The following is a 114,540-nucleotide window of genomic DNA, read 5'->3' on the forward strand; positions in this document are numbered from 1 at the left end:
AAAGTGACCAGCCAACTTCTTACTCATCTGGTCTGGCTAGTCCCGGAACTGACGGCGGAGAGCTCGCCGCTCCACGACACGTGAGGAGACTCCCGGGATGATGCGCAACTAAGACCTCTTCCGGCCTGGTTATAGCACCTGATCGGTGGGGATGAAGGACCGACTGGCCGAGCTCACCGCCGTAAGCGACTTCAACTATCCTTCTACCTTAAACATTTAACGGTGATGTGTTTTTCCCCCACCTGAACACAGAGCAGGACGCAAGCCGAGGAGGATGTGGTGATCTCTGTGGAGCGAGATGGCTTCATGGAGGGCTTCTTCAGAAGAGTCGGTGTCTCTTAGGAGCGTGGGTCTTTCTGTATGATGGGTTTAACTCCTCTGACTTGTGCAGGTGGAAGAAGTCAGAGGGCTCATTGATAAAATCGCCTATCAAGTGGAGGAGGTGAGGAAGATGCACAGCACGATCCTGTCTGCTCCCAACCCAGATGACAGTAAGTCCAGTGTTTGAATGACCAGTTATTTATATAAGTGAGTCTGGCTTGGTGTGGGACTGGCAAAAAAAAAGTGTGACAAGAAAACCAAACTCCAAAAATAATAATATTACAAAATTGGTCAAGCATTTTTCGAGACATTGACATCCGGGGCTTTATGTTTAAGCACTAAATAACTTGACAATGTTAACTTGAGGCTATGTTTCTGGCAGGTTTTTCAGTTTTAGAGTAGCTAACCAGCGCCTTAAAGTGACTTTCCAGCCAAGGTTGGTTAAGAGCCGCAACATTTTCCTGAAAGATCATGAAACTATCTTAGAAAGTTGTGACTGAACTCTGAATTTCAATATGTCAGAGTCCAGTGCTGCTCGTCCTGTGACATTATTTCTTGACGCCGTAAACACCAGGGAAAGCAGCTCTGTAAAGTCAACACTGCCAGCAGGTTGTTGCTACATGTAGCTGTCAGTAAATGTCATATTTGTGCGACAGATTACCACCAGGATTATGTTAATTAATTTTTGTTTTGATCCTCATGATGTTTGTGCGCAAAGGAACAAAGGATCAGCTGGTGGCACTGACCAATGATATCAAAGGAAATGCCAACGTGGTGCGGACAAAACTCAAGAGTAAGTAGACGGGGCCCCTCAGATCTGCGTTATTATTTAGCGTCTGATTTAGATTTCTTGCTCCTTATTTAAAGCCATGGAGCAAAGCATGCCCAAAGACGATACGCTCACCCGATCCTCTGTTGACGTCAGGATCCAAAAAACACAGGTTTGTTGTTTCCTAGATCACAAGAGGTTTTGCCTCCTGAAGAGTGTGGAAGTTACTCAATTTTTTAAATAATATATTTTTGCTTGTCCCAGCACACAGTTCTGTCCAGGAAGTTTGTGGAAGTTATGACCGAGTACAATGAGACTCAAGTGTCTTTTCGGGAAAGAAGCAAAGGACGGATCCAAAGACAGCTGGAGATAAGTGAGTGGCAAAAATGTGAAACTGAAAGTGGAATAAGGATTCAGCAAATTAAATAACAATTTAAATACCAATATTTTATTAATATTTAAAGATATATTATATATATAAAATATATATACATATATTTTACATTAAATTTAATTTAAATACAATAGGAGAAAAATATTTTCATAATAAAAGTGATATGTGGTTCAAGTGTAAACAATAAATATATAAACATATAAAAATTATAATTCTGGTTTTATGTCTGCAAGACTGGGTCATGGGTCCAACAGTTGGCCCACTGAGATTCAAGGGTCAACTTAATGGTACCTTATTGATAACCGACTCACAGTTTGATGAAAAACACTGTTTTCCCCCAACTATTTTAGGCATTCTTAACAAGTTATATCATCAAAAAAAAAAAAAATTCTAAACAACTAAATGTCTCATGGCAAGTGAATCGGAAATTCAGTTTTGAATTTCTTGCTTACTATTGTAATAATCCTATTTCACAAAAGCTGGCTTATAATATTTAATAAGCTATACATACAGATACATTTCATGTACAGAGTGGAAATGAACGTGTTGCATCACAACGTAATTGAATTTGAACGTGATATTCTCTTGAATGAGAGCATGACTTTTGTTTTAAAAGGCTTCGAAATGCCACTCAGGTCCTGTATTGCTCACAAGTGTGGAGGTGGAGAAAGGGAAAAGCGAGGCCTGTCTCCCTCAGTCCCTGCGGCCAACTTTAATGAGAGCTCCAGTTCTCCACACTGCAGATGTAGGAGCGTGATACTGGAGACGCCCCGTGTGTTTGTGTTGCCACGGCAACAAGGCGACGGCTCGGTGACTGCTGTACACCTGTATTTGACACTAGCTGCAATATAACACACATATATATATAACTGATATTTTACCTTCACTCTCACCTGTCCTCCCACCTCGAACTGTGAGCTGTGTTTTGATGTCCTCGAACCCTCCAGAGGGATATTGGCGGCAGAGTTGTGTGACATGCAACAAGCAGTGTCCCATGAGAGTTGTGTCCAACAGGAGGCATGGCTGCAGGAAAAGAAAGCGTTCTGTTTTTAGAGTTTGAGGCACTTAGCAGCGTTCATTGTTTTTCATGAAACAAGCCTCCAGCGCCTTTGTTCCTGAGACAGAGCTAAACTTAGTCACATGTCCAGCACTTGTCTAATAAACCCGCCAGTTCTGCCTGAGCTGCCACGCAACTGCTGACTGTTGAATGCTTTTTTGAGTTGCATTCAAGTCAAAGAGAATAAGACCAAAATAAATCTTAATAAATTTGAAATTAGATTAGTTCTGAATAAGCATTTTAACCACTTGATAGTGTTCCAGGTTTCTTTCCTGCCTAAGTGAGAAGCAATATTACAAGTGACAGCGCTGAAAAACTCAAAAAACAGTTCCTAGAAGTTCCCTCTTCAATAGAGATGAGACTTAATATTAGATCGACTCACAATTAATTTGGTATTCTGCACCAGAATGATCCATTTAAATCAACATACAGTGCACAGAGCACTTTGTTTGTACTTCTATTGTGCACTTTTTTAAACTTAAACTTTCCATCCATCACTGCAACTTATTTAGTGGCATTGATCTTGTTCTGGTTATGGCATCACTTTGTATAAATATAAGTTTAATGAATAATTGACATCAAATATTTATCTCTCCTGGGAGTAATCAAAATTAATGAATTAGAAGTCCAAATAATACTTTTCAATATTGTCTGTAGCTCACAGAAATTGGTCAAATATAACTATGGCTGGGGTATCTGATAGGTATCTGATACAATGTGTATCCCGATACAAGAGTGGCGATACAATACATTGCGATCCTGTAAGGTCAGCATTATATCGTCATAAGCGCCATCATTTAAAGGGGGAAAATCAAATAATAAAGTACAATATCATGTGCATGAAAATGAGTTTCTTGTTATGATGTCAGTCCAGTTAGAATTTCAAATTTCGCAGTCCAACAGAGGAATGAATCACTCCCTTAATAATCACATGTCCAGTGTACAAAATGATGTTTGTATTAAACATGTCACAAATTCAGCAGCATAGCCAAGTATCTATGTGTTAAATATGGATATAGCTGACCTAAAAAAAGATCAAAACAAAATCAGTATTGGGATATCTCGGTAAAAATATTGCGCAGCCAAGGATCGCAATATTTGAGTGGATTGATATTTTCTTATACCCCTATAAATAAATACAGCTAAAAAATAGGTTTTCCCTTCAATATCATGTCATTTTTTTGTTATATATGACAACTCTGACATCAGAAGAATAGGTTTGAGGATATAAGGATACAATACGTTCAGTCCCAGGGTGAAGAATCTTACTGGAATATAGGTCAAATATTATCAGTACTATTGAATAATACAGAGTCATAAAATATTCTTTATAGAGACCAAACTACTTTCATGCAAATGAATCACCATTGGTCGTCCGGGAGAGGCTGAAATCAGAACCTCTGCTATGACAGCTACTTGAGGTAGCTTGGGGATCCTGTTGGGATGCCTCCTGGACATCTCCCCTGTGAGGTGTTACGGGCACGTCCAAGTGGAAGAAAGCCTCGGGACATGCAGGAGAGATGATGTCTCCTGACAGTCCTGGGAACACCAGCGTGTTCTCCCAGGAGAGTAGGAGCAAAGTAGCTGGGCGCATCGTTCATTAACGCAGCTTATTTTTTGGCAGTCTACGTTCCTTGACGCTCTGTAGTGACCAAAAATACAACAGGTCATAATGTGACTGCCTTTTTTGAACATGAAGTAGATCATACAAATGAAAGATACTTGTTGTTATTCAGCTGGACGGGTGACCTCGAGTGAAGAGCTGGAAGACATGTTGGAGAACTGGAACCCGTCGATCTTCACCTCCGATGTGAGCATGGCAGTAACGCCGCCACCCAGTGGTAGACATTGTTAAAGGTCTAAAAAAAACATTTATATTCTTCCTCCTTGCGTTTGGTCACAGATCATCTCAGACTCTCAGATCACACGTCAGGCCTTAAACGAGATCGAATCCCGACATCAGGACATCATTCGGCTGGAGACCAGCATCCGAGAGCTTCATGCGATGTTCATGGACATGGCCATGTTGGTGGAGACTCAGGTAAACGTCACTCTTAGTTTGAATCCATCAATTAAAAGAAATAATATTCACCTGTGGACCAGGGAGACATGGTCAACAACATAGAGAAGAACGTGTCGGATGCTGTGGAGTTCATCATTCGAGCTAAAGAGGAGACCAAAAAAGCAGTGAGATACCAGAAAAAGTCTCGAAGGGTAAGTGATCAGTCAGTCACTTGAGAAGGATCTCTGTCCACCAAGTTGCTGCTGAGGTTTGAAAACACCCTTCCTTCCGGCAGAAATGCACCGTCGTTGCCTTTGCTGTGTTGATCCTACTCGCCGTCATTGCATTAATTGTGGGGCTGTCCGTGGGACTCACCCGACCTCCTCACTGAGCACCAGGTAACCACATTCGCTCAGCGTCCACCAGTCTGTCCATCCTGACAACGTGGGTTGACATTCAAGTATTTCAGGTCTTGTTTATTTCGAGTTAGTGTTGGAGACTAACTTGAATTCTTGATCCTATTAGCGAGACCCGAAGTCCATGGCTTGAATTGGACCAAAAACCATTTGCACCCATAAGTTACTACAGAGTTTCTCCTCTATGTGAAAAATCTCTCCAGTGTCTTGAAGATCTCTACCATTCAGGAGAGGCTTGAAGTTGAACCACTGCTCCTCCTCCAAGGGACAAGCCAGTGTAACACTGTTCCATGGTTCTGTTGAATCCACCTGCAGGGTCTGCATCGTTGTCTTCAGGCTTTTAGCTAGTAGGGCGTCTGGGCGTCTGCAAAACATGAAAACATGGAGATTCTCGACCGTTGATCGGCCACCAGAGGCCGCCACATACCAGCGTAATCTGGCGGGAAAGCTACGGTCTAGAATTGGGTGTCCATTGTTTTATGTTTTGCAGACACCCGGACGCCCTACTAGCTAAAAGCCTGGTTGTCTTGTTTCTAGCGCTTACTCTTTTCATCCTTTCATCCACTGTTCAAATATCAGATTTCAAAAATGGTGTTTCAACTCTTTTCGCTTCCGCACCAGGTGGCAGTGATGCCAGATAGCGCAGTCTAGAAGCAGTTCTATTACTTGTATGGGCCCCGGGCCCATTTGTTCTGGGAAAGGTGGGCCCTGAGATCAAAAAGGTTAAGAACCCCTGTTCTAGGGAACTGGGGTACACTGTAAACACACTGGAGCAATTATTAAGGAGAGGTGTAGGTCTCTTTTTTTCAGCTGCTGCCCCCACGACCTGACCACTGGTTAGTAGAGGTTAATATATGGTGAAATCTGGAATCAAAAACGCCACATAATAAAATGACTTCAGTCATCTTGATAGAATTCTGGGTCAGCCATTATGAGCTAGTCACATCTCCATCTGTCATCTTCCTTCCACAGAAGCTGCTGTCTCTCATCGCGTGTGGGGCTGCTACCATCTTCATCCACTCACCATCTCTGAGTGATGGGTCGCTCCTTTCAGGATCAGACAGGCAACGGCTTTATAATAAGACTGTCATTCAGTGTCCAGCAGCATTACAGATAGATCTCCTGACCACAGTGAGGAGCAGTGATGGGTGATCCACTCTCCTTTAAACATCAGACCTCATGATACGCCGCTCAAGAGCCCTATATATTGCTGCGATAAACTCTTCTGTCAGTTATGATCCTCCGTCACAGCTGTGACAGACCGAGCGCTGACATGCAGCAACGATCGCTCCCCTGCTCTACATTGAGTCCCTCTTTCTGTCTGTAGCAAAATGTGTCAGGAAGATTCTTCTGTACTTCGTGGATCTTATTATCCTCTGTATCGGATAAATGTCATAGACTTATTTGTTCACATTGTGTATATTTAAAGACATTTACAAAGTGCTAAAATGGAGCGAATCACTCAGTTTAAGTAATGAAATGTGTAAATCTTATGTTTTAAAACCAGCTTTTAAATCACAGTGCCTTCTGTACTTCTTCTCCACCGGCTGCAATGATCATTGTAAGTAGTGTATAATGATGGATGAATAAAGTCTGGTGTTGAAAAAACTGCCATTTATTTCTAGACCGTTTTGTTGGAGCTTTTAATTGACTTTCCTCAGGAATGACAACCATTTTCAATCCTTAACAATTAATCCCTGAATCTTTAAATGTATTGAGATGTTTTTTATTTCACAATGGTTTCTTTGTATTTATTCATTTTATCTGAATTAACCAGTAGCCACGCATTAGAAAAAAGTATTTCACCCTGCCTTCATGGGTACGAAAGTTTATATGTAGCTTATATATTTTTTTTGCATTTTTAACTTTGAATTATGAAACAGTCATAATTTTATTATGCATATTTTGCCGTAGTTAATTTCCATTTAAATTTTTTAATGCAATACACAACTTATTTTTTGGATCAACAGTGTGTTCTCCTCATAAATATCCTTCCCTCAAAACTGTATATCTTTATTATGTCCCTGTATATATATATTTATATATATATATTTTTTTTTTTTTTTCAAAACATGTGGGTGTTCCAAACACACTTATGCGTTGAAATGTAAACAGCTTTTACAGTTTGCCAAAAATGTAATTTTTAAAGGGATTTGTGTGTATTTCCGGCGGCAGCTGTACAGCCTTTGCTGTCTGTGTGCTCCGACAATAATCCAACATCCTCTATTATGTAACTCTGCTGAATACGGATATTTATAATCTGTATGTGCTGTGTGGAGTTATGACATCATCAGGCACAGCTGACCATGACCAGCGTTTGGGGAAGCATGCAAACCAATCTATCATGGTAGGGTCTTGTCTAAGAAAAAAAACAAAACAAAAAAAAACCACTGCATTATCTCTGAGATCCTCAGGACTCGTGACATCTCTTCGCGCCTCTGTTTACTTCCTAGGGGACGATGGGCTGCCAGAAGAATTGCAAGGTGCAGAAACTCCTGAAACACTGTCAGAGGGATGTGATCTGGAATCAAAGGCAGAGGTTTGCTCCAGAGAAGAGGAGTCGGATGAGAGCCACGGATAAGGTTAGCCTGTTTTGCATCTTGGTGTCAACCGGCTTTCGATGACTGAGCTTGGATTCAGGCGGAACGATAGGCAGGATCAGTACTTGTTGATGCCTGCAGACCCATCTGAACTACCACTTCAAAAAAAGAAAAAAAAAAAGAAAAAAAGATGCAGTCTGTCCTTGCTGTCGTCGTGACGCTCTTCAAACAACGACGGTAATGGAATTGTCGGATGCCTCGTTCGAAATGGATTGGGTAGTTACTCACATCTGCGGCTGCCTGCTTGCCCCTCAGCAGGATTATCTTCAAAAACCACCATGACAAATTTGATGAAAAAAACAAGCGGGGGTGCAGCATGGGCCAAGAAATTACACTTTTTTTTTTTTTTGCTGGTGACCAATGCATTTCAAGTTTTCTAAGAGATTATCTAACATTGCTATTATATAACATGTCAGTTAAAAAAAGAAATAGAAATATGAAACTCAGATTGGTTTGGAGGACGATATTCAGTTCTCACCTGCTCACGATAGTAATGGCAGAAGTAATAAGCTGTTGCAACCTTTGTATTAGGACTGCTGCATTATGGGATGTTTAAAATGGCCTATTGAAACTGTTGCTATATGTATAATGTTGTGATCGTGTTGGTTGCTTGTGAGTCGTCACCATCACTTACCCATCAATACTACGACAACTACTACTACTACTATTATATGGAGCTGTTGCTGGCGGCTTAACAGTGCACATAGAAGTTTGAGTGGAGTTTGGGGACTCAACATGTTAAGCACTAGTGATGAGGTATCATGAAACGGTATTGCAGGGTTGATGAAACAGTGTCCCAATTTTCAGAGGCCACTAGATGGCGCTCTTGGTTTAGAAATGATGTGAGGTGCCATCCGGTGGCCTCTGAAAATCAGGACACTGTTTCATGAAACTTCATCTACCCGTCATTGTTAAGCACTTTAGACAGTGCTCCATCAGAAGCTTTAAGATTTTATCACTGCACTTTGGCGTTAAACGCACACAGAAAGTTCACAACGTACAGTATCCGGTGCGACACTTCCCTCGGTGCTGGCCGTAGGTTATACACATTTTGTATCAACATAAGCAACATAAGAAACATTGACTAAAATAAGCAGATTCATATGAAATGTGCAAAAAAAAGGAAGCTATTTCTCCCAAAAAAGTAGGTGTCACGCTCAGACTGTCTGCAAAATTGCATGTGCACCTCCACCAGATACAGTCCTGCAAGCATGCTAACTAGGTCAAGTGTTATATTTTGCATCTTCAACAGACTCAAACCAGTGCAGTTTTTGCATGTAGTGTCAGTTTTAGTAGGCACACACTGTTAGTTAGGCAACCCCGAAATCTATCACAGTCAGACTCAGTAGAAAAGGAATCCAGCAGCTCACATAAAAACAGCATTAAAAAGGCAGACTGAAAACAGCTTAAGTCAAATTATTTAAAAGACTAATAGATGATGTTTGGTGTTTTGTCGATTGAGATGAAAAACGGTTGCGATTTTTACACTTTGAAACACATGGTTTGAGTCAATGGCAAAGGTATGGAGCTTCACCAAGAACGCTGTGATGCCTGTTGGAACCAGTTCAGAGTCCAGGGTACAAGCTTCCTCAGTGTTGTTGGATATGGGTTGTTGTAGTTTTAGCATTATAGATTGATTAGTTTTGACTGCTATAAAAGACATGCAGGGACATTTCTCTCTCCAGGCTGAAGGGCGCATCACTGTTGACCCAGATTGGGATCTGACTGCAGGCCAGGTACGATGAGATCTGAAAACTGTATTTCATGAAGACAACATCATTCACTTATCGGTTTGCTGGTGGTTGGATTGTTTTCTTGAGTTTGTTTAGGTGGTGACACCAGACCCAGAGTTGAATGCACAGTACTGCAGTTTGAGCTTCACTTCATTGGCTTGCTCTGCAATGGGTTTTAAGATTTCTGATCTCTGATCCTGCCACATCAGTGATGTGTTGACTTTGTGTGTCTGTGATGTTGAATCCTGAGGCGGGTTCACATTCAGGGCTCAGAAATGTGTTAAAGCATTTCTGTTAAGGGTCCTCAACATCAGAACAGTCTGAGTCTGCCTATCATCCTTTCATTCAATTTTCATTCCGTAACATAATAATAATAATAATGATAATAATATAATAATAATAATAATTATTATTGTACAATTCTTCACTTGTTTTATAACTGCAGGAAATAAACAAAAGTACTACAGCATGAAGGTGCTTTTCCATGGAAAAAAAATTATGAATGGCATTAGAATGACATTTTGTTTTCTACAGACCAATAACCTGCATGTGGTACATTATTTATATCCATAAATTCATGAAATGTTTTGAGAACTGTCCTAAATTCAAGAAAATAATTCGATTGATTGCTCTCCATTTTAAAGGTTTTACTTCACTTCTGGTTCGCATCAGTCCATGGAAAATAGTAGTGATGGGAAGTTTGAGTGGAGTTTGGGGACTCAACATGTTGAGCGCTATTGATGAGGTGTCATGAAACAGTATTGCAGGGTTGATGAAACAGTGTCGTGATTTTCAGAGGCCACTAGATGGCGCTCTTGGTTTAGAAATGATGTGAGGTCATGGAATTAGTTATTCAAATCAGACCATGCCATCTGGTGGAAATCAGGTCACTGTCTCATGAAACCTAAGCAACCTTCAATACTGTGTCATGAAACCTCTTCTATGCATCACTAGAAAATGGCATTCGATTTAAACTGACAATTTCATTTTTCTTTTTCATGCAAACTCAACCACAGAAACAATTTACGATGGTTATACTAAAGGGACAAAGGCTGCTTGTACTCCAATAAAAACAAAAAAAAGTGTGACTCTTAGCATGTGAGCAGTAACTTCCTTTAAGTGGGTCATCTGCCCCACTTCTAGCATTATACAGTTATACACAATTACACGAGTTATTCTCACTCTTGATCGGGACCTGTCACAGATGTGAACGTCTAAATAGTTATTCACACCTCCTTCCTACCTCACTCAGCTGAGTCAAGGCCTGGAAGCACATCCTCTGCTTTCTGACGTCCTCTGACAGCTGTCCGAACAGGTTTGGTTCCTCAAGAAGATCCTGGGAGATGTTGATGCCAGCTGAATCATTATTCAAAAAAGCACAAGAGTGCGCACATCAAATCATGTCTGCTTTTAATTTTACAATTCATGTGGGACATTTTAGAAGTCAACTTTACAAGAAACAAACTGAACAGACTTCAACACTATTCAGCCTTTTATCCCAGACTGATTTATTGTTTGACCTGCCAAATAAATATTGCAGAGAAGTGTCCAAAAGTTCATTCTAGAGCTGGGACTTTAACAAGTTAATTTTAGTTAAAGAATTAATGGAAAAGATTGATGAAAATAGCACTGGTTAATAGCATGTTAACTAGTGGTGGGACAAGTTACGATTAATTTATTACAACATTATTACAATTACAATATAATTAATTACAGAAATAAAAAGCATTTAACAGTTTGCTCTCCAGACAACAGGGAACCTTTGTAAGTGCAGGAGTTCCTGGTCCACTGATCACACTGATGCACAAGACACATGGCAACTGAGATGAGAACAACAACAACAAACATGGAGGAATCCCTGAACAAAAGCAAACAAAAGCATCTGTTTGCTTTTGTTCAGTGATGTTTTTCACTACACAATGGCCACGGTTCCCACTACTCTGAATGTACTTGAAATTCTTATAAAATTGAAATTCTTATCCAAATATTTTCAAGACATTAAAAGAGCTTTAGTTTAAATAAGGTGATATAAAAACTTGAATGTAGCCACCATCGTGATTTATTGTGCTATTGTCAAACTGATGCAAAATAAACACTATTTTGTTGGTTAAATGTATGGGTCCATCATTTGATTCAGTGACATACAAAATTCATTCAAATTGAAAAATGTGGCTTCTTGTGGCAAATATTCTTATACCATAAAACTGTGGTTGAGATTTTTATTATAGATTATTTTTAATCGAATCCCACCACTAATATTAACTTTAATTTTTCTAGGCTGCAGTTCCAGATGAACCACCAACATGTAGCCCATGATGGTTGCGATTGAAAAATAAATAAATAAATGAATTAATAACTTTAAAGACAATGGACACCCCTGGAATATCATTTTATTCCAGGTCAAACATGCTCCTTACAAGCAGTCACAAGGCCAACTAAACCAAGCCATGACGCGTACCCAGCCCTGCGTTTAACACATGAGCTTAAACGGTTTTAATGGTTGTAATTACGTCTCCTAACATTACCTAAATCATCTGAGAAAATATTGTGTTAATCTTAGGAGGATATCTGCGTTGGTTAAATGGCCACTGTGAAACATGAGCTGGTGCTGTAAATAGGGTCCCCATGGAGGGGAAGCACTAAACAGAGCAGCAGCAGCTACTGTTGTTGCTAGGCATCTGTGCTTAGGAAAGCATATCTGTTTTGGGTTCTCTGCATTATTGCTTGCCGCCACAAGGGGCAGCCTCAACACACATGCTGCACTGCTCTACTCCACATCTCCCTACAGTGAAAAAAAAAAGCCTACGATGGCCCAAATAATCTCCTTTAATACCCCGCTGGGCTCGGTTCCCTGATCTGTGATTGGATGGTCATGGCGCTGCTATTGTTGGAGGGCGGGGGGGTAAGTGATCGGTGTGGCCGGCCAAGTGACGAAGGGCTGGTCAAGATAAACCTCCCTCTGAAGTGCAGTCCTCGTCCCACACTGAGCTTGGAATTAACAGCGTCGGATAAAACAATAAGCAGGGACCGGGAGGGACGCTTGAGAACCTCACATGACCTTGCTAGCTTGGATAATTCCTGCTCACCAGCAGCACTGCGAGGGGCACATTTCTGGACGGGCTTATTGACAGTATCACGAGCGCTGAGGATCAGAATTGTGATGGAGGAAAGAAATCCTGATGCTGCTGCGCACTGCACTGCCTCTGCACCCTGTGTCTCTATGTGACGGTGTGTGTGCGCGAGAGAGAGAAGGAGAGGGGGAGAGAGAGAGAGAGAGGGAGACGGTGAGGGAGAAAGGGGGCGTGTTGATGTTTGTGCTCTGCTGCACAGCCATGGTAGTGTGAGCTGAATGATGCTTGCTGCCTCTCTCCCGGCCGCCTGTGTCTTTTGCTACCGTCCAACTGATGAACCATTTGATGCTACTGAGCTGAACCCACCATCGTCTGGGATCTGCTGCTGCTGCAGATGGATTTGCCCTTCACGTCATTAGGGACAACTCATTCCCACCGCTTCCTTTAAGCACCAGTGGTAAGGTACTGTACCATCTACTGTCAGAGCCACTCTGTTTTTCTGAGCCGGGGCTTGTTGTCCTGCCTCTGCTGCAGAATCTTTCCGCCGCTCCAGGGACAGCGTTCCTAATCTATTTACAGTCCATACAGCTTCATCGTCCCGGGTTCCTTCCGTACATATGAAGCTGAGTGGACTCATCTGCATGTCTCAAATGATGCATGAGCCTTCTTTTTTTCCGCTGCACAGGAGAGCAAGGTCTGACAGCAGGAGAAGAGCCAGAGGACACGGCATATCATTTGCATGCAGTGAAGGAGTCTTTAGATGAGAGGTTGGTCTGAGATACAGTAAGGTGTTTTGGTGCGTGGAGCAAGGAACCTCTGGCTGGACGCCGATTGATTTGGCCGTATTTTGTGTGGCTTGTCACGGCGGTGCTTATGCTGAATTGGCTCTGTGAGCCTACTACTCTCGCAGATGTGCCATCAAGGTTAATGAAGTTGTATTAATGAATGTGGGAAATGGGTTGTAATCGGTGGGATTTGAGCGACCTCAGCGTAGATTATCGTGGAAACCAGCTGACCAATAACAGCTGATTCCCCCTCTCTCTCTCTCTCTCTCTCTCTCTCTGTATGCGCTTTTTAACAGGGATAAATGGTGTCCTTGAGTGTTTGAATGCCTCACAGTTTGACTCAGAGGGTCTCGGCTGTAATGGATGTTTTAAGAAAAGTAGGCGGTCGGACGAATCCCTTCTACTTGGAGGAGAAAAGAAAAAATAGGGGAAACTGAGCAGTACTTTTACCATGAATTCTACTCGCCTGTTTGCTTGTGAGCACAGGTATGAATGCTCACTCTGCCTCCCAAGGTCACTCTTTTGAAGAGGGTCTATAATTAGAGCTGTCAGTCTTGACCCCTTCAGGAGGGATTTAAGGGAGTACGGAGATGACACACTTTCATTCATGCTCCGGCGTCTCCAGCGCCACCTTGACAGGTAGACGGTGCCATTCATCTTTCAAAGGTTGTCCCTGAGTCTTTCTCCACTATTCACTGCTGTTTTAATTATTTAACATCAGCGCCGACTGGTGCTGTGGACGTCCAGCCATTGTAAAATGATGAACTTGTGTGTGACATCTTCCTGCTGAGGACTCACCAGGTCGGGAGTCTTCTTGAGTTAGTGCCCTTGACAGAACTGTAGGAAGTGTCTTGGAACATATTTGGAGCAGGAGATAATTCTGTACGTCGATATAGAAGTGCACTGATGCATCGAATAAAATATACATCACTCAACACTTAGTGGACTAAATAGAAACTCATTTAAATGAAAGACTTCAGGCTTCAGAGTCTATTTAAATGTTTTTTGGGGCATTGTTCTTCGTTTAAATTATGCCCAAATCATACATTTTCCTGACTTATTTTTATAAGAAGTAAATAATTTTCATCTGCGCATTTTATCTTAAAGTTATAAGCAGCAGGTAAATGAAGTTACACACCATCTGGACTCCACACGGAGCGCGCTTAGAAACACAAGTAAAGCCATGTCAGGACTTGGATCGAAGGCCATCTTGAGCAGAAGTTGCACCTTAATATGAGGTCACACAACACACTTCAACTCCAAACATAGATCTACTGATAGTGGTTAAATGGGTAAAACACTCAACAACTGGTCATTGAGTAGTAGGATTACAAACATTTCTGTCTTATAAATCCACCACCCCTGTGTGAGGCGTCGTCCGGTCCGTCATCGACGTGGTGCGACACTGCTGCCGCTGTCGCTGTGATTGACGGGTGACACGGACGAACAGTGTTGGCAGTGCGACGACAACACATCCTCTTCAAGCAGCCTGTGAGTAAGCTATAAAAGGTGCTGTTTAAGGAGCAGGTGCAGGTCAATGCACCGCTGGGATCTGGCCCAGTTCCAGCTCTGGCTGGTCCCAGGTTCAAACCTCACTCAGACTGTTTGGTTCTTTGCCCGACAGAAGTGGAACTGGACGTAATAGCTTGGAGGGGGGCACCAGGAACAGGATCTTCCGATGCTATGATCAAATACCGTGTGATTCTGATGACCAAATGAGTGATCTGGCTCAACAACTGAGGATTGAATTCCATTTTCTGAATCAAAAATGTGCAAGTGAATGCGTGTTGCTAATGATGGTGGAGGTTTCCTCTTTACGGTATGATTTCACGACGTCGGAAAAATGTACGAAAAAGTTAGCGACACAACGTAGGTCCAGAAGTGTGGTTTCGGGAAGAAGAGTTTAAATTTGAGGTGAAGGTTGCTCAAACTGTTTCACCTACCCAACAACGGATTGTACAAATGTAACTCACTTTTCCCTCCAAAAACGTGGGTGTGTGTGTCCAGTAAACAGCACAGTACATCATGGCGCACTATCGACTTGCTGGCTCCCTAATGATTGCAAGTGAATACTCGGTAATAAACAACAGCCAGACATCCATCAATTCATCAGTGTCTTATGAGCGCTGTTGTGGATGTTGTCGGGGAAGTGGCCTTTGATAAGGAAACATGGGGCTGCGGGAGCTGATGAACACGCTGGCGCTGGGAAGGCTGTTGTCGCGCTGAGAGAGGAGCAGGGCTCAGCATGTCCCAGGTTACTGAGGCGAGGCTGTAGTAACAGCTGGAACAGTGCTGCTGCTGCTGGCGCCTGGATTTGGCCTGGATAAAGCACGTGACCCAGCCACAGTGTGAGGCATTAGTGATATGAACAGCAGGGTCCACAGCCGCTCTTACGTAACATCATCTTCCTTGGGAAATTTCTGCGCGGTGAAACTCGTGACAGCGGTAGAAAAATGCATTATCATTGTCGTTAGCTACATCATCTGGCTGCTCTGCCTTCGCATGACAATACATGCATGGGTTCACTAGCCTGACTCTGCTGTGTTTGTCGCGTTGTTTCCATGAGATCACAGATTTGTTTGTGCTTGATAAGCCCTAGTTTTCAAAGCCTCTACACGTGCTGTCATTTTTCAAACTCGGACTAGTTTACGTTTAGCTATGGTGGCTGTCTTCTGTGTGTATGAGTCTCATATACTTGGAGGAAAGAAGGCTTAATTCTGGTTAAATTACATGAAAACAAAAAAACAAACCCCAAAATACACAACTACTGAGTTATCATAATACATATTGTTAGTTTTGCCTATATTGAACTTAAAAAAACATTGTTTTAAGCGAGCACACCTGGTTTTCTTGTGTCTTCATCAGGCAAATGCAACACCAACTTCTATATGTTGACTTCCTTGAAGTCTGAATTTAATTTCTCTGTTAAGAAACATATGTTTTTGTGTGTATATCCAATGACTTGTCATGTCTCATTTGAAATCTACAAGTCTACTGGAGTCGGGTAAAGGCTGTTCATGGTACAAACTAAGTTTGCAGTTATAATTTAACAACACACTTCATATCATAAAACCACCATCTGAAACAATAAGTGAAACATTAGGTCCTGACTTCATCACTACTGAGGTGCAATATAAAGTATTGATGGTCATCAGGTAGACTTTTTGTCTCACAGAGTATGGTTACATGCAGAGTGAAGCTCGACAAAAGCAATAGCTGTCGAGTCCGAGTGCGTCATGTTCACCTGGGTTACGTGCAGCGCAGAGACAATTGACCAACTAGTTTAACTGGGGAGGCAGAATCACCGCTTCGCAGCGACGGTTGGTGGCCGTCTACATTATGGAGCCGTCAACACGCTTGCTTTGGCAGTGCTTTAAATGAAGCTAACTATCTAGAGCACAGAAAGCGCAACCTTTTGATCACCGGAGGGAGCCCTGACTCATTTAGCAACTATGCTAATGGTTGCTAACACGGCGGTAACAAACAATCAAAACGCCCTGCGTGACTGCACCTGAGGAACATCGGCAGATCAACGTCGTTGCCAGTGACAAAACACAGCTGATATCAGGTTTGTCATGTGTACACTGCAGACGTCGGCTAAGACAGAGGACCGCACTGCACGTCAGGTTACACACACATGACCTGTCGATTGTAAACAAGGTTAATAGACATCATTAGACCATGGTTGGTCTAGGAGTTTGTTTACATCTGCTGCCTAGCTGAAGCACGAGCAGTCGCACATCACCCAGTCCAATCGTAGCTGAGCTACTCGACTACACGCTAGCTTAGTCCAGCTATTAACCCCATTGTCCATTTCCATTGTCCATTGACCGAGAGAAATTGCAATTTCTCTCCAGTCGAAATAAACTGTTGATACACATTTCAAAAGTCTGATCTTTGCCAGATTGACCCAATAATTTGGTTTCGTCATGTAAACATGCGCAATGATACACCGTTGGTAATGTTATCAGAACCAAATGATTCAGTTGGAAAAGAAAAGCATCTTGTTTGGCTCACAAGTGCTTTTTGTTTGTTTTTGTTTTGTTTTGGTCAATGCCTTTCTGTTGAAGCATTAGCATAGCGTCCCCACACGCGCCTAAAATCATGGCGTACTGTAGCAATTATGTCTCTGAATATTATTCTCAGTGCACATTCTGGTGCAGTACAAAGTGCATTTAAATATTACAGATTTATTATATTTCCAAAATGTCATGCGAACAACTAAACATAGCATAAACAGACCATACAAATATAGCATCTCGTGCGCCTCTGGGTTACACCTCGGCTGCTGTATTGAATCGAAGTAGACGTAATGGGTTAGCTGTTGTCAGGTCAGAATAATTCCAAATTAGAAGACAGCCAGGGACTTCCTGCTGACTGTGCTGGAGGTCAGAAGAGAGTAGCCGGTAATCACCTCAGGGATCTGGATGCATTCATAATTGATCGTTCCTGGAGTAGATCAGAGCTGCCCACTCAGTAAGATGGACACGTCAGATTTGCAACATATTAGACACTAGATAAGATACATCACTGGATTTTGCTTGAGCTGTACTCGATAATGTCGCTGTGTTTGCCCTGGAATTGTAAAAGCCTCATCCCTTAGAAGAGCGTAACATGGTTTTGACTGGATCATTGATCGTCTTCTTAGTTGCATCTCTATTTTTAGGGTAATACATTAGCTAGTTTTAAACAAAACGACGCAATAGTAAGACAATTCATAACCATCACTGACCACTGGAGAGGAGTCTTTGATGTGCCACGTGCTTGTATTACAAGCGAGTCCTTCAGGCCCTCATCCTTGTGTTGTTCACCACTTCAGAGGTTAATTGCTCACTCTTTGATGCCACATTACAAGCGGAGCAAATGTAGACAGACAATGAAAGTTGGCTCAGACCACTTTGAATGTTGACGGTTACGGGAATGCTAATCGCCTTCGGGGTTAATGCGCTGTGTTTGTGTGCGGGTGTGATTGATTCTAATGCCCCCATGCAGGAAAATTTCACAGCGAATTAGTATGAAGGGGGAGAAGAGTGTGACGGCGGGCGTTTTTTTTTTATTTTTTTTTTTTTGCTCCAATGAGGCTTTTTCCTTCGCAGCCACTTGACACAGTGACGCCCTCAGAGTGGACAGGGTTGCATGGTAATGGCATGAAAGTGAATTGAATTAACCTGCCCCACTTATTATACGCACCCAGCTACAGAGATCGTATTATGTCATTGTATAATAGCGTCGTCCACCGCCCTGGACTGCACCTGGACGGTTGGATCCGTCACAAGAGCATGTGGACGGAGACCCTTTTTGTGGCTACTGCGCAGACAAGGCTGGATTAAAATTGTCCGCACATGATCGGGACAGTAAGTTTTGATCATCCGCCCGCCACCAAAAATACTTTTTTAAATCAAGTGTGGTAAAACAAATTTCCTGTATGCTTTTAGTGTTTTCTGCCTGGTCCACTGATCACACTGCGGCACAAGACGCAGCTGGGATGATAACAACAACAACAAACATGGAGGAATCCCTGAACAAAAGCAGCCTGTTTGCTTTTGTTCAGGGATGTTTTTCGCTACACAATGTCCAGGGTTTCCACTACTCTGAATGAAATTCTTATAACATACAACATACAACATTTTCAAGACATTAAAAGAGCTTTACTTTAAATGAGGTTATACAAAAACTTGAATATAGCCACCATCGTGATTTACTGTGGTATCGTCAAACCGATGCAAAATAAAGAATATTTTGTTGTTTAAATGTATGGCTCCATCATTTGAATCAGTAATATACCAAATTCATTCAAATTGAAAAATGTGGCTTCGTCTAGATATTTTTTTTTGGCTGAAAAGTAAAAAAAGGATCAAAACATCACAACAAAACAAAAACATCACTTCTAATTACATTTTTAAAAGACACCGGATTAAAAATATTAGTCTGATCAGATGCTGTCTAAAAAAAAAAAAAAGGAAAATGACAAATATAATTGCCAAGGAGAGAGCACTCTCTACGTAGCCTTGGTGAGAGTGAGAGCTTTGATAACCCCGGGACCTTCCAGTTTGGTGGATTCAGATGTATGTCCGAAAGTGCATCCTGAGAATGCCACCGTTATTAAAGCAACATGAAAGAGTTTGGGGGCAAAAACCAAGACAACCAAGTCCAGATATCGTTTTTTCTTTTTCTCAAACATGGCGCCCACCAATTCTTAAAATGAGGAGCAGTAGAGGACATCCTTGTGAGAGCGTCACACCTTTTAAGTCTGTAGTCAGATATTATACGCCCATACATCTGTGTACTGAAGCCATCGGCTGTTTTCCGTCTGTGATATATCGTTTGTCCGGATTCAGACGTCGGCGAGGCTCAAAGACAAATGGCATCATCACACATCCACCGTCTCTCGAGCACCTTCTGCAGGTCCAGGAGGACGAGAGGTCTACAAGGGTGAAGGGAGAGGACAGAGATGAATCCAGATAGTGTTTGTGTTAAAGAAGGTTATGGCGCCACTTGCCGCCTCAAGGAACCAATGCTAATTGCTCATTGGCCCCCGGTTGGAGTTGTGCAGCTGGGGATGGGAGTTAAAAATAGCACAGCTCACTCGACAGGCACACGGTGCAGTGGCATTAGTATTCAACAGTAAAACATGACATGGGCAAAAAGGTCAGTTGCTGGTTGTGGTCAGGGCTGGTTCCAAATCAGAACCATTGGAGGATGAAAGGACCAGTGGCTGCACCTACGGCGGCCCACGCACGGATCGGCCGCGCTAACCGCCCGGGTTAAAATGTCACATGGTCTGAGCCGGTGGGTCATATCACCTCTCTGTGTTTTGTCTGCAGCGCAGCGACATCCATGTTTGTTCTGTGAAGCGTTTACCTCCATGCAGTGACCGCGTTCCATGCCTGAGTCGAGTTACACTCCTGGTCTGTGACACAATAGCGGCATCTGGTTCCACCTGACTGGAGTTATGAATAATTGAAAGGACACATTATTATTTCCAGTCAGTTCCAATAGCACGGATACGACACATATTTTCAGGTTGCGATAATAGCTTTGGTAAATCATTGGACATCAAACCTTCCGGGGAATTTAGTGTGATCGTCCAAACCTGGGCCATTAAATTCACAGTGCTGCCACATTATCAGTGGCATCGACCCAGTGGACCATCAAATAATGAGATGAAAAAATTGTATTTTTAACAAATACGTATAGATAATGGACGCATGTAATAAAAAAGACATATGTCATGAAAAAAAAACAACCCAATATACTATATAAATGCACTTAGAACAGATAAGAATGTTTGTTACATCTTACTGATTACCAAAGTAAATCTGAATTTTAGGTACCAAAAATTATAATTAAATAATCATTCATCAATTATGCTTTTTTTTTTTTTTTAAATCACATCATCTTTACTTAACTGTTAAAAGTATATACCTGGGTGTTGAAAGGTTTCTTTTTAAAATATGATGAATGAAGAAGAGAAAAGAAAAAAAACATTTATCTGAAACATTTTTAAAACAGCCAATGATGTTTAATATGAAAATATTGATGAATGTATATGATTCATTAAACAATTTCAAAATAATGACAATGAAATACTAAGCTTTTCTTTATGAATAAATAAGTATACAAACAAATGATAATATCAAGTGTGCGAATCAGAAATCCCACACTTGATATCATCTTCAGTTTGACTGTGACCGAGTGACCCACCGGGCCACACTTTGTCCAAGCATCTTTCTCCAAAACAAACTCATGAATTAAGTGAACACAAACTAACATACATCATTGTCAAATCCATAAACAACCCAGGCTCTTGAAAACTGCGGAGAAAATCTCACTCTCGGAAAGTGCTGGCTGGGGTTTGCAGGTCCTTCCTCCAGCATCTGGGTAGATGGAGGGATTAATACGAACCTGGTGAGCACATGCACGTGATGTTGAACCTGAAACTAGTCACACGCTCTCATCAACATATGTTTTGCAGCTTAGTGTAGTTGGTCAGAAGATCAGATCAGATCAGATCAGGTGGCGCTGCCATTACTTTGAGTGCCTACATATGTAGGTCACATTTTTAACATGTCAGTATAATGAACCTCAGGCTGGCAGAGAGATTTCCGGATGAGAGTGAAGACGCCAAGAACTGAAGCTTGTACTTATGATCGGCAAGTGCAGATGCTAATTCACCATGTAATCACCGCTGGAAATAAACTGCGCCAAGTTACCGTCAATAAAACGCCACCTAAAGTAACGCAGATGTTTTGTGTGTCTCCTCGCAGATAAGAAATGAGGTGTATCCGGTGCAGCTTCCCGGCCTGCAATGTTTGGACAGCTATCATCTTCTAGAGAACAGTGAAGCACTTGGTCTCCAGCCGGAGGAGCTGAACCACCACAGGCAGAAGCAGAAGTTACTGGTGAGTTGTGTGAAACGGAGATGAGGGCTTGTTGATGCTGGATGCCGCATGAGTCATTAGGAGCATTTGAAGACTTGAGCGGAGAAAGTTGCCCTCAGCTTTGTGGACCGGGTTTGTGAACTGGAGCATGGACTTCGAGTTGCTGATTTGATTTGGAGGCGACACGGCTGAGAGTGCTTGTTCTTTTGATTATTTAGTTTCAGCAAAAATGTTAAGTTGTGTATGAGTAGAAGAAATTCAGACTTTTTTTTTTTTTTTGTCAGCGGTACCAGGCTTCCTTGGTGCTTTAAGTCCACGGCATGTCCACAGCGGTGCAGCATTGATTGTTATTTAAGAGCCATTACTGCGGTTCCTATCGACTGGGGAAACCCAGCAGCCATGTTGTCGAAATGTCATGGTCAGCGAGCAGCGGGTCTCCAGAATGAAGGAGTCTTTGTCTTCCTCAGGCTTCCTCCAGGCTGAAATCTCAGCGAGGAGGCTGCTTGTGATTCCCCGGCTTCCCTTGATGTCTGTAGTTCAATATGAATGAGCCGCATCGATTAGACCTCAGTGTGTTGCTCACGTACCGGGGATGGGTGTTGTGTAGCTCCGAGCAGGAACTTGGATTTTAGGGGGGAAAAGAGCCAAAGGCTGTGTAAGAATTTGTTCAAATATTAGATGAGGAGATGATGAAAAAAAAGCTCCTTATGACGGCAGCTCGACTGTGTTTATTTAGCACGTCTTTGCAGACGCAACGCCAAGGCCTTTGCTCTGGACTTCAACCTGAAAGCAGTTTGTTCATCGCCGGCATTTTCCCATGGATTAGCCGTCAAACCGCCCGCTCTCACCCGCTGGCCTTCTCATGTCAGAGTGTGCCAGCTGCAATCTATAGGCGTGTGAGGTTAGCGCAAGGACTAGCGTTTGAGGCTCGTGCGGTCTTTATTTTTAAATCCCTTCCTGCCACCGAAAGAGAAACTTGTTAATTAGCGTGTCAACGTTTCTGCAGGGCGGCGCGGCCTCCACCGCCGAGTGCTGCTGCAGACATCATTGAGAACTAATTCATTTGTTTTGGGATGCACCGAAAAGTCTGACCAGTCGATACCAATTCTATTTCTTTGTTTATTTTTTTGATTTTTATGACTGACTCATACACCTCCAATAACTGAAATGTGTTTTATTGGGAAATAAGATATTGCTGCGAGTAAAATAAACTATAACTTACAAGGTGTTATCTGCTGAGTCTGAGAAGTGTCTCTGGCTCTGCATATTATATCGCAGGCTCAGGTGCTCCATTACTTGGTCCTCAAGGACTGAAAAGGCGGGTAGTTTAACACCACAAATTCTATGAGTTTCCTCGTAGCTTAGCGTGTCTCACCTGCAACTGACCCACGGTCCCACATCATGACCGGGGGGAATTTGGTATGTGTTTAACAGAAGACTTGTTTCTACACTCCTTCATCGATACAACATACAGTTTGTTGTCGACCGGCTGGCTGATCTATCTGTGCTACTATTGGGGTTCATAAAAGTCATACACCTCAGACAAATGCTACGCCACCAATTGGTGTGATGCACACATTCTTTATATCACTTGATACGATGTAAGAAAAGTGTAGGGCCATATTTTGTTATATTTCTGATTTCGATTACTTTGGTCTGGTAGCCATGTTGGGTGTAACGTGTGAGAGAATGTAATGCATTTTGTTCAGTTTGGTCAAGATGTGTCAGTCAAATAATGTTTTTTGTTGTGCCTGTTCACGTCAAGGCTCTGTGAAAGTTACAATACAGTGACCGTAACGGTATCTGCGACAGATGCTGCTCAACTACAGTCAACACCGTGGCATTTAAGCACACCTTTTCAGCAGAAGGTCTAGTGATGATCCAATGCAAACTTTCAAGCCAGCTCATAGACACCACCACAATAGTCCATATAAGTATGCTGCTGTGTGCTAACTGCTGCAGACACGACACCATTCTCCGCTGTGCAAACAAATGGGTACATATTTATGCTGATGCAGCGCTTTAGCCACGGGGCGTCACGGAAATATATTTATGAAGCACTGTTCTGCACCAACATCCCTGTTTCCATGCGCAGGTTGTTATGCTAATGTTGCTAATGCTATTGAGCATGCGCAGTCTCATTTTTCTTCTCAGTTGCTGGAGTATCACAACAGCAATAGGCTCGACATGTGTACTACATGTGTGCTCCCTTTAAAAAACTCTGTATGCTGAGAACAAATCTTGATGCAAACCCTGAAAAGTGTAAGATAAGAATCAATGACGAGAAAGCAGTGAACGCTACTGAGGTTAGGTGCTGGGGGCGGCAGTCTAAGAACCACTCTAGCGACACCTTGGCCTGCCCCTGGTCAACCAGGACATCTCTCCATTCAGAGCGGTGCCACTTGGAGCCTCTCTCAGATGCGCAAGCTCCATTTCAAAGGAGAGTATTGACACATTTTTTGCTCTTCAGTCGCGAAGACTGTGGCTGCAATTGATAGCTAAAAAGTAGCTTATCTGGCTACTTCGTAGTTTTGGGTCCTGGCCTTCCCAGCTAGTCTTACAAGTGGCTTTTCACTGTTAGCAGGATTTGAAGCCAAGTCCTTCACACAAACGGCAGCAAAGAATACTGGCCTTTTGTATGACTTGCTGACCCCCTGTTTATTTAGATCATTCCTCACAGAGTGAATTTTTGACGTCATCTCTCCTGGATGTTTCCCACATGGCGCTTCAGTCATCTTAACAGCAACGTCGGACATTTGCAGCACAGACTGTGTTTTTTTTTTTTCCAGCGTGCGTCAAGCCGCTCAGCATCCGGAGATGTTGGTGTGCGCTGTTATTAGCAGTGTGTCTGCGTCAGCCGTGGTGCCTAGCGTTTATCTGGACAGTTTGACGGAGTGATTCATCAGAAGCGGCGCACATCCACGTTAATCATGAATAAATATATCAGCCAAAAATCTTGTCACTAAATGCGTCTTTAAAACTTTTGCGTCAGTGACCCACGCGTTTCTCCCACGTCGGGTATTATTTTAGACGTCTGCAAAGATGGTGAGAAGCAATATAGTTATTTTTAGCGGAATGGCGGCCCATGAAGATGTAATGACACATTAAATAGCTTGTCATTAACTTCAATCCGCCCCGCGGCTCTTATTTGTTTCTGATGAGTGAAACACGTTTTTTGTCCAATTTTTGCTTGTGAGCGTCCCTACTTGTGACTCTGTCAGTGTGGGGGGCCCCTGAGCTTGGGGCCCACCTCATGTTTACATCACTTGTAATGAAATTGGAGCCGCACGGTGCCCGCACTACAGGCCTCCACTGATCCTCTAATTCAATTACCCCCCTTATTAACGCTCAGTTGCTGCTGGCTGACCCTGGAACACTCTGTGCTGCTTCTGCAAAGCACTCTGCGTTTTTCTTCAGTCTTCACCGGCCCCACTGCTGATCTGTCACCGCCTCGCACATGTGCAGGGGTCACTCGGGTTCATGCCTCACCCCTGGGTCTGTCTGGGAGCGAAATGAACTGGCACTTAGCAAACATTTTTAAGCATATAATCCAGCTAAAACATGCTAATCCTGGGCCTAAAATCATCAAAACCTGACTCATTATTTACCTCAGATGAGATTAAATTGGCTGCTTACTGACACGGGGCCGTGAATAATCTCTGCGACATAATCTACATCAGTAGCTGGTGGAATAGGATTGTCTCAATTAACAGAATGCTTCAGGTGTCAGACTAGGCGGGATTTACATTTTTCCATTCACGTAGTTGCTATTTTTGACATGTAACGTCGCTCCTTCATATTGCCGGTGTCATACATGCGGATTTATACATGATCCATTCCCAGTTTTTCTCATGCTAGAAGAGATAGTTCACATATTTTATGCTTGTTGAACAACAAAGAATGGGCTGAAACATAAACAAGATGGCTGTAAAATGCTAATAGTAATAACAACACCATCTTAGTTTGTTTTATAAGTTGAGTCGTGGCTACTTGTCTTGTGACCAAAATTCTGTATCATTATCCGAAGTATTCGTTTTCATTTTGATGCTTTCAATGACAAGAGGAAATACATGTTTCTCTTTAGTGATGACATTGTATTATCTGGTCCTTCACATCAAACGAACTGCATAAAGATTAACGCTGACCCACTTATGAAAGCAGCTGCTGGAACTCTGAACTCCCATTTTTTTTTGTTTTTTTTCTTGATACACATTATTTATATTTTCTTTTGTATGTTCTATTCATTTTAAAAAGAAAAACAAAGCCTCTTCAGTGTTTGTCAACCAGTGCAGAAATTACAGGGAAAAAAAAATGCTGCATGGTCACTGCATAAAAAGTACATCACAATATTAAGATGTTTATATGGCGCAAAACCTTACGAAATATCTAGAGACAAACAGCAATTGCATTCGCTGACCAATATTTTATTGGCGTTTATCACAGAGAGCCAAAAGGGAAAAGAAAAGTCGGTTCAACTCTGGAGTTTCACATAAGCAGTGGTCCATCATATCTCTTTTTTTACATTTTTATGTTATCTGACACATTTAAACAGACACGCATATGCAATTGTGTTTCGCTATTTTCGTGAGGACCGCTCATTACCATTTTCCCAGCCTCTCACCCTTAACGTAACCATCCAAACGCATGGCTAACTTTAACCTGGACTCTGAACCAAACTTACACCCAACTATTATGACCCAGTTATCTTGATGTCTCACCCTCAAATCGAGGCTTGGATTTGTGGGGTCCCCACATTGGCATAAGGTCCTCTCAAGGATAATGTGAGGATCAACCTGATGCATGTGCACACATAGGTGTCACAAGGATTCATCATGATTTAAAAACAGAAGTGTGAATGAACATAAATCTACATTTTGTTCAATTATTATTTTTTAAAATATATTTATCCCTATATTCCCCATATTTTTTATAATAACAGCTCTATTTTTTAAATTTCAAATTGCATTTCTTGTCCTTAAAAGAGTTTCTCATGTCATAAATGCATAGAACAAATCCCCCCAAAAAACAAATAAACAAAGTAGGAATAGAAAAACATAAAAAATACAAGGTGATACAATTGAAAAATAAACATACTGACAATTTACAAACTACAATCCAGTGGAGTAGAAAACTACAAAACCAAATTAACAAAATATGCATGTTAATTTCCTATAAAAACAAACAAACAAACATAGAAAAACCCACCGGAGATCCAGTCCATCACAGCCTGAAAGTTAAACGTAACATGCTACTTTTTCCCATCGCAGATTTTACAGCGAAACGTAACGTTAAGTTTCTCCCATCTTCAGTCCCGGCTTTGAGCTTATTAAAATCTCTATCTGCTTCTCACTCCCTCTCAAGCCATGCAGGATCAATGTGCCCTTTTAATAATGTAACCGGTTTTAACAAGATCATAAAGCGTTCATCCAAATTTCATAAAGCCTGTTAGCAGACCCACAAGTGCCCGCGGAGGCCCGAATCACTTCGGCAGTCTCTTGAAATTTTGGAAATATTTCTGAATGCTGGCGAACAAACCTGACTGTGCAGCTTGTTGCTTTGCCACTCTTGTGACTCTGAAGTTCGACCACGAGGGGGTTTATTCAGAGAAGCCTTCTGGTAACTGATAGCACCTCGCAGAACACTCCCCTTCTCCTCTGCCTCATCTATAATGTACACCGGTTACTTAGAGCTAAACCCTGAAAACGCTGCCTTTCCAGGCACAGCTTGTCTCTTGACCATGTGATTGGCTTTTATAATCCATTTATGTCTGATGAGCGCTCTATTTTTACACTCTTCGATACAGAACGCGGCTCTCTGGAGTCGGGGAAGCCTTGTAACACATGTATTGTTGCGGGAGTGACGTGACCTTCAGAGGGATTCAAACATGTGCCATTGATTTCTGACTGGTATTTATGGAGTGTATCTCCGCATGAGTGTTGGTTTCCCTCGCGCCGTACTGGACGAAGAAAACTCAGACTGTGAATTAAGAAAGGAAGATGTGTGATTCTGCCCCCGAGGAAGTCGAAGATATTTCCATTATGTGGAGGCCAATCACGAAGCATGTCAATGTCAGTCGCATTAGCACATCATATAGAACCTATTACTGTGAAATGCCAATCTGAACGGCCCCTCTGGTTTTAATGCTTCCTCAAATCCCCCGGTAACAATTATTTCATCAGGCTCACGGCTTCATAAACGCCAGACGCTTTTAAAAGAGCGACTGTTCCAACATCCTGCACTAATAGAATCATCATCATTTTTAAGTACAGAATATGCTGTTTCCTCTCTTGAATCCTGAAGAACAAAAACGTCAAATTCAACTTTTAACAGATACATTTTGTACTTCGACATGAGGACTCATGGTATTCCAAAGAATCCTGCAGAAAGCAGATTCTAGGTACTTTACAGCAACATAATTCATTCATAAACCACACTCATAAACTAGTTTCAAAAAAATTATCTCTATAAAAACAGAAATAACTAACAAACAAAATTAGGTTCATTCTGAATCTAGTTGGTCTTATCGCAAATTTCTCTCATATTAACATGATTTAAAAAAATATATTACTTTTTAGACTAAATAGTTTCTCACCAGTTTTCAGTTGATGGTTTAATCTCATTTTTATTTTTTTTTCTACGGAGCCCGGGAAGTAACATGCATGTGTTTATTTTTTTTGGATGTGGCATGCATGACTTTTTTTTTTTTAATCTCAAGATAATGCATATCTCGAGATAATTTTTATCGCAAGATACAATTGTAAATGTCAGCGCATGCGTAGCTGCCTCTCTGGCAAAGGCATTTTGTATATGTCCTCCTGGAACCACTATCTATCCCATGGCTTCGTAACAGTGTCAAACACTGTCTGCAAGCCTGTGCGCTTTTAACACCCTGATCAAGTGCCTTCTACTCAAAATAATACCATATGTGGCTAAGCTAATCGTATTACGCGACCCTGGAGGCGATAATGCGTATATTTTATCTCGTGATAATGTTATCTCGAGATACGAATTATCTCGAGGTAACTGTTATCTCGGGAGAAAAAAAGTGTTCAAAGCGCACAGACTTCGCCGTCGGCAATATTCTGACTTGCGAATGACAACGTTGACAAACAGTTACGAAGCCATGGGAGACGTAGTGGTTACAGGAAGTAATCGTTTCTTGAGATAAAAATGATCTTGAGATAACTTGGGCTAAAAAAAATAAAGTCATGCATGTCACTTCCAGGCCTCCGTAGTTTTCCATGCCTCATCTAGTCTTACATTTTCTGAATTTACTCATACATACGTCCACCATACTCTTTCACTTGAACTGCCATTGTATTCTGCCTGACTGATTTCCAACATGTCTGTCCTGAAGTTAATATTTCTAAACATACATTTCCAAGCCAAATACAGGAGCCAAACTGCTGATATCTAGATCCGTGTTTGCCTGTTCACTTACTATATGGATCTAAAACAATGGCAACACATGGACAAGGAGGTGTTTTATCAAAAAATTGGGTCCCCACAACTAAGGATCCTCCAGGTACACACACACCTCCACACTTTCGAAAACACCCAGCAAGACCGACGAGTAAATGCAGCTGGATTTTGAGGCTTAAATGTTACATCAATGAGGAAAAACATGTACGTTGTCCACCTTATATTTCATTTGTAATAGACACCACCACTGAAAGTAAATAAAGTGCATAAAACTCTCGAAACTAACTATGAACAGCAGCTGTATTTACGCTGACTAACTGAGAGGGAGCAGGAAAAGGGGTCAGATGTGACGTCATCCTGCATAAATGTTTACTAATTCAGCTCAAGCTAATGAGCACACAGCACAGAAAAAGAAATGCCTTGTTATCTTGGCAATTACTGTGGCGAAATCTTGCGTCAGTTTCCTGTCTTCTGCACCAACAAGCCCCGCCTCCTCGTATCCCCAACTCTCCTCACATCTACCGTACCACCTTCAACATTTTAGTCCTCACCATTCTTGGCCGATAAAGTCACTGAACTGCATGAAGGACAGTTCAATGACTTTATCGCCATTCTTGGTTCTTGGTTCTGGTACGCTTGTGTCAGTTAGTCATTGTTAAAAGAGTAGGCAGCAGAGAGGCGAAGTCCGAATAAGATACAAGCAAGCATGGAGAAAAAGGCCAACAAGACATGAAGTGGATGTCAAAGGATGGTCAAACAAGTTGTGAACAAGTTACTCAGCTTAGAAGATCTTCAAGTGAAAGCAGACGTCACTGAAGATCACAGTAAAAGGCCTGAAAAGCGGGAGAATTTAGATGCTTTCACACCTGAAACGTGACAGATCACCACATTTGTCACTTTCACATTGCGGGAACTTCTATTGCACTGAGCTCGAACCGTTTTGACTCCTAAGCCATTTCTTTTTTTTAGCTTCTTGTCCACAGCAGGGACTTTTGATAGGTCAACAGGACTTATTCTCTGCAATTGGCACAACTCAAGCCCCGTCCACTCACACATCTCCACGTCCTGCATTATGCTCTGCTGTAAATCAAGATCCATTCTCCGGACTGCTCTCATGGTCTGCTCAGTTCTGAGATCTGAGACTCAAAGGTTTGATCTGATCTAATGCATTGGCCTGTTGTCATACCACACATCGCTCTGACAGTAAACAGTAGGTTGACTGACAGGGACTCCCTGCACAGTCTCTTTCAAGGCACATGAAGATGGACGACCCCTTGCACCAGCAGTGTTAACCAGGTCAGGCGAGCTGACAAACGCCACACAGAAGCTGGAATGGAAGCCTGCTGTGCACTAGCCACAACTCCCCGGCGCTGCCCTTGTTATTCATCATGTCATTCCATCTGCCAACAGCGCCAAGTTGGCAGGCAAGTCGCAGTGGTGATGAACGTGGCCAGCTCTATTCATCACACGCACTTTCGTTCAAAATGTTTTCCTCATCGCCGACACACTTAGAGATGGACTGTAAACACTTGCAAAGCAAGTTTTAACTTTTCAAGTGCTTACTAGGGGAAAAATAAACTTTCTTCATCTCATTAGAAATAATAATAAGAATGAGATGAAGAAAGAATTTTGGTTCAAAATGATCCCAACTGCCCATAACAGTCCACAGTTTCCTGGCCTGCGATCAACTTTTGACGTGACGCACCAGTCATCCTCCTGTTGACACGAACCCAATTCATGAAACTATCCACAATCCCGAGTTGAAAATACCAGTTATTGGACACTGTACCTTTTCACTTTGTGGTTTCTAGTGACAGGTAGATGAGGTTTCATGGAACAATACTGAAGGGTTGAAGAGGCTTCATGACACAATACTGAAGGGTTGAAGAGGCTTCATGACACAATACAGAATGGTTGATGAGGTTTCATGATACAATACTGAAGGGTTGATGAGGCTTCATGACACAATACTGAAGGGTTGAAGAGGCTTCATGACACAATACTGAAGGGTTGAAGAGGCTTCATGACACAATACAGAAGGGCTGAAGAGGCTTCATGACACAATACAGAATGTTTCATGAAACAATACTGAAGGGTTGATGAGGTTTCATGACACAATACTGAAGGGTTGAAGAGGCTTCATGACACAATACAGAAGGGCTGAAGAGGCTTCATGACACAATACAGAATGTTTCATGGAACAATACTGAAGGGTTGAAGAGGCTTCATGACACAATACAGAATGGTTGATGAGGTTTCATGACACAATACTGAAGGGTTGATGAGGCTTCATGACACAATACTGAAGGGTTGATGAGGCTTCATGACACAATACAGAAGGGCTGAAGAGGCTTCATGACACAATACAGAATGTTTCATGAAACAATACTGAAGGGTTGATGAGGTTTCATGAAACGGGCCGCCAGATGGCGCTGTCTGTTGTAAAATGAAGAACTAATTCAAAACCTCACGTCATTTCTAAACTAAGAGCGCCATCTAGTGGCCTCTGAAAATTAGGACACGGTTTCATCAACCCTGCAATACTGTTTCATGATACCTCATCCACCGATTTCTACTGTTTCCCATTGTGCTGGACCCTACAACACTGAGCTCCACTGACCTATGTGGCAGAATTTGAACCCAGTTAGTTGGAAAACATCATCTATAATTGTTCATTGTGATGAGGTTTTGCGAAACAGTGAAACCCTAATTTTCAGACCTCTTAAGGTGGAGCTCTCGGTTTAAAATAATAATTGAAACAGATATTTGAAGCCAACGATTTTAACATGGAGAGTGCCATCTACTGGAGTCTGAAAATGGGGACGCTACTTCATGAAGCCTCACCAGTCCATCACGAGACAAACACTCTTTTTTTTATATCATTTCCAAACCATAAGTTTGGGTCAAGAAAAACACATGTTATATTTGGAATATAATAAATGCCTGTATATATATATATATATATATATATATATATATATATATATATATATATATATATATATATATATATATATATATATATATACACAAAAGTAAGAAATGAACAGTGAACCTTCACAAAAACCCACTCTCTCTTAACTGTTTCTAACTCTGATAAAATGCATGTTTGCTGAACAGATAAGCAGATTTCAGAGCAAGATTAGAATTATTGTCAGCGCTAATGCTCGCTCTGGTGCCGCTTCATTAGATCCGGCGTCCACGCGGAGTTAAAGGCCAAAGACGGCTGGCAGCAGTTCTCAGCAGTCTGAGTCTCACTGCTCCTCCAAGCATGCAGTTCAGCGGTTAGGTAGGATTTCTCCGGGCTTTTTGTCTGACTTGTGCTCCCACCACTCTCCTGCGGCTGCATTTCACATGCTCCCACTTTAAGTAGATGCTCTGAGATAAACACGAGGGGAGAGTGGTCCCGACATGGCGACTCAGGATGACTCACACTGCTGACACGGCTTTTTTGACCAATATATTCACAACAACGTTTAGTGGGCCATTTGCTTTCTCCCACCACCAGTGTTTTCTGTCTAAAAGCCTGAAACAAATATATATGCCACACATATGCCACGGCCAAAAGACCTTTCACTGTCCGGTTTGGTTCGCATCCAGCGAAGATCTCCGACTGAAATCTAAAGCGCAAGCTGAGCCAAATATGGCAGTGAGCCTCTTGATCAGCGTACACTTTGTTAAAGCCCCTTCCTGTGGGAATCTCTGTGGCGATAAATTTGCTTAAAAGACTTGAAGGGTCTTGTGTTCTCCTCTTCATTGACTGTGTCAAGCGCAGTGCAGCTGGAGTCAGGGATGGTGTGTTATTGGGCGACAGGAGCTTTGGCCACGCGCAGTAATTTAATCAGTGGGCTTGGATAGCATCATGGACTTGAGCTGAACTTTTGGCTCATGTTGCAGACTAGTGCGACGCTTTCAGGGTTCTGTCAACAGAACTCCATCTGTCTTGCTCCAGTGTGGGCAGACTTACGGCGGGTTCGACGCGCTCTCTCTTTGGATATGAGGGAACTAGTCTTCCAGTCATGCACCGTCGCTGTTTGGGAAAAGGTAAGACGGATTTTTAAGCATCTCATAACGCGACATTTTTAACATAAGCACGGGTCATTTTACGAAACCGGTTTTCCTTTCAATAAGATGCATATGACCCTCAAAAAACACTTTTTCCCACCTCATTGATAGCAACCTTTTCCAGGTGACCAAGGTGCCATTCTTAACAGAGCAGGCAAATTCATCTTTACCATCCTGTAACAGACCAGTTGCCACCCATGTCAGACATGATGCATAGATTTACTTCAAAACATTCAGTGTATTATTGTCCCATAACTGTCCTAAATTTAAGATCAGACATTGCAGGTCCATTGAATTCAATAATAAACAAAACCAAAATAAACATATTAAACACAATAAGCATAATATAACAATAATGACAACAACAACAACAACAACAACAATAATATTAATAATAGCAATAATAATGAAATAAATCAGATACAAATATATGTGTTACAGACTGGTATGTTCAACAGTGAGAAATGCAAAAAGTACTTCGATTATAAAATAAAATAAAATATGAAGTATAATTTGAATAGGTAAGAAAATAATTGTATAAAAAAATCATTCAATTTTGTTTGAAAAGATTATACCTGAATGATGCAATATTATGATTTATATTTACTATTCACAACAATTCAATTCCTTTTCTATACATTTCAACTGGTTTTTGTAAGCACATGAGTAGAACTGGACACCAGTGGCACCTCACTATTACAGTATTGTTGTCATTGTTTTGATAAGTTACCATTCAGTCCTGAAAATTGTCCCTGTTTGGATGCGTGTGAATTCAAGTGTAGGCTGCTGTGCTTTGGTTCCACTGTCCAACATCATGCTGTCTTACCTGATGGGACAGGATCAGCCAGCGTGGCGATAGTTCACCATTAAACTCAGGTGAAGCAGCCTGGGTTGTCCAGAATGAAGGACGGGACTGGAGCGAAACTGGTGTCGAGACAGGGCAGTGAGGTTCAACACAAGGCAGAGTAGAGTGTGATTCTATCCTGCATCAGAGAGACAAAACATGGTTCATAAATATCTGGAAAAACAACTCTGTTTTCAAGGTCTTTGAAGTAGTATAGAAGATTAAATTACAGTGAAAAGCTGCTGTAGCACGAGTTGCACTCCGTCCATGAGCCTAGAGCTAAATAAGTCAAGCTCAACTTATGTCACATTTTAATTGCAAAGCTACACATAAATACTGTATTTCTGTACTGAATATTTCAACTTCCTCTCGTACTCCCATCCATTTTGAAACATACTTCTACAGCGGAATACATTCTTGAGCTGGACTTGTTTAAAAAGGGGAGATGAAACCAAATATTCAGGCTTGGATCAAGCTGCACTTATATTTGGAGACATTTCTCTCCCTGAATGTTTCATCCTGCATTACATTTAACCAAACTTTAAATCATTTTGGTATTATTTTGGAATGGTAATATAAACATACACATTTATGATCCAGGTATTTTTTAATGGTGCCGCCAATTCAGTTAGACAGTAAATGAGCAAGAGGTTGAAATTCTGTCCGATAAATAACCCAGTAAAATGTGGATTTTGGTTCTCATCACAGGAGAACAAAATTCTCCACCTCAGTCTTATTTTGAATATGACTCTCACACACAAAGACCAGATTATTTGGATGATTTGAAAAAATAAAGACATAAAAATGGTTTCCATTTCTATCTACACATATATTCTGTAATTCCATAAGATACTCAGGACGGCTCAATATCACTTTTTCACATCTGATACCGACACTGCAGCCTTGAGGATCGGTCGATACTGAGCTGATCCAATACTTGCTTAATAAGTATTAATACCGACACCTGAAAACGCCACACCACTGAAGGTTTGCAGCACGCCTTTATTAAACCATAAAGGTTTTACCTGCATAAACAAATGCACAACATGTAAAAAATATTCAATTAAATAATAAAAGAAAAAGAAATAAAAATGTTAGGTGGTGCGACTTGTTTGGCGCACCATCGTGAAATCAAAAAGACATGACGGTATGTCATGCAAAGTGAAACGGAGGATATATTGGCTTATGGATCAGACCGATCCCGGAACCCAAAACTCATCCTATATTCTTGGGATTGTTCACTGATCCAATAACCGTCCCTACAATATAGTGACTAAAGCCATTTGCTCTTGTGCTGATGATGAAAAAAAATGTTTTTTTCATTTTATTATTATTGTTTTTTTTTTTTTTTTTTTAATTCAAACAGGCCTTCAGCAACATGAGCACGGCTGGTCTGCAACGGAAAACCACTCATTACTATTCAAACCTTAATCTGAGCTGAAACAAGTGGGATCTGATGCCCTCAACGTTGCGTATAGCTGACTGTTGCATAACACTCACTCCGGGTTTACGTTCAGCCAGTGCGTCTCCCGGTGCTCTCCATTATTACATTGTGTTTAAGGAAAGTGTGTTCATTGTTTCCTTGCTGCATCGCCAAAAGGGTTCCACTTAAAGGATCCCTCTCTCTCTCCCTTGTTCTTCTCTCTGCACCGATGACTCACACTTCTACACACCCTGCAGAAATCTCCTCTCATGCACCAGAGAAAGAAAGACAACCTGAAACGCTTTCTGTCATGTGCACGCGCACACACACACACACACCAGTTCATGTGTCCTGCTCTGCGTCTGCATCTGGTTACAGAAATACCTGCGCTCATCAGTATTCCCTGGAGCCACCTCCGGTGTGGAAATGCAGCTGCTGCCGGAGCGGCGTGTGCTTTGCATTCACCGGGCAACTCCACCAGTGCATCTGCATTCCACCCATGCATGCGGGGAGATTACAAACATCAACAGAGATTTGGGGCCGAAGAGTTAAATATGAGATGCGCTCGGTGGCAGCTGCGGATGGGCGGGAAATGAAGGTGCATTTCTCGAGCCTTTCCACGGGATGGAGAGCCGTACGCGGCATGCTAACACTGTGTGACATTTGCAGCGATGCTGAAGTCCAGCCGGCACGTGCCGCAGCGCCGAAGGTCTGCTGCCGTTGGGCTTTTGCTTCTCTGGAAATAGAAAAAGAGCGAGCGGCCCATGCGTGATTAATGCCCGTATATGTGCGGTGGAATACACAACAGGCCTGTCTGTTGCCATCCTCTATCACACGGAGCCACAGGCTGAAAATTACATCACAGATCTACAAAGTTGCTCTCGCTTGATTCCTAATTGCTGTGGCCCGTTTATCAAATGTGTTTGCCACTCAGGGAGAGCAACACTTCGGTGTCAGGCCAGTTCAAAGTCAATGCTTTTATTGACAATGGCCACTATGTTTCACTCCCCCCCCATCCCTCTCCTGTGTGGGTCTGAATTTGACTGGCATGCTCTTTTTTTTCCTCCTTAAAAATGAGCTATTTTTAGTGCCGTGAGTCAAAACACAGCTGTCTCATCCTATGTACACTGAAATAACCCCTCACCCCGGAAGGCTCCAGTGGTCTCTTTGGCTACATGTGCCGGGGTTGCGATGCTGCACACGACAGACAGACCCATTATGCAATCGCATGCATCAGCCGTGGGGGCCACGGAGCCAAAATAACAGCACGCACGCTTTTGAATTTCCATCCCATTTTTGATTCAATATTTGGAGAGGAACGGGCTGCCTGCTTTTTAAAGGAGAGATGAGAAACTTATATAATGTGTATAGAATTTACCTCTCAGCAACTTCTAATATTGTTAGCAGGAAGAATGATAAAGCAATGACACAAAAGTAGTGAGGGGTAGTTGAGGTTTCATGACACAGTGTTAAAGTGTTGATGATGTTTCATGAAACAGTGTGGTGATTTTCAGGGGCCACCAGATGGTGCTGTCTGCTGTAAAATGTTTGGACTTTTAACTTGATTCGATGAAAGCAACGCATTCTTTCTAAACCAAGAGCGCCATCTAGTGGCCTCTGAAAATTAGAACATTGTTCCGTCGACCATGTAAGAGTGTTTCATGATGCCTCATCTACCCATCACTACAAAGTAGGGACTCAAAATTTTTGTTAGGTCCTGGATGCCTCCAAAAGTACCTGCAATTGATCCATTGCTTGGAAGAGAGTCAAGAGAGGCAGGGAGAGTAAAATATATACTTTTTTAAACAGTCAAGCTCCAAATTAAATCTTTTAGTTTAGATTTCACATGTTTAGAGACACATGACTCAAGCTCCATATTTACAATGTCATGTAAATGTACATATATATATATATAGTTGTAGCAGCTCAGCAGGCCACGCTGTACAGATAGATTTGAGTGCAAAGTAGGACTTTGGCTCGTCGTGTGGATTGCTGTTGGCATGTGGTGTAGTTCTCTGTGTGCGAGCTGAAGTGTGAAGGCAGGTCAGGAGAGGCCAGTCGAAGAGGAGAGGATGATCTGTCCTTTGTTGTCAGTGGGCTTCCTGCACGCTGAGCCGCCAGCAGAAGCTCTGACCGGACAGTCGGCGAAACTCCCCTAATTGATCTGCAATACTGCACAGAGCGTCTGACAGGTTTACCAGACTCCGTACGTGCCCGGCCTCCTGAGTCTGCTCAAGTGCAGAGAGCACACCGCCACAGTATTCCAATAACAAGCACTTGACATGCACATAATCCATGGAGAGGTTCGATCCTCTATTTCACGACAGCTACAAAATATTCTGGCATGAAAACAATTGAATCAATTGAAGAATGAAGTCGGGATGGCAGGTGCATGTGCCTTCAAGCCTGGTTAAAGTGAACTGCAATGATCAACAAAAGTGTTTCACAATAATTCTCACTGTTACAGGGAGAGGTAGATGGTCATTTTGATGGCATTGTTTCGAAGTCTAGTATGTGTAAAGCAGCAGACGTGAGCCCGATTGAAACACATTTTTGTACTTGGGTGCATTTAAAACAAAAATATTGACAGAGTCATGCACTAACTGAGCTGTATGTTATGTAAGTGTTTAAGGGAAACATTGTCTGTGGGGCCACATGAAGACAAAAGACAAATGTATCTTTAACTGTGTTGGAAACAAGGAGAAGACAGGGAAATGTAATTACCCCAATACATTAAATACATATGTCATATATTTTGCCAACATGATGCTCTTTAGCCTGTAAAAATCCATATATTAACCACGTAGTTGTATAAGCTGCAGGGTTCAAACCCTGTAAAGAAAAGTAGCGACTTATTGTCCGGAAATTACGGTATAAAATTCAAATAGTGAATGATAGATAGAAAAAAAGAACAGCGTTTTATGTGGTTTTGGTCTGACCTCATAAGGCAAAGGACTGCAAGTGGCCCCCGACCCATACGTCGGGTTTAAGCATTAAAAATGGCATGTAGCTTAGCTATGTGAGTATCTTAATTATATAATAGTTGGTCACTTTTAGGGGTCAAGTTCAACTGTCTCAGGCAGGTCACAGGAGGTTTTTAAAAAGCTCCTTCTTTTGCATTTTATGAAATATAAGACACAGGAAGTCTAAAAAACAAGCCATACTTTTATCATACAAATGTAACTTGAGTTGTCATTCGTATCTTTCAAGGTGAAAATTGTCAGTACACCAGCACAATGGTGCCTCATGTCGATATCTTGATGAATCCTGGAGTTGAAGCAAATAGCAGTCGAAGCAGTGAGTCTGATGATTGGCGGCTCGGAGTGTTTGTTTCTTTCGCTGTTTATTCTGGCCGCTCAGCGCAGGAGTGACACCCTGACAGCCCTGCTCTGATCCCAGGATGAGGATGTATTGGCATCGCAGCGTCTTGCAGCGGCAAGATATTTACTTCTGCTGGCTGTTTGTATGCTAATGCTGAAGTCACGCGCCGCCACCATGTTTTACAGAGACGGAAGGGTTTTTTTTTTTTTATATCAATCTGTTTGACAGGGACACCTGTGATCACCTGCTCCATCACAATCACTGTTTCATTCTGGAGAACAACTAAGGTGGATTGATAGCAAACCTTGACGCTTGCAAATTTGAAGTGTCTCATTTTCCTTTTTTTTCTAGAGGGCTCTGTTTAAACCTGACAGCTTTCATCCGCTGCAATTCAGTGTGCATTTATTTTTTTTGGTAAATGAACCGGATCTGATCTCTATCGCCCTCTGCCTTATCTGTTAGAGGTACTACGGATTGATATTGAAAAAAACAAAACAAAAAGAACCTCTTGTTTTGCAAATGCGAGAGGTCAAAGCAAAGTCCTGACCTGTTGCTCACGACAGCCACCGTGATCTGGCCAACTCCGCTGTCGCCTGTTGCTACGGCCAGTAACTGACTGCCAGATTCCTGCAGGACGATGGGCTTCCTCCTCGTCCCCTTCTGGGCACCACCTGTCTCCCATTAGTGCACACTTTACCTCGACCCACTCCACCATGTTGAAGCCCTGCTTCCTCTACCAAAAGGAGCAAAGGCTTCTGAGATTTTTTTTTTCACCCGCTTGCCGCAGCTACCCGATGGTCGACCTGCCTCCCCCCCGATACTCCCCTTGCTGGGAATTAAGTAGCCGTTAATGGACACCTCTGCTGGGCCGGTCTGACAGCAGCTCTTGGCAAGCATGGAAAATCAGGCTAAAGGGAACGAGGTCAATGTCTGGCACAGAGGATGAAACCAGAATAAGCAACAAACTGCTAATATAAATGTTTCCCGACAGTACTTTAATTGGATTATTCATAAATGTAGTCAGTGAAATAGATCCTTTTCTCACTCAAATGAAGTCAGTTATGAAGTGTGGAAAATGATAAAGTCATTAATGTAGTGAAATGACTGGTATATGAGAGTGATCTGTCGGTTATCTACACACCTCTGGCGTCCATCTTACACCACAGTGTCTCTGTGGAATGTGTACAGGGTGAGGCTTCAAGATGAAGCACAGTCACGGTCTGGCTCCAAAATATGTGGGAGACACAACCCCACAGAGCAGTCTCTTCTTTGCAAAGGTATTGAAACTCTGGGATCTGATCTGCAACCCGGTTTTATGGGAACTATATTGGTACTCATTTTTGAAACCCCCCTCTTTGAGACCATTTTTAATCCATAACACAACACTGAGGCTGTATAACTGCTGTGTCGTCTGTTATTCAGATTACACAGCAAGTTGCATCAGTAAGACCATGCAAAAATCTTGGAACCAAAGTTACAAAGGACGACACACACATAATAATAAGGAGCCACACATATTTACTTTTTGTGGGAAAAAAAGTATGAGTACGTGTTTCACTTATTAGCCCAGGTATAGATACAATGGCATGGGACCTCCTGGAAAGGCAGGTAGGGAGAAAGGGAGGAAGTTAATATTAAGATGTGAACTTTTAATCTCTGTACCTCCTCCCCTAGTTTGAGAATGTAAGAACTGATGGAGACCTTTTTGGTTAGCGGATGAAGCTGTAAAGCCTCATGGAACTCACGCCCCATAACCCGAGTCCTCTCAATCTGGATTCAAATCCTGTGCATTCTTACCAAGGCCAACGCTTCCAGTATGGGCCAACCTCTAACTCTGGTTTCCTCCTCCATTCCAGAACATACTGAGGTTAACTCTGAATTGTCGGTATGCTCAGGATGTCCCTGCCTCTCACCCAAAAGTAGCCAGGATAGGCTTATTACCTCCATGAGGGAATAAGCAGTGGTAGATGAACGAATGTGTGGACGCAGCATTAACTGCTCTCCCACTGTGCTACCCACAGTAATTGCTACGGAACAAACAAACATTGTTCCTCTTTTAATGTCGTCCAGTGAACAGATGCGTTCCCTCAGTTGTCGGTCTTTAAAGGTTTCAGCTTCAAAACGTTGCTTTCGCAATGACGGATCAAACTAATTTGTGAGCAGCTGTGAAGAAGAAGCTGAAAAGTGATAATGGACTGAAGAGCTGATCTGTGCGAGCGGCACCACTCCGCCCCTCAGAATGGAGGAGCATATGTCTGCGACGCTGGCTCGCGATCAAAGCAGTAGGCGAGCCTCCTCAGCTGGTGTCCCCGGCTCCTGCTCCCACTTTACCTCCCACCCTCTCGGCATGCTGTGTGGGAAGGAAGGGTTGCAAAAGGAGCCTGGGTCAGTGAAGAACTAGCTGAGGATTTATCGTTTCATTGTGGCGAGAGGATCTTTGGAGGGGAGCAGGGTGCTAAATCTAATGCCTCTCTGTTGTATTAATAAGATCAACGCGACCTTGTTATTCGTCTGATCCAGCAGGTGGTAATTTAGTGGGAGGGAGACAAAACTTCCTCCTTTAACAGCTCTTCATCACTGAATTTGTTCTCAACAAAGCAACTCAGCTAAACGCCGTAGCCTCATCAGCACCCGGCGTTTCAAAGGTCGCCGACTGTGATGCACCGCGGTGATCACGCTGGATCAGAACAAATAGGACAGCATGTAATATTTGTCTCCTGATCAGCTTATCTGGTTCGGGTCCAAGCACGCAGAGAAACAGGCAGCCGGGATCCTTGTGTATTAATTCGATCATGGCAGGTTCATGAGATTCTTCTTCTCTCCTGGCGACTGACGGAGAGAGGCGCAGATGTCAGAGCACATCTGGAGCCTGGGATTCTGGCAAAGGAATGGCAGTATGCCGTGAAAGATGGCCGTCCCCCCCCCCAGACTTATTTGGCAGTGGCGTTTGGTTGTTCGTCTGAATACTTGAATAGCAAAAAATATTTTAACAAGAGAACTAAAAAAAAAATAATCGACATGAAAACTGCTGCTGGCGAAAAGTACATGTGCATCAAAACCTTCCCAACAGCTGGTGGATATTCTTCAACCGGACCAACACAAATAATGCTGTTGACTCCGGAGAGTCATGAAATTGCATCCCGGTAAAACCGGTTATGCAGTTGACGGCGGAGAAATTTCAATCAAAAGGGAGTTAAACCTGCAGGGATGCTAATGTTTCGCAGGAATCCTCTTTTGTTTCTGGTGTTTACCGGCCCGACATGAGAGAAGGAGTCTACTGCGTGACCTTAATGAACGTCTGCAGCGGCTCACCTCCAATATTCCCACAGTAAGTCTGCTTCTGCGAGTGGGCGTCCCATGTTTGCAACAGCAATCATCCGATGCTCCCGGCGGACCTTCCGTCAGCAATGTACTTTCAGCTGATAACAAACTGAGAAAAAAAGATTGTTTCTTCTCTGTAACACCCCACATGATACCACCCAGGCAGATGAAGCGATAGCACGACGACGCTCCGTCTGTTGCAGCTCTGTGACTCATTGATTTCATTATTAAAGTAAAAGTCTTCATTGACACGTCGGTGTTTGTGTAGCGGCTTTTATCAAATTGGTTTTCTTCTCTCTGGAGATTTCTATCGCTCAAGCTGTTTCGAATTAGCCTTCTGATACAGTATTAACATTTCTGATCCCCGTTTCAAGCTGTTGTTTGACTGCTCATCACTGTCTTCAGTCGCCATCACTTCTCACAACCTGGCTTCGTCGCTTTGCTTTCACATTTTGTTGTGAGCGAAACCGACTTGTGAGGAGAGACGCAACAAGGAAATACATTTATTTCCACCTTTTGTTCGTCATGGTGTTCCAGCAGCAGGAGAACTGAAATATTCTCTGCTAAAAACATTTACGCACCACAGCGCTAACAGCCATGAGGAGACATGATGAAATATAGTTGGGTCAGCTATAGACTAGAACCCCGGCCCTGTCGTTTCTGACAGATCCGACTTTGTTCGGAAACCTTTGTGGATCAGGAGAGACAGGGGAAAGCTTCACCAATCCCTCCACATCTCTGCTCTCTTTCATCCCTTGTTTTGTTGAATATGCATGGTGTGCAATGATGGGGAAATAATCTTTGCCGATGAGCAGAAAAAAAAACTGCACACGTTTTCACTTGGAGGGCATTTCAATTCAAACAGCGGATATCTGATGGAAAATGTCAAGTATTGACTAAGCTTGCCTCAGTTGGAAAACTGAAAACACTGAATGTGAAAAACAAAATGCTTGTTCTCATACACTGACACCTGTTGACCAACGTCACTGGTTCCATCTGTTCCTGTTGATGACTTACATCTTTCTTTTTCACCATTATTTTACTGTGATAGTTTGCCAACTTCTATAGCTTTTGATATATCATTTATAGCAATGAGCTATCAACAAACTGTTTGAAGGATTCTGAATCAATTCATAAATGTCCAAACTTAAATGCATAATAGTGTGCTAACACCTGAACACTGAAAACAAACATGGCTGACCACCAGATCCATCTCTCGCCACGGTATTTCTGACTGTACATCCCGAACCTGAGGAACATGTCACGAGTCACTATTTCAATTTGCTGTTTTAATGAGTCCCTGAACAACTCGGGTCACACATACACAAACATTCCCTGCCCTTTTCATCTCAGTCTCCGCCCTGGTGAGGTGCTACGTAACAAAACAATGAGTGCACGTCACCCTGAAAACCATAATGAATAAAAAAAAACCCAAAAAATACTTATTTTATCAGAAGCGAACTTGAGGCCTATCATTTATCTGTTTTGCAATTAAAACTGACACTATCTTTTTACAAGCTAATTTCCAAGTTCCATATTTCCTGTTATGTTATGTAACCATAAATGATGGCAACTTTCAACGCAATTAAAAAAAAAAAATCCACAATATTAGTCATTCTGGTATCTGGTATTTTGGGCGGCAACAATCAATAAAAAAGTCAGCCAGGGACTGACCAGACATCATCTGTTCCTTGTCCCAATGTATCCTGAAAATTTTGTCTAAATCTTTTCCTTCACTTCTCCTTAAACTCCCTTCTTCAGAGCTGTACAGAAAGTAACCTCGGGCTTGTTAAAACAGCTGACTTGACACAACTGAGACAGCTGAATGAGGAGGGTGGGCGGGACACGTAGTGGGAGAATTTGATAGACATGCCACCCTCCAATTATTTCAGTGAGTCTGTTAAAATGTTCTTTTCATGATTAAAAATACATCACTGAATGCCATTAAGTGTAATGTAATGTTATATTTGCACAGTGAAATCTATATACGGCTGGAAAAAAACAGGATCAAACTCCTTCCCTGCCTTAAAAAAAAAAAGCTTTTTCTTATGTGCTCTCATTGGCTCTAACCTCTAGAGAGAAGGGTTTAACAGCACATTGTGTCCCAAAATTCATAAACTGATTCTCTTTGATGTGCATTTTAATGAAGTTCCTAATTTATTTAGCTTGGTTAAAAAAGGCTTAAGGAGCAGCCACAGGGGCTTCGGCGTAGAATTTTTTCAGGCCAACAAAATGCATTGAGGAGCGAGTGCATTAAAGAGGTGGCTCTCTCAGCCAGCCTCTTGTCTTTAAGTGAGCATGACCCGATCTCCCGTGACACAAAATGACCAGCGAGGATTCTTGCTCTCAGCCGCTGACTCTGCTGCTGCACAAACGGGACGCATGGTAGTAAATTCCCCCGCACGAGCTCCTGTGAGCTCCCGCTCATTTGAAAAGGCAGAGAAAGTTACGTAACCTCTCACAGCTTAAGTGAGTGTGTGTGTGTGTGTGGAGGCACAGATGCTGCCACTCTGGTAATACTCTACTTGTCTGCAGTCTGTGAGCAAGAGTCTCTGTGAGTGTGCAACATGGAGACCGACTGCTGAACGGCAGATTTACAGGAAAAACAAGTGCAATTCCGAGTGGTCCTGCGTGCACCCGTTCCCTGACTGCGCCTTTGATAAACCATAATATTCATGAAGTCACTTTGATGTCAAGTTTTGGATTGGGATTGTGGTTTCAGTTTAAGTACAATTTTAATTTAATGGTCACATTTTTATTGATTCTAAAATGCTATTTTAGCTATGTCAACAACAACAAGGCAAAAGACAAAACATCAGTGACTATTTCTTCTGTCCATCTTTCTTGAGGTCACGCTCACACCAAACATGCTCCACGTGTAAATAGAAACAGATTCACTTGTAAGTCAATGCAGAGGGGCGGTAACATGCACAGCAAGTGTGGCGCTACCATACGGCGGCGGGGGATGGGACACGTTTGGGGTGTCAGGGTTGCAGTTTCACTTACTAGTGCACTGATGTCAGGCAACCTTTGACACATCTAACTGTCATGGTGGGTCAGGTAAACAGATCTAAGTGCTATAATGTAGCTGACTCACAGAAGACTCAAACACAAAAAAGGTTAAGTTTAACAAAAATTTATATCCAACAAAAAATAAAATAACACAGGACAGACAGGAAAAGAGGAACTAAAGATGTCGCCACCAAATGAGGGAAACACTCAAGGACGGGGAAAAACCTGAAACAGAAAAGAGGCGAAATACAATCGAGCCGAGCCAAGCATAAGTAAAAAAATGCTCAAACACACGTGGAAGAAGAACTCAAGCACTAACGCTGTGAGAAAGGGATAGAAAATAAACTTGGAAGAAACCAAGGAAGGGGCAGAAAAAGCATCAATCCAAAGTTAACAAGAATGCGATAGAACTAGGTCTCGAGGGGAACTTCACCGGAGGACGCGGAGCAACCACCTGGCAGCTGGAACCAAGGTGTAGAAATCAGCTCGCTTGATCAGTGGATGAGTTCCAGCTGCGCTGCTGTGAAGTTGGTGGGAACAAAGGAAACAGAAACAACAGACAGGAAAACAAGAAATAATCTGACCTGATCTACGCTGAGAGGGGAATTTCAGCAATAAGATGAAGAAGTGAAATGGACGAGAATCTGGTCGTAATATGGACTCAGAGACGGTAGCGGCCATATCAGTTTTTGCTTTTACAAAACTTCCACAAATACACCATGCAGAGAGGCAGGGGCACATTGCTCAGGTCTCTGGGAAGCTGAAACTACCTGGGTGAAAAGTGTTAAGTGTAAAGTCATGTGAATGCATGTAAACGTTTCAGGAGGAACTGTCTTTGCTCCTGAATCCCATTGCTAATATATTCAGTGGCACCTTGTATTATGTCAATCAATATTTTTCATTGTAATGAAATAAAATACATCTGTTCCAACCCCATGATGAAATATGAAAACGATAAATGATAAAAGAAGCTAGCAAATATCAAAACAAAACGCTGATCCCTTCACTGTGATACACAGGATGTAGGATGGGATGTTCATTGGGCTGTTTGAGGCTGGTTTAGAACTGAAATTCTAGCTCCACGACTCAAATTTAAAAATGGCAGAAAGATAGCTAACATCTGACTGATGTTTTCTCACTTAGAATTTCAATTTTAGCCCAAATAAACCCATCTTCGGGTGGCACTACAACACAGTATACTACGAAAATCCAACATCTCGCACAGGTCAATGATTGTTCATTCTCCACCAATACGATGCTGCAGACTAGAATAATCCCACCAGAGCTGCAGCAGAAACGCGTTTCTGCACACACATACTGTAAATCTTTTCATTTAGAAAGATCAATATGTGAATGAGATTATTTCCACGCGCGCTCATCTCAACTCAGAGCAAAGAACACGGCTACAGCGTGGGGCGGACACAGGAGCAGTATGGATCACCGTGGAGGCCCCCGCGTCCTGTACGCATTTGCATTAGTGCCACTGAGGCAAAAATGCTAAATCCAGCCGAAGGGGATGGACTTCCTCATCTGTCTTCATCTGCCGTGCAGTAAACGCCTCTTCACTTATACAGGAGCTCATTACTCACAATGGCAACCACTTGAATCTTTTATCAGAGGGATTTTTAATTGGACATTGGTGAGTGTTGATTCAAACAAATGGGCCTGGAAACTTGTTTGTGGGTGTTTGTGCGTGTGAGAATGTATGAGTGAAATATTCATGGTGCAAGCACAAAGCTGGAGCCGTCTGGTTGGCACCACTGCGCACTGATAGCAGCCTACACGGGCGACGTGAGCAAGCTGTCTGCGGAGGCCGTGTGATTCATGCCGGCCGGCCAGGTTCATGTCACCACGCTGGTGGACTGGAGGCCGGAATAAAAATGAATGAATCAATAATGAATGTATTGGATGATTTATGAAAGTGATGAGTGTTCTTCACGTCACAATGCTCCATCAGGCTTGAGATATTTTGGAAAATCTATCCATCAATCCATTATTCCATCTGTCCATCCATTCCTCCATCATCCATTGTCCATCCATCATTCATCCATCGTCCATCCATCCATTGTCAGTCCATCATCCATCCATTATTCCATCTGTCCATCCATCCATCCATCTATCATCTTTCTATCAGCTCTATAGTCATCCATCAATCTATCCACCACTCGTCCATTCATCCATCCATCCATTGTCTGTCCATCATTCATCCATCATCCATTCTGCCATCGTCCATCCATCCATTGTCCGTCCATCATTCATCCGTCATCCATCCATTATTCCATCTGTCCATCTATTCCTCCATCATCCATCCATCCATTGTCCGTCCATCATTCATCCGTCATCCATCCATTATTCCATCTGTCCATCTATTCCTCCATCATCCATCCATCCATTGTCCATCCATCATTCATCCATCCATTATTCCATCTGTCCATCCATTCTGCCATCATCCATCCATCCATTGTCCGTCCATCATTCATCCGTCATCAATCCATTATTCCATCTGTCCATCCATTCTGCCATCATCCATCCATCCATTGTCGGTCCATCATTCCTCCATCGTCCATCCATCCATCCATTGTCAGTCCATCATCCATCCATTATTCCATCTGTCCATCCATCCATCCATCTATCATCTTTCTATCAGCTCTATAGTCATCCATCAATCTATCCACCACTCATCCATTCATCCATCCATCCATTGTCCGTCCATCATTCATCCATCATCCATTCATCCATCGTCCATCCATTCTGCCATCATGCATCCATCCATTGTCCGTCCATCATTCATCCGTTATCCATCCATTATTCCATCTGTCCATCTATTCCTCCATCATCCATCCATCCATTGTCCATCCATCATTCATCCATCCATTATTCCATCTGTCCATCCATTCTGCCATCATCCATCCATCCATTGTCCGTCCATCATTCATCCGTCATCCATCCATTATTCCATCTGTCCATCCATTCTGCCATCATCCATCCATCCATTGTCGGTCCATCATTCCTCCATCGTCCATCCATCCATCCATTGTCAGTCCATCATCCATCCATCATTCCATCTGTCCATCCATCTATCATCTTTCTATCAGCTCTATATTCATCCATCGACCTATCCACCACCCATCCATCCATCCATCATCTATCCATCCATCCATTGTCCATCCATCATTCATCCATCCATTATTCCATCTGTCCATCCATCCATTATTCCATCTGTCCATCCATCCATCCATTGTCCATCCATCAATGTATCCATCCATCCATTCACTGATGCATCCATCCATCCTTCCATCATCCACCTATCATCCATAGTAAAGGTTCTTCAAAGGGTCGATCAGGAAGAAGGAATGAATTTATCATCAAAATTTGACTGACTAAATACACAATAGGAGAAGCTCAGTCAAGAGGTGACTCTATTAGCGAGTGAAGGGTCAAGATTCCAAAATAAAACAGCAAGTAAATCAAAGCACTAACACTGTTTTTTTACAGTATTATATTTCACCATCTGACTAAAGTGACATGTTGCCGCTGCAAACCAATTTGAATAAATGGTATTTGAAGAGGTAATGAACTGTTTCTTGGCTTGTTTGTGATGTAACTCTGAGGCACATGTAAAGATAACAGAAGGAAAAAAAACCCTTTGATGTGGACGACCAGCTGAATCTTCCAGTCGTATTTAGCTTTATGTGATAACACGCTGGTGACATCACCGCGTGTCCTCAAGCAAGTCCGAGATAAGGGCGCCGTACTGTGCGACATTGGGCAATTTCACTTGGCTCTCACTCCGCTGGAAGAGCTTTTTACATTAAAGCCTGCTCACCCATTGACCTCAAAGTGGTGAATATATTAAATAAGAAAGGTCAGCGAGTTGGATTACCAGCTTTGACCCTTCCCCTGCATTCCACCCTGCCAAGTGAAAGTTGGCAAGATTCAATCTCTGACCTCTTAGCTCTTATTACTTGCCACCAGTGATCTGTTTCATCCGCACACATCTGTGCACAGGGTTTGTTGACAAGTGTTACACAGTATTTTTTTCGAAATAAAATCTGCAGACAGACATCATGCGAGCCATTTTACCAGTGATATTTGGAAGGAGAAATGACAAAGACAACAAATAACAGCAGTATTGATCCGGACTAGTGTAATTACAGTAACATACACACATTAATCCGGCATTCACAGTAGTACTATAAAAGTACTACTATGCAAACAATAAATGCACAACAAAGTAAGAAAAACAGGAACGACACAGGGCTTAGGATTCTCACATGGCGACAGCAGATTTATTTAAACAGCAACACAGATGTCGCTTTAAGGTGTGATGTATATAAACGGAAGTGCTCAATAAAACCTGGACTGAACTCTTACAGCTCAAGGATGTGTACTTCAGCGATGATCTCCAATGTGTCTGAACCGTTTGAAACATTTAATGTTAGCGTCAGTCAACACAGTATCGAAGGGTCAATGAGGTTTCATGAAACAGTGCCCTGATTTTCAGAGTCCACAAGGTGGTGCTGTCTGCTGTAAAATGTTAGGACTTGAACAACAAATTCAATGAAACCTCACATCAATTCTATACGAAGAGCGCCATCTAGAGGCCTCTGAAAATTAGGACACTGTTTCATCAGCCCTGCTAAGCTGTTTCATGATACCTCATCCACCCATCACTACCAACAACCATGTATTCCCCGCCTCTTCACTTAAACCTCAGTCATATAAAAATGTGCTACAGGCCAGCAAAGCAAGTGTCAACTGTCATACTCACTTTCTCTCCATTTATTGTAACTCTGCAAAACAAAACCTCACAAAAAATACCTTCCCTTATGCCGCTTTGTTTGGCTTTCATCGCATGCTCTCTGAAGGCACTTCCCGACAAACTATAACAGCCGTCGTGTCTTTTGATTCTCTTCCCAGGAGAGTGAGATCAGCTCTCGAAGGAAGGAGTGTGAAGCACTTGAGGCAGAGGTTAAGAAGAAGAATCAAACATGCCAGACTTTGGTAAGTACAGCAGAAAATAAACTTTGGCCTTGAAGCGAAAGAAAGGTGAAAAGAATTGATTCGCACCTGATGGCCCACCTTGATGTCATTACACGGCAACGTCCCCGGAGAAAATGAGTGACATTTCCTGGTAATGATTGCTCAGTTCTCCACTGGTGATGAGTGAAATTGAAAAATGAGGCACATTAAAAGCACGTTGCAGCGTTTCATTTCTCCAATTTGTCCGAAGGACAAGCAAAGAAATGGCCCGACGTGCGAAACAAAATATGCATCACAAAAGCGCTTTGGCAGGATAGATGTGCAGTGTGAAGTGCAGCAGGTCTTTCACCGAACATAAACATTTTTGGTTTCTTATATTGGTCTGCTGGACCTCTTCAATATACTGTCTGGTACTGCAACATGAGATTATTGACTTGACTTTGACTCGACTCGACTCGACTGTGTCTGTCTGTCCTGGTGGAGACAGAGCCGACGGGTTGCATGGACTCGCCACTGAATACTTGGGGAAGAGCCTGCTCTTGTGCAGAACTATAGCCACTCCATGCTGAGGAGCCCCTTCCCATGATTTATCCTTCAGGGATGGATGAAGTGGCAGAAACAAGATCTCACAGGTGTTGAGGGTGCACCTTGCTGATGGCCTAAGAGGGTGTGTTTCAGTAGAGGGGAGTCTTTACCAAGATTACTACTCCAGTGACCCAATGTCTGCTATGGTTCGAGTATTTCTGCAACTCTGATGTATAGAAACAAAGGCATCCAACAAAGGAAATATATTTATTTATTCATTGAAATCGAGCGTGACACAAATGGAGCGTGACTAACAATACACAGACTCACAAACAGGCTGTTTTGGCCCACTCAATTATATCAACTGTTATGACAGAATCCTTATGTCTGGAGAGAATTCACCCTGATAATCGACTCCAAAAAGCAGTCGTAAATGACCAAAACTCTTTGTGTGTCGACTTGTACTGTCTCTGAACTATTCGACAATTACCAAATCTGCAGCTGTCTGGACCCTGTCCGTTCCTTCAAGTGTCCTGGCGGCAAGCATGAACTTTAGTTCATCCAGCAGAGGGTTTGTTCCGTTCATCTTTTGCTCATTTCCTTTCGGGAAAAAAAACCCCTGCCATCCGTAGATGCACTTCCATGTTGTGTGTTGTATTATCCACTTGTTGTGATGTTTCCACATCAATTGATCACATGATCACATTTATGCCAAATTCTTCATGAGAAACAAAAACGACTTTGAAATTCTCAAATCATTGAAACATAAATGTGTGGAACCTTATGAAACACCTATGATGGAGGTCAGGTGAGCTCAATGCCGAAACTAGTGATGTGCGGATCGATCCTGAAATATCGACACCTCCGATACCTGATCTTGATTCTCTAAAATCGATTCTCAAACCGAAATATTGATACTTTTGATACTATTAGTATTATTCAGGAACACGAAACTATTGAGACCCTTTTCTCCCGCCTGTGAGTGACGGCACAACAGTGACAATGGATGACAGTTGGATGCTGTGTCTACATATTCACTGTTTTCATGTTGACATGTTCATGTTGAATTACGTTTATAGTGGTTGACAATTAATGTTTTATTTTTTCCAGAGTAAATAAATAAATAAACAAATAACGCATCCTTGTATTCAAGCAAGCTATGATAAGGTGTAGCCACATACATGTAGGTATCAGTATCGGTATCACCGATACCAGCCTGAATATTACTCAGTATGGGATCGGAAAGTAAATCCGTGGAATCGAACATCACTCGCCCAAACAACAGACCAAGAGACCCGAGAACAGGCAGAATCTAAGAGACGATATATCCAACAAGGAGAAAGTCAGGTGCAGAAGGTTGGGCAAAAACTAGCAGACCACAATGTCAAAAAAAAAAAAAAAATCACCAGGATTAGCAGCGAAGCGTGATCGCTGTAATTTAACTTTCTGGCATCTGTTTACAGTTCAGACTCTGAAAACAGAAACGTCGGCAGAATTTGATGGTATGAAAGGCTGAATGCGCCGTTTGATGTTCGCACTGTCACAAAGTGATGTCAGGGAAACATGATGCTGTTAAGCCATCAGTCTTTTCACAGCTTGCGATGTTGTCGTGAGATGAAACGTACGCACGCGCGACCACTCAGCGATGAGTTGTAGCCCGGGAAAATACTTACTGAATACAGGAGCCTTTCAATAGTCTGTTAAAACACCATTAGATGTGTTTTTATACATCACTTAGCAGTTTGATTCCTTTGTTTGTTGGTCCATTTACGGAAAGAAAAATCCATTACTTCTATTAAGGTTGTGCAACCCCAGCAGCGTTCCCTTTCTGTTCCATTGTCAGCTCTCTCAGTTACGCCAATGACAAACTGTGCCTAAATGACATGAATAAATGGTGGTCTGGTGTCCCCCCTCTCAGACTGAAGCACGTCTTTCATGCCCTGCCTCTGAGAGCACAGACAAAAAAAACAAGCGCACCGAACCATGGCGAGTTGACAGTCATGTCAATCCCTGTTTGATCTGCGCTGTCTTTCCACCATTCCTATTCCTCACTTCTCCCCGGCTCCTTCTCTGCTTTGGTTCAAGCAAGACTAGGATATGACTATAGCTCTTTTTATGAATACGCAGATCATTCTGACTTGTGAATTAAACCTCCCGCAGGCATCAGTGTCTTCCCCGAGCCCTGTGACTTTGGCAAATGTTTATAAACAGGCACGCTCCGACAGAATGTTTGGGTGAGAGTGATCGCAGCCATCTGTCACCTCCACCTTTATGGATGTTTGCTTCATGGCTTCAGCGTGGCACTAGTAGCTTTGTAAAGTCTGTTACCATGGCAACAAACTGTAAGATGCAGTAATAAATATTAATGTTAATCATGGATCAATAATGGTCCAGACGACAACAAGTCTAGACTCCATCTATCTATCAGTCTGTCTGTCTGTCTATTCATCCATCCATCCATCTTTCTATCCAGCTATCCATTCATCCAGCTTTCCATCCAGTGATCTATTCATCCATCCATCCATCTTTCTATCAGCTATCTATTCATCCATCAATCTATCCATCCATTCATGTATCCATCATCCATCCATCATTCATCCATGCATCCATCTTTCATCAACTATCTATCATCCATCCATTCATCCATCTATCATCCATCAGCCATCTATCTATCTATCACCCATCCATCCATCTTTCTATCAACTATCTATTCATCCATCCATCCATCTATCTATCATCCATCCATCCATCTATCATCCATCCATTTATCCATGCATCTATCTATCATCCATCCATCTATCTATCTATCATCCATCCATCCATCTATCATCCATCCATTTATCCATGCATCTATCTATCTATCATCCATCCATCTATCTATCTATCATCCATCCATCTATCATCATCCATCTATCATCCATCCATCCATCCATCCATCTTTCTATCAACTATCTATTCATCCATCCATCCATCTATCTATCATTCATCCATTCATCTATCATCCATCCATTTATCCATGCATCTATCTATCATTCATCCATCTATCTATCTATTTATCTATCATCCATCCATCCATCTATCTATCATCATCCATCCATCTATCTATCATCCATCCATCCATCTTTCTATCAACTATCTATTCATCCATCCATCCATCCATCTATCATCCATCCATTTATCCATGCATCTATCTATCATCCATCCATCTATCTATCTATCTATCTATCTATCTATCTAGGGTTAGGGGTTAGGGTTAGGGTTAGGGTTAGGGTTAGGGTTAGGGTTAGGGTTAGGGTTAGGGTTAGAGGGTTAGGGTTAGAGGGTTAGGGTTAGGGTTAGGGTTAGGGTTAGGGTTAGGGCATAGATCCATCCATCTATGCCAAACAGTTTCCCAATATTTGCCATGACTGTGCCCTCAAGAAACAAGCGGACAGTTCTTGAATGACATTAACAGCATTTCTTCACGTCCCGAATACAGAGGCGACGCAATAGCTGAATACGGCATTTTAATAGCGCACATTAGAGCCAAAGCACCTTGGATTCTTTTCTGCTAAATAATAATAGCGAGTGCTAATTAAGAATACAGGCCACAGTAAATCATGCGTGAAATTCCGTGCATCAGCGGGCTGGGCGGCTCTGTGGAGAACAAAAGTGTGTCCTCCTACGGGATTACCATGTGCTGAAGTGATCTGTTGAAAGCATTTCAGTGGCAGCCATTTAGCTAAAATATACAGCTCGCTGTTTGTTTTCTAAGTGCGCTTCCATTTCATCCAATTTTCTCAACATTATTTCAAACACTGTTTTAAAAGACAGTATAACCAAGTGGCCATTTCTATAGTGCCGGATGTTTTCGTGCTATAGGGACACGGCTGGGCTTCTGTCGCAGGAGTGGCTGTCCTTGTGAATGAACACGGGGCTGAGCCAGCACACATTAGCTGTGAATTAGGGGATCAATGGACATGAATAGGAATGTCAATGTTATCTAGTGTCTCTACGGGAAGCATTGGAATAGACACGGTTGATGCTGGATGAAACGCGGGTAGAGAGTGACTGAAACTGACAGAAAAGAAAGACCTTTTCCTTTAGTAATACCTCGTAGGTACACAAACCTTTCACAAATGTACTGACCTTTATGTCTTTGTAAGAAAAAAGGAAGTATTTTTTTGTATTTTGTTGTTTTGGATGTCAGTTATTGACATTCAAAATCTATATATATATATATATATATATATATATATATATATATATATATATATATAGTCAATGTTAAAGAATGTTGGGAAAAAAAGAATATATATATATATATATATATATATATATATATATATATATTGTATTAACATTGACTATCACAAAATTTACTTTCAGGTATTTGTCTTTATTATTTATTTTTAAAATACATTTTATTGAAGTTCATTGTATTATATTCGGCGGCACAGTAGCGCAATGGTTAGCACTGCTGCCTCTCATATCTGGCTGGAGTTTGCATGTTCCTCCTGTGCCTGCATGGATTTTCTCTGGGTACTCGAATTTCCTCCCACAGCCCAAAGTCTCTGCAGAGTGGAGACTTTTCTGTAAGCTAGGATAAAAATAAAGATATTTTTCTTTCACCTCGACAGAAAAATCAGGAGCAATGACAAATCAGATCTGAGCCCACAACAGGCATGTTAAACTAAAACTGTGATGAACGATTAAGGTTTCACAATGTAAAGATCACAAAACAAAAATACTGAAATATGAACAGCGGTCAGATTCCTTTCAGCAAATTCATGAGAAAACCTTCAATAAGTCCAAGATTCAATGCACATTTTGTGTTCTTGAGTCAAAATGTCTGGGTTCTAGCCTGTGAAACAGGAGCTGGTCATATGACCGGATGGTCATGTGGATCATCCTGAAAAACAATGGAGGGGGCGTAGAGTCCATTGTTGACATTCAAGACCTAAGCTACAAATGAGCCTATGGAGGAGCAAAACTTGACACATTATCATGGGTCAGAACTTTGCATGGCCCCATTCAATGTTGGCGGTGTTGTAAAATAAATAAATAAATCTAAGTAAGGGATGTGTTCAAAAAAAAGAAAAAGCATAGTGCATAAGTTACAACATTGAGAGCGATATGATGAAGACATGGAGTTGTGGGATGGTTCACACGGTTCAGCTGTCACCAGGGCTGTGGATTCTGGGTTCTGTCAGTGGGTGCTCAAAATGTAATGTCTGAATGGTGGGCAAAGTTCTGCTGTAGCGGACCACATTGCACACTAACTTTACAGGCACGCAGACACATCAGCGACAAACAGCAGAATTGCAGAAAAAAAAAAAAAAAATATATATATATATATATATATATTAATTTTATTTATTTATTTATTTTTATTTATTTATTTATTTTTTTCCTCTTTGTTGCAAGGCGGCTGTAACATTGTCAGACGTCCTTGTTTTTAAAATTACGATAAAATTTAAGCCAGAATGAACTGAGGAGAAAAAGAAGGGAGCAGGTTGGCGTCGGCACAGGCATCTACCGTGACACTGGTATCGGTATCAGACATAAAAAAGTGGAATCCTAGTCACAACATCGACCTGCAACTTTCATAATGGATTTGCCTCGAGTCACGTCTTAGAATGAGCAATGTGTGCTTACTGTAGCTGCGAAATATTGAATAAAATAACATCCTTGTTTTGCTACTTTTATTTTGTCTGATAATTTATGACTATTATTAGCACTCTTGTCAACATTATATTTCCTGTCGCCTCATTTCGACTGTGACCCAGCCTCCTATTTTAAACATGAGGGAACAGTAGGAGGCTCGCAGTCACTGCATCCATTAGGCTGCACGTGTCACATATGAACCGTGAGCCTTCTTGGCCGCACACTTGACAGACACTTGGATTACATGGTACCTAAGTGCCAGGGAAATGCACATTTCAGGAAACTCTCCGACTGTCACGCCTCACCACTGTTAGTGAATGTTATTATGGTCTTGTTCCCTGCAATGAGGGATAATTGCCCCTCTCCTCGTTCATCTTTGTCACACGGGGAGCGCTTTGGGTGTGTTAGTGAGGAATATATTGCGAGGGGATGAACATTTTAACGTCATAAAAGTGTGTTATTAAAAAAGATACCAGCATGCACTTGGATTCTGTCTACTGCTGCTGGTTTTATTTGCAGAAATCAAGCAGCATATCTCCCAGTGGAGGTATTTTTGTGGGTTTAAAGAACAGGTTAGCTCATGATGTTTTGATAAACAAACACATTTGCTCTTATGACGTAGACTTGAAATATTTTTGTCCCGTATAGCAATGCCAGGATGAATACATTTTCTCTTTTGCTGCCATAACAGATTACATGTTTGTTTTTGTCATTCAAGTTTGTCTCAAGAGGTTCGGGAATCATAGTCTGTAATTTTGTCACATTGCAACACAATTATATGCTCATATTTTTCATTTAAAAAATAAAACATATTTGTTACATTTTGTTACATATTGTTACGATATTATTTTGGAATGTGTTTATTTTATTTATTTGAATATCTAACATTGATCAATTCCTTATTATTATTATTATTATTATTATTATTATTATTATTCATTTTTTTAGATGGACTATAATATCCTGTACAGCATAATCTCAAGCATTGGCTACTGCTGTCTTAACTTTCAGGTATTGCTCTTTATTTATTTGATATATAAATATTATGTAAATTCATTCATATAATATTGTGTTATACATATGATTTTTTTTTTATTATTATGTGAAAACATCCAAATAAATACGTGCAATCGATTCGTTTCTGATAAATAAATGAACGTGTATTAGTTTGTGTGCTATACTTTAGTGCCGTTGAATGAATTTTCTGTGGCACAAGTCTGTATGTTTTGCGGCGCCCGTGCGCACGTGTGTTTTGAGGGGAAATCATTTGTTCGGACACCTTAGTCAACACGAGTCTCCTCGGATGAATAATGCAGAAGCTATCGCCGGCAGTGAGAAGGAGCCGGACTCTATGACTTCATGCTCTCTTAACACTGTTTACTTTTTTTGCCTCTTTTGTCTAGGAGAATGAGCTTCAAGATTTTCTCCAGGAGAACCAGCACTTGAGCCTGCAGTTGTTCAGCAATAGCCACAAGGCGTGTGAGTATGAGAAGGTAAGCGTCGAGTCTGTCTGGGTTAAAAGAGGACTGACTGACTGAATTATCCCCGCTGTTTAGCCCAGAGATTTACCCTTATGAGGTCTTTCTCTGGTGGAAGAAAGACTGGAGAATGAGAATAAAACAGGTTATTAATGTCTTATCGTGTCTGCTGTGAGGCTCTTCTAACCTGTTATCGCATGGATTTGAGCCCGGCACTCCGCAGGCCGAGACGGATATCAGCCCCTGCTTACACCTGGATGTTCTGATCCCTATCGTGTTTGAATGAACCAAGCACCATGAGGCACCTCCCTCCCTCCATCCATTATTGTCTATTGACCCGCTTCCGCCGAAGCCATTCCAGTTTATGTAGTCTGCACACACTCGCCCGTTCTGTCTACATTACGTACCTGCGAGTGGGCGGCGTCGAGGCAGAGGTTTCTGTTTGTGTTCTGCTTTGCTTGTGTTTGATGAGACGGCCTCCTCCAGGTATAATTAGTCACCCTCGGCTGCGCCAAGAACCGGGCTTCACCATGCTGCTGCTGCAGCGGGAAGTAGTCGCCCAGCTCCTGATTTATCCTCTCTGAAATCCTGCCGTAGCTACTGAGAGGTTCAGTACACATAAGTGAGGGTAAAACACTTAATACTTTATCTGCTAATCTGAGGGATTTTGAAGTCACGGCCGTGTAAAGCACGTTATCCTCTTTGTTTATCTTCAGCGTCAGCGTCATTATCAATATATTTTTCATATTTTCCACAAATGCAAGCGAATAAAATCCAGTCCTTTCCTGCAGGTGAAGTCTGAGTATGCTCAGCTCAAAGATACCCTGGGTTCTGTGACGCAGGAGAGAGATTTAGCCCTGTGGGAGAGGAACCAGCTCCGAGGCAAACTGGAGAACCTAGAGCAGGTGCTCAAGGTGAGAAGCCCAGCTCCAACAGATCCTCGCTTTTCTCTCCCCTAACTGCGCTATTTCCCACTGTCCCTCTCTGACCTCTCCCAACTGCTGTCTAACTTCTCTGACGTGTCTGTTGCCTTCCAGTGCGGTGCGCGGCGGTCAGTGCAGGAGCTGTGTATGAGCTTGGAACGCTCTTCCCTTTCTCCTCTATGCTTAGGTGTAACCCCTCCCCTCACCCTGACCCCCTTATCCTTGCCAAACTTCTAGAATTGAAGGTACTACATGACCACGTAGTACAGGAAAATGTAGCCCGATTCTGAATGTTTTTGTCCACTGGCTGTGCCTGGTACTCACCTGCTCAGCAGGCTGCTTCAGAGTGGAATGGTCACGTAACAGTTGAGCACTGTGCATGAAGCAGGAAGAAAAGTTTGGCTATAGGAATTACAGGAAGAACTGAAGATTAATACGTGTCTCCAGCATGGAAATAGCAATCACTTTACAGGCTTGTTGGCACCAAACATGGAGGACTGGTTGCTTTTTCTTGACCGTCTTGTACTGTTTGGCTTTTCCCTTTTTTATCGATGACCACTGACATGTGAGCACGCCAAGGAGTTCGCTCACTCTTTGCATGTAACTTCAACCCATGTACACTTCAGCTACTTTAAAGCAGAAGCCAGCTATCAAACAAGTATTTTGTTACTTTGGGGGTCAGCACCTGACTCCTGGTGAATACTTGGATGGAAGCACTATGCATTTTGGTTGGGTGAAAAAAAATCACATGAGGTGTTGCAACACTGCTTTTGTGGTGGTAGAAATGACTGGTGACTGAGGAACACTTTCTCAATAAAGGTCCCTGATATAGGTTTATCAGTACACCCAATGGTATCAGTCAATTGAATGAATATTTTTCATTACTAAATAGAGTCTCACCCATAGGCCAGTTGGCTCCCACTGTGTCTCCTAGGTGGTGTAGCACGCTGTGGTCACTTTCTCTTTCTACAGGCCATTGTGTGTATGGTGTGGGTTTGGGTACAGTATATACTGCTGATGGTAGATGAGGCATCATGAAACAGTATTGCAGGGTTGATGTTCAGAGGCCACGAGATGGCACCTTTGGTTTAGAAATGATATGAGGTTTCATTGACTTAGTTGTTCCAGTCCAGACAGCGCCATCTGGTGGCCACTGAATATTAGGACACTGTTTCATGAAACCTCATCAACACTTCAATACTGTGTCATGAAACCTCATCTACTGTACCCATCGCTAGTGGTGGATCATACTTACTGTAGTGCTATCTTAATACACCATGTATGATCCATTATACCACCACAAATCCATACAAAATCCATCCAACCACAGAGGATTAAGAGAGTTGGTACTCACCCTTTCTGGGTATCCAATCGTCAGAGGCCACAGAAACATGACAGAAACTATCTGAAATATGATTGGATTAAAAACAACAACCATAAAATACAACACTGTCACCAGCACCATCAGGTGGATATAATGTGATATGAAAACTAATATAATGTACGTACTAATATAATGATATTTATTTGATAATTCTACCTACTTATTTACAGAATAATTGATAATAATAAAATATTACAGCCAGCTGTACCAACTACCAGGCTCAGCAGGAGCTGACTGACCTTTTTTTTAAACTGCATCAGACATTTGTTTTTGACAGTGCACTTGCCATCGTTGAGTGATGTGGCGACAAATTATTCTGCTTTACAAGGGGACTTTTTCTTCAAAGTGTTACACCTCTCTGCAATTACAGTTGAACTGTGCTCCACTTGTTCTGCTTCCCGGCTCCATTAACACCTGCTCTCTACTGCCCCCTTGCTCTGTCTCCCCTCCTGTCACTCCAGCATATGCGAGAGGCTGCAGAGCGGAGGCAGCAACTCGAGTTGGAGCATGAGCAGGCCCTGGCTGTACTCAATGCCAAGCAGCAGGAGATCGACCTTCTTCAGAAGGTAAGCTTTTCTCTTACCATCAGCAGGACTTTCGGAGTTTGACGGAGCACAAAGGTGCAAGTCGATAAACGCGCAACAGGGAATCGGCGCCTTCTGAAGGCAGCAAACACTCACCTGAGTGTTACATCACGGGTGCCCGACACATCCTTTGTCAGTCTCAAAACCCCGAGGGCTCCAAGTGCAAGGGCCCCTCTCCTCCTCTGCACCTAGCTAGCAAATCCAACATTCAAGCCCCAGAGTAGAGATGACACTTTTCCAAGGTTAGCTGAACTCAAATGCTGGCCCAAGCAATTCCATGGCTTTGCCTCCTTGTCTGTACATCGGAGCTGACTGCAAAAGCCAGTCTGCTGAGTGGGTGCGTGTCATTGGAATAGTCATCAGTGTCTTCTCCAAAAAAAACAAAAACCTTGCGTGCACCTCCAGTGTTGCTGTTTCCAAAACCTCAGCCGTCCGCCGGAGTAGCTCTCAGCCTTTTCTCTCATTATCAGAAGCTCATTACTGCCTTATCTGCCTGCACACATGCTGCATTCCCCCCAAATTAATTGCCTGCAAAGTAGCTTTATGGAATTGTAAAGTCCACAGATGTACGAATATTCATGTGGAACACTTGTTTTTCTCAACAGATGCTCTCAGTTTCGCAAAGAAATATTGTGCCTCTTCTGCTGTGTGGCTATACAGTCCACTGCGTCTGTATTGTGCAGTTTAACTGAATTACACCGGCTTCTGAAACATGCCGTCACTGAGCATAACATTATCAATCATTCATGTCTTCAAAAGCATCTAAACTGAGGCTGTTTTTTCTGTTAACATCAAACTATAATGGAAAGAACTGCCTGGTTTTGAGATGCACATTTTCATAATTAGCAGCGACTTAAAGAGTGCGAGAGAATCCCGTCAACACTGCGTTGAAAAAGTCACATCGCCATAAACAGGCTGAGTGAGGGCCACGATTGAAGCTTGAGGGAGCGTCGGAGGATACAAAAAAAACTTGAGTTTCCCGAGTATAGGCCCCAAAAGTACACACAGTGTCCATCTTAGGACTTGGTTTTCACAGACTGCTGACACGGGCTGTAACATTAAAGTCAAGATGTGAAGTTGGGTTTGAAAAATGAAAAGAAACAAACCACCAGCTCAACTGTTAAATGAGTTTCTTATTCTATATAGAGCCCTAAGTCTTGACTTAATTTAAAAAAGAAATGAAACATAACACATTGGTGGTTTTGTTATAGACACATAGTTAGTTCACAAAGCCAGCATTGCATGGCTTGGTCTATAAAAGCAGTTCTACCAAACCGACGTAGTAAAATAAAAATGAATCAAAGTCAAATAAAATGAAAGTACGACAGGATTCCACTCAGAGCAGAATCTTCATGGCTCTGGGAGGAAGAGGGTGACTGGAGAGTTACTGAAGGTCATGACACACAGCTATAAACCTCAGCCAATGATACACCAGAATGTGAAATTAATATTATAAAATACATCAAAAAATTGTAAGAATGCAACTGAATTTTCAGAAACAGCAGTCAACCTTTGATAACACTTATATTAAGGTCAAATTTGTAATGAATGCATCATAACAGAAGCTGTTCTGCATGTTTAGAATCCTGTATGACAAATTTGTGTCAAGTATAGTATAGTTCACAAAGTTGTTATGATCAGGCAGAGAGCTCGGGGTGTCAATGGAGAACCAACCACAAGTAAAAATAAAAGTCCAAATCTCAGTCCGACGAAACAGAAAAACTAGATCCTAACTGAACTGATGTTCAAATGGTGAAAGCAGGTGGATGAGCAAAAGACAGCAAGAATAAAGGACACATTGAAAGGTGCTAGGCAAACTAGGAGGAACACAAAACACTGTAAAATTTACGACAAAATACAAGCTTAAAACATAGACGGGGAAAGAACAGATGGAATAATGAGCACCAGAAGTGAACTTCTGCTGCAGGACGCTGCGTCTATCTTGCTATTTAGAATTAGTGGGGTACATTCATGAGGATATTCAAAATTTCAAGAGATGTTTTTCTGTCTGAGACCCTGATAAACTCAACTCAACACACATCCCACTATTGATCATGGGATAAAGCAAACATTGTGGCAACTGGATAACACAACATGCAGTCTGCTATTGGACAGGGCTGTGTGTTTTGTCTCAGAAAAATTCAGAGAGAAAAATGATAAATACATGACAGGAACACAACTGCTGCTTGGGGAATGAAAGTAAAAGTTGGGCTGAAGGAACGCACCAGGTGAAGACCTACATACTGTAGGTCTAATACACATGAATGGAATCCACTGCGATGAGCACAAAAAGGTATCGCCACATTTAGACGGCGACTTCATCCAAACAGACGTCCAAATGTCTTTCCATGTATGTAATGGTGTTGAACATTTCTGGCATGCCCGGGAAGTCTCTGCTTTCATCTATTTCTCTGACAGATGTTTGGCTAAAACATGAAACAGATACGGTGGAAATAGTGTAAGAAAGCCACGGGATTCTGCTCTGAACAGCCCCTGTCATGCTGTAAAATTTGGGAAAGTCAACGTGTTGCGTGCGTGTTCAAAGGTGTCAGAAGGATTTGAACAAGTGGTGGCTTTCTTATCAGCTGTTTCCACCCTCAGCATCAAAGAATGGAAGAGTGCTTCTTTCATGTTAGTAAAGATCCTTCACTGGTGTTTAAAAATGACTCGACATGAACTGAAGCGCTGCACCTGTGTTTCCCAGGCTCAGGTTGAGGCTAAAAAGGAACATGAAGGCGCTGTCCATCTGTTAGAGGTGAGCGTCTGGGCTCCTGGGGTGTGGGCTGTGTTTTATGTGGCTGCAGCTGAGAGCGAGAAAGATCTACTTTTTTTCTGTTGCCTAAGCTGAGACTCTACATACAACAGTCCCTCTCACGATCACATGAGTAACTGTGCTTTATTTCTTTCCTATATCTCCTTAAACGAATGGGTGTGTGTTTGTGCTTATACAGAACCACTTGGACAGCATGCAGGTATTTCAGACTTGATTTTATTTATGGCCTTTTATTTAATTCGACGGAAAACTCCTGTCAATATTTCTGTACATATAAATGCACAGTTTGATTTGTGACCATCACCTTTATGATTTGTGCAGTTTTCTCGGGTTTGTCTTTTAAACTGTCTGTCCATACTGTCATCCAAGATGGAAAGATTTTGGTTTATGATGTGGAAGAGCAAAACACATGTAGTGCCTTATATACTGCATAGTTTCCGTACCATTATCAGTCACTTTGAATTAATCCACAGCTTCGGTTTTGGAGAACAAGAACCCGGATAAAGCCAGCGTTGCTTGGCTTGGCCTATAAAAGCAGTTTTACCAAACCCACATAGTAAAAAAGAAATGAATTAAAGTAAAACAAAAATAAAGTGCGAAAGGATTCAACTCAGAGGGTGACTGGAGAGTTACTGAAGGTCACGGCACACAGCTGTAAACCTCAGCCAACCAATAATGATACACCAGTGTGTGGAATTAATATTATAAAATACTTAAAAAATATACAAGATTGCAACAGAATTTTCAGAAACAGCAGTCAACCTTTGATAACACTTATATTGAGGTCAAATTGGTAATGAATGCATCATAATAGAAGCTGTTCTGCATGTTCATAATCCTGTAGAAAAAGTATTTTAAGTGCTGGACCGAATGCATTCATAATGTTTGCAATGACAACACAGTATAATGTTATATAGATGTTTTTAACTCCTTTAAATTGGCCCTAAGTGGCCTATTTTATTTTATGTTGAAGATTTTATTTTTTAAAAATTGAATTTACCTCATAAACCAACTATAAATCTTCTTAACATCTTCCATAAAGCCTTATAATGTCTTGTAATGTATTAATAATGCGTTATAAATTGTTAACTAGTGATGAGTAGCTGAGGGGTCATGACACAGTATTGCAGGGTCGATGAGGTTTCATGAAACAGCGTCCTGATGTTTAGAAGCCACCAGAGGGCACTGTCTGCTGTAAAATGTTTGGACTTGAACAACTGTGGAACTGAGAGCGCCATCTAGTGGCCTCTGAAAACTAGGACACCGTTTCATCATCCCTGCAAGTGTTTCGTGATATGTCATCTGCCCAGCACTAGTGCTGACCAACATGTCCACTCTCTGGCTTTGACCATCCAGATTATGATGATAATTACAGTGATATATTTTGGTTATTATTTGGTTGTGTGTGTTCACATCAAATGATCTGGGTGATCTATCTGTCAACCTTCCATGGCATGTTCCATCCGTCCAAGCATGTGTTGGACACACAACATGTCTCAATAGTCTTTCACATCATTGCTTGCATGAAGGCTTTATTTAGGAAGTTCAATAAGGGAACTTGTGGTTATGGCCATTTGTTCTTCACTGAATAATCATTTATTATTCAGATTTCGCTCAGTCTGATCAAAAGCTAGAAAATGCATGTCATTCCAGATGATGCTCTGTTGACCCTCATCTCATTACATTCCTATGAAAATGTATTTTCCATATGTTGATATCTAGTCCTCCTTATATGCGGGTTCTTTCTTATGTTTATCATTTCCTGCTGCCCTCTCTCCTCCTTTTGTCCTGGCCCTCCTTCCTCGCTGTCACCAGGCAAAAGTCCGCGAGCTGGAGGAGAAATGTCGGAGCCAAAGCGAACAATTCAACCTGCTGTCGAAAGAGCTGGAGAAGTTCCGACTCCAGGCGGGGAAGTTCGACATCCTCAGCACGGAACCTTTGACGCTATGTGAATCCCCCGGGTCACCCAACAAATCTCTGTCCCAGCTTCTCAATGGATTGGCGGCCCCCTTAGGAAAAGGTTTGGAGGTGTTTTTTTTTCACATTTATGAAGCCATTTCGACAATATTATTTTACCTTATTATTCCACTACCTTCGCCACTGTAAAACTAAGTAGAAATCACGCCAGTTTCTTCTCTAAACCGCACTCCAAACCACCATTTTTCTAAACACTGCGAAGCAGCAACACTGTCTTGCCAAATTAAAATCCTGAATAATCAAAGTGCTTTTGGCTTCCACTTCCATATTGGACCTGGAATTATGTAAATACAGATATTTTATATTTAATGAATGCAGCTTTTGAAATTATAATATCCCACCAGTTATCTGCTCAACCTTCACATTGTGCAGCCTGTCTCGGAATGTTTTGAAATAAATCACGAGCCAGTGTTTGAATATCAAACGTACAAACAAAGCCAGCTTATAAAAAGTAACAGTCATCGTCTTATGGGAATAAACAATGTTGTGGATCATTGCGTCTGTTCTACGTTTAGTGTCACCGTCGGACATGTCTGTAGTGAAATATCCGCAAAATATTTTGGGGATTTACAATGTGTACACCAGAGGTGGGCAATTAAATTTCCTAAAGGGCCACATTAGAAACTGTAACTGTTGTGAGGGGCCATCATCAAAAGAAAGACAGCGACGACTACAAAACATGAGGGAAAAATATGTTTTATTCTTAAGTAACAAGGACAAAATGAACCTAAAACGATTAAAAGTGTAAATATAAACCTATTGAAATATTTAATTTCATATGCATTTATTTTGAATATAAATCAACATAACTATGTAGCAGACGTAAAAAAAATGTTTATTATTACATTTATTTCAAAACATATTTTCAATATTCCTTCAATGTATTTTGAGGAACAAGAAAAACACACCAAAAAATGTAGTCTTAAAACAAGAACATACTATATTTACTGCCAAAGTGGTGGTGACTAAAAAATAAAAAGGACAAAAAAGGCAGAAAAATTACAACATATCAGTTTTAGTATTAGTCTGATGTCAAAAGGGCCACGGAAATACAGGCACCGGGTCGCATATGGCCCCCAGGCCACACATTGCCCAGGTCTGGTGTACACTATTAGAGAGTCCTGCTCGTAGTGTAGATGCAGGGAGAAGAGGTAGTTCAAACACTGATGGACCAGGGAGGTGAAGAGGAGAGTGCTGGCATGGTGGAACGGTTGTAGACGACTGGCAGGTGTGACATGTGAGAGAAGAGTGAAAGGTAACAGTAGTGAGACCTGCCAAGATGTTTGTTTTAGAGACAGTAGCTGTGATGCGAAGACAAGAGGTACTTGAAGATGGTCAGGTTATTTTTTTTGAGAGGACAAAATTGGAATACCAGAGGGACAGCTCATGTCGAGACAGTTAGAGAGACCAGACTCAGATGGTGTGAAGAGGAGAGACAAAGACATTAGAAATTGAAACAAGAGTGAGACATGGGTGAGACAAACATAAGACCTCGGCTAAAGATGGAGGACAAGGACTTGCTGTGGTGACACTGATGGGAAATAGAAAAAAAGACAAAAAAAAGCAGAAGAAAAATGCTTTGTTGTCTTCAAATGTTTTTTTTTTCATGGGAAAATAGTAGCTTTGCTGTTATCAATTCTTTGAGGGAGGTTTTGATTTTGGTTCTAACTGAATCTGACTGAAGTTGTTTAACAGCTTTGTTGTGCCTCACAGGCAATGAGGCTCCTACGAGCAGATCTTTGATATCGGAGTTTATTCGACCGCTCCAGATCAGCGGAGACAAGCCTGATCTTCTCTCAGTCAAGCCAACGTTCCTGACTCGAGGTCGATCCAGCAGCCCGGCGAGAGCCTTCCTCTCTGAGGTGTCTGACACATGAATATTTGCAAGTCTTCACCTGACATTGAATGTTATTTAAGAATGTACGACACATGTAGTGATTGCTGTTTGTGAAAATAAATAATGTATCCACCCTTAAACTACTCATCAAACTGTTTTCAGATGGACAAAGAGATTGGTTCTACAAGATCGAAACTTCGGTTCACCGGGAAGGTTCGATTGTGTATAGCTCGCTACAGGTATGTATTAATTCCCAATGAACGATCTGCAAATCCTCACTTAAATTCCATCCCTGACAGGCAGAACTCAACCATTCCTTCCAGTGCATGATCCAAAATCCATTTTTTTCAGCAAAAGAAGAGGCAAAGAACTTGAACTGAGCAGCCAGTCGAGAGGCTGCTGATGTTATTTGCCTTCCCACTCAGTGCGTTGGCCTGTGGCCTCAAAATGATTCAGTGTTTCTATCTGTACAGAAAATTACCTGTCAGCACAAAAAATAATTGGAATCCTCTGAGCACAAAATATGGGCGACAGTTCTGGCGCTTTCAACAAACCTCAGCTTCTAATTTAGCAAATGAATGTTCAAAGCGTCGATTCCTTATGTCGTGGTTAACATCCTGCTCTGTCTTTTTGAGGCTTCAGATGTGAATGTATTTGTTTGTAGTTACAATCCCTACGACGGTCCGAATGAGCACCCTGAGGCGGAGCTCCCCCTGGTGGCGGGAAAGTATCTCTACGTTTACGGGACGATGGATGAGGACGGCTTCTATGAAGGTGTGGAGTCTCTTCACTGTGAATCACTGCTCCGCGTTCGACCGTGTAATTCACGCACTGTATTTCAGGAGAGCTGCTGGACGGCCAGCGGGGTCTTGTCCCCTCCAACTTTGTGGATTTTATCCAAGACGAGGAGAAACAGAGGGACTCGGTGACAAAAGAATCGGCAAGTGCAAATCACAGTAGCCTGGGGACGTCAAGAATTGGACTCAGCAGGGGACTTGGGACGAGTATCAGCAGCCTGCTGTCTGACACAAAGCTCGACTGTCTGAGCTCCAGCAGGTTGGGCACAGACCTGCTTGGGTCATCTAGCAACGGGACAGGAACCTTGGATGTGAATATCGATGAGGTTGGTGAAGACATTGTGCCTTATCCTCGCCGCATAAACCTGATTAAACAACTAGCCAAGAGTGTTATCATTGGCTGGGATCCCCCTGTGCTCCCTCCAGCTTGGGGCTCCATCAGTGGCTACAATGTCTTGGTGGACAAGGAAGTACGTATGAGCGTCCCCTACGGGGGCAGGACGAAATCTCTGATCGAAAAGCTGAACCTGCTCACCAACACGTATCGGATATCGGTGCAGAGCATCACTGACCGCGGCCCTTCCGACGAGCTGCGTTGCACAATGCTGGTGGGGAAGGACGTGGTAGTAGCACCTTATTACCTGCGGGTGGACAACATCTCGCAGGGGTCAGCAGAGCTCTCCTGGATGCCCAGCAACAGCAACTACAGTCACACCATCTTCCTCAACGGCGCCGAGTACGACATGGTCAAGGCCGGAGGCTACAAGTATAAGTTCTTGAACCTGAAGCCCATGACAGTTTACAAAGTGAAGGTGGTCGCACACCCACATCAGGTGCCCTGGCAGCTTCCAGGTGACCAGCGAGAGAAGAGGGAGATCTCTGTGGAGTTCTGCACTCAGCCGGCAGGTCAGCCCCCAAAACGTAATTCAAACTTTTCATCTTTGCACGATATAAGGCATGCAACTCACGTATTGGCTTTCAGTTTACTGTTGATGTTATTTAGCTACTTCTAATGATGACTGAACAAAATGTATGACAATATTATTTTGATGTACAGAGAGAGACCTGCAATATATTAGGGCCCATGTAAAAAAATAAAATCTGATTAGTAAATAAAATTTTAATTCAATTTAAATTGATTAAATTTCCACTGCTATATTAACATTTTTTGATAACAAGGACTTTTTTTTTGACAAACTTTCCATACTGGCTTCACAGTACGACACATTTTTCATCTCTAAAATGAACACGATGATTTCGTTTTGTGATTAAATATTTCATAAGTACCGTGGTCGAGAAGTGCAAAACACAACACAATGAACAGGAAACGCCACAAAATGAACAGAAAACAAAACAGAGATAAAGGAAAACAACATGCGGTTAACAGAAAACACAACACAATTTAGCAGAAAACACAAAAACATTAACTTTTAACAGAAGTGATGAGGGCGAATGTTCGTCCCACCCACCAGGTTAACAGAGACCGTCTCTCATTGGTTGCCTTGCCAATGACGCCCTCATCACTTCCCTTACAAAACGAATGTTTTTGCCTTTTCTGCTACATTTTTTGTTGTGCTTTCTGTTAATTGCATGTTGTTTTCCTTTATTTGCGTTGTGTTTCCACTTAATGGTGCTGTAAATGTTTTGTTTTCTGTAAATTTCCTGCTGTTTGTGTAGTGTTTTGCACTTCTCAGCCATCATACATAGGTTTCTTGGATGGGTTGCGAATGTCATTCTTTAGGGTGAATAAGGAAGGTTTCATTTTGAACAAACAATTAGTTTATGAATTATTTTCACGACAGGTGCCTGTTTTTCTGGCAGGAAAAGAGGTGCCTGTTGGGGGTCCTGATCCCCAAAAGCATGATGGAGGAGAATGGAAATATCTTGACAAATAAAAGTGAATCCATCCCCAAATGAAAGTCTGAGTTCCGTAGCCTCAGACAATAAGTATTTCCTCGGCATATGATATTCAACGCTGCCATGTGTTAAAGTCATCTTGATAATGAAGCCATTTAGTTATTGAGTCCCTGCGCCGAAATCTATTTATTTACCCGGTAACACACGGCGAGCCATTACACTCGCTTAACAGAAAAAGAAAGCAATTTTCCCTGCCATTTCACATCCCTCTCCAGGATTTATTTGCACAGCTTGATAAGAGACGTGGCAGGGAGACAGAGAGACACACTCGCTGGATTGAGCAGTCAAACAGCGGGAATGGGAGTCATTCAAATCCAAATGATGGAATGTAAATATTAGACTGTGATGCGGTTTGTTTCGTGGAGACTATTATTTGGTACGGTACAGTTAGCTCCACTGTCAATGTGGAGTCAGCGTTGCAATGGATATAATCTCTGTGGGGCAGCGCAATGCAGTCAATGTTCGGAGTAAAAATGTTCAAATCTTGCGCTAGTTTTTATCATGCAAAGTATTCTCCTGACTGTGATGTTCCCCAGGAGCATGCGCTCATAAACATGCAGCTAAAGTAAGGCATCATTACTGCAGAAAGCCAATTTGCTGAACCACTACTGTAACTTACAGCGACTCAGCAGTGTATTTTGATTTCCTTCAGTAAATTGACCGCTTTGTCAAAATTTATTTAAACGTTTGTTTTCACCTATTTATATACAGTTAAAGTTTACACCGTTGCTTGAAACGTTCTGTTTTACCTAGGAAGACTACAAAAATGGCGGCAAAAATTTGGTTTCAAAGATCATAAATGTCTGTCACTGTTGTTGTGTTTGGAGCAGTCGCACCAAGCTTTTTGTAATTTGAAAACAAAAGTCACTTGTGTCATCTCAGGTAGACGTGAGTTGCTATACTTCAAGGCGTTAGCTTAAAACCACGTAGCGTCACGTGAACTCCGCGATCGACGTAGATAGCACTGTGTTTCTGTTGACATGTTATTCACTTCATGTGTGTCCTCATTCTAGTTGAGTAAATAAAAAAAATAAATGCTTCACTCGGGGGACTTAGTTGGCCCACAGGCCATGAGTCTGGCACCCATGTCCTTAAGAAAGAGGTGGGTGATATAAGGGAGAAAAAAAATGGGTGGCTATATCCTGTCTGCCGCTTTCAATGACATTTCTGAAGAAAACTAAATAGACAAGGCCTGCAATTATCTGGAAGAATGTGACAGTGGAGTTGCAAAGCTTTCAAACGCTGCAGAGAACAGAGGGAGACAGCCAGGACGACACAGGCAGGAATTTGAAACGGAGTCTCCTGTTGGCAGCTGACAAGCCCAGTTCATTAAAGGATTCTTCTATTGAACATGTTAATTAGCTGTGTCTGAAGGAGTTTCGCTATCTGCGCTGGACGACTGTTGTCAATGAGCGCAGTGGTGTCAGGAGGCTGCGTATCAGCAGCTCAACGCTCCTCATTAGTTGTTGCTAACAACAACAATTTCATGCCGATTACACTGCAGCTTCTGGATCCCACCTTCGAGTCAGCATCTGACGTTTCTGTAAAGCTTTTATTGAAGCCTTTTCCGACATATGTTTCTTCCTTCTCCAGTGTTTAGACCATGTAATGAAAGCTTGAAAGTGACACCTACCAAAGAGACACTTCAGCTACATTTGCCTTCTGTTGATAGTTAGAGCAAACGTGAATAAGCTGTAAACACAGCTGTTCCGCTACTCCTCAACATAAATACAAGGAAGAGACATTGCCGCTCATTTAATATCAGTTGTTTGTTTTTAGCTCTCGTGTCTCGGGAATTGTATGAGGAAGTCTGGAGTGGCAGAGAAGTATGTTGGAGTGGTGCTGGACATGTATGGCAGGTGTAAGACAGTGGTGAGGTGTGTGAGTTCAAGGTGGAGGTGGGACTGCAACCAAGGCTCATCTCTGAGCCCCTTCCTGTTTGTGATGGTGAAGGACAGGTTGACAGATCAGGTTAGACAAGAAGCCCTTTGGATGATGATGTTTGCAGATGATATTGTGATCTGTGGTAAGAGCAGGGAGCAAGTAAAAGATAAGCTAGAGAGGTGGAGGTAGATCTTAGAAAGGAGAGAAATGAAGGTTAGCTGCTGAAAAACGAAATATATGTGTGGGACCCAAGTGGACAGGTGAAGTTACAGGATGCAGAGATAAAGAAAGTGGAGGATTTTAAGTACTTAAGCTCAACTGTGCAGGGCGATGGAGAGTGTGAGAAAGAGGCGAAGAAGCAGGTGCAGGCAGGATGGAATCATTGGGGAAAAGTGTCAGGTGTGATGTGTGACAAAAGGCTGTCGGCAAGGATGAAAGGGAAAGAGTCCAAAAGGGTGGTGAGGCCAGCAATGTTGTATGGTTTGGAAACAGTGGCACTGAGGAAAAGACAGGAGGCAGAGCTGGAGGTAGCAGAGATGAAGATGCTGAGCTTCTCTCTGGGAGTGAGCAGGATGGATAGGATCAGAGGGACAGCACATGTGCTCAGGTGTTTAGGAGACCAAGTCAGAGAGGCTAGATGGAGATGGTTTGGACATGTACAGAGGAGAGAGAGAGAGCCAGTACATTGGTAGGAAGATGTTGAGGTTGGAACTTCCAGGCAGAAGGTGGAGAGGAAGACCAAAGAGGAGATTGATGGAGGTGGTGAAGGAGGACATGAGGTTTGGAGGTTTGAGAGAAGAGGAAGCTGAGGACAGGGTGAGATGGAGGAGGATGATCCACTGTGTGTCCACCCCTGAAGGGAGAAGCCCAAAGAAGAAGTCTCGTAATGATTTGCTGTGAAAATATTTGTCAAAAATGGTGTCCATCATTCTTATTTGCTTTACTATCTTAAAAAACGTAATGAAAATCACAAAAGCTAACAGATATGAACACACTCTTCTTCGTCATGAAGGAAGAAGACTTTGTTTAGTGCATGTGAGAAGCTCTAGTTACTTAGGTTCTCTTTATTTATTGCTCTTACCGTGTTTTCTTTAGGGCCTCCGCTCCCTCCTCAGGAGGTCCAGGTTCAGTGCGGTCAGACGCCAGGCTTCCTGCAAGTGCGGTGGAAGCCACCTCCTCTTACTCCTGCCGGAACCTCCAATGGGGCCTGTGTGATCGGCTACGCCGTCTGCACGAAAGGACAGAAGGTACAGGTCAAGCCAAACTGTGACGCCAGCCCTGTCTACATTTGTCCAATCCATGTCCTCCATGACCGGGGGGAGGAGTTTTGGTTAGTTAAGGAGGCAACTAACCACTGTTTTGATCAGACCTGCACAAAGTGCGGCCCGGGGGCCTAATGTGGCCCTATGACTGTATTTATGTGGCCCTCCTGCAGTCAGGGTAAAACTGTAAAACTGACATTGTCTCTGACATTTTTGTCTTGTGCATTGTTTTTTGTTCTTTATGATTCAACATAACTTTCTCGTTTGATTATTTATCTTAACTGTTCGTCTCTTCCGTTGGCTATTTCTTGTCCCTTAAAATACACCAGAATTGAAAGTAGATTTTGAAGAGTATGAGACACATCTTTAAATGGAATGTAGTTTAAATAAAATAAAACACAAAACAATCAAAAAAAGGGTCATTTCAGAATCACACACGATGTCATCACTTGATTTTTATTTTCAATTTTCTCAGACCCTCCTTTCTTCTGGGTTTGACGGCCCCTCTCAACCGTCACAATACACTGTATAACGTGGCCCCTGAGGAAAAGTAATTGCCCATTTTGATAGTCGACTAGTCAGCGACTACCTCAGCGACTAGTCGACATGCGTGCCACATACAGGTTGACATATATAGATGTTGTTTTGAAATGCTGTATTTGAATTTTCATTGCTGAAAACGTGACGTGAAAAGTGTTTCCTTTGTGAAATGGTCCCACACATTCACCGACTCCTCTTAATGTGGACATCGTGACTAGTCGAGTATTGAGCCCGTATGCGACGACTAGTCGACATGGTCGACGCCTTTGGTCGTGGGCAGGTGTCAGCACGGGCACACTGAATTATTAATCACTATCCACAGAAAAGTTTTCCTTTCTGAGAGCTAATATTGGAAGGTTTTAATTCCCACATCCATATATGCATCGTGGTCACAGGTCACCCGGTTCCCTGAACAAAGTTAGAAGCCACTGACGTCAGCATGGATGAATTAATTCCTCACTATCGTCAGTGATACATTCAATCATGGAGGAAGAGAATATGCATCTACTTTACAGGCACTTGAGATGAGTGAAATGAAATGACTTCTGCAGGGTAAAATACTGCAAGTCTAGTCCCTGTTTCTGACTAGTGCATGTGCCTGATGTTTAGCGTGTTAAGTGCTGCCATCTCCTGGTGAAATGATATAATGGCGACGCAGAAGTGTTCCTTTTAAGTGTTGAAAGTGTTTTGGAAACACTGGAAATTGGAAACGTTTTTATCTAGGTACCCTGGGAGAATGTTGCCCTTGAACAAATTCTCTGTTTCTGTCACAGATAGCGGAGGTGTTGTACCCGACGGCGGACTATGTAACGGTGGAGATCAACAGGATTCAGTGTTTGGAAGCGAGAGAAGTCATAGTGAGGACGTTATCCACACAAGGAGAGTCACAAGACTCACCGGTGGCTGTGATCCCACACAGCCTCTTGGGATCTCCTCGCCTGTCCCGTCGAACTACAGGACCTCCCCACACATTGCCACACACGGGCCCTTCACCGACACATCCCCCTTACCCTTCAACGTATCCCCCAAATCACCCTCAACCACAGGTGCAGCCTCGAGCGCAGCCTCACACGCTGCCCCATGCACAACCCCACACTCAGCCCTTTCCTCAGCCTCCTCCTCATCCACAGCCTCATTTCCAACGGCAGCCCTTGCCCAAGTCTAAACCGCTCATAAGTGCCAGAGAGCCAGAAACCAAAGAGCACGACACGCGGCTGGGTCAACCATGGGAGCGCTGCCCTTCACCTCTGCCTCCGATGCGTGGAGCCAACCTGGAGCTGCCGCATTTCCCGCCCCGGCGGTCGCCCTCTCCTCAGAGAATTCTGCCTCAGCCTCAGGGAGTACCCATACCTAACACCATCGCCAAGGCTATGGCCAGGGAAGCTGCGCAGAGAGTCTTCGCTGAGGGCAACAGGGTGAGTACAGAGGTCAATCCACACCTGCCCTCCTTTTCACAACATGTTTAGGGCTCATGAGGTTTCATCAAATACGGCCCTCATTTTCAGAGGCTACCAGATGGAACTCACTTCTCTGTAATATTTGGCTTTGAATGGTCATTCCAACAAAACCACCACCGTCAGCGTGGGTTAGAGCTCTCCACCATGGATGTTTTGGTTGTACCTGTTGCAGCCCATTTTGCATGGATTATATTTTTGTCTGTTATGGCCCAGCTCAAACTGCTTTTCTAACCAGGTGGAAAAAAGAAACATCTTCAGCGATCGCGGTAACGCCATGCATCCCCTCAACTCGGACGAAGAGGAGGATGGATACGACTCTCCTCACGCTCGCAGAGGAGCGTCGGTGGATGAATTCCTCCGAGGCTCTGAGCTAGGGAGACATGTATGTGAGAAGTAAAGATGACTTTATTATAGAGTCAAACCCTGATCTCTTGTCTCAACCAAACGTTCCTTATCTCAGCACCATCACCATCACTACAGCCACAGCGAGGAGTACCACACGGAAAGCAGTCGAGGCTCAGACTTATCTGACATCATGGAGGAAGATGAGGAAGATCTCTACTCGGAGATGCAACTGGAAGAAGGCCGCAGGCGCAGCATCAACTCTCACAACTCCTTGAAGGTACCCACTGAAACAATGATATGTCTGTGGCTCGCGGGGCAGCGGGGTATTTGATCAAGGGGCGGGTAGAATGGTAGCGTGAGGAAGAGCCACATCCTTCCTGCAGGTCCATACTTCTCTCTCTCTCTCAAGCTCTACAACCAGGTCTGTCGTGGCTTTGCCTGGCTGAGCAGTGTGCTTTATAAATTCACGGCTGTGATCATGACACAGGCTTATTTATGGAGCAGCATGCAAATACAGGGAGCAGTAGAGAAAACAATCACACCTTTTTTCCGTATTGATGTTTGTGGTGAATGAAATGTTTGTTGATAATCCAATGTAAATGAGGGTCATGGCATATATATTGTACATGGGAATCTCATTTAAGTGCCAAGCTTAAATGAAAACTGAGTTTATGTTTGTTGGTTTTGTCGACGCATTTTACTTTCCAACTGTGTCTGTAATTGGATTCAGAGGTCAATGTACATTTGCATCTTGTTGTTAGCGCGTAGCTCATTCATGATTTAATAAGCCATCAACATATGAAGTTCATAATCTATGTGCACATTCTCTGAAACACTGTGACCAGACAATTTTTCTAAACATCACTAGCTTATTGGTCTTCATTTTATTTAAATTTGAATCTCTACAATACAGTTATTAAATATATACTCATCTTTCATAAACATATTCTGCAAATTTTACATTCAAGTTACGTTTTCATTATTGTTTGAATTCTCTGTTGACCTCCATGTCTGAGTTTGTCCTCCTCAGATTCCTGTTCAGAGCATGCCATTCCCTCCTCACCGAATGACTCTGCATGACTTACTGCATTGCCACAAATAACTAATAATGTCTTTATTTTGTCTTTCCTCCCCATTGATTCTATTCATGCACTGTTTTGTTTCCCGCCTGTTCTAAAACCTTCAAAAAAAAAAAAACTGTTCAACTCCCCCTTCGCAAACATCTAACCCGAACGTTTTAAAATCGAACTGAATATCGCTGAACTGTGCCTGACTGAAGGCTTACTACAAGCGTCAAGATCTTGCGGAGGAAAGGGACTGTTGGGACCTCCAAAGAGAGGTGGTGAAGCAGAAGTCGCTGCGAAGCAAACGCCTCCACAGCATCCCAGAGGTAGAGGAGGAATCGGACAGCGTGGACAGTATGGGCCAGCAGTTGTACTTTGATGAGAGCGGGCAGCCGGGGACGCCGCATGCACCACGGAGGATGTACTCGCAGGACAGCCACCTCCCCGCGGGCAAGAGTTCTCGCCACTTGCAGCGGCAGCGCTCCTCCCCTCGCTTCACTGACAGTCGCTACTATTACAGCACAGAGGAGCGTAGCCTGGGGCGACCCAACCGCCAGAATACCAAAAGTCCCGACAGCGGTCTAGACTGTGGCAGTGAAGAAGAAGGTTCTCTCGGCAGGGGTCATCGAGGGTACTATACCCCTTACCCCATGCGAGGGCCAGTGCGCATCATCCACTGTGAAGGGCCAGTAGAAAGGCGAGCCCTGGCGATGGGACGTAAGCGGACGTTGACTCGCCAGTGCAGCGTGGAGGAAGACTACTCTGACATGACTTCGGCCAAGTCTGTGCACACTGGCGACTTTAGGAACAGAGAGCACTTTGGGCCGGGCCGGGAGGCCGGGCTGAGAAACTACACGAGTGAGGCTCGGCTGAACAAGCTGGACAGGGTCTATTACAGTCCTCACAGGGACTCTAGGGTCCAGACTTTGTCCAGGCTCAACCGGGACCATTCACTGGTGTGTGATTTAGACTTTCTGCCGTTCTTTTATCAGCCAACTGTAACCATTCTGTTTCCTTGCTGTTGTCTATTTCCTTTACGGCTCCCCCCCTCCCTTCCTCCTTCTTTTTATTTTGCATTTCCTCTTTTGGTTTGATGGCAAGTTATTAACGTCCGTTGTTAGTGACTACTATTATTTGTGTGACCTACTTTGCTTGTACTTCAAATGACAGGTGTATCTTCTTGTATTTGCTTTTTTACCTAAAGGCCATTTAACAAAGTTTTGACTTCTCACGTCTTGGAGAAGAGAAGGTTTCTGGTGCTGGGCATGGGTTTGGGCTCCTCGTCTGCGAGGGTTCCCTGTCATCCAGGTCATGGTGTGTCTAAGCGCTATACAAACTGAATTTGCTTGAGGCTCTAGAGGGCGACAAAGTTACATTTAGCGCTCTCCTTGACATTCAGAAACTCAATGTCAAGCAAATCTGTTTGCTATAGTACTTAGATCTACGGCTGCTTCTGTCTGGCACTTTCTCTCTCAGCCGTTCGCTTCATGAAATCTTCATCATGTCGTCGGCCTATTAGCGCTGCTGCTTCCTGATTTCCAGAGCATTTTCTCATCATCGCATTGAAGCTCAGAGACCCTGCAAAGACTCATGCTTGTCATTTCACTTGAAAGCATGTCAGTTTTCATCGCACTCAACTGACACACATATTCTAGTCGAGCGCTAGAAACACTTTCACATGGACACCTAAAAGCGGTTGGTAGAATCTATGCTATTTGAAGCTGCCACTTGTGACCGCATTTATAGAAATAAAAAAAAATAGGTCGGAGTGTTTCGCAGTAATAGAACCAGCCACGCAGCCATATACTCTTGGATGTACAGAGTCCTGGTCACAGATTGTGCCTTGTGCTGTGCCATCCCTGGTGGGGCAACGTCACAGATAACAGGGAAGGAAGACAAGGGAAAAAAATGTCCAAAAAAGAGATGCGATTCTAGCACACAATTTCAGTCATGAAATCGTAATAACTAAGGCTACATCCATACATTTTCCTATCTGCATACTTTTTTGTGCCGGCTTAAAAAAAGTGCTACGTAAAAACAAAACCGTTTGTGCCGTCCAGACGAATCCGCTAAAATGATTTGAAACCATGTAGTGCATATGCCAGGACTGCAGAGGCGCTATAATGCTCCAGCAACAAATAAGAACACAACATGGCAAATGCACAAATGAAGCTTGTGGATTGTATCAACAAATCGATCGACAACAGACATTGGAGTTCACAGACGACACTGTTAAGCTTCAGTTATAGTCAACACCAGACTACAAGTCGTCAGAGACACGAGTGAGCGGCCAGGGAGGCGTGGTTTCTACTGTTTTTAGCAGCACTGTGGTCATCTGTTTCACGCTTCATATTTTCAGAAAGGCTTGAATTTATGCAGTTCTCATTACAATGACAGAGTAGATGTGGATTTCCTACTAATATTAACAATATCCCTGTCGAGTGTATACTACTTGTTTGTTGTCTGGTATAGTTGCAAGGTGGCAGAGGCGGACTGGGCTGTGACGTCATCATTTTTAAAGCATTCGGGTCCACTCCCCCCACAGAGAAGCATTTCCGGATTATTCACTCGGAGACCCAGTTTGAAAAAGTAACGGATACAGTGGGTGGATATGCCGGATTTGAATGTACTGCAGTTCTATCCGACACAGAACTTGTGTCTAAAAAGATGCGTCCTCGAATACAACATGTCTTCGATCAGTTCCTTGGATACAGGCCATAACCAAAAGAGCCTTTTGTTTTATGTCCTACCAGGCCGTGGGGACAGAGGACAGAGAGGGTGACAGGGTAAAATCAAATCAGATAAATACATGAGTCTATTAAACACATTTAAAAATAGAGCTGTACCTTAATGCCCTAGCAGCGGTAAAGCAAAGTTCTATAGGAGTTGGGACGATAGAGAGGAGAGTGCTACCATTGTCTACTCCGGGAGTGACAAATGGATGCCTCAAAAAAGAAACAGCTGCTCTTGACAAATGTTCTCTAATGCAAGAAGCTATGTTTTTTTCAAACGTGGCCAAAGCCTGGACAGTATAGTTCTTCAAAGCTGCTTGACAACATTCAAACGTTCCGTGCCCTGAACTGCACCATAAATCCATCAGTTGTTCTTTACCATCATGTGGGTAGAAGCCCGTAATGAGTGTGGTCATCTACGGTCGCATACAAAGGTGTGAGGGGGAAGCTGTCTCAGTCTGGCCGAAAGATTAGGACCTTCCTCAGTTAACCACCACCCTCATTCCATTGACACCACCATCATTCCTGCCTTCACGCTCACGTCTCGCTGCATCATGGAGCTGACATGCACAGAACTAAGCAAAGCAACAAATGGTCTTTAGCTAAACCCCTCCCAACCCTGGTCCGTGTTGTTGTGTTGGGGGTCGATTTGATTTACTCGTTTGTTGGATTATGACCATCTTTATGTTTCTTTAAAAACCATTGTTTGGCCTCAAGAAGAACAAATGACTGACTCATTTGGTCTTGAGGGCGCTTTCGTTTGAACATTCTCACTGGCTACCTGGGGTGGGCTTCTCTGCTAACTTGCTGTCTGTTTTGTTTTGTTTTCACTCTAAAGATCATTGGGAACTCGCCGTCACACGGAAATGCCGACCATCTGGATCACTCGGGGAGGAGGCCAGTTCACATTGGCACCCCCCCTCAGCGAAGACCCATCCCCTCCATTGGTTAGTGAGGTCATGAGGAGACGCCTCGTCCCTGCTGGGCAACTGATGTTTGTGCTACTTAAACCATGAGCTTCCATCGAGAGCTCCGACAACCTCTCTAGCTTCTCTAGTGTCCATATGCAGTGTGGGTTTACATGTCTATGACCTCCCAGTAAGCATTGCTGTTTTACACCCAGCGACTCCAGAGTGAAACCTGTTGCACCCCCACCACCTCCATAGGGAGAACTCATCCTCCTCCTGTGTCAGCATGACTGAGTGGGCCATGGGGCAGAGCAGAGTGTGTGAGCGCGCTAGATCTCTGACAGTAACGTTGTGATTGGTGTCTTCTGTAGAGATCACCATGGACAGTAACAGTGAGGGGAGTGAGGGGAACCCCTCGCCCGTCAAGGAGGATGTTTACTATGGCAGTGTAGCTCGGCGCAGGATATGGCGGTCCTCAGAGGATCAATATGGTACGTGGTGCAGCCTCTCTCCAAAATGCTAACTTACTTTGATTTAACCCAAAATTATACAAAAAAAAAAGATGCAGGGATGTGATGGTGCTGCTTTCTTTAGCTTACACAAACGGGCCTTTGCTGGAGAATGATCCCCTTCCCCCTTGTATGTACTCCCTCCACCCCTGGTAACCCACCCTGTCTATGTTCAGACGACTCACCCGCTCATGTTCCTTACTCCTCCTCCTCCCCTCGGACAGTTTTGTTTTGCATGGCCGGTTTACTAAAGAGAGAGAGTTCTCACGTTGGTATCTCAGCCGCCATCGGAGTCAAACACAATTCTGCATCTCACCGGACCGAGCTTTGGTTCGGATCAATTGTCCAGCCATTGAATCACGGGAGCATGGATCTCAGGTTCATCCTCTCACTCCCTCACTGTCACGTACATCACCGGGGCATCTGTGTCACCCTCCCCTTCAGGTCGCTGTAGCGATGGCTTGCAAGCATGACGTCACACCAGTGTAGTCACGTCCAGACAAGCATGCTTTAGAGCCAACCTCTGTGAGAGAAGGCAGTGAAACAGCAATGAGTGAGTGTGCAGTGTTCCTCCCTGATGTGCACACATTTCTCATGTGTGGTGTTCAGTGACCAACCAACTCTCACACACACACACACACACACCAAGAAGAGAAGTGTGAACAAAGAACCCCGCTGTGTCAAAATGATCAGTCAATATTACAAAAAAAGCTATTTGTTGAACTGCCGGCTCTTTTTTCACACACTCTTCTCAGCCCTTCTCCCCTGCTGGCGTTAACAGCACCACATTTTTTTTTTTGCTTCCATCGCCTCTACAGCCCAAGTGGCTGTGCAAGGCTGGTAGTAGCAGCAGAGGCCTCCTCTGTCTTTCAGACGGCTACGGCGCTCGCAGACACGGGCGAGGACGGAGGACGCAGGAGTACTATGACGAATCGGAGGCCGAGGAGATGACCCGAGTGTTCGTCGCCCTCTTCGACTACGATCCCCTGTCCATGTCTCCCAACCCAGATGCCGCCGACGAAGAGCTGCCTTTCAAGGAGGGTCAGATTATCAAGGTGCCGCATCCAAACCTACAGCTGCTTATAGACTGTGGATAAGTTGGGAAAACAAATACTCCAGTGTGTTTGCAGTGCAGGGCAGACACTTCTTTATTGATGACGACTATGTCCATTCAAAGGACAAATACTAATCCATGAATAAATACCTAAACTAAAGTTACTTATCTAAGTCGCCGTGCGTTGCTATTGTCGCCATTGTCGGGAAGCAAAATATTACCATTCGCTTTCTACAACTGTGTCTTTGGGCATGACGTCATGGGCAAGACACGCCTGTTACGGTTTCAACACGCGGGCAGCTCACATGTCAAGCTGCCGGCTACACGGCAGTAAATAACAGGCGTGAGGAGAAAGATGGGCGTTTCTAGCTGAAAATACAGCCACTACTTTGAATTAATGTCTGCTACAGATGACAGTATTAACCTTTCAGGGTCCACCTACGCGCAGAAATCAACGTTTAAAGAGAGCGAAATAAAGTCGCCTCGTAGAGTGCAGAGTCAAAAAACTATGTACCAGTTTTTTTTAATGCTCTTGATAGGTCAAGTTAAACGCCACTTATGATAGATTTTTAGACTTACTTAGAATATTTTTTTCATTGGTGCAGGAACAGGTACTGATGTGATGTACTGATGTTGCATTTCCTCTTGAAAGTCAGAAATAATCCTGGCGAGTAGCAGCACCACTTAAGTGCAACTACTGCCTCCAGGTGGCCAACAGCAGACGTGACATACTGAGACTTCCTCAACTTTTGCCTTGCAGTTAAAAAAAATAATAAAAATAACCAGCCTTTCCCTACATTTTATTGTATAAATGGCAATACATCACTTGTTTTTCATACTAGTGGCTTTGTGATTCTCGCTCCAATGGGTTGGAGTGTGTCAAAGTAAAACATCGTATGACTGAGGTTGTGCTAAAAAAATGACCCCAAACATGGAAAAACACTGGACCCCCCAAGAACTCCAACCTGTCAGCTGTCAAATGTAACTTGTAATCTAACTTACTATTAAATTCAAGTAATCCAAGGAGCGCTGTGGTACACTGTCCATCCTGACATCACAGAGGTTATAGCTTCTCATCAGGGCTGCAACTAAATTATGAGTTGTATATTGACAAATGTTGTTTTGTAACTTTATATTTGAATTTTAATTGCTCAAAATGTGGTGTGAAATGAATGTGTACTTCGTAATACGGTCCCATCACTTCAGTCACGACAGTCACGTAACCGTTTTTCCTCTCACTTGTGCTAAGAGAACGATGATGTCACGACTAGTCAACTAATGAAAATGTAACAGTCGACTATGCACCCTACTTTTCATATGGAGTATTAGCATTGTTGTAGAAACTAAACAAACTCGCCAGCACAGCGGAATGACTCCTAACACTTGTTTCATAAGCATGTGGGTACGAGGTTACTGTCGCCTGTCACATATGACTCAGTGCAAGAAGGAGAGTTTTCTATTGTTGTTGAAGCCATTATTTCTTGTATGGCTTTTCGTGGCAGTTTGACAGAGAATATTTGTTTGATATGAATTTAAGTTAATATTGACCAGTGTCCATTTCAAAACTCTTGCTGGTCACATCAAATGACCATGTCGAGACCTGGTATAACTGGTCTTTTAAAACTCCCATTAGCATCGTGACGAAATCGTGAAATGTATGGAAGGTTCATATAGTCTGGGTCCAGGTCTTTTCCACTTGGCAACTCAAAGTCAGATATTAGTTTTTTTTTAACGTTATGAGGATGAGCAACAGGAGGTTTTCATAATCTGTATTTTTCTTCTACTTTTAATGTCCCCAGGTGTTTGGCTATAAAGACACAGACGGCTTCTACAGAGCAGAAATCCGAGACAGAGTGGGTCTGATCCCATGTAACATGGTATCTGAAATTCAAACGGAGGATGACGAGATGATGGGCCAACTCCTCCAGCAGGGCTTCCTGCCACTCAACACTCCGGTGGAAAAATTAGGTGAGCCTCTTTATCCATCCCCTCCACCCCCCGTTTTTATCCACTGACAAATCACGCCGTGTTGCTCTCCACCGCAGTCAATTGTGACCGCTTCAAAGATGGCCGCCCCATAAACCGCAGGTCCAGGAAGTCTAAAAGAGGTTTGTGTCCAGGTGTTTCTTTGCCCTCACTTCTGATGATTTCCTTCACTCACGAGGCATTGAACTCTTTTTGTGTGGCCAGAGAGAAACCGGAGAAGTGGACGACCGCACCCAATGTCAACACGGAGAATGGTGGCCCTTTATGACTACGACCCCAGAGAGAGCTCCCCAAACGTGGATGTAGAGGTCAGCCACTGTTTCTTCTCCGGAGGCTTAATGTGTAATCGAGGAGTCGAGTGTCAGGCGAAGGCAAACGTAGGCTCAAGACATGTCGACGTGCGTGAGTGTGTGAGCCACTGAAACAGCCCGGGCTTGAGGTGTTGCCACCAGTGAATGTTGTGATGGAGAAGAGCTCTGTCGTGCTGCACTTACTCTCACCTTTCTATCGCACCAACACAGTATGAGGGCAGCAGGCTGAATGAGGAGGTGAGCAGGATCCACCAGCGTCTCTCTGTGTGTGTGTGGGAGTTCCTGAACTGTGTGTGTGTCCGAGTGCCAGGGAGGAGCTGAGCTTACGTCCACCTCTGTCTCTGGTGGTCGATGATACAGCCCCCCCTCCCGCACTGCCTGAGCTAGCAACCCCCCCCCCTCCTCAGTCTGGTCTTCCTGTTTGATATGTGTTTGGTTTCTGTGGAGAATTTCTGTAGGAGAGTTGCCCAGTGTGTTGCAAATCCCGTCTTCAAACTCCCAACAGTTGATGCATTTGCAGCGGCCACAGTCTGTCTGCTGAGACTGAGTGGACACATCTGTGTGTGTGTGTGTGTGTGTGTGTGTGTGTGTGTGTGTGTGTGTGTGTGTGTGTGTGTGTGTGTGTGTGTGTGTGTGTGTGTAAGATGCATCACGGTGATTTGGAGAAGGAAGCCCAACATTTCACACTCATCACTCCCCAGTAGATTTGATGTCATGGATCGTGTTCAGCTCAAACGCTGCGGTGAAAGACGCACCGAACTGATCCCAAATATCTCACTTCCTTCTGACAGGCTGAGCTGACTTTCTGCGCTGGTGATGTCATCATGGTTTTTGGGGAAATAGACGAAGATGGCTTCTATTATGTAAGTTACCTTTGCCTTCTCATGAGAGTTGGTCAACCATCATGTGACTTTAAATGCTACGAGTCACATTTCAAGGGATAGTTCAAGCATTTTTTTAACATATAAAATAAAAGTTCATGACACATTATTTAAAACAGCTCATGGGAATACAGTGGTACCTCGGTTTTCGAACGTCCCGGAATTCAAACAAATCGGAGTTCAAACAAAAATTTCAAACGAAAATCCAGAACTCGAATGCCCTCAAAAAAAGCCGGAAAAACATAACTTGCGCGGACTGATCAGCTGACCCACGACGCACTTTGTTATTGTGTACAACGCAGCCTCTGTATACAGAAGTGTCCCGTTAGCTATATTTACTGACCGTTTTTTCTTCATATGGAGGTGTAAAACCTTTCCTGTCTCCGCACTGGACCGTGGTAGAGTGTCACAGGGGAGGTGCTCGCTCTCACTCCAGGGTTTGATGTCCTGTTGTGGGCTGGAGCTGGGACAGGGATGAGGCGAGTCTGGGACAGAGCGTGACTTGGTTTATGACTTTGTCACAGCCAAACTGCACAGAAGCGCACATTCAGAGCTGGACACGCACCGGGCACCTCTTCACTTCTGGAGAGACGTCACTCACTCGGCAACCCCTCCCACATGCAGCGGCCACACACATAGAGGAACAGCGCACCTGCAGCAGACACTCTACATTCACTCCTACAAAAGACTATTTTAAGGCTTGGAACGCATTATTTCTTCTTCCATTCATTGTCATGGGAAAAATCGGTTTCAGATTTCGAACAATTTGCTTCTCGAACAGGCGTCTGAAACGGATTGTGGTCAAGAACCGAGGTACCACACTATAAGCAACTTTGTTACCTGAGGAGTCAGAGATCCGGAAACCAGTTTGAATCAGCTTCTTAATCGGAGCCAAATTACCGTCACCTCTGGCTAAATTCGGTACTGCACTTTCCCCAGACGTGTCTTCATGAACATCCGAAATAACAGAAAAAAATAGGGGGGTTAAACATCTTGCGGCTCACATAACTTAACACCAAAATAACACGTACAGGCCGTCCAGGTCTGAGAGAACAGATCTTTCATCCATGCTATATGTCTTGTACTGTAGCATATTTGACAATAAAGCTACCTAACCTAAGCGTGTGCACTATGTGGTTTTCACCTTGTAATTTATTAGTACTGCTCAATGGCCATTTTTTAGAGTAGATTGTCTTTTTCTGCAAGTTCATTGCTCTAGTGTTGAGGTGAGAAATACAACAGTGTTGCGAGTGTCGGCCACAGTGGTGTGTTTCCATGGTGCTCTTGTCCTCCTCAGGGTGAACTCAACGGTCACAAAGGACTCGTTCCATCCAACTTTCTCGAAGAAGTGCCTGATGACGTGGAGGTTTATCTCACTGACTCGCCATCTCGATACCCCCAGGACACTCGGATAAAGACCAAAAGGGTACATGCTCCTTTGCAGTACTAGCACTCTGTCCTCCATCCTCCCTCTCTCTCTCTCTCCCTCTCTCTCTCTCTGGTGTTCGTGCCTGTGTGTGTGTGTCTCATTGATGCAATGGGATCTTCCACTGTAAATATTTACATGTTTCAGATTTATGAAAAGAGAATAAAACTTTAACACTAATACTTGACAGAACTTTTATTTTTCATGTCAACTGCTGTGAAGGGGCGGGGCGGGGGAGGGGAGGGGTTATTCCAAGTGTACAGTAATATTGAATATATTGTATTTATCATTCTCAATGAGAGTTATCGAGGCTGGGGAGGGGCGAGACTTTCTCCTGTCATGTTTGGACAAGCCGACCTTTTTGCACACGCAGCAGAGGATTTAGGAATCTATTCTTGTGTGTCACTTCAACTAGTTTTGCTGTACTGAAAAAGACGAACGATGTAGCTCAGCATGTTCTGTTCTCTCGTCCAGATGCATGAAGAGATTTTCTAAAACACATCAGTCTAGTGTTAGTCACACTTTTGTATCCACTCCTAACGCCTTGTTTTGTATTTTTGCTTTTCTTGTAAAGTACCTTTAGACTCTGTCGCCATCCGAGACGTTTCGTAAAAAAAAAAAAAAAAAAAAAACAGAAACAAAATGTGAAGATGTGATGCTATTTTTCTGTTGAAATGAAATATTGGTCCAGCTATTCTTAGGTGTCATCTTTGCCATTGTGATTGTGTACTACTACTGAAATGCCATCATTGTTTTATTTCTTTTTCTCACCCGCTTGGCAAAACAGAAGAAGAGTGTTCATTTCACACCGTAACGGCTGTGTTTCCGTCACGTAAGTGAGCAACTGAGGATACCCAGATTACCAACCCCTCGTCTAATGCAGATGACATGGGTCCCCTTAGCTTCTGGTACGCAACAATAACACCCGCTGTTCTCTGGACGAAACCCTTGTTTCAAACCCTCAAAGTCTCAAGACACTTGCCAATGCATTAGACAAGACGTGTGGTATCTTCAGTTGTTTCTCTGAGTGTTGTACATGACAATGTCCGTCTCCTCGAATGAGTCTCCAGCTGTAACTCATGCAATGCTAAAAGGCCATTTTTGCACTGCAAATGTGAAGAAGACGCCACAAATTTAAGCCGACATTCTATTTAAGTTCATAAAGCTAAAACGAATCCATTTAAGGAAAAAATTCGAGAAATTTGAGAAAGCTTTTTTCCCCTACATTTTAGCGTACAGTATAATTTTTTTTTTTTCCTGAAATATTTGCGCAACCAGGTACCCGCACAGATTGACCAATAGTGGCGCTCAAGCACCAGCCCTTTAGATGGAGCCCATTTTTCCCCCCTCACCTCGAGAATTCTTAAGACGGGGCATTTTTTGAGTTCACTCCAATTATGTTGTGCCCCTCCCCCCTTTTTAAATTGCTCAGTTATTACTGAGTTATTAAAAAATAAAAGTGACCTTGCGATTTAGTTACAGTAAAAACAAAAATGTTTTGAATAATTTTCAATAGGTGCCCATTTTTTCTGGCTTTTCCACCTGTGCCCCAAAACATCTGTGCATGTGCCTATGGACAGTTTTTTTTAAACTATATGTGATGTACAAAATTGATTATAAAAATGCTGTACGTTTATAGCCAACACTCCATTTTCACCTCAGATTCTGCCAAACTTACTTTATCCTTTTAAAAATGTTTACAAACACCGTCTTCCTGAAGTGCAGTTTGGTCGCGCCTTTTAGCTCATGATTACAGAGATGGATATGGTGACTAGTAGTTTCTGCTGTAACAGCGTTGTAATAATCGATACCTACGCAAAGTCAATGTGACCTGAATATGCCCCACCTGTCCCACAATTGAAACGTATTTGGTGATATGTGAAGATCTCCCCTCCGCCTCTCATAGTCTTTGTGACAGATGTCATGATGCATTGATGTGACAGTCAATGTTTGAACTCCCGCTTCAGTTCTGTCGCTGTAGCTCACCCATGGCAGCTTCTTAAATATCTCACACGTCAAGGATGAGTAGATTTGCGGGGACCCAGCGGAGACAGGAGTGGTGACTATGAGGACGCTAGCTTGACTTGTTAACGCCTTCAACTGTCCCTTGCGGGTCTCCCATTAGGTTCCACCGGACAAATCGTCTCGACCCAGAAGAGCAGCATCTCCCACTGTGGGTCCACAATCCTGTGGTGGCTCCTCCCTCCTCAGGGCACCACCGGACTTGAGACAGAGAGGCGGACTTCTCGCCAAAGAGAACAAAAAACTGTTGAGCAGACTTGGGAAGTGAGAGGGAAAAAAAAAGAAAAGAAAATCCCTGTTTATTAGCCTCTGCTTCATGTCCGCTCATGCATGTGTTCAACCGCTCATGATGCTCATTTCACAAGTCAGCAGAATCAGAAAAGCCGCGGGGAACCATGGGACTGGGTGAGCATTATAGACAGCGTGTTTAGCTCAACTTTCTTCCCTAAGAAATGGGTGATTCAGCAATAACCAGACAGCCAGCACACATTGTGCTTTATATCAGAACTATTTGGAAACGTTTCGGTTGAAGTTGTTGCCATACAAATTCGAAATACTTTCAACCATCTCTAAGTAGACTAGGAAAGAAATGAACATGATTCAAGGAAGTATTCAACATCAACTCACAACCAGACCATGTTGGAGTTCAAACTCCAGAGTTTTTCATGTGAAGACAATGAAGTCATGATCAGCTATGGATGACTTGTTGACCAGCTCTGGCTTGCGCTTAACCCCATTTGAGCTCCTGAATCCAACAAAGTCCAAGCATTCTACTTGTTCATGACATGATCTCAGTCGTGAAATAAGCACACACCAAGTTACCAGTTGATCTGAACCAAACCATGAACTTGCCTTATATTTGCACAAACCTTGCAGCGTCACTCGTCATTTGTCCAAACGTTTGTCAAGTGCGGGGTTTTTATTTTTCAGTCTTGTGTCCAATGTGAAGAATCTATGAAGCGTGAAGGAGATTCCAAGTAGACCATGAGCAGATGAATTTCTTTTGCAGTATGTGACGACACAAGGCTACCTCTGCAGAGTCCCTCTTTCATCGCCCGATCTTAATGGAGCTGTGTGTTCAGTGTCGATGTGAAGTACTGTAACCAACCTATATGAACTATCTACACCTTCAATGTAGAGTGAATGTACCATGAATTGAAAGCCAATGTATAACCAACGCTGCAGCCGTGAGTGAAACCGTCCTTCATCACACCTTGTACACTTGTGTTTCCAAATTCAGAAGCCCACTGTCCTCTTAAACTGCCAAACTGAAGAGAATGTACACCAACACGTTCTGTTTGAGTCACCACTCGGCCAGACAGCCATAACAACCTGCAACACGCTGGTGTACCTTCTTCACACTCTAGTTTCTTTTCATTTGAGTGACTTTTTCTACTTTTTCCATGTGTAAAAAAAGTTGTTTTTAAATGTTTCTACTTGATTTTGAAAAAAAAAAAAGCCTTTTTGTACATTTACAATCAGACAGTGCAAGCTTTCTTCTCATGGTGTCTTGAAGACCACGTTTTGGATTCAGCAACTGTGTGAGCTCTATGATCAAGATTTATCAGCCTATAGTGATGATACAATTACTGTGTGGGTGTGCATGTGCAATATTTTCTTAAAACTATATCAAAATAAATTTTAATATTTTTTAACGGTGGCATAATTTGTTTTATTGAACAACAGAACTTGACAGATCAAGGAACCACATTCATGTGGTACAACACAAGGTACACAACGAAGAAGTGACTTTTACCTTTTGTCAATCAGAGATTGAAATTAAATTCAAACGGCAAAGAGCCAACAGTAAAGATACTTTAACTCAACACGTTATCCAAGTATGGCTCATAAGGCAACAACAGTTAAGTGAACTCAAGCTAATAAACCAAAGTAGGATACTTGTATGCAACTACAAGTAGAAAAGGAGATTGTCCAGGTGTGTGTTGTGCTCCTTGTGCAGGCTCTGACCCACAAGGAAAGCCAGCTTGTGAGCGTACTGGCAGGGAGCAGGCACGGCGATGATGCCCTGTCAGCAAACCAGAGGTTGTAACGGTCCTGCGGGTAAACTGTGATGAGTCCATGGACATACCTGCCAGTTGTAGTACATGTGGCAGAGTTTGTAGGTGAGCCTCTGCATGTGATCGGGCTTCAGGCCGCTGGTGTCGTACACCACGTTGTAGTGTGTCGGGCACACTGTTCCCTGGCGGACTGCCTGGCTGACGATGAAGAAGTCATACCTAAATGATAAAATGAATCGGGGCAGAATTGACAGAATGTTGAATCATCTGGAAATAAACAAAGAAAGAAACAGTGACGTTGTAGATAAGACAAAATACCACTCAGGGCGGGTGACGTCAGAGTCTACGATGGTTCCAGGCGGAGGGTTGGACAGGCTCCCGTTGATGTGAGCGAACAGTCTGGTGTTGATGCGCTTTTTCACCACCACAACACTCAGCTTCGGCCTGAACAGGTAGCCCAGATTAAACACCAACAGGCCACATGACACAAAGAGGGCGACTATACTGACGTGTAGTCTGGGCCCATGGACTTGATGGACTCCAAGATCTGAGCAACTTCATAGTGGACGACACTGTGCAGCTGACCATCTCCGACACCATCACGGTACACAATGATCCGTGAAGGGAGCGAGTTGTTGAACTTCAGGTAGTCTTTGAGGGCAGCTGTACAACCACATTCATCAGATTGGAAAACAGAAAACACCATTATTTTTCACTTGTCTTCAATGAGCCAGATGATTTCCTAATGCTGACTCAGGGCAACATTTTATTAATCAACAAACCTGTTTTCTTAAATGCATTTTGCGAGTTTCAACACTAGATGGCGTTCAGTCAACACAAGTGGTCAGGAGCAACCATGTCAGCAGGAGTAAAACAAAGTTCATTGCATTTCTCTGACACGCGTCTCTTGTGGGAGGAGAAACCCCACATACATTACAGAAGCAGACAGACTCACATGTAGAAAAGGGCTGGTTACAAAATTATCTGAATGTTACGGTCCATCTCAAACAGGACAGTTCAAATTGTAGTAACAAATTTCATATTTTGCAAAATCTAGCAGATGCTCAAAATTAATCCGGCAACCGACTTCGCATCAACAGACCTTTCAAAGGCATTTTCAACCCATCCATGATCTCCTGCCCTCTGTGCTGCAGCACACACTTAGAGTACCACCTGGACAAGAACACAAATCAGCCAGCGACTTGGTTGACCGGTAAAACCTCACATTCAAAGTCAAACCTGCTCATGGAGGGGTTGAGACTCGCCACCAGCGCGCCGATGGAGCGTTTCTGGGTTGAGGTGTCGTGGTAGCAATCAATGCCAACAATCATCAGCTGCTTCAGCTGCACCAAACAAAAGCAGTTCCGAAGTCAAGCTGCTGTTTCAGCCCCATCTGGTTCAGGTACTAAATCAAGACTTACAGGAATCTCCACACTCCACAGCTCTCCTCCCATCTTGCAGGCCATCTGCAGGGCTATCTTGGTGGCAACAGTCATGAGGGCCTGAGGTCTGGAGAGTGTGCGAGCCACCACACACTGGCTAGGAGTGGGACAGTCCAGACACAGGTACTTCTTCACACAATCGTACTTGTCTTTCCTGATGCTGCTGAGGATCACGAGCACCTGATGAGAGGAGCACAATAACTAGATGATCACAGACCCATGTCACATGTGAAAAATTACCATTTGGGTTTGGGGGCTGACATTATGCTGCAATGCTCTGAGGAGCATTTCTTGATGGTCGTCATACTCAATCCTGTTAAAAAAAATAAAATAAAAAATGTTATATTTAAGTGACTTGCTTGCAAACCTGGCTTCATTAATTTAGCTAACACAAGAACCTGCAGAGGTTCATATGGATCGTGGCACTTGCATTGTCGCTCTTTGAAGACGAATACCGATTGGACCAGACACCTTGTTGAGTGTCTGCAGGAGGGCCTGGGCTTCATTGACACTCCGCTTGGTGTAGAACACGAGCCAGTTGTTCAACTGTGGCGATCTCATCACTGGAATCCCACGCATTTCTCTGGACCAATCAGCAGTCCACGGGTTGAACTCGTACTGTTATACATGCTAAAATCAGTAATTTTACATCTGATGATGCGCTTTTTGGAAATCTGCAAAAACAGTCCAACCATTCTTGATCCTTGGATGATCTTCTCGCCAGGGAGAACCCGAGCTTGCATTTGAAGGAGCTCCTTATCAAAACGAAGACCCCACTTGTCCAGCTCTGCTTGAGCTTCGGGATTCCTACAAGATACATTTACAAAATAAAAATAAAATAAACAAAAATGACTAATTACAGTGGTCAAGCAGCATTGCCACTGATCATTGCAGGAACAATGCATAAATATGCAGCAAGACAAGACATATCTGCCACAAAATATGGTTCTGCTGAGTTACTATGCTAAATAAGCACAAGTGTAGCTCAGTTTCAGCCACATTAACAAGCGTGGTGTACTGACACTGCTTAAATGAGCCGCCACGCATTCAGAAAAATGACATACATTTTTGTCAAAGAAAGTTTAGATGATATACTTGACCGTTTTTATACACATATTTCAGGCCAGGCTTTTGCCCAAGACTTCAAATAGGGCGTCCAAAGACCCGCCACTAGGCCATTACCCTGCGGACACGCCAGGTCATCGACTTGACATAACTTGCTTTGTTAAAAAAAAACATCTATACGAAAACAGCTTTATAAAAACATCTGAGTCAAATGATCATTAACAGAGATGAACTCACAGCTGTTGCCACAATGACAATGCATGACACATTTTGTGCTGCTGACCCTTCTGAAGAGTTTTACATTGCATTGACATTGCCGCTCAGTATTGCTGTTGTCAGTCTGTGATCTGTGAAGAAACGTAATCCTCCTATCGCAACATGGTTCAGATAAGTCCTTCATTGACATGAACCTGCTCTTCTTCCTCAAAAACCAAATCCCTCATTCACTAGTATTCCCGCAACATGCTTTTTAATATACACAAGTTGCGCCTGAGTTGCAGGACCAGCAAAACTTTGACAAAAAGACAAAGATTTAGAAACCGAAAAATACAGCAAAAAAATCATGACAATTGGCAAAGTGGTAAAATCAGCAGGTTTACCACTAAAATCCAAAAGATTTATTTTTAGAAGAGTACCTCAATGTCATTTCCCATGTGCACACTTACGTCTGAATTGCATTGATGAATTTGTTAAGGCGCCCCAGCCTCTGCTCTGGACCCAGTCTGGTGTATTGGCCCAAGTCCTTCATGACCTGGAAATCTGATCGCATCTTGTCAGTCAGCCCTGTGAAGAATTTAAAAAAGTGAGAGACGCACGCATCAGGCAACCAGTTTAGAATCCGTACATGAATATACAGTAACCTGTGAGGTAGCACAGCTCAGGAATGAGCAAAGCTGGGCCAGGAGGAGGCGCTCCAGCTGGAGCCTTCTTTACATGGCTAACCAGAAGAACCTGGTTATGATCCCTGATGTCCAGGTCATAGCGCTAACACAGCAAAAGTCAATAACACCTAGGGTGAAACTAAAACTTTGATGTCACACTTACAGTCTTGTAGTAGTGCAAGAAGGACATGTCCGTCTCGCCCTTTTTGAATGTGTTTTTGGGAGTGTGATCCCAAGCGATGTCGTCAATCCTGTAGGTTTTGTTGTTGTACCTAATGAAAAGACCAAATAGAAACCTTTTGATCGTGGTAAATATATGTGGGAGATATTTTGACAGTGCTAATTTCACAACTCACTTTGTGAGTATAACCTGACCAATCAGCTCTTTAGTGCAGATATCAGTGAAGTTTGCACTTCCACCGCACCGTTCCCTCAGGTTAAACATGAAATCCAAGACGGTCTCACTGCGGAGCACCTTATGACTGACATCAGTGCACAGCATGATGGCTGACTCGTACTCCAGGATGGTGGTGGTGTACCCTGGCCAGATTGTCAGCCTTCAACAAAAAAAATAAACAAGTTCAATATACATTCAATAAACATTCATGTTAATCCAAATGGTACAGAACTTTGGATTGGAGACATATTATTTACTATGTCAAAAGGAGATGTGAAAATAAATGATTAGGATGTGATCTGGCTGATTCCAAAGAGCTTGCAGCACAAAACACCCAAAATCATCAAATTAATGTGACATCAATACATGAATCATTTGACATGTAAATAAGATTTCTCTTTTTCAGTAAGTTGTTAATACTTCTGTTAGAGGGTGAGCAACAATACAAAACAGGAGTCAAACAATTTTTTGAAGGTTGAAGTGATAATTATCACCTGTGTCTGGTAATCTCATTTGCATCCTTTGGGTTGTAGTAGTTACGTCCAATCTGTTGCATCTCAAGAATCCTCAAAATTCTGAAAACAAAAAAAAAGAAAATAATATGGGGTTGTCAGTGCTACATGTACCACAGTTGATAATGTATCCACTGACCTTCTGAATATGATGTTGTAAAACTGAATGCAGACAGGTGATGATGGTGGCAGCACATTTGTCAGGGTGATGGTGACTTCAACCTTTTCTCCAGTCCTGGTTTCACTCTGCAGCTTGGTTTGCTAACCAATCACAAGCAAATAAATCTTTTAAATGGGGATGTACCGAACTGATCATTTGTGGCTGAAAAAATATTTAACTGCTTGGCTGAATAACACAGACCGTCCAATGTAGTCAAGTTTTTTTTTTTTGGTTGCATTTATAGTCGAAAACATTTTTACATATAGGCTTGTCAAAGAAAGTAAATATTTAGATGATTGAGTATTTGACATTTGTTAATGTTTCAGACTTAGCTTTCAGACCAATTTTAAAAAACATGAAAATTTCCCATTATATAACAAGCTCATAATGTAAACAAAAGGCTCCAGATAGTTTGGTTGAACACTCATGGCAAACAGCAATTCTATTCTTGCACTCAAACACAAAAAAAGCGAACACTGTATGCAGACTTTGAAACCTACTTGGCACTGAAGCTTTACCATGAAATGGCTTGATACTTCGACACCATGCAAAACAAAAAAGGATCAAATAAAGTGGGTTGCCAGAATGCAGAGTTCATTCAATTTTTGTATATAAAAAACACATACTACATCTCGATGTAGTAGAATATTGCCACCAGCTGAATATATTCTGCCACTGAATGTTCGGTGCACCCCTACTTATAACGCAGACCAACATCATCGTAAAAAACCAACAATGGCAAGCACTGTCATTAACCTTATCTGGAAGAACAATTGGCAGACAAAGTATTGCTCCATCAAAGCTACGGGCTGGTCCCAATGTTTGCTCCTGCTGGGAGACGAGGCGAAATCGACGGCGCCGATCCTCGACAGGGGGATCGAAGTCAACATGGTACTGGTAAAGCACCCACTCAGGGCGAGACAAGATCCGAAAAAAGTTGGCCGACAGTGCAATTTGGGATCCAGAAGTCCCTGAAAAGCAACAATAGATTAATTAGACATCATTCAAATAAGTGATGATTGTGTATTAAAAAAATTACAATAGACCTTTTTTGGACTCTTTGACATGTTCCATAGTCTGGCGGGTATTAATGCCTGCATCATTGAAGTCTCTTCTGCGGCCACCTCGCTCTCCAAGTTTCACCTGCCGAAACCCAACTGAGATCTGCTGAACAGCTAAAGTGCGGGGAAGGAATTGTTAGACAAGTGTGGGATAATGTGAATTCTTATGAGTGCTAACAGTACAGTAATTCAGCTCCTCCCCGCAGCCTTAGTTTTGGCAAATAAATAAAATCACAGGTGAATAGTTTCAATTTTCACTTGACTAAAAACACACCAAGTAGGTTCCAATATTCAATGAACTGTGTGGACTTGGCAAAAACGAGCCAACAGTCTTTATAAGGAAGCGCATCTGTCAAAAGGACGCAACTTCTTGACTTGTCTTGTTTGATTCTAATTTAAATTAAGTTATCAGTTCACTAATCACATTGTTCTTTGCGAGAAACAATTTAGAACTTTTTAAACCATTGGAAAAAGTAAACGGGCCTCGTTTTCACTTAGTTTTTCACATTATGATACATGTTCACATTATATAAAGACATAAAGTAATACAATATGAATACAAAGACTTAAATGACATTACTGTATACAGCAGCTCATCAAATCAGGGTCAATTCAGTTTGTCAAGTAGGTCACCTGCAGGGATTTTTAATGTCCAGCAGGTGTGTGACATCATCAAGACAGTGTCAAAACGCTTCATGATGCCTCATTTACCCATCAGTAGGTATCCAACAGAGCACATACCTTCTTCAGTCACAGCCCCAGGAGCTCCCTTCTGCCGTCCTCTTCCCACTAGCTCTCCTTCAGCTGTCGGAGGCGGCGCTGGCGGCTATGTGAATAGAAACCTGGACTTCACTTTTGCCATGTTCCATTTCACTCACGACAGCAATAAATTCATCATAGATTTTCACAAGACCACAGTTGTAATAGACTGCATGATGGCCACCGATCTTCTTTATAAGCAGTCAAAACCAAAACGACAATAAGCTGCCTCCAGCATAAATGTGACCAATAACATAGAATGTGCGTTACCAATAGTTTAATTATAATCCAAGTGTAATGGTTTCTTTCATTCCACTTTGACATTGAGCATTAAGAGTAACTGGAAACATTTAAGACAGCAGGATAGAACGATGAGGAATAAAACATACATGCATGCACATGTCATGTCATACACATATCCAAGGAAATGTGTATGATGGAGAACGTTCCCTTTTACGATGTGAACTTACCCCTGGGGGCGCTGTCTCCTGACCACGTGCGCGGCCTCTGGCTCTAGCTCGTGCTCGACCAGTCATGCTAGCTAGCAGTGAGCTATAGTCAGAAAAAAAAAACTTTCTATTTAACACTTGTAGTCAACAAACACGCCACCAGGACAACATGCACTGTGAAGCAACTAACGCCAACATGGCGGCGCAGAAAGCGCCGTAAACTAAACCCTGCATAAAACGACGATTTGCGAAGCCTACTCAATACTTAGCGATGCTAAATAAACTTGCAACACATATGTTTAAGTAAAAACAACATACAAAGTTGCGAAACCAACTTTTTTCGGTGCGACGAAGTCCGACGACAAGTGCGTCCTGATTGACTGTAAAACGAATTCGCGCGATTACTATATATACGCCTTTTCACAATTGAGATTAATGCGCGTGTAACGGTCCAGAACGTTGCAAAAACGACTATTTAACGGTTCACTATGAGTTGCAATGGTCAAAGTAATTGATCCAAAGAAAACGTGTCGCAGTTGGCAAAACTTTTTGACCAAATCCATCTGGTTGAGAACTACTTTTTTGGCGGGGTGATACACGTCGGTAGCAAAAGTGGCGGTGGCTTTTTTTTGCATGCAGTGCTCCTCCTTGTCACAAGATGGAAGCAGAGAACAAAGTTTATTATTTTCCTTCACATGAAGACGGATGTTCTCTGTTGTCACAAACGTTTACTTAATTTGAAAAAAATTGTCGCAATTTCACATTAACAATAAATAATAATAATAATGAAATATGAAAACGAGCCAATACCCCAAACACATACTTGTACACAACTTTATTTATTTTTTGTTTTACTTAAACGTTACTTTCAGACGGATTTATAAATGTATTTATTAAATTACTTAACTATATCACTGAAAATGCAAAATCGCTTCGGCAAAAAAAAAAAAAAAAAAAAAAAAAAATATATATATATATATATATAAGACTTTTGTAAAAGTAAAAGTGTTTATGAGCACAAGCTATTATGTTTTCCTCCCCCCCCAAACCACGTCTCTCCCACTATTTGAAACCAAACTTGGCACCTCAGAGGGCATTTTGAAGAAGATGTGCAGGCGTCTTTCATGTCTTAGATCTTAAGCGTGATTAAAGATTCACACCTGAGGGACCTGTCTAGGAGGACCTGCTGCAGTCACTCTTACCTGAATGGAAAACACTAAGGGGAGATGAAGAAAGGCAGAAACATCAATGTTGTCAGGCTTAATTGTAAAGTGTGGAAACATAAGATCAGGAATCGTATCAGGCAATGTATTGTACATATCGGGGTTTGTGCAACTAAAGACCTGCAAACCTGTTTTAAAGTAGTATGAGTCCCTATTATTGGATAACAATTATTAATGGGTATTCAAGTTTCCTGAGGGGACACATTATATAGTAGAAAAAATGTGTAAAGCAGTGATGGGTTGATGAGGTTTCATGAAACAGTGCCCTGATTTTCAGAGGCCACCAGATGGCACTGTCTTGCTGTCAAATGTTTGGCCGTGAACCATTGAGACAATGAAACCTCATCATTTCTAAACCAAGAGCGCCATCTAGTGGTCTCTGAAACTTAGACACTGTTTCATCACCCGTGCAATGCTGTTTCATGATACCTCATCTAGAAACAAATCTTCAATGTAACTTCAAGTTTAATTGTTAGTACGAAGTCGTGAGTGTGTAATCACATCATGACTTCAAACTTTTAACACAGATAATTTGAATACATGTTACTTCACTCTATATTTACAATATAGTGGTTTTTAGGTGGTGCATATCTTGGACAAAAAAATGAGACATGAAATACTATTAAAAAAAAAAATAAGAGAAAAAAGAGTGTTACTTTAAAATACATCAATGTAATGCAATATAAAATAGCAAGATAATAAACTAGACTTGTATTTAGAATTGAAATAGGAATGAATGATTTGAAAAAAGTACAATTTATTTTGTAGTTTTAAATACATGCCATGCCTGGTTTAGAACGTAAAAATTGTGTCTCTATTCCATGACAATACATTTCAAAAGTGTTTGCAATTCGTATGCATTACAGTGGATGCAGTTCATTATTTTTGTGGTATTCTTACTATTAATGTTGTTAATGTTGTTACTATTAATGTTGTTCAGATCAAGGTGGTTCCCGATACGCAGTGGCGCGGACATTCTATGATGTGCATAATGAAGCGCTTGTGCTGACATTTTGCCCCGGTGACAGATGTTATAGTGAGGATGGGTGATTGACCTTTATCAGGGTGACCACAAATCCGGTAAAACCCTGGATGATCTGGGAAATGAAGAAGCCGTCAGGTATGTTGACTTATTCAAGAGCACAGTTTGGATTAAAACGGCTTAAATAACAGCGTTGGTGCTGTCCTTGGTCCTGTGTTGCTTCATGCACCTGTCTCTGCAAATCCGCACTGTGCTCACACGCTAAATTTGAAAAAACAAAAAAGAGAATGGGATTCAATAGAGATGAAGGAAACCACGTCTGCTAAGCAAAACACTTTGTTGTGGTCCTAAATCACTAATTGTGGAGAAACGTGACAACTAGCAGTAATGGAAAACAAATATGGGTCCGTGATTTACAGCCTAAGACTGACATCAGCTGGCTTTTTTTTTTTGTTGCTCGAAATATTTCAGAAGATATTCAGATTCTGCAGTTGCTAACTGAGTTCAATCATTAGCCAGCCGCGGCCGCTTTCTTTTTCTTAAAGGGTGGTGGTTAAGAGAGCATGAGAAGAAGGCCCATGCTGACCACACAGAGTCCTGCAGAGGCATCCCCCATGGTGCGCGCCTCACGAACGATGCCATGTGATCTGTGGAAAGTCAACAAGGGTTGGTCCGCAGCTGGGCTGCAGGAAAACAGAGCGCAGACACGTAGCAACACCCTCCTGCTGCGAGTAGCTGAGGAGACGCACGGCTCATCGCTCGCTCCTGAATAAACAAATACTGAACCGGGGAACTTGAAGCAGACGTTTTACTCCAGCCGTATTTCTGACGACAAAATCAGCTCTTTGCTTTTTTTGGGCACAGCTCTTTTTAAACACAGCATCACTCATTGCTCAAATCCTCGACACACTTCTAATGACGGGACGGCTCTGACTGCAGGATGACCTCGTTCATTAGCACCTTTAAAGGTATTTATCTGTGTTTAGTGGAGCCTGAGAAGGCGGTGCATTCACTGGTGATAAAAGATGAATGAGACAATCCAGTGTTGATAGAGCTCAGCGTACAGAGCAGCACGTTTGGAACATCATGTAACTGCACTTATACCTGATGGACAATAATTTAGGCGGGTAGCGTGAAGCTCCTCTCATCTAGGGGTCCACTCATGTTACTTCACACGCACCCCGCTCCACCATTACAATCGCTAGTTAGCTCACTAACTGGTGCAGAACGTCAGAACTCTGTCTAAACTTGCTGAGAATCCACTAGTCACGTCACCCCTTTGAAGAACTTGACAGCCAGTAGATATGGACTCAACCATGGGCTTGAAACTAGGCACAGCGTTATCTGTAATATGATATTTATATGCGTCATGAAGTCATGATATCAATATTTGAGAATAAACCAAAACCATAAATCTCTTTCTCAGTGAGCTATTAGAGGCATACTGGAGAGTTTCATGCATTTAAAATACATTTTAAATTGTGATATTGACCCTGGGGACGCAGGTTTGACTGCAGCTTGATCTAAGCCAGTGATTCTCAATGATTTTATATTGCAACCCCCCAAGGAAGAAGTAAGCATCTGGCATCCCCGCAACTCTGCACCACCTCTGTAAATAGTGTCAATTGTCTATTAAATGATTCTAAGTACACCTCTGCATAATGTTCTATCCTGGTTAACAAAAGAAACTAATGAAGATCAACTTACAATAAAGAAAAACTGTATTATCATTGTTTTTGTCTCTAACAGAAAAGACTTAAAGTGCACCAATTTGCTTGAAATAAAAAAGCAAAAATCATGAGTGGAAATAGACTTTATTCTAGTACGTCAAAAAAGTATGTTCCAAGGTGACAAGTGCCCTCTCCAGCAATGCTCCATGCCCCCGCAAGGGGGCCCGCCCCACTGTTTGAGAAGGACTGGTTGAAGCAAACCTGCATCTCTGGGGAGGGAGGTGTGGGATATTTTGCATTAAAAAGGAAAATAACAACTCAGCACAGTTGTCAGTCAAGACCACATGATCTAACAAGGCTTTTACGGGGTGAGAACAAGTCATACCAGGACCAAGGAGTGGTGAGACTAGTGATGGGTAGACGAGGTATCATGAAACAGTATTGCAAGGCTGATGAAACAGTGTCCTAATTTTCAGGGGCAACTAGATGGCGCTATTGCTTTAGAAATGATTTGAGGTTTCATTTTATTAGTTGTTCAAGACCAAACATTTTACAGCAGACAGTGCCATCTGGTGGCCTCTGAAAATGTTTGCCTTATGAAACCTCATCTACCAATCACTTAAAAGGATGGCGGATTAAGAGTAACAACAGGCACGAGTACACGAAAGAAATAAAGTGTTCACGATGTGGTCTGCTGAGAGTCCATTTTGGACTTTTCCCCACTTACAGAAACATGACAGTAGTTGTGACCTTTTCTTAGCAGAACAGTACTGTAGGTTAACATTCTACATTAATATTTTACTTTTCAAATTAAATTTGTTTGTGAAGTGGTGTCATCTGTTTTACATTTTAGTAAAACAAAACGTCTCACTCATGAAGGTAATTCAGAATAATCTCATGTTTTCTTCATAAAAAATAATGATGTTTTCCCATGTAAACAAACCTCACAATGTGCATGCCGTGGGTGACAAGAGGATAAATAAATAAAATAGACAATTCATAAAGGACTTATCAGATCATCAACGTGCCTGTTCTGAATCCAGCGGTCTGGTTCACTAGAGGATGTGACTCAGAGAACAGGCAAATGTTTGACCTCTAGCTAGAACGTCCGCAATTATCGTCTATTCCTTCACCTACAGTCATGAAGTGAAGGTCATTACTGAGGCGATAAGATCAAAGACACAATCCAAAACAGCTTTATCTGTGGCTTTCAATTCAGGAGATGCTTTCAGAAACGCGTCCATGAGAAAATCCATCTGTCAAACTCCGACTCAAGTGAAAATTCTCCAATATCCTGCACGTATGTGGTCATGCTGTCGCCACACAAAAGAAAAGCTACAGATTTAATTTCCACAAAAGATTAAGTTGAGATTAGGTTCTGCATCACTGCTACATTATAGGGGTTTGAAGTCGAAATCTCAGCAGATATAGGAGTCTTTGTCCAAAGCGTAGGTTGGAACAAAGGTGCAGTGAAGCATCGGCGGCAAAGCACCTAATAAGCACAATGTGGGAATAAAGCAGGGGAGTGAGCATCAAAGGAAGCCAGGCACAGCATGATTGGCATTGGTCTGAACTCCCAACATAGGACACTCAGCATGCTCTTCAGCAATCACCCCCACAAGACCAGTAGCTGGGCAGTAATTAAAACCATCATTCCCTCTGCATTGGTATCTCAATAGCCACAGGACGTAAAGCTTTCATCCCTTCCTGTCCAAAAATACTCACCAACAAAACAATCTCTCTAAATGCGGTACATGGGAAGGAGGCAACCTGTTAATGTAAAGTGGAATTGTTGCTCATTTCGTACTCCGGGTCACAGAGGGCTCGACCTGCGGGAAAAAGGCCAACAGAAAATTCCTCCCTCTGTGACCCGAGAATCTCCAGCATGTCCTGGTCTACCCCAGGACGTCCTCAAGCTGGACACAGCTCACCATGTAGCCGTCCACCCTGACAAGACGCCTGAGTCGATATATGATTTTGAATTGTTTTTCCGCTCCCATAGACAAAAATAAGGGGGGCACAAATACAAACAATCCACCATGAACCACCAAATGAACTTTACTGTGTGGCAAAATATATTGACACACATGTTGTCCAGTCATAAAGAGAAGTGATGCGACTGTGTCAGTGTCTGTGACTGCAATGCATTAGGACATGAGGATGGCCTGATACGTTTGAAGCTCCCAGCCTACGACTATCAAAGGGGGGACTTGAAGTGGAAGACTATCAGATTCAATGGCCAGCTTTAGCACTTTGGCTGAAGATTAAAAGGAACTCTGCCTCTGACGTTCATTCTGTCCTAGCCTCGACTAAATTATGGAACATGTGAGGCCCCAGGTTTTTTTTTTTTTGGATACTTAAGAAGTATAGCTGCAAGACTGCCTTTTTTGTTTTGTTATTTACAAATACATTTGCTCAGCAGGACGATCAAGCAAAATCTTTACCCGAGGCATGTTATTCATCAACCTGCTGTCACAGTCAGGAGTTTTTAGCTGTTAGATATTGGAGTCAGAGAAATGATGTTCGAACAAGGGAAGCAAATAACATTGAATCATGAAAAGAATTTTATTAATCGAGAGGAACTAGGTTTAGCAGAAGCAGATGCTCTGTAAATTCTTTCTGATCCATTTACGCAGAGAAAATAAAACAAATTTACAGGGCTGACATTATAAAACATCTTTTGTTATTGAATGTGTCAAGTGAAAACACATTTTTGAGAAAGACACAGGATCTTTTTAGAAACCAATTAAGACGAAACTTGCTGTCATGGCTATCTGCAGCCATTCTGTGCTGGCTTGCTTGTCTATTGTGGAACAGATCCTCAGCTCTTTCTTGGATGTTGAGAATGAATGCACAGCTGACGTAAATGTAACGCCTACTTCCTTTATTCAAGTGATTTCACTGACTAACAATGGCAAAAACTATTCAAATATATTAAGAATAACATCAGAAACAGACCACTGCTGACAAATGTACAGAGGTTCAGTCAATGATTTCACTGTGTTGTCGAAGTAACTGGCACTTAAGTTAAGTTACCTGTATGTAACTCTAGTTCCAAGAGTACACGTGGAGCCCTCTAACACAGAGGTGGGGGATTAAATTTCCTAAAGGGCCTGGTTATATATTGTGACCGTTGAGAGGGGCAGTCAAACCCAAAGAAAGGAAGGGAAGAGAAAACTGAAAATAAAAGTCGAGCGCTTCGTGTGTTTGTGAAATTGCACTTTAAGAACAGCACAGAAAATGTTAGTTTGTTGTGTTTTATTTCATTTAAACCACATTCCATTTCAAGATTCTCGACGTGTCTCATACATTTCGAAATCTGCTTTCAATTCTGATGTATTTTTAGGGACAAGAAATACTCCTGAAGTTATATTTCAGTTGCATCATAATGAACAAAAAAACAATGCATACGACAAAAATGTCAGACCCAAAGTCAGTTTTAATAGTTGTACTCTGACTCCAGGAGGGCCACATAAATACAGTCAAAGGGCTGCATCTGGCCCCCGGACCACACTTTGCCCAGGTCTGCTATAACAGATTGCTCATGCTTTCAATATACTTGTTTTCTCTACTAACTATACAACACAGTCAAAGGGGGTCATCTGTCATCAGAAGCTCAAACATGAAAGACATGTTTGAGCTCATTTATTTCTAATCACATATAGGCTTCTGACGCTAATAATTGGTGAGCACACATTGATAATTGATAATAATTAGCTAATAAATTGTCATTTACTATGGAGTCAGGCTTAACAAAAGTCGTCAGACCTTTATTATGAGTAATTACATGCCTCAAATACGCATTTGAATAAGTTGCAGTATAAGTTCCTTAAAATCAAATTACATTTAATCCTACGCATAAGAAGCATGTGAACGGATGAGAGTGTCTCTCACAGCCATCAAAGACCAACAGCTTTGTTATTACTAATATTTTCAATAAAAAGGAAAATAATTCACAATGTTGCACAAAGCTGCACCTCAGAAAAAATGTTCCATATAAATTTCCATTGGAATCCTTCATTTATTTTGTGCTGCTTCTCTCATTATCCAGAGATCACAGGGGCCGAAGCCAATCCCAGGCAAAAAAGATGGGGACCCCCCGGGGCACATACCATTGCTGGGCACAAATAGACAACAACTCTCACTCAAACACTTGCGAACAATTTACAGTGGTGAGCTAACCTCCGGTGTTTTGGGGCTGAGGCAGGAAGTAGGAGTGCCTGGAGGACACCCACACACACACAGGGAGAAACACAAACTCCACACAGAAGGGACCCACGTGCAACCATAAGCAAGCTCGCCTCCAGCTGGAACCACTGTTCCTCAGCGCTGCCCTTCCCTTTCTTGTGGTGAAGAATATCACAACTCAACTTTAAAAATGAAGATCCCCCACAAGTCAAACAATTCCACCTCCATCCTTCCTTCCTACACTGTCGTTTCTTGTTTTTCTCTTTGATGTAAATTGGCAACTTTCTTAGATTTCAAATCAAAATACTGAATATTGCCTTATCACTGAGCTCCAGAAACATTAAAGCAGGACGTGTACATTCGCGGCTGCCACTGCCGCTCCTTCAGTACGTGAACTTATGTGTGTTGTATATGAGGAGTCATATGCTTTATTCTTTGGCTGTGGGAAGCCTCTGATCTTTCAGTGCCACAAAGCCCGAAGTCTGTGAGATCCAGACTTGTGTCAACACCCAGAGTCACATTGTTTACGCCAGACCCAAACCATAATAGATGGGTCCACATACTGTCATTGCTGCCATTATGAGTCATTTGAAATTAAAATCCCGACCACAAGCTGGTTCTGGGCCAGATTTAGCAAACCCGCTCTCCCTCGCTCTGTTTCTTTGAGAATCCTTTGATGTTAGCGGGGGGCTTTTGCACTTGCACTGATGCTAACGAATGATACTTTAAGCGATTCTTTTTTATCCGCTGAGCTTAATGAAAGATTAATGGGTTTGATATTTTCTCTTGTTTATATTTTATTTAAATCATAAGCTGTTGTCCTCAGAACTCATTTAAAGCTCATTGATTATGGTTTTATGGATCCTTAGAGAGAATGATTGTGTTTGGCTCCATAAACAAAAAGTGTCGAGCACAGAAAGAGATGACCTTGACAGCTTGTGTTCTGTGGTGATACGGATTGGGCAGAAATGAATGCAGCGACTCAACACTCCTCAGTTCAGCTTCCATCAATTCTAAAGCTCGATCATGGAATTTAAAGTGACACTTTATCCAAGCATTCAATACTAGGAAGGTTCACATGCTACCACAAACTGCTATTAATAATCGGCTTTGATATTTTCCGACATGATGCAAAATGTAAGTAAGCAAAATGCTGTGATTGACATTAAAAACTTCTCAGAAGAACTAAGTCTTCATAAGTTCCACATATTCGCTTACAATAAAATTGATAATGTGGCACCTCATGCCTTCATAAGCCTCACTAACAGTGCACACTTGTTGTCACATAAGGTCATATGTATACACCAACTAACATCCTAGATGGAAGTTTGTTTGAGAGCACACAGTCCTCACCAACCCCCCACCCTTTCGCCCTCATGTATCCGAACCACTCCTTCTGAAGGTCATACAGGAAACATTTCACTCATGTTCTTCTTGAGGCAGCTAGGAAAACTACGACTGACGTCAAAGTTGCTGGTGGAGTTCTACACAGCCATCATCCAGTCCATCCTCACCCCCTCTACCACCGTCTGGTACAACAGCGCCACCTCCACCTCTTCAGGACCTGTATGTCTCCAGGACCCAGAGACGTGCAGGTCGGATCAGAGCCGACCCTTCTCACCCTGGACATGGACTGTTTGTTCCTCTTCCCTCTGGCAGGAGGCTACGGTCCATCCACACCAGAACCTCCCACCACAGGAACAGCTTCTTCCCCTCGGCCGTCAGACTGTTGAATTTGTGAACAGCCTTTGTTGTTTATTTTATTTAATTTTTTTCTGTCAGCACTTACTCCAAAACACATTCCTATTTGGTGGGATCCCCATTGACCGTGGCAATAAATTGAATTCTGATTCACAGTATTTGTGTCGGATAGCTCCATGATTCAGGTGTCCAATACTTTTTGAAACCGGGTCCTATACGGATATGGAAACGCTTCTCCAAGTGGACAGCGGATCCATATATTTTTGAAAATGATGACGTCACGGATCCATCTGCAGACGACTTGTAGTTCAGTGTTGACTCAACTGCGTCGTTGGTTAACACTAAGGCCCCTTATCGGTTGTTTTGGTAAAGCTTCATGCGCACAAGCCATGTTCTCTTCTTGCTTGTTGCTAGAGCATTACAGCGCCTTTATAGTACTGGCACAAGTACTACATCAATTCAAAACATTTCCAGTGAATTTGTGTGGCGGCAGAAATGCTTTTTTGAAACCAGCATGGAAAAATTTCACACAGGAAAAAGTGTGGCTCGATGTGGACGCAGCCACAGTTGCCAATGCTGACCTCTGTGCCAACGTTGGTCTAAACTTTATTTGTGAAGTAGTGAGGTTGTTTCGCTGTAGAACACATACTAGAACCACCCACTAGGTAGATATTGAAATCAGTGGCCATCGCCAAACCTTCTCAATTCTATTAACAATTTGTGGGCGGAGCAAGGTGGCCTCTGAATTTTGCTCAGATGCAAAGATGTTGGGCAAAATTACGTAAACAAAAGAAGACATTTTTACTTCATCTTTGATATGACTTACATTTTCTGGTTGATCTGTTTTGTGCTTAGTCGGAACCAAACCTGAGTAAGCATCCAGGTGTTCCTGAAAGTTTGTTATGGTTTGTGCTATTTGTCAGTTTCCAATTTGATTGAGGGCGTAAGCACAAAGTAGGGAGGGATCAAAACAGAGTGAACATGAGGCCTCACTTCGGTGCCCTGGGCCACAGTTCAGCGCTGTCTTCCACCTTTCGGCCTGTGATTTATGCCTCACCTCTGTAATTACACTGCCAATCGCAGGTGCCGTCAGGTTCAGACAGGGTGAGGCACAGACATGCCCCACCACCTGAGCACAACCCCTCGCCAGCTACCACTAAGTTCTGCTGCAATTTTCCCTTCACCGTAATCTCCTTGACATTGGCTCCAGGAACATATTTGTGTGACGAAAAAAAAAAAAGACGACGCTCAACCCTGCCAGCCATCAGTCAATTGTTTCCCATTAGCAGACACTATGCCGTTATGAAGACTATAGGGGGGAGGGAATCAAATTAACGCCTGTCGAATGATATTTAATGTTTTCGCCAAAATGACGTGTGCAGTTATTTCCAACTCTGATGAACGCTCTTACCTTTTTATTCGACATATGGGACTGCAGGGTGACTATTAGTGTTCAACTGACTGAAGCTTCTTAAGGACTTCCTGTGAATCCAGACACATTTCAGGCTTATGAGTTAGGATTCATTATTGAATTTGTTTAACCTCCTCTTCAGTATAGTAAAGAATCCATGAAGACATCATGTAATTATACATGAAAAACTAGCTTATGAGTCTGAAAAACTAGCTTATGAATTTGGTAGTCTTGCAATAAGTACACAAATCTTACAAGAAAATGACGCAAGTACAAGCAACTTCTAAAAATGTTACTTGAGTAATAGTTTGTAGTACCTGATTTACTTGAGTATCAGGTGTAATATCATGGTATAAAATCTATCTAAGGACAGTAGCAAAGTACTTCTATTTCACAAAAACATCTGTTTGAGGCAAACCCATCGGGAAATATTTGACTGTCACCACGGAAAGTTGAATAACATTGAAATGGTGCCTTCATTGAATACACATGGATTTGCCCTTCTTTTGCCTTCATATTGGAAGCAGAGTTTATCAGTTGACTGTTATTTTCGAGCGGCGTAAGAGGTACTTGATACGATGAGAATCTGATGGAGAATAGCGTGACAGGTGTGACAGGTCTATTTTTTTTAGTAGTGACCTGCGACAATCTGACAAAGTACAATTACAAATATTACTGAGGATATCTAGGGTAGTAAATGTGACACGGAACACTGGATTTATCCAAATTCTTCTTGTCCAACTGTGTTTCCCATCATCGCCGAACATACTCTGCAGATGTACTGTATTGATGACAGCGAATGAGAAATCCTTGGAAGTTGTTAATCTGATCCGTTTGACTCTTTACTCAATACCTTGGTGACTCCAAAGTCTTTGCGGCTGTACTACAACCTGCTTGGCAAATGGTTTTGTACTCAGCAGTGAATTGACTCAAATCATTAGTTGAGTTCAGTTGCCTCTGCTGATTTCCCGTCAGACTAGGGAACATTTTTCCTTTCTTTGTACTGTTCATCCCTACATTGCATTTACAGTTAAGTTCTGTTTGTTGGAGGAAAGTCAGAGGGAAGGGAGGAGCAAGCGAAGAGAATGTGCCCACATGAGTGTGACAAAGCGCTGCGGCACCGATTTGCTCGCCATGACAACGAAGGGCGGGGACCGTGGGGCTGAGGGACCCACTGGCTTTTTGGCCGAGCACAATACAAAGAGGCACGGCTGTCTTAACCCCACTGACATCACTGTTGTCCGCGGGTCAAATCCTTGAATATCAATGAACTGACTCTGTGCCCCTCGCCGTGATCCTAAAAAAGTGTCCGGCTCAAATAAGAAGCTCAAGCTGTCCTCCCTGACCTGTGTCCAGCCTCTCGCTGCTTTCAGCTCAGGGAGACAGAGAGCTTGAGGTTAAACAACGCTTGGTCAGCACAAAAGCATATTTGCTTCCAGTGGAAGTTTGTTCATTTAAAAACATGGCCTCTGATCCATGCGTTTGAGGAAATCCGTTATCTGAGCGCACAGCCATTTGGTAGTCAGTACATTTGCATGCGTATTTTAACTGTCAGTTAACATAGCTGTCCACTTCATTTCATGTCTCCATCATCGTTGCTCAACTGCAGAACAGAAGAAACGCCACATTCACATTGGAGAAGTATTTGTTTTTATTGACCTTGTATTCTGTCCTCCACTCTGCCCATGTTTAATGTGCGAGCCCAAGCTTTGTAAATCCATTATTAGACATATAATCCAAATTATTCTATGGAATTTGGGCTCTTGGTATTTTTTTTTCCATGATAAACTCTAAATATTATAGCTTTACATGGATGTTAATATGACCAGCAATATTGTGAGCTTTTGTCGTTGCTATAATTCCATACATATTTGTGAAGTAATTTATTTCTAATCACAAATAGGTGAGATATTATGAAAATGTTGTGTGTGGCACATAATAACTACATAGATTTTCCAGTGCCTGATAAAATGTATTTATGTAACTGAAGTGTTTTGGTAGGATCGAAAGTCATACATTGTGTTGCGAGCAATACACACATCATTTGTTTCTTATTTTTACGTAGAATCCATCAAATATATTGTTTTATTTTCCAAACTGCACTTACATGATAGATCACGGATAAACCTGAAAAATCATCTACATTTAGAAGCACTGAAAATGTACATGTTTGTATCTGCTGATCTACTCTCTAATTTCTACATACTCATTGCAGTCCACGTACATAACTGCACCATATAAGAAAATGGACAATATAATTAGTCTAGTGAAACAAATACCACACAGAAAACATACTTCTTGCTATGATATGAACATCGGGATGTTTATCGTAGTTGAAAAACATATCTGCTGCTGAGTTACAAGGTCACAAATTCCTCAGTTTACAAACATCTCTTTCAAAAGTCAGCTCAACATTCCAGAGTGAAGGAGGTTTATGCACCACATTATGTATCCAGTTGTTCCTGGTTCTGTAAACAAGGTGATGATTTTCCTTAACAACCTTCTAAATTCCTGAGGATCCACTGCCTCTACTTTACTCAGCGCTGGTGACAAAGCAATATGAGCATTTGAAAGAGACAAGAAAACATTCTCTTGGTTAATGACCACTATGACAATGGTTGAAACTTGAAAAGGATAAATAAAAGCCAAAACTTGCCGGGAACAAAAGCCTCAGACTCAGAGGTGCAGTTTCTCGTCCTTTGTATGGAGAAGCATTTGATCTACAGAGAATCATTTCGGCCTTTTGAGCACACCTGAGCGATTGGAGCGTAAAGAAACCGTATTTCTAAAGCAGATTACACAGCACGGTTGAAACCGCAAGCGCGTTCTGAAGGCAGCACCACCCATCGCTCCAGCTCCCATCTGCATCAAGTCATGTGTTTCCTGCTCAATAGAAGAGTTTGTTGTCTGCGGCTACTTTCTCTCCTTTGAAGCGCAGATTAATAGACGCTTTTTTTGTTGGCCTTGAGGGTTCAAATGTTTTTTGTTTTTTTTTTTTCTGTGACCCAGGGTGATGATCAAACAGAGAGCTAAATTTGGTCCTTCATGTCTCAGCCAACTATTGGTGCTTATGATGACGTACTATTGTTAGCATCTACATGTGTTCACTGTGGACACGTTGTGTATAAAACATGTGGTCGCACTGCCTTCACGCATGTGTGGAACAGAGCGTGATGGCATTCTTTTGTGAATTATGACAGCTGCCTTAAACATGACAGCCAGTTGGGTTTGGTTTGTGGCGCTACACACACACACACACACACACACACACAAGTTTCTTGTTTCCCATCAAGTATTTCTTCTTTTCGATACGCCCTTTTTTTCTGTCATTTATTTATTTTTGACATTTCAAGTGGGTTGGAAATCTTCAGTAAAAGATTTTTTCCTTGTTAATGATTTTTATAGTCTCATTGAAATATGTGTTTACAAATCTAAAAAAGGAAATGGTCTCTGAAAACACGTGTCTTAGAAATATGTAAACTAAGACCATGGACTTGTCTTCATGCAATCACAGAGTGGACTTTTAAGTGCTCCATTATTTCTCACTGAGGGCAGATAAGTGGCTCCTGACCCCTCCCCTGTGCAGATTAGCGACCGCTGCCATCACCCCCATTACTATTATCAGAAGCAGACAATCTGGCCTGCCACCAGGCTGGAGGAAACTGAGAGCCGTTTGCCATGCTCTAGCTTGATTGCTCAAAAGAACACATGTCCTGGCATCAGATACTGTTTGAAACCCAAGAATAAAGTAATTTATCATCCACTCAACTGTTCTTTGGTGCTCCCAAATTGCTTCCAGCCCTGTCACAGGGTGCAGCGGCCAGGGATGGGACAGCCGCTGCAGACACATGTTGCACATTGTGCCAGCTTATTCATCATCACTGAAAAGGCAGTGGAGAAATAGAAGGTTAGAAATGCTGATGCATTTCAATATAGGTCACGGCAGCTACTTGAAATGCAAACAGCTAAACTCAGACCTCTTTTTTTTCTGAGCTGGTTATTATCAATGAAATCGATCTGTTGGTTCTTTTTGACTTGATAGCCAGCAACACTCACTTGATGTTTTCACGCGTGATTCCTCATAGCTTTGAACCAATGCTTAGAATTCATGTTGAATTTTCCGGTTTCAATGTGCCATCTTAGATTTGTATTATGACTCCTTGCTATTGATACTTGCATTGATGATGCGATTTGTTCGAACAGGTTCGAACGCTATCCAGAAGCTGCTAAATTATGTTTGAATTTGGTTAGCAGGCACTTAGAGTTGGTGTTCATAATAGTATTTTTTAACTGAAGAATTCAAAATGAGCAGAATCATATTTACAACGTTGCCTCACCCCATCATGAAGATGCATAATTTACAGCCAAGGGTGGGCAATTCAACTTCCGTGAGGCCACATGGATGTGATTGCTGTGGGGGTCTGTCAAGCCAAAAGAAAAACAAAAACCCTTGATATGGCGCATCCATTTAACGCTTCTCGATTATAAATAATAAAATAACATGCTTGAAGCATATAAATGACATATGAAGACACCTTTTTTTCAAAACATATTTCTTTTTTTTATCCATTTTGAGGGACAGAAAAATGGGAAGGTCATAAAACAAACTTTAGCTGGACATATTTAAAGTTGAACTGGTAATGAATAATGCTAAAATTGCTTGGTAGTTATGAGAAAAAATTCTATACGATCAGATTAATAGTTTGGCTCTGACCTCAAGACAAGCCACATAAACACAGTGGCCCAAGAGCCGCACTTGGCCGAGCCTTGCTTTACACTGTCCAGTGCAGCTTTTGGTTAATAGTTTGAGGCGACGCCTTTACGCTTGGTTTGCCTGCATGTCTAGTGGCTACTGTTTAAACCCATACAATTCTCTGCAAGCTTACTTCTGTTGGCCCATTGGGCCAGTCAGAATGATGCGCCCTGGACTCGCAAAATACTACTCAAAAACTATGTCTAGGAGTGAAAATACTTACCAGAACAACCAGTCATTCATAATGTACAATGGATTGCGTGAAGCTCTCTGGTAAAATTTCAAGTGTAATACAAATTTGATCACGATATACATCCATCTGAAGCCCAGTGGATTTTCAATGTCTTCAACAATTGCATCAACAATGTAATAAAAAGCAAAAGCAAAAGTTTTATTTGTTTTCTTTGCTGAGAATTCGAGGATGATTCTTTTGTGACAATCGATGGTGTCGTTTCTTCAGCTCCCCTCCGCGACATCCTTCTTTGTTAAGTTGGCTGAGAGCGTCTTTGAACCGCAGGCATTTTTTTTTTCTCAGCGGTGCTCATAATCCCTGCCAGATCCATCATGGTTCCTCTGACTCTGTGTGCAACTGTCTTTAAACTCACCCACCCACAAGCATCCCCACAATCCAGCGGCCTCCTATTGTGCAGTGCTCTGTCCAATCAAGCATCGACAGCAATTCCACAAATACGGGTTTTAAATGAGCATTATTCTGAGTCAGAAATGAATACTTGGATGTGCTTTGTTTTTAATGTACTGTTCTTGTAGGGCCTAAAATAACTGGGTTTAAAATGACAATGGTTTCTTGTCTTTGAACAGGCTGTGGATCTGGAATGGACTCCATGGTGTCCTTGACCCTTTGCTTACAGAGATGTCCATCTTTTTCCCTCTTGACCTTCTCATCATCTTAAATACTTCCTGTTTAGTTTGTGGGTTCTTCCTTCTAAATAAAAGCTCCATCAGTAGCCAGTCAGAGTTGGAAAGGGCGCTGACAAGACTGAAAAAGCAATCTATGGCCTACTGGTTGCAAAGGTTGAAGCCTATTTTCCATAAACGCAGCTCCTCTTCCTCTAAATATGTAGGCCAGAAACTACCGGAAATATTTGTTTGACCATGACATCACCCGTGTTGAGGGACTTATTTCTGCCCACCCGATTGACTCCCCTTTAAGAACCTGTTTCTCACCTGGTTCCAAACTCATTGCATTTGTGTGATTCTGTCTACACTCTGTAGGCCTCCTTCACTGTTGAGTTTACTACAATAATTTCTATTAAAACATGGCTTGGAGCTAGGGCTCCATTCTCTGGGCTCAAATCAAAAAAGGAACCAAGCTTTCCATCAAGAAGCCTTGAGATTGGAACACGGTTCTCAAGGAGATGAGGCAGGACGAGGAGTACACCTTCGAAAACCACCAAAAAAAACCTTCATTGCCATCGTTGAATCCGTTTATCTACTACTTTTGTACCATGTGTACTTTTGTTTTATTGTTGAGTGACACTCACCTTGGTTTAATTGTTGTGTTTACATTAGTTCCTGAGAGACCTTCATTCATTCATGATTTTTTTCCCCTTGTATTTCACTTTTCCTACGCCTCAAGTGAATAAAGCAGTTGGCTTTCATTATGAACCACCTGCTTATGATTAACGGGATGTTTTCCTTCGCAGTACTGAAAGACTACTTGAGGATCATTGTTGGTATAAGCGAGCACTCCTGCTAGTATTCAGTA

General features: G+C 42.5%; 3 protein-coding genes across 24 annotated transcripts; 2 read left to right on the forward strand and 1 right to left on the reverse strand.

Annotated features, from left to right (window-relative positions):
- The first annotated feature begins 291 nt into the window (after nt 1-291).
- On the forward strand, nt 292-6,111 carry stx2b (syntaxin 2b). Its single transcript, XM_053870856.1, has 9 exons — nt 292-327; nt 392-491; nt 1,040-1,114; nt 1,189-1,262; nt 1,355-1,463; nt 4,278-4,351; nt 4,445-4,582; nt 4,645-4,755; nt 5,932-6,111. The coding sequence occupies exons 1-9, from the start codon at nt 307-309 to the stop codon at nt 6,109-6,111; spliced, it is 882 nt and encodes a 293-aa protein (XP_053726831.1). The 5' UTR covers nt 292-306.
- Nucleotides 6,112-7,178: 1,067 nt separating this feature from the next.
- Nucleotides 7,179-90,626, forward strand: rimbp2b (RIMS binding protein 2b). Of its 19 annotated transcripts, XM_053871863.1 has the most exons (30): nt 7,179-7,306; nt 7,413-7,541; nt 21,416-21,550; nt 49,858-49,941; nt 57,495-57,584; nt 58,361-58,483; nt 60,338-60,442; nt 63,165-63,215; nt 63,412-63,432; nt 65,049-65,253; nt 66,906-67,072; nt 67,210-67,286; nt 67,712-67,821; nt 67,890-68,765; nt 72,741-72,892; nt 74,221-74,862; nt 75,140-75,286; nt 75,365-75,526; nt 76,529-77,269; nt 79,884-79,992; nt 80,325-80,444; nt 81,336-81,517; nt 83,316-83,484; nt 83,562-83,624; nt 83,707-83,810; nt 84,024-84,050; nt 84,605-84,676; nt 85,992-86,120; nt 86,908-86,952; nt 88,246-90,626. In XM_053871863.1, the coding sequence occupies exons 1-29, from the start codon at nt 7,241-7,243 to the stop codon at nt 86,932-86,934; spliced, it is 5,085 nt and encodes a 1,694-aa protein (XP_053727838.1). In that variant the 5' UTR covers nt 7,179-7,240; the 3' UTR covers nt 86,935-86,952; nt 88,246-90,626. The 19 variants fall into 19 exon arrangements, with proteins under 19 accessions (XP_053727838.1, XP_053727837.1, XP_053727840.1 ...); XM_053871862.1 differs by having other exon boundaries at nt 86,908-90,625; XM_053871865.1 differs by having other exon boundaries at nt 67,890-68,750; nt 86,908-90,625.
- Nucleotides 89,775-97,297, reverse strand: piwil1 (piwi-like RNA-mediated gene silencing 1). 4 transcript variants are annotated; one of them, XM_053871882.1, is made up of 21 exons: nt 97,222-97,297; nt 96,908-96,989; nt 96,420-96,504; nt 95,664-95,792; nt 95,374-95,588; nt 94,597-94,718; nt 94,440-94,520; nt 93,905-94,105; nt 93,712-93,820; nt 93,528-93,651; nt 93,333-93,450; nt 92,295-92,409; nt 92,033-92,220; nt 91,843-91,915; nt 91,582-91,782; nt 91,400-91,503; nt 91,263-91,333; nt 90,670-90,823; nt 90,479-90,604; nt 90,232-90,379; nt 89,775-90,168 (listed from the first exon to the last, which is right to left on the reverse strand). In XM_053871882.1, exons 2-21 carry the CDS (start codon nt 96,971-96,973, stop codon nt 90,052-90,054), a joined length of 2,547 nt encoding a protein of 848 aa, XP_053727857.1. In that variant the 5' UTR covers nt 96,974-96,989; nt 97,222-97,297; the 3' UTR covers nt 89,775-90,051. The 4 variants fall into 4 exon arrangements, with proteins under 4 accessions (XP_053727857.1, XP_053727858.1, XP_053727859.1 ...); XM_053871883.1 differs by having other exon boundaries at nt 97,205-97,262; XM_053871884.1 differs by lacking the exons at nt 95,374-95,588; nt 95,664-95,792; nt 96,420-96,504; nt 96,908-96,989; nt 97,222-97,297 and adding exons at nt 95,118-95,152; nt 95,244-95,358.
- Nucleotides 97,298-114,540: the final 17,243 nt, after the last annotated feature.

This window comes from Synchiropus splendidus, chromosome 7 (assembly GCF_027744825.2).
Source record: "Synchiropus splendidus isolate RoL2022-P1 chromosome 7, RoL_Sspl_1.0, whole genome shotgun sequence".
In the NCBI taxonomy this organism is placed as follows: Eukaryota; Metazoa; Chordata; class Actinopteri; order Syngnathiformes; family Callionymidae; genus Synchiropus; species Synchiropus splendidus.

Coding starts and splice junctions, on each gene's coding strand:
- stx2b (XM_053870856.1), top strand. CDS start 307: ATGGAGGGCTTCTTCAGAAGA. Junction 1,115..1,188: donor GGTGCGGACAAAACTCAAGA/GTAAGTAGACGG, acceptor CCTTATTTAAAG/CCATGGAGCAAAGCATGCCC. Junction 4,352..4,444: donor CGTCGATCTTCACCTCCGAT/GTGAGCATGGCA, acceptor GTTTGGTCACAG/ATCATCTCAGACTCTCAGAT.
- rimbp2b (XM_053871863.1), top strand. CDS start 7,241: ATGACATCATCAGGCACAGCTGACCATGACCAGCGTTTGGGGAAGCAT. Junction 21,551..49,857: donor GGCAGAAGCAGAAGTTACTG/GTGAGTTGTGTG, acceptor TTCTCTTCCCAG/GAGAGTGAGATCAGCTCTCG. Junction 67,822..67,889: donor TGAGGACGGCTTCTATGAAG/GTGTGGAGTCTC, acceptor ACTGTATTTCAG/GAGAGCTGCTGGACGGCCAG.
- piwil1 (XM_053871882.1), bottom strand. CDS start 96,973: ATGACTGGTCGAGCACGAGCTAGAGCCAGAGGCCGCGCACGTGGTCAG. Junction 94,106..94,439: donor AATGAGATTACCAGACACAG/GTGATAATTATC, acceptor TTTTTGTTGAAG/GCTGACAATCTGGCCAGGGT. Junction 93,652..93,711: donor TCTTGCACTACTACAAGACT/GTAAGTGTGACA, acceptor TTGCTGTGTTAG/CGCTATGACCTGGACATCAG.